The sequence below is a fragment of the Ciconia boyciana genome, chromosome 14, assembly GCF_034638445.1.
Source record: "Ciconia boyciana chromosome 14, ASM3463844v1, whole genome shotgun sequence".
Taxonomy (NCBI): domain Eukaryota; kingdom Metazoa; phylum Chordata; class Aves; order Ciconiiformes; family Ciconiidae; genus Ciconia; species Ciconia boyciana.
Genome location: NC_132947.1, coordinates 9,661,234 through 9,797,591, shown reverse-complemented (window position 1 = coordinate 9,797,591; position 136,358 = coordinate 9,661,234). Strand labels below are relative to the sequence as shown.

Sequence of the window (136,358 nt, the reverse complement as noted above, 5' to 3'; positions counted from 1 at the left end):
CGCTCCAGCTCCATTTAAAGCCAAGACAGCACCGGCTTTGAGCGGGAGCAGGACACAGAGGATGCATGCATAGTAGGAATGTAAATATTTTCTACATGTACACCCACAGACAGAGCGTATGCGATAAATACTCAGCATATCGTTTGCCCATGTGCCAGATCACAGACATAATTATTGATGCAGCAGGTTTTCAGAAAGACACAACAGGGTGTGTACTTAATTTGGCAATAAGAGCACACCTAAGTGGCCCTGCCATTTTCAGCTGGTTGTTAGACCACTGCCACCCACAGGTGCTGCTATTTTATCTCACATCGATGTGTCGGCAGGAACAGAAAGGAAACCAAAGGCAGATATTTGTTTATTAAGATGGAAAAACTCCACCGAACGCTGCAAGGTGCTCCTTGCAAGCACGACTGCTGTAGGCCAGTTCTCAGATTATGCCACCCTCTACACTTTCTAACAAGGCTATCAGGGCTCTGATCTTAATAGCACCTGTACACATGCCTAAGCATAGGGATGGCTCATTCTACCACAGTCAACAGATGTGTCATACCTCCCAAAAGGAGGCAATATTGACAGAAATGATTTTGCAGAGCTCCGTGTTCACTTGGAAGGTGGCTGTCATCAGAAAAATAGGCTAAAATATTAAGCTTGTCACGGCACTTTGCAGAGATTCAATTGATTTTGTTGCCTCTGTTTGCGTCAGCCCACTTCTGAAGGCTGATGATCTGTCCCAGTCAAAGTGGACTTGCGCAAAGACTCATAAAATGCCTTTGAGATCTAAATATTCTGTCAAGGGAATACATCAGGCTGTACTTTCCAAAATTCCCATGGAAGGAAACTTCAGCAGACAAGAGATAAAATTATGGTGTAATTTAGTGTAAGTAATTTACCAGATTGAAAAATATCACTTAACAAAGTCCCTCTCAAAAAGCTATGACAATGGCTGGGCTAAAATACTGCCAAACAGCCCAAACTGTCTGAGAGTCAAAAAATAAACGGGCCATTTTCAGCACACCAGGAGGTCAAGATGGGGATGCGTGGAAATTCTCCATTGGGGCCAGCCTTGTTTCTGGATAGTGTGGAAGAGTGCTGCTCTTCCCTGGTCTGCGAGGGACTGCAAGGACCTCCGGCAAAACCAGATGAAAGGACAGTGCAGGCAGAGGTGAAACCCTGCCTAACTCCTGCCAGGTGACAGGGATGGAAAAGAAACATCTGGACTATTCAGACACACAGCTGGATTTCAGAACTAACAGCAGAGGCAAGAAAGTGGGATGAAATTTTGCTTCTATTAAAGCCACCTGTAAAAAAGACTTCAGGGCTTCACACCATGTAGAAATGTGACTGCCTTCCAGAAATCTGGGGACAAGGACAACCAGGAACAAAAGAACATTTCAGAGGAAATTGCTTTCTATTAACTCATAATTACATAATGCAAAATTAACTCGGAAAGGCCAACAGCCTAATTGGATTCCGAAGTGGGGAAGACAGTTACATGGTGAATAAGAACCTTCCACAGCTACATTAAATATGGTGTTTCAAATACAGAATATAAATTCTTCTGCTGTGCAGCAAAAAATGCCCATTACCTTCAATAGCTACAGCCGAGGGGATTTTAACCATTTGCACTCAATGGCTGACCAGTGCCAAACTACCCAGGTGACCCTATGGAACGGCTCCATTCTGGACACCTCCTGGCCCTTCCAGCCACACAGCTGAATCCTCACTAGTTCTGTGAATATATTTGGATATTTTGCTGGAGTAAAGTATAAAGACTTCCAGCCGTCTTAACCTTCTTCCCAGCTTGGATTTTGATTAACTGGAATAAATATTTAATTAGAAAGGCAAAGAGCTGAACCTCTTGACCACCCAGGCGTTGTCTCTGTAGTCATTGCCCTTTGATGTACAAGGAAAGGGCTTGTAGGACTTTCTGAAAACATATGCAGCCTTTCATTTCTCTTAAAATTGTAGCAAGGCTGGGCTGTATTTTGGGGTTTGCTGCTCAGAAGCAGCATGGTGAACATTGCATAAAGTGATTCCTGCTCATTTTGATCTGATGAGGGGAGGGGAGGCTTGCTTTGTCCTCCACATCCAACAGGAGCTTGGGCATTTGTTTTCCAGGTCCCCATGTCACTCATGTCTCCATAGGGCTGGAAAGCTGGCCCTGCTGTCCCACGCTTGCCTGCATGCTGCCGTGTCCCGCAGCAAACCTTGAGCAGCAACTGCCTGGCGAAATGTTCGCTGTGATGAGCTGTAACGTAGCCGTGGGAAGAGCTCCTGGTCACAGCCACCGCGCAGCTCCGTGGGAGCTGCCAGCTGCAGCATGGTGGGTACCAAGCAGGACCATACTCTGGATGTTTTCCTCCTGTGTAGAGCACTGATGTGGTGCTGACACAAGCCGGGTAACATTGGCACACTGTGTGTCGGGCTGTACGTCGGTGATGGCGCCGGGTGAGAGAGGTGCCCATTTCGGCCGTGCTCCCTTTCCCCTCCCTGTAACCTGTGGTTCAGCAGAGCACTCAATTACCTGCTTAAAAGGCACCGACTTCAGCAGGGCTTAGGCGTGTGCTGAATCTTAGGCTTAGGAAGCAGCTCAGCCCATGAGAGCGATCTGCTAGAACCATCAACGCCGCCCGTTCCCTCTCCTCTAGGCTTAATTACCGCCTGCTTTTGGCACTGGCACCATTTGTGCCGTATGCCTTTATTTTTCCCCGAAGGAGCATTTGCACCTTTACTATATTTATTTTATTCTGAGGAAATCCTAATGATTTCCTTTCATGCTTGATTTTGTTCCCGTTTGCAGCAGGACTCCTGCTGTTGCTCTATAAATATCTGACTCTGAAGTCTTTGCAGGAGCAAGCGTGACTGAGAGCAGAAAAGGTGAAGTCAAGCTAAAGAGACCTTTACCAGCTCTAAAAACAGCTGCTGCTCTTGCTGCTGCAACCGATTTATACCTCATCTGGAGAACAACAGTTCAGAGCCCAGAATTGTTGCCTCCAATGATTTATTTGGCTGTGCTCGAGTTTGGCGACGTGCTGTATAATGTTTTTTGCATGAAAGTGTCACTCTGAGGGAGGTTTAATTGCTTTCAACGTGGTTGGTGATGAGAACGCCTTGGAAAAGCTATTTGCATACATTTTCTCGAACGCCAAATGTGTAACTTCCTCCCCGCTTAGGCAGTCTGAGGCTACTTCTCTACATTACTCAGCTTCGCTGGGTGCCTCTGAAAAATTAACAACCAGAAATTTCCCAGCATGGAGCAGAAAGTGGAACTCAGGGCCAGTTGGTTTGAATGTAGGATTCATTTGTAACAGCTAAAACAGCAGGACTCTGAATATGGGGTTGCAAACTATAAACACAGACTGCCCCAGGCTCCCGGCATTCAGGGCTCTACGGCCGACACCGCTGCAGAAGTCCAGGGTGAAGCAAGGGCAAGGGCACTGCTTGCTCCCAGGGTATTGGCTTGACCTGCTGAGCAAAAGAAAGTAAATGAGCGATTTCAATAGTATCGGGCCGGTGTCACAGAGCTGAGCTGCCACCAAGGGCAGGGCACACACCTGCTTGTCGCAGCACCCGCACCACTGTTCACACACCATCTTCTCAGTACTGATTCTGGAAAACACTGACCAGAGTCATCCCTCTGATGACCTTCACGCAAGGCCAGGAGGTGCCACGCACAAATCCCTTGTCCTTCTTTCTTCACAGAATTCATGGGCAAAGTATCTCTTGAGTGGCCTCAGAGGTTTACACAGCATCAGTCCCGACAATCTGGTCTAAATAGATCTTTACTCCATCGCATATCTCATTACAGGGCAGTTCATTTTTGTAATTACTTAATGCTTTAAAGCATCAGCTGTTAACATAAGCAGGACCTGCCTATAGGAGTGAAATAGGTATTGATTTAATGCCCTCAGTGCAAGGGATCCTAAGGCACCTGGAAGCGTCTTATTTCGGAACTGCAGCCATCCCCCTAGGCAAGCTTGCTGCCTGCCTGCATTTCCCCAGATACATGCTCTTTTTCAGCCTAGATGTTTTACCTGGGGAGAAGAGAAGAGTTATTTACAGCAGTCTGGGATCTGCAGTCTGGTTGGCAGCGCTGTACAGCAGCCCCAGCTGTGCTGCCACAGACAGCAAAAATCAGGAAGAAAAAGTACAGCGTTTTTCTGTCCATCACACAGTGAATGTGCTGCAAGACCAACACCTTCTGGAAACGTCAGATTTGTTGTGGAGGTGCTGGGCAGCTGCGTACGTGTGTGTGATGGATCAGCACCTTTCAAGCGCGATGGATTTGCTGAGCGTGTACAAACCATCTGCCCAGGAAAGCAACAAAGAAAGGCACCAGCCCTGGTCCCCCGCACAGGATGGCAGCGGTCCTGTTCGCCCACAGGGAAAGACAACAGTCGTGTCAGGGTGGACCTTGAAAGAGGCAGAGCATTTCCTGATGGAGACCACATTTCTGGTGCGATGGGGTTGTTTGTGCCAACTTGGATACTGTGACATGGCACTATTTGTGCTGCCAGCCAGATTTAGTTTTGGTTTGGTTTTGCATATGTGGCTGCGTGTGTGCTGTGTACCCATCTGAACAACGGGAACGAGGGCTGCGGTCCACGATCAGGCTGAGCCTCCTCTGCTGTTTCCTCCAGGGAGCTCAAGAGCTCAGCCCAAGCCCACGCAGGGTCTGCAGCTGACAGTGCAGAATGGCCCAGGAACACCGGGCAGGGCAGGAAAGGCAGAGCATCACCAGCGAGTACAGAAACGGTGGAAACTGTAGCAAAGCAGAATACAATCATCTAAACTGGAATTTAATCAAGACACCAGGGCTCATATTTACTTGTTATGAACAACCTGAGTGGCTACATAACATAACTGCAGCCAGAAATATTCCAATTAGAAATCAGGCTGAATTTTGGAAGAGCAGAAGTGGAAATGATAGTTCATTTCTTGATGTCACCCAGTTAAAGTAGCATAATTCTCTGCAATGTATGTGTCAGCCACACATCCTACCTTCCTGAAACACAAGCTATGGGGTTCATTACAGGGTTTTGCAAACGATACTACATGGCCTGTGATACAGAGGTGGCCAGCTGCGATGACCTAATGGGTCTGCTGGCCCTAACTGCTCTATGTCCCCAGTCACCACCTCATGATTCACAGGGAAGAGAGGTACTCCCTGCATTACCAGCGTGACAGCTGGTTTCAGCCAGATTTGCGGAGTTTCTCATCTTATGCAACCTCCATTAGTTATTCACAACAGCTGACTGCGGCTAGCAGGCAAGTTTGCTAAGAACGGTGCCTAGTTACAACAGCAAACCGGGCTTGGCTTTGCCATGGGCATATTTTTCTCAGATAAATCAAGAAAAAAAATTTTGCAGTGTGCCATTCGTTGTACACAACCTGGATTTAAGCTCTTTAGTCTGTAAGGGTACTTTAAACTAAACAAACAGCTTTTTGTTAACATTTTCACTAGCACTGCATATTTCTAGGTTTAGAATAGCACTGATCACTTTCAGCTAGTACCGCTTTGCTGGGACGGAGGGATGGGATGTCGTACATCGCAGTCAAAACCCTGGGACCATGCAACCATTTTTCTGGCAGTGTCCCTGAAATTAATGGGAGTGAGTATCAGCCAAAGGCATGACCCTGGGGCTTTGCCTTGGCTTTCAGAGCAGGGGGGAGCTGCTGGGTTACAGCTTCATCTCGCCCCACAGCCGGGGAGAGACATGGGCAGCAGAACTATGGCAATGCGCAGGGCACCCACTTCAATCCGTGTGCCACGGCTAGATGGACATGACAGAGAGAAGGAGCGGCTGGATCTGTTGGAATAGTCGTTGCAGGGGTGAAAGGAGGCTGCCAGAGCTGATCTCTTCTTGGAAAGAGAGGAGGATCCAAGGAGAACGGCCTTGCCAAGGAAAGGCAACAATTGCCTTGCCCTCGGCTCCTGCTCTTTCTTCACCAGGCTCTCCTCCTCCAGCGCTGCCGGCTGCCGGGCACTCCTCTGCTGGACAGGGTCTGGCTGGGGCGGAGTGGAGCTTCTTCAGAGGCGTGTTTTGGATTTGTGACTAAACCACTGTTGATAACACCCCAGTGTTTTAGCTGCTGCTGAGCAGGGCTGGCACAGCCTCAAGGCCTTTTCTTTTTCCCACTCTGCCCCCGCAGCGAGGAGGCTGGGGCGTGAGAAGCTGGGGGGGGATGCAGCCGGGACAGCTGCCCCAAGTGACCAAAGGGATATTCTGTGCCACAGGACGTCGTGCTCAGCAACAAAAGCTCAGGGACAGGAGAAAGGAGGGATGCTCGTGGTTGTGGTGTCTGTCTTCCCAAGTAACCCCTCTGCGCTTCCCTAAGAACGGCCGAACACCTGCCTGCCTGCTGATGGGAAGTGGTGAATGAATTCCTTATGTTCCTTTGCTTGCTTGTGCAGCTTTGCTTCACTTATTAAACTGTCTTTATCTTGACCCACTAGTTTTTTCTCCCTTTTGCCCTTCTGATGCTCTCCCCCATCCCACTGGAGGGGAGCAAGCAACTCAGTGGGAGCTCACCAGCCCACCACAGCTAGATAGGTTTCCTTCCGTTCATCCTTTCTGTTTCTTTTGTTATATATCCCCTCTGTCCTATGAGATAGTTACCGCTCTTGCCAGCGTTAAATCTTTGTTATTGTTGCTTTTTCACTTTACCTCTGTTAAATCTGTACTTCTCCCCTCATCTCTGCTCCAGGCTGCAGGAGCGATGTTGCTCTATCCAGGGCAAGAAAGGCCATACGGCCATGGGAAGGGATGCCCCTCTCCGATAGGGGCCTTCGTGTTGTGTGTCAGAAGTGGTTTGTGAAGTAGGTGTGAACAGGAGCTGTGTTTTATCAACAAAGCAATTGCTGTCCTGAGGAGGGATTACAGAGATAACAGAAGCAGCAGAACATTCTTCTAGGGAGACACTTCAGAGGAATGCCCATAAAAACCACCACCAGCTGCCTCTGATGGAAAGGAGACATGAGAGCGTGGCCTGCTAGTCAGAGCAGGAGTCAGCACATTCAGATTATTATTTTTCTCTCTGCTATCACTTTGCTGGGTATCTGGACATCTGAACTGGATACCTGCATCATTCCAGCTGTGAAACTTCTCCCTCCCAGCGGAGGCACCATGGGCAGGGTAACGGAGTGTACCTAAGAAATCTTGATCCTACTGCTTGGATTCCCAACAATCTGCTAAACAGCACTGGGCAGAGATCTCCACTTTTCTGGCTGCACCAGGGCTACAGAGCAGAAGCAGGCTGGAGGCTGGGAAGACCCAGCTGGTGGGAAATCTGTGTGCACTGTCATTGAATCACACTTTGGAGTGCCCACCCCAGTGGCTCCCCGTGTCCCAGCTGCCTTTGCCGTGCCATCCCATTACTGGCAGAGGGCAGAGAAGACTGGTATCCTTCTTGGAAGGGCTCTGTATTGCCTCCTGCAAGGGCTGGCAGGTTTCAGAGGCAGCTCGAGAGCAGGCTGCTCATGTGAGCATGAGGTGACAAGTCCTGGGAGTGCCCAGCAGCTCCAGGCTACCGCCGTGAGCGAGAAATGCAGTTGTTTGTACAGTTGTTCTCTTTTCTCATTGCCATTTGTTTGTAGACATGTCACAGCAGATGCTTCTCACCAGTACAACGGATACTTGGACTCATTTGGGGCTGGTACCAGTAACTGTAATCCAGCTAACAAAACACTGTTTATCAGAGTTGTCGCAAAGATTTGTTAATTCCCACTGACAGAAGGGCTTTCAGGATAGTCTGTAATAAGGAAGGAGGAAGAACTTTTAATTTATATGCCAACAAGAATGTAATGCAGAGAATACCTAAACACTGCCCTCAACAAAAAGGTATTCAGCATTAAAAACAACGCCAGGCAGAGGGGCAGGCAGTGAAGGACTGCTGTGGGAGGGAGGAAAGCAGGGGACAGGCAAGGCCAGGCTTCCTCTGGTATTTGGGTTTCACCTCCCGGGTGATGAATGGCTTCTGTCCGGGAAGCAGCTGCCGCCTGAGCACCAAGGGCGAGGGCGGACACAACGCTCACGGTCCCCCCAGCACACGGACCCGCGTCCAGGGAAGCTGGTGCAGCCAGGCCCAGAACAGAAAAGGAGGTGGCTCTGCGCACAGCCCGATGCAGACAGGGGACTGGCTGCCAGAGGAAGCTGTGGCTGCTGTAAGTTTCTGTGATTTCAATACACTGAAGAGTAGCTGGAGGACTGCATCTGCTTGCCCTGCTCTTTGTCTCTCAAGATGTCTGCTTACGGCCTCTGATGGCTTTTTGTAGGGGAAGGGGGGGTGGTGGTGTTGTTTTTTTAAATTACAATTCTGGCCTGTCCATAATTGATTTTTCCATTCTTGGTTATTTTGTTTTCTTAATTTACAAATGATGGTTTCTACTGCTGGCATCTTCTTTCCCTGTCATCTCCTCTACACACACACAGATGCAAAGTGCCATCAAATTCTGGGATGGATACACATACACCAAATATATAGATACACTCCAGAAATCACACCTGTGGCAGGGTGCGGGAGGCTTGAACTTGCAATGCTTGTTTGAAATTAAGCATCGAACAGCCCTTTAAAGAAGAAACTAGACTGACTTGGGGAAGACATTCAGGAAGAAATGGAAAAGGGTGGTACTTTGTCATCACTGCCTTCTCTCACCTCATTTTCTGAGCGTGCAGAAGCATTCGGAGGCCACTGCTGGAAAGAAGACCCAGGGCCTGCAGGACCTGCTAGCCTGACGTAGCGCGGCTGCATCCCTGCGCCTGGCAGAAGACACAACCATGGAGCTGCATCATGCTGGGCTCCAGCTCGTGATGCAGACACCCTATGTGGCTGGTTGCCTGTGGTGGGCAGAAAGGTCAGCTAAGTAAGTGGTGTTAGTGAGAGCTGTTTGTGCCGGTAAACAAGCAGAAACCTTTTTACTGGGAGATTAGGGTGAAAAAGTGGGAGCAGATTTCCCCAGTCTTTGTGGGTCTCAAGACAAAGTGCTGCTCAGAGGGCAGGGGACCCTGTGAGATGTGCTTCCCAGCTCACCCGTTGACTTGCTGTCTGTTTCAGGGCCGTTTCTCCAGCCTCTCTGTGCCTCAGTTTAGGCATTTGTAAAATAGCAACTGCCTCCTGCCGAAGCTTGTCACTAAGCATAACCCATTTACAGTGGGAGAGTCACGTCTTGAGACAGAAGCCCCATCACAGACTGCTGCAAGAGCAGACTCGGATGAGTCACGGCGCACAAGCACACCACCAGCTCTGAAACACATGAAATGCCCGAGTTCTCAGAGCAAAAAAAATCATTGTTTAAAAGCAAAACTGAGAGAGGACAATTCCTCTGTGTCCTGTCTCTGGGGCAGCACCTCCTGTCCCCACTTGGCAGCATTTGAACCATTCACCCAGAAGAGCATGTCTGTTGGGAAGCTGGCAAGCTCGTGGGTTGGGACTGTCCTCTGTGTCTGCCTACCCAGCAGAGCAGTTGTCGGTGTGTGGCAAGGCACAAGCCAGCATGAACAAGCATCTGGTGCCAAAAATGAGGAACTGAGGTTGGGGTCAGGAGGGATGCATTTCCCTGAAGGGCAAACGGGGCTGGAGAAGTCAGCTGTCACTTCTTGACAAGGTACTCCTCACACCGTCCCCACGTCCAAGGCAAGGGAGGAGTTCAGTCTCCTCAGCCCATGTGTTCAGCCACTTGACTAGCAGTGCCAGCAGGTGACATGACAGCGTCCTTGGGAATATTCCCTCCTGCTGCCCTTTGGGTCCCTGTTCCCAAGGGCTCATCCCATTTGTTTGCATTTCAGGTGGATCACAACCTCTGGCAACTGGCTATAGCAGCGCATCTTGGTGGGCCTCAGCCCACCTGACTACAGCCATGCGATGTGCTTCCCTCTGTCACTGCTTCCTCCTGCACAAACTCCAGATTTAGCATGTCAAAAACAGACAAAACATGAAATTAAAAGCAAAGAAACCAAGCATCCAATAGCTTCAAACAACAAATACTAAAGCAACAGGAGAGGCATTATCTGCTGAGAACTCGTGCCTGGAATTTGTCTCTCTTTATATATTTGTTTATATTTATACATATAACTGTGTGTGTATGTATACACACAGGCATATGCCTACTGCATATATCTACAGAACAAGAGAATAAGACACTATATATACTAAGACACATTAAGAAGATATAAAAACAAATCTATATAGTGAAGGGTTTAAAACAATTTTCAGCATTTCATCAGTCAGCCTAAGAGAATCCTTCCCATCTGCCCAAAAGCAATAAAGCAAGCAAATTACACAGTTGACTCTTTCCCTACCTTCTTAGTGGCATGCTTAACTTCACCTGTATAATAAATAAATGTCCTGAGTTTGATAACAAAGATCATTCACCCTTCCTTTTAAAGTACCATCAGTTCTCTCTCAGTCTCATGCTGGAGTGCAGAAAAATCGAGAGAAGGGAGTAGGAGGAGATGATCTTTTTGCACAGAGGTTTTTTTCAGGCCAATGCAGTTCCCCAGCACTCACATCCCAGCCTGCCAACATCTTCAGGAGCTGTGACGGAGCTGATCCTGGGGGATGATGAAGCCCCCAAAAGGCAGGTCTTCTGTAAGCACTAAGTGCCCTGTTGCACTTTGGTGCTGTAGCCATAGGCATTGCCTCACACACAGCCTACAGATACTGACATTTTAGGGCCACTGCTGATTTTGGTATTGTTGATATTGCTGATTTTGCCTGACATCTTTGAAATCCCAGGCTTATCTTGTTGTTTGTCCCATACCATATTCCGTGCCAGAATCAGAATCTGGCTTTAGGTGAGCTTAGAGCTGAATGCCTCTCCACACCCTGGGAAATATTTTATTTTTACTATAAAGCCAAGCTATGAAGGTGACTGGAATATTTAAATACTTGTAGGATAGTTCTACAGTAAATCTAGGTGAAGCACTTCCACCTTCCCTACAACATCTGGCAGCCTCCTCCCACTGTCTAACTAGCCAACGCTGCAGTGCTCTCTATTTCAGGAGAAGGACTTGAATCAAGGGTGACTGTTCAACCCGCCTGAGATCACAGTGTTTACAGATAATCTAAAAAGCTAACCTAGATCCCTCCAAGGCCAAAGACTGCCATAACTGCTAAACCCACTCCCTAGAGTAAATCTGGCATGCCCTTGCTCTTTAGAGCCCACAGCCTCCACTTGTAAGAGAGAACAAAGTCCTGTGCCTGTAAATTAGCACCTTCCCCTACGGTTCCAGCACAAGGCACAGCTGGTCACTTACTCATCTGTGCCTGCCCTCAGTGTTCCACATAGCTATCTATTTAGGCTGCTCTGTATAATTTAAGAATTAAAACTAAACACTATGTTACCTACAGCCACATCATCTTAGATGAGTTTAAACAACTGTGAAATTCCTAGGATGCAGTAAAAGCAACATTCAGTGCACGCATTAATCAACAGATGCTCAGTAGCTGTGCATCAGAAAACCACAAGTGAGAAGCAGGCTGAAAGGCCTTCTACCAAAATGATTACTTTCTGTTACAACCAAGACCTTGAAAAACCACCTGTACAGCGATGCTAGACCAGCGTTTGGGTCAGTAGTTATCTCAGTGGTAGCAGTATCTCAGTATCTCACTGGCTTACTCCTTCTCAGTGGCCACAACAGGTCAAGCAAGCAGTGGCATTTCCTGCTGATGCGTCAGAGATGAGACATGAAAATCACCATCTCTTCATACAGAATGTTTTAGACGTTATAATTTGGTATCACCTGTGGTTACTTTGCCCATAGTGCACTGCTTTGAGGGATGACACTTCATTTCAGTGGAAATGTGACAATTCACAGTAGCTAACCAACTGCTCCTCCTGGTACTTGGGGCTTCCTGTTCTCACAGTCGCTTGACCCAGCAGCCCTTGGTCCCTTCAGGCACTCTGATGCTCCCCCCTCCTACAGGGGTCCCTGGGATCCTTGTCCTCCTACATTTTTCCTTTTTTTTTTTCCCTTCAGATCCTGGCTTCTGTGAGGTTCAGTCCTGGATTTGTGTTTCTCTAGGTTCCCAGGCCTCTACTTTCCTGGCTCAATCCTCCTTCCTTCCACGTCCCTTCCTGAACCCTTCCCATGGCCCCCAACACCCGTCTGTGGTTCCCCTTTGGCCAGGGCCAGCAGGCACAGTGAGGAGAAGGTCAGCTCACATCCTGAAGAGTTACATCTGCAATCATCCCTTTCCTACATCAATCTCTCATGATTAAAAGCACATGACAGCTACAAGGCCGGTTACACAAAACAAGCGTGGAGTTTCCTGATCATGCTAGTTGAAAGATTTAAGGAACAAAAACAACTGAAAAAACAAGGCCAAGGCCAAACCCAAAAACACACAAAACAAAACAAAAGCAAAGAAAAAGCAAAGAGAAAGCAAAACAGCTAAAATTTCTGGCCTTCGTTCTTAGGACAGATGACCTACTCTTCACACCAAGCAAAACTCAAGTGACTAGGAAAGCCAGTTTTACGATTTTCTTTATTCTGCAAACAGCCTGCTACGGAATTGAACATCACTCTGGTGACAACTGCAAGAGCCCATTGAAACAGGTGAAGATTACACGGGACTCTAGCCGTGCCCTTTTCCCTGACCTACACTGCTGCAATGGCTCTACTTCTTCCACCATTTGCTGATTTGCTTTTAAGAAACTTTGCCCTTGCAGACAGATGCAGCTACTCCTTTTAACCCAGAGCAGCATAGGCACAGCTATGAGATATGGAGGAAGGGGGCTACAGGGAGAGGAGCACACTTGTCAGAGCTGCACAACAAAAGAGGCACCAGTTATGAAGTGCAACAAGGGGGCTTCCAGCTGCGCAACAGGGAAAAAGTTCTTCACCCTGAGAATGGTGCGGCACAGGGACAGGTCTCCCAGAGCAGCTGGGCACTCTCCATCCTTAGAGATTTTCAAAATTTATCTGGACAAGGCCCTGAGCAACTTCCTCTAACTTTGAAGTTGGCCCTGCTTTGAGCGGGAGGTTGGACTGGCGCTCTCCAGAGGTGCCTTTCAACGATTTTTTCTCTGATTTCTAGGTGGACAGGGTAAGGACCAGGTGAGGAGGACTGGGCTGCACTGCAGGGGAGCTTCTTCCTGTCGTGTGACCCAAAGCACGAGCCGTACTGCGTGGAAGTGAGATGCATGTGGCCCCACTGTCCTTCTCTGCCACATTCCCACCCGTTCTTCCTCGATCCCTTTCAATTTAACTTCGTGCATTTTCACTGGCTTCCCAGAAAAGCAAAAGAAAAACCCCAGAAGTTATTATGAGCTAAAAGCATGCAAATTTGCAGAAGACCAATTTCTTTTTAGAGATGTTCTCAAGGGAAATAGTGACCAGTTACTTCCAGCCACCTAGAGTGACCTGCACCAGTCTCCGTTCGTACTGAAGCAACCCTCCATACTCCCACCAACCTCCTCTGGTGTTTTGACAAAGCACATTTGGAGCACTTCACAGATACGGAAATCGGCCAAGACTTGGCAAACTCTAAATTTTATTTTTTGCACAAAAAAGGAAGGCAGCATTCACAAGGAAATTTCCTGTGTTTCATCAGCCTAAGTGTAACACATTCTGGATCAAGCTTCATTATTTATGGATGAAGTGTTGTTCATAATCTCCACTCCAGAGCATCGTGAAAACTGAGATCAAGGAGCAGAAGCACCTGAGCTTCTGATGTGTTGGAGGCCCACAGTCCCCCCAGTTTCCAAATGGAGTAAGATGGGCACATCACCTCTGGAAATCAGCTTGCACCACCTCGCAAAGTGCCATCCTCATTTTTCACTGGCACCAGTGAGCTTTAAGTGCACCACATCACATGTGCCTAAGCAAGTCATGCACTCTAAACTGTCCCAGACACTACTGGGATGGAGAGAATGAGTTAAAGCAGGTGGGGATTAGCAAACTGTAGATCATCAGAAATTAGTCAGTGTGGAAAAACAAATTTTGTTGTAAATGTAAAAAGACTATCTAAATAGGTCACCACAAAACCACATCAGAAGATGAGAGCAAAGAAGGAGGTGTGGGTTCAGTCTCGCTACGGGAAACCAGATGTCCTCCAGCTCTGCCCCACCTGCAACAAAAAGAAAAACAGCTGCTGCCCAAATCTCATTTTTTTCGAACTCATGCATGTTCATACCTATTTGAATGGCTTTCGCTTTCATGCAAACAGATCACAGGAGTGTCAGTGTGTCTGTGCCTTGAATCTACAATTTCATTTTAATTAAAATGCACAGCTCGTATTCTAAAGGGCCTTCAAAATGACCTGAGGTGTACAAACCAACATGTCTGTTTGTACAACCCCCTTTTTTTTCCCTGAGGAAGTCAAACCAGAAATGAACAGAAATGCATGTGATGCTGTTATACTCTTTGTTTCCATAGTGCCCGTCATCCCAGCATCTCAGACTTTCACAGACTGGATGTATGTATGCCCATGACTGGCTTTGTAAGCTGGGAGGCTAATTAGCCCCATTTTCCACGTAAGAACTGATGTGCAGGAGAGCTTAGAGACCCAAGTCACAGCAGCAGCCTGTGCCAGAGGAGGGCATTTGAAACTTACACCAGATGAGGCAGACAATGATATTTTAATTCAAGAGCATTTTGACACTGATTTTGAGGCAGCGGCTTTCTGATTCGGCTTGATGGTAACTGGAGAAATGCTAATTTGACACTTTCCTGTTGCTGTAAGGCTAGGTTCTCAGTCTGTGCTTGAGCAGTGAAAGCCGACCATGGATCAGCTGTGCACGTACCCAGGTCTGCTCAGCCAGCGGGAAAGGGTTAGGGGAGCTGCAGGTCGAACATGTCTTATTTAAAAAGTCGGGATCCATTTCCTGCTTTTAGGCACCACAGAGTATTTTGACGTAATGCTTCAGCACACTTTTGCAGGCAATTATACCCAGGTTTCCAGCGCACCCTCTGAAACAATAACCCTGCGCCACCATGACCTCAGTCTCCATTTAAGCATGAGGGGTCACTTAAGAGCTTGGGTGATGGCAGTTGATGGGCAAGGAGCCACCAGGCAATGACAGTTGAGGGACAAGGAGCTGCTGCGTGATGGCAGCTGAGGGGAAAGGAGCCAGGCAATAGCGTCGGGGAACTAGCTGCCAGGTAACAACGACTGAGGGACAAGGAGCTACCGGGTGACTGTGGCTGAGGGACAAGGAGCTGTCAGGCAATGGTGGCTGAAGCAGAAGGAGCCACCAGACAATGGCAACTGCAGGACAAGGTGCAAGGCCGTGACGACTGAGGGACAAGGAGCCGCAGGGCGATGTCGGCTCTGAGGGACATGGCGCCAGACAGCGATGGCTGAGGGACACGGAGCCGCTGGGCGATGGGGGCTGGAGGCCCGTCCCCAGCGCGGGCCGCCGCGAGGGCAGGGCGCAGGGCGGGACCCCGCGGGCAGGCCAGCCCCGCTGGGCAGCGCGGGAGGGTGACATCACTCCACAGCACCAGCGCATGACGACACGGCGTCGCCACGCAACGGCACGACAGCCCGCTGCCCGCCGCGCGCGCCGCCGCCCGCGCTCTCCCGTGACACCCCCGCGATCACGCGCCCGCTTGACGCCGGCGGCAGGCAGCCGCCCTGTACGCATGCGCGCTCTCGCCCCCACGACCCTTCCCGGTCCGATCATAGAGATTGAGGACGCGCTCGCTAGAGTGTCGCCCAGGAGTCCCGGAAGTGGCTGCGTGCGGGGCGGTCCCGCAGCAGCGCGGTGGGAGGTTTAAGCCGGCGGCCGGCAAGATGGCGGAGTGAGTGTGGTTGCGGTCGGGCCGCGGGCGGCGGGAGGGGTCGGCCCGCTCCCCCGGGCCCTGCTGGCGGGAAAGCGTCGCCTCCGGGGCAGGGCCTCGCTGCCGCGTGCCCGACGGGGGTGCCTTTCCCCTCAGCAGGGGCTTGCGGGGCGAGGCGGGCCGTGTCCCCAGCCCCGCGGTGCCGGCCCTTCCGCTCGGCGCGGCGCCTGGGGCTGAGGGCTGCGGGGCGGCCCGCCGTGTAGCGGGGGCAGCCCGAGGGGCTGTGCCTACCCCTGGTTGAGGGCTGCAGCGCGGGCCCCTGCAGGGGGTCCGGGAGCATCCTGCCCACGGGAGGGGGAGGCCGGCTGTGAAGCGGCCCTGCGCGGCAGGCAGGGCTGTAGGAGCTGGCAAGTGCAGTCCCTGCAGGGTTTGTTACACTCGACAAGCTAAGTGGGCGAGTTCGTTCTCGCTGTGTCAGGCTTTCACTTGCATCTCAGGCTGCAGTGCAGAATATTTGGCGTCTGCAGTGCGTGAAGGAACCCAGCAATAATCAGCTCCATGAATCTGAACTTCCAGTATCTGTTTGTGATCAGAGACCACTTCTAAAAAGCAACCTTAACGTGTTGATCGCTAGTACAAATTCAGTATGATCTGATGGTTGTTTCATGTGTGCATGTCTTTAGTAGGCTAAGTCTTGATCATGCTGCTCCCATCCAGTATAATCACCTATTATATTATTCTGACAGGTCTGCAAATGCCACCCATGAAGTCATCAATGTCACCCTCCACACTATGCTGGCTGCTACTACCAAATTGGTGGTACCTACACCTGCTAAACCTATCCTTCCAGTTCAGACTGGAGTCCAAGCACAGCAAGAGGAGCAATCTAGTGGCATGACGATTTTTTTTAGTCTTCTTGTTTTAGGTGAATGATGAACTGAAAGTCTTTTAATCTCTATTAATCATACTCTATCTGAGGACATAGGCCAACTTTAAAAATCATAGCATTTTATTTCTCCTCTGGTTTTCTCTCTGTGAAGTAGAATATTGTACAGGCACAGGGATTTAGAAAGTTGGGTATATAACTGCCTGCACCTCCCAAACCTGGGGAAGGCTGAGGACCATTGCAAACCTTTTCATCGTGGTCTCAAAGTGCAAACAACGTGTTTAATTGTCTTCGCCTTCTTTATCAAGCACATGGCATGTGTTCACGTATGAAAAAAACACTATCAGAATACTCCGTGGTGCTTGCAGCTGTCTTTGAGGACAGTGTACGAGATAGATGTCAATTTAACTACTTCTAGGACTTCTGGATAGCCCTCAGCTATTTTGTTACATAAGCCAATAGAAGGCCGTCAGATTTATGTGCACAAGTACTAAAGCTCAGTATCTGTTTTTCTGGCTCTCCTTACTTTCTTACATTCCTACAAGAGTGCAATAATAACATGCAGATTACCATAATTATATTAACATTGTTGAACATATATAGGCATTTTGAATGGCAGATGCATGCCCAACTTTTCTATGAGTCTGGGCTGTTATCTTTCTTTAATAGAATATAGTTACTTCTCCCCATCTGCTTAGAGCAATGCTGTAGTCAAAACTGTAACAATAACAAAACTTTCATGGAGGGTTAAGGGTTTGTCTGTTTTCCTTTTTGTGCGTGTGTGCTTGGTTCCTCCAAAGCAAGCTACACTGAGAGACTTTTCTGTGACAGGTGGGTCACCTAGTCTTCTAAGTGGTTATTCTTTCCAGTAGCAAATGGAGAAAATAATAGGTGTGGAGTTGACAGCAGTGCAGAAACTTCTGCAAGTAATTTGGGTTTAAAAAAAATAAAATTTTGTCTCCTATAAATAACTATTATTAAGTGCAGCAAAAAGTAGAAGGCTTCTGCTTATTTCTAAAGTATCTATTTGTCTTCAAAGAGGGTTCATGTTTTCTCAGAGGTCAATGGCATATTAGAATTTGAACAGAAACAAAAGAGACCAAAGCAAAATGCAGTAGATCAGAAGACTTCTAAGATTAAAATAAAATTTCTGAATATGTGTGTCTCATGTATTTTAAAAGTGCCATTCATGGTAAAATGGTATTCCTAGGACTTAAGACCAGAGCTATGATTTTTTTGGCTGTGTTCCAGCCTATTTATGCCAGTCTGATAGCCTGATGGATCTTAAAAGCATCACCCTCAGGACAGGGGAGTTCCCTGAACAAAGTAACGCCAGTATAAAAGCTTATTGTTCATGGTTATTCCCATTCATAATCTCTAATTTAAGGGTGTAGGAGGAGTGAAAATGGATATGGCTACGACACTCTTAAATCTGGATGTCATGAGCTGTAAAATGGCCTTTAAAATGTTCTAAACTGGAATAGACCCAGAAGCAGATCCGTTCTGAGCTGTGTTGTGTCAAAGCCAAGCTGTAAGTTTAAAGTGCCTGAAGTAGCATGAGTTAGTCTCTGACCCCAGATTTCTATGGCTTGTTTATCTGTTCAAACACCACTTCACTTTCAAACTTATACCTCTATTCTGCCATGTTCATGTGATCCATGAATTCCCTTCTGTTATGTTATATGCTTTTACTGTGCTCTTTCTTAAGGGGACACTCAAAATGTTCTTTTAGCCTGTCCAGAACACTGCTTTTTCCAGCCTCTTGCCTGATTGTTATACTCCTGATAGGTGCAAGTGCCTGGAGCAGATGATATGCTGCCAGATATAAACTGAGCAGTCTTACACAAGGAATGGCTGACCAACAGCTAAAGAATACACCAGGCTGCCATGATATTTATGGTGGTGGGAGTTACTTCTTAGACTATGGTTGCTTTTTGTTTTATTGCCAAAGCAAAGCAGTCAAAAGCTGGTAGAAAGGAGCTGGTGGTTAGATCTGCTAAATAGAAAGCATGTTTGTGCTTACATTGGAGTTTGCTGGAAATCCGTAATGTCCAGATGCCTTTATGGATCTATCCCAAAGAGCAGTATAGAATGCTTTTAACACAATAATCCTAGATGTCTTTACTGGATGCACATTTTTCATGTTTAACAGGCAGGAAATTGATACGAAACTCAATAATACTGATTGACAGGTGAATAAAAACTTTGCTTGGGATACATGATGAAGCTATTGCTCCCATAATCTGTTTGGCAGTTGGCGGCCAAATGTCTGAGTTGCTTGTTAGTCAGCTTCTGAACTGCTGCAGTTTCTAGTACAGCATTTTAAAGTAAACACCAGTTTGAGTCTGCATTACTGTACTGTAAACTCAGGTGTTTTGAGAACCGATTGATTGATATCATAAAGATTGGTGGAGTGGAAGTGGGGTAAATATGTGGGGAATGGAGCCATCCCTGCTCATCGCTCCAGACCCACAGCTTTGGCCCTGAAAAAATTACATCCCAGTAACTGAGCAAATATTACTGTTTTTCATGAGTCCTGCTCAGTTCGTAAGCCCATCCATCTATTCACGTACACATCAATGAAGTGCTCACCATGTTGTGTATGAACTGGGTGTACGAGATAACAGGTGGGAGAATGCAGGCATCAGTGTGATACCCATTCCTTAGCACCGTATTGGAGAGTAGGATGATGAAAAGCGATATTTGTATTTATGAGGTTTGTACTTCTTTTTTGTGACACTATAGTAAATACAGATCATGTTGTAGACCCCAGTAGTTCACAGGTGGTGTGATCCAGCAAACCATGCCAGTGCTCAGAACTACTTGTGGACCATTTTGCACCTTTTCAGGCTGTAAATTGAAAGCGCTGTTCTTAACCATCTGCGAGTGGCTGTTTGGTTTTTAGTTAACTAGGAGCTGTTAAACCAAATCACTAAGAGCAGTTCTGAGAAGCTAGTTCATTCCCAAGTTCAAAATGTGTGCTGTTGTAGCGTGGCCTGGCACTGTGCTGCCCACACTGAAACAGGGTGAGAGTCGCAGTCCGACAAGGCACAGAGTAAGGAGAATGAAGATTCCCATTGCAGTTAAGACTAGGTTTGCCAAATACATAGTTTAAAACAGTCTCTGCTGCGACTAACAGGCCACAGTTTGATTCCAGTATATAAAATGCTATCGACTTTGCTTGAGCTTCAGTTGCTTTCTGACAAAACACAAGCAGTAATACTGCTTATATCCCAGGCCACTGCAGAAAGATTTGTTAGCAAACAGAGCAAAATACATGTATTACAGACATGCAGGCCAGATGTTGTTTCTTTGTTTGGCCCTTCGTTGAGCTAAATTAAAATGGGAGAAGAATCGTGGTACTTTCAATGCGGGGAATATTCAGATGAAAATTGTTAGGAATTTAATAATCCAGGATTATTTGATTCTTACAGATAAGTTTCCCGTCTGCAGTAGTTCTAAACGAATCAAGTGGTGTCTTCCAACCATATCCACGGATGGTACCCGGATCTGCTACAGATCCTTTGTAATTTGCCTTTACCATTGGCATAGAGGCTGTGATGGGATTTTCATATTACTGTAACCTTCGTTTTTGTTGTGAGACAGACTTTCTCCCTACTGGATGAAATACATTACTACAGTACAAAATTGAAGTTTTAAAAACAATAAGTGAATGTTGCATCAGATTTAAATTCTAATTTTTTTTAACTTCAAGCCAAATCTGTTTTGGTTTTTTTTTCTATGCTGGTCCTTTCCCCTGACTGGTTTAACATCTAGCAATGCTCAGCAGTAAATGTCTCTTGCTGATTTGGATAAGAATTTGGCTGATGCTTGTTATGAGAACCAGGATATTTAAACGGTTACCCATTCTACAACCTCATAGTCCCACTGAATGGGAGTTACAGAGGCTATGGAGCCAGACTCTTCTGAGGTGCACAAAAGAACAAGAAGCACCAGGCACAACTTGTAACAAGGGAAATGTGGATTGGAGAGAAGAAAATTCTTCACCATGAGACTTAAGCACTAGAACTGGGGTTGAGAGAGGTTGTGAATTCTTTATCTTCAGAGATTTTCGAACTTACTGGACAAGATCCTGGGCAACATTCTTTGACTTTTGAAGTTAGCCCTGCTTCCAGCAGGAAGTTGGACTAGATGACCTTGAGAGATCCCTTCCAATGTAATTTTTCCAATTCTGTGATTATCCATTTGGGTAAAGCCCATCTGCACAGAGGGACTCAGATGTCAAAGTGTGTAGCTTTAAAATTTTAATTGAGGCTATGTGTACATGTATGTTTTATTTCAAAAATACAAAATGTTTACCAAAAGCATTATTAAAACAGTGTATTCTGTATAACTGACATTTTTTACAGCTACCACTCAGAGGTTTTCTTGTAAGCTGAATCAGGCTCTAAAAGTAGTAATACTGGTATTTTTAGAAGGTAATTTTAAGTCCTAAAATTTGCCTTAGTTATTTTCTGTCATTTGTAGATCCATTTATGTACTTCAGTGAGAATTAGGTTTGAACTAAAATTTGGTTACTTGCATTAGTGGATTTCTACTAAATCATTAGGAGAAGTTTTGCTGCATGAATTTTAGAAATACTACTTAAAAGTATATTTTATTCTCTTCTAACACTTCTAAATCTACCAATTTTTTTCCTTCACAGCTATCTGCATCATATTGGTGCATTTACTGATAAAATACCGACTTCATTTTTTACCAGAGAGTGTGGCTGTTGTTTCTTTAGGTGAGTAACCATGACATTTTTATATTGAATTTGTGTTAATTCAGGGACTCTCAGTAGTCTGTACTTGAAATAATGCTCTGTTGTGTGTTAACCATCACTAGAAAGATGCAGCAATCTGGGTGCAGTGAAGAAAACAACCAATTCATAGAATTAAATTCATGGAAGAAATCAAGAGATGAGCATATGTGCAGAGACTGGCCCAGTAAAATGACACGTACAGGCACTACAGGGATGTCACTACCTAAGTACCTTGGCAGCTTCCTCTGTTTTTGCATCCACAGTGTAGGACAAGATACTGCAGCACTCCCTGGCAGCGAGCCTCTGGCCTTCCCTTTGAAGTGGTACATGTGTTTGTATTAGTTTCAGTAGAATCATGTCTGTATATGTGATTTTAATCTAGCTGGGGACTGTAATTGTATCCTGAAAACTTCCCTGGACTGCCAGATACTTAACTATCCCTGTAGTACCATGACAAGAGCTCTTCCTATGACTTGATCTATAAGAATGCCACCCTTAATGAAGATCAAGTACTTACTTAATTTGAATTAAATTTGGAGTATTCCTAAGCCTGTAGTTTTATGTTAAGGTAATTTCATTTATTTGTATGCTGTTGCTCCTGATTTATAAATGTGTAAATGAGGAGGAAATCAGGCCAAATAGATTTATTATTTTCTCTACATCCTGTCTAACAGGTTAAAGAACCTGGTCTAACTAATCTCAGCAACAGTTTTTCAGCTGTCTCTGTAACTTGTTGACAAGAATCTGTGGTATTTTTGCTTGCACTACTAGTGACACTTTCACTGACAGCCGTTCTTAAAATACAACAAAAAGAGAAAGAAGCTTAGCTGTAATTCTAACGTAGTGAGGAGGAGTGTAATACTTGTTGAGCAGGTAGATTTTTTTACTTTCTCCTGGGCTTTGCTGGTACCTTCTTCTCTCATATTTCTTAACTGTATTTTCACACAATTTCTCAATGGGAGGAAGTAAGCTTTCTGGTGCTTGTCAGTACCTTATGCTTTCTGGAAAACAGGGATCTTCTTGCATCTTGGGTGCTAGATTGAGCAAATCTTAGAGCTGTTACTTAGCAGAAAGAAAAACATATTTTCCTGCAGGCGTGACTCCCTGAATTTTTAGATAACTCTATTTGATGCAGACCACATCACATTACTAACATAGAAGGTATTGAAGCTTAAATAGTGCATTCACTTGCAAGGCCCTATTTGAGTTTCGATATTTCTGTGCAGGTGAAAAACAAATAGACCTGTAAGAAATCTGTCATAGTGCTGGTATGGATTTCCTGGGTGTTGCACGCACATCTCATCTTTATAGGAGCAGCATCCATCAGACTTTTGTGCATTCACGCTTCTGTCTACCATAGTATGACATAGAAAGATCAGAGCTGCTGCAGATCATCCTGACTTACTTTGGTCATCCCCATGGAAACCATGCAGTGTTTGATTCACAATTGCCACACTTCTCTTTCCTTCCCTTCTTGCATTATTGCCGTGGACAGGTGAGATTTCTTGTGTAGAATGTCTTCCAGTGTCTTGAAAGGTTCCAAAAGGACATTACTGTCCCTTCAGTATCCTTCCTCTTTGTACACAAAAATCCAGGTGAAAGGTGTTAATTTGGCTTCTAATCAGGTTACTTACTATTGTTATTAAATAGTTAATCTAAATTTAAGCATAATCCCCAATTTAAAATGCAGCAGTATATAGATTGCTCTTGCTGGCATAGTTTTGGATTTTCTTTACTATCATTCCTTATATTCTGCCCCAAGCGAACTACTGGGCAGTGCTGAGCTGAGGTGTCAGGCAAGCTTGCTTCACTGCTCCTGCTGAGCTTTGCAGAGAGCAGCAGAGGCACAGACATTCTTCTGTTTCTGTTTTTTGTTCTTGGCATCTCAGCAGCAGGACAAGGATTTTAGCTGTGCTGGTATGTTCTGTGCTCCTGTCAGTCCCAACAAAAGCTTGTTCATGAAACTGGTAAGTTTTCATGCTGGGGCTGTCACTGCCACTCAAGATGGGTAAGAAGGAGCAGCATTGCATCTCTTGTATTTTCACATAGAGGGCATATAGGAAACTTGCACAGTTCAGTTTTCGGTGTGAACCACAGCATAGCTGTAGTCTGCCTCCCAAACCAGGCGAGATGATACTAGCAAACACAATTCCCCTAAGTCAAGAGAGTGTTACACCCAGTAGCAACCCAGCTAACAGATGTCCTGTGTCACTTAAGCCTTATTTATTTAGTTTATTGACTCAGTCATATTTAAACTACTGTCAGCTCTGTTGACAGGACGTGGCATCTGTATAATCATTGGAATTGCCAGCTAATTGCTGGCCAGTGGACCTCTGTTAACTGGTAATGAGCTACACAGCTGCAGGAGCACAGATTGAGTTTCAAGTATCCAGTTTTGCTAGCAGTGCCAGATATGAGGTGTGTCCTATTTTGACTTGTAAATTAAGCAAATGTTCTCAGGCAGTTATTGAAGGCTAATAAAAATGGCAGCAGAGAAGATAAGTATGATTTTCACAACTGTTTTTCCTCTCATTGTCTAAGCTGCTCAGAAGCTTTTGTTTTACAATTCTTAGGGCATGTTACTCTCCTGGTGGACAGGGCGGGAGTGCATTCACTAAGGCTGGATTTTGATCTTCGTCCTTAAAAATTACTGGAATTCTGTTGGTAAAAACAGTTGCCAGAAAAGTTTTTCCTCTTTGATTTGTTACTGAATTTTAACATATTCTCAGGAAAAATAAAGGTTGGTTGCAATAAGAAAATTGCTGTAACATTTTCAAAAGAATGAGGCTTAGATTAACTCTTACAGACTTAGCTTTCCAATTAGCCCCTTGACAAAACTGGTCTACCTGATTTAATAGATGGAACTAGCTGAACAAAAACTGCGTTCATGAATCTAGTAATAAAAGAAGAGTAGCTTGTAAAGATGTGTGGGACATGTTTTGAAAACCAGTGTCAAAGTTTGATTCTGCTGCTTTTAAACCTTCTTGGTGATGCATTATTTTGTGCAGCTTCTTTCATGACTTTGCTTAGCATAATTTTAGTTTAGTAGTACTGTTGTGTGTAATATGCAGCTAGAAGTAACTTATATAAGTGCTATATAAAGATGTAAGCTGTATGATTCAGGCTCATCCTTTTCGCTTAACCTCTGCTGTTGCCTTACATTTAAATTGTTGTTCATTTAACTTTTGATATCATGAAAGGACCTTGTCTGTATGTGACACTGTTGTTAGGGTCAGCTTGTGATTAGCTCTTCCTTTAAAAAAGAGATTGAGACCAGCCTTTTACTTAAGCCTCTTGAGCTCATAGGATGCCCAGCTTGTAGCCCACAGGCTGTGGTTGGCCTACTCACAGGGGTCGAATTTCACAAAGTTGTGCTGCAGCCCTTCCACTTCAGCAGAAGTGAGTTAAGAGATTCTCTCTTCTTTTAAATCCCCTCTAAACTTAGTGTTGTGTGAGGGCTCTCAATACTAATTCACAAGATACTGGAAGTTTGTTCAGGAAGTACACTTCCTGAAGTCTGTGCCTTCAGATGTGTAAGCTCTGGTTGTTGTGGTTTGTTTTTTCCCCACATAAACTTCTTCTTAAGTGATACAAGTACTGCCTGTACCAGTTGAAGACAATGTTGCTGCTCTACAAAAATTAGAAATGTTCTAGTCCTTGGCTTCTGACACAGCTTCCATCCCAGAATGGAAAGCCTGACTGTTAGTACTGAGACCTGTGTCTATATGGCATGTGAGTGGCTGTATCTGCATTCTGTCCTCCTTCAAAGAACAGCAGATCTTTGATGTTCCTTCATTAATGTTTTGCTCTTCCTTTCCATGTAAACTATTTCATGGAACGATTTTTTCTATCCTCTGGGACCAATGCCTTCACATATTTTTGTATGAAAGAAGGCTTAAGCCTCATGGCTTTGTGTGTATTACACATCCATCGGGAATAATCCATGTGATGCTATTTGTAAGACTCTTTTGATAGCTACAGCATGAGAGAATAAAAACACGTGAGTTACAGGAAAGCATAGTTTAAGCTTCTCAGCCACTTTTTACCTTTCATTCAGTGTATTTCACTTCTACATCCCAGTGTTTGACTATGAAGTCTCCATTCTGTAAATAATAAAACACAGCTATGCAGAAACACAGATCTGGAATCTGAGTAAAGACAAATTCCTCATAACTGCTTGAAAGCAATTAGTGACAGTTCATGAATTATCTTCCTGACTTCCAGAAGAAATCTTGTTAGTTTGGGGTTTCTGTCTTATCTGTTTGAAGATGTATAGGAGGAAAGAGCACAATAACTGTTAACCATTGAGTATGCAGCACCCTTGATAAAATTCTTTTATACTCAGATTAGTATTTCTACATGACTTAAAAGATGTGTAATTCATTGGGGAAATAGTTCTGACAGTGTCTCCACCCTGATCAGAATTTGTTGCCTGCTTCATTGCCAGTAAGTGCTATGATTTCACGGAGACAAAATTCACTTCCATGGAGAAGACTGATTTCACTTAAGCTGTGTCAGCACTGCAAATAGCATTGAAGTGACATGAAGGTTTTGTGCTACCACACAGATATCTAACTCATAACTTCCTGATTCTTTAGCAAGAAAGGTGGAATTTTAGTCGAACACAGCTTAGATGAGAAGTGTTTTTGAGTAGTTAAACCTGTTACCTTTATGAACCAATGAACGCAGCGCTCTCAATATGCATGTTCAGTATTTGGATATCCCAAGTGACAATCTTTTGTGTAGGGTAGCTATGCAATTATGTAACATATTGGAAACTGTCATATATTGGACCGAAAACCACTTTGTGTTTTTGTGATTTAGGAATTAAAGACTTGCTGCTTTATATTTTGCCTTGTTTTCACTTTTAAAACTGTTGACTGAGAGTCGATAAACAGTTAATGGAAACAGTGATGTGTTTTGTGAATATTTCAGAATGTTATCTCATTCTCTCCTAGGTATCCTTATGGGAGCTTTTATAAAAATCATAGAGGCTCAAAAGCTGGCCAACTGGAAGGTATATTTGAAGCAATTAATTTTTAATTGTAGAACAATCCTTCAATGTTTAAAGTAAGACTGTTTGTAATATTAGTTTCTTTAGATGTAATTTCCAAAAACATATGTACATTATACTTGATGCCAAAGTTTTGGGTTTTTTAAATAATAATACAGCCATTTGACGTCCTGATCCTGCTGAACATTTTCTACACTATTTTTTTTCCCAGAGTAATCCTTTTTATCATACCAAATCTGTTCCTATTAGATAGATGGTAGAAGAAGGTACTGGGCATCTTTGGGATCAGTTACAGTAAAAAATATAGCAGTTCAGTTATTTGTCTTGTATACTTTTTGACTGTACTTAGTCCTCTTCCTCCTTTTGGAGTTAATTTTGTAGGTGTTTTCATAGAAAAAAGTGTGTTTTGATAGGTTGTAAAGTCACATGTTTTACCTGAAGATGTTAACGTAGATTTCACAGAGGTAAAAAGGAGCACTTCTTCAGAACAGCTGTGCTAAATGTCATGTTATTTACCTATTTTATTTACTTAAAACTGCAACTAATTGTGGTGCTAAGAACAGACAGTTCACAAAGCAATCTATTCAGCATGGCATGTTTCTTGGGTACTCCATTGCTTCTTGTGGAAAGACTACAGAAAACAGTGTGCCTGAAGCAGCAGTATTTTTCATGCTGTCTGAGACAATGGAAACATGATTTGAGCTTTATTTCCAGCAGAAAATACAGGCAAAGCTTCTGTGCAGAAGGTTGTCCTTGTCCTGGTGCTTTACAGACTTAGATATTAGGAAGAAAATGTTAACAGTGCTGGCAACCAAACATAGGAACATGTGGCCAGAGAGATTGTGGGAATCTCCATCCACAAAGATATTCAAAACTTGGCTGGATAAAGCCTTGAGCAGCTGAAGTTGCTCTAAGTTGGCCTTGCTTTAAGAAGAGGCTTGGATCAGATACCTCCAGAGGTCCCCTCCAACCTGAATTAGTGTGTAGTGCTATGAGGTCTTATTTGTGCATGTGTGGAGTTACAGAGGCTTCCCTAGGGAGGGAGAATCCTGGCAGAAGCGTCTCCAAGAGGTAAAGTCTATACTGAAGCAAGGATTTTGCCTCCTACAGTTTATCCACATCATCAAAGCAATGAACTTGTCACTATTCCTGCTTTAATTTCAAATCTTGCAGTATTTAAATTGTGATTTTTGTTTCATAGGATCAGTTTATTAGGATTAGATCAGTCAACCGATTGAAATCACAGTGATTTGAATCGCCAGTTTTAAACAGGACTTGTATTAGCAAGCTGAAAATCTTGGTATGAGTAGTGAATTTTAATCCTAGCTTGCAGCTTAATATTTTTTGGCAGTTATTTCCCTAAAGGAAGATTTTTTTTCTCCTTAGTTGAAATACATTAAAATGCATAGATTTTCAATCAGATGTAGCTTTTTAATTACATATTGTACTTCTTTTTTTGTCAACTAACTACACTAATTCTGTGTACATTTGTTTAAACAATTACGTGGTTCAAGAGTCATGTTGTGATATTTCATTTTTACATATTTACTTATTAGAAACAGTGGGTGGTGCACTAGTTAGTGTTTTTTCATTCCTGATTTGTGTCAACTGGATTTGACTTAAAATTGAAAGTCAGTTAAACAACCACAAAATCAGCATTTTAAAATAGTTTCTTATTGGTGAAATAAAATAATCTGAAGAAGATCACGTATGTGGGAAGAAAAAGGAAAGCTTAAAGTATGCTCTGATTTGAGCACTGATTCTATAAACACAGGAAATATTGATCATAGCTAGTGAATAACGTAGTTTATTTCTGGTAAGCATTGGTCAAATCTTGGGCGGCCCTGGGGATGCTGCATCTGGTTGCTCACGTTATCAGCTAAGGTAAACGGTCACAAATATCACATTATTATTTGTTTATTTAAGTTACTTTCACTGTATTAAAGCTTAGGTTTTAACATAGGCTGTCATAATTTCAAATATGAAATGTTCTAATCGATAATTATGTCCTTTATAAAATGGTCTTAAATGGTTTTAAATTTACTAGAGAATTCTTGTTTTTCTGATACGGAGAAAAAAAAGAATATTTAACTTCAGGCTATACTGTGTACAAAGCAAATCTTGGATCATATCCCTGCCCTAAGAACGTTGTAATGTAATTTCTTGCAATCATGCCTCACTAAGTCTTCAGTGGACCTTGTAGTTGCTGGTGATTATTGGTGGCTAGCATGGCTGATAATTACAGTCCTCATGTTTTACTTTCCTTGTCTCTGCTTCAATGCAGCACAAATGCAGTCCTTCCTTTTCATTATTTCTCACCTCCTTGTCCAGCTCTGCTTTCAGGGGCTTTTAAACAGCCTAATTAATCAGGTATGTGGGGGTTTTGTTCTAGAGCAGTTACTGTGTTGACAGGAACTAGGTAGTTTTAGCCATTGATGCACGGAATTGTGCATGCAGAATAAAGGACTAGAGCGTTTCAGTATAAAGGATGAGTGTTATTTTCTAAGTCCCCCAAATCCTTTAAGATTATTATCGCTGGTACAGACAGGAATGAGACTTTAAAGAGATGAGTACTTCTTTTTTGAAAGCTGGTGTTTTACCAGAACAGTCAATCAGCTGTTTAAGCTGGATTGAAATAAATTAATCGTTGCTTACAAAGGTGACAAGTTCTGCTGTATTCAGAACTGTGGGGACCAGGAGGGAGCCTGGTGGGTAGAGAGAGAGAGGCACATTCAGCCGTGATTTATTTGCCATCTGTGCTTAGTCTGCCAGCAGAAAAAAACAGTGTGCCAGTTTGGGGGTACAGCTCCATAAAGCAGTGTTAGCCAAGTGATGAGATAAGCGACAAAGAGTAAGGTCACCAGAAAATAACATCTTACTTCATGGCAGGTTTCATTTATATCACTCTGATGGTAAAAAGGAACCATCAGAATAGTACCATTAAATTACAGGCATAAATTACATTTGCCAAGAAGAATCAAGCCTCAGACTCTTAACAGTGGTATGTATCTTGAGCCTGTTCACTTGCAAGTGTACTGAGATGATGATCTGATTTCTTATTGTCAGGTGATGAGTTTTCTAGTGAAACTGTACTTGGTCATGGTTAACCTAGATTATATTCAAACCACTGGCCAAGAGGTCACCGTTCCTTAATAGTCCTTACAGATTTTGAGACTGTGAGGTAAAATGGGAATACTTTTTGTGGAAACAGACAGACTTTTCCTTTGCCATAAATAACCTGTTTTCTGTGCAGCTTATTTGGAGACAGTAATTTAAAATAAGTAGTGCCTACATTTCTATCACTGGATTAAAAAAAAAAAACAATAGAAATAGCAGCCCTGGAGTAGCTTACTGTTCTTCAGTCTTTTATTTTATTATAAGAAAGGAGAAAGATTAATGCCATTTTCATTTTCCAACCTTTTTTTTTAGATAATTTCCCTTTTGGAAGATTTGATGTTATTTCAGTAATTATGATATCCTTGAAATTATACTTCATTTTTGTTTTGCAGGAAGAAGAAATGTTTCGTCCAAATATGTTTTTTCTGCTTTTGCTTCCACCTATTATATTTGAATCTGGGTATTCATTGCACAAGGTTAGCCCCTGCCAGACACTCATTTTACATGCTGAGGTTTTGTCTGGAACACATTCTGCTTTTAGTTATCTTCATGAAGTTTGGAATAATTGCATTAAATTCCATCATATTAATCACCAGGGAACTGAGAATGCAAAATTTAAGCCTCTTCAACCCAGAATGCAGGGAATGTAGCTTGATACTGTTAACTGAATGTTGGCAAGGTGTTAGGTACTGCGCAGAGGTTGTTTTCCTTGGTTGGAGAGGTTTCTTAGCTCATCAGAGCTGTACAAGGGCTGATGTGAAGGGGACAAAATGGGAAGGAACAGGATCAGAAGTGGGAAAGGCGGGGTCACTCCATAGCTAAAGAAGAGGAAAACATTTACAAGGGTTTTCACCCTTTGCCTCGGAGCCTGTGTTTCCATGGACATTTCTCACAGTGATAGTCCTGGCTGAAGTGGTTCTGGTCCTCCCTGTGTGCTGCCTTTCTACTTGAGCCATGCTGCAGGAGAGGGAGTAAGCAGTGGGCGATAGTAATATAATGAATTGGTACCAACACTGAGGATTTTTTCATACAAAATCACAACCTTAGAAATGGATTAGCAACTGGGAAGTTTACAAGCCTTTTTCACCTGCCCTGTCTACAATAGATGGATTAATTTATGGTTCTGTCAGGTGGGGAATGTGTCAAAGTGCTGGTGAATGTCCAGCTGTTCGTCTGAGGATTGGTTTGTTGTTAGGGTGCCAGACTGACATCCTGTCCTGGGTATCAGAGGGATTTGCTGTTGTCCTCAAGAGAGGAGGCTGTTTAGGCAGATGATGTAGATATATGTCCTGGGGTACCTGGAACCAAACTAATGAAGCTTTATTATCGGAAACCAGTTGTGAATCAGAATCTAGTTTAGATGCAAACACAAACTTGAGTTTTTCCTCAGATCATTTTCACTGATTTACTTACTTTTTATTGTGTTCCAGGGTAATTTTTTTCAGAACATCGGTTCCATCACTCTGTTTTCTGTATTTGGCACTGCAATATCAGCTTTCATTGTAGGTGGAGGAATTTATTTCCTGGGCCAGGTAAGAATAACTGCTTTGAAGCAGTTAAATTTATCCATCTTGCTCTTTGAAAGTCCATTTTTCAAGAACAGACAAACACAGTGAAAGTGAATTCCTGGGTCACAAAGTCCAGTTCTTTGCTATCACAGAGGCAATGTTATATAACCCCTTCCATAGATATGGCATGCTCCATGTTAAAAGCAATTAAGACTTGAGTTGAGTTTTACTTTTTTTTACTTATTCAGTCTTCCTATCGGAAGGCTGTTCCAAAACCTATATTCTCTAGAGCCATCTTCTAATTTCCAGTATTAAACTTATTTGTTCTTCTGTCAATAATTTTTTTTCGCTTCTCTGCTTTGGTGTTTCCCCATTGATTAGATATAGACATAGATAATTATATTTTCTCTCAGACTTCATTCTGGTAGGCCAAACAATCCATACTTTCCTCTTTGCCTCTCAGATTTCCATTCCTTTGAATGCCTTAGTTACTCTACTCACCTGTATCTGTTCCAGTTTCATCTGGTCTTCTCTGATTTTGGGAAACCAGAATTGTAGCAGTAGATCACTGTCGGAGGGCAGTGTTACACTGGGTAACATCACTACTGTGATTTTTTTCATGATAACAAACTTAGGATTTGATGAATAGTTTCATTTTTAAAAACAGCAGAAAAACACAGTTGATTGTGATTTTTTTTTTTTTTATGTTTTTACCTATTCTTTCAGGCTGATGTAATTTATAAACTCAACATGACAGACAGGTAAGCTCTTGGGGAAATGGTGTAGTATATGAAATGAAGCATTCTTCAAAGTAACTATATATGGGAAATGCACTGTAGTTGTCCAGCTCTTCTGGTTATTGTTTAGATTGGTTAGATTCAACGTGGTGTATGAAACGAATAAATAGATTGAACACTTCTAAACCCTATTTATTACACCCTTATTTCCAAGTAGTATTCTGTGCTCAGTGATTTTTCTAGACAGGAAAGATACTGGTTTTTTTTAACCAACCTTTAAAGTTAAAATATGTAAACTTCCATCAGTTGGTATTATTAATATATATGATAAGGGCATGACTTCCTTGTCAAAATCTTCTCTTAAAAGACAGAATGAGTTTTTCAGTATCAATAATGTAGATTTTTCAAGAACTTGGCAAAGGATCTAATCAGGTTTTTAGGAGTACACCACCCTACCATTGAATAAAATTTATTCCTGATTTATTTGGGATTTTTGCTTTTTTGTTTATTGTGTCGCCAGTACCGCAATTTTCTGTTAAAATCCATAAATAAATTGGGTGGCAAGCAAGAAACATAACGAGTAAAACATGCATGAACAACAAAAATCTTCCTTACTTGGTTGCAGTGTTTACTTTACACAGCTGAGCAGTCCCATTGTGTCTGCATTGTCTATCTTTGGATTCCAAAGTAATGAAATTTTAGCAGTTCCCTTTAAATGTTCCTCTCTAGTACTCCTGAACAGGTAACACTATGCATGTATGATACATGGTTTGGGCTGTGTCTGTAAAGTTGTTTGGTTTCCCATTCCTCTGATTTTTTTCTTATTTAGTTGGAGTAAGACATTGATACTGTTGTTGAGAGCTGGGAGATAGGTATTTCTCTAACATCTCTTCCAGCTGGACAGCAACTTTTCTCTTTGGCATATCAGTAAATGAAAAACAAAAACTTCCCTTTTGTCACTTCAAGTTCTTATGAATGGGAAGAGAGCATAACTTTTCACTGTGTAGAAACTACAACACATAACATCTTTGTTACTAGTTGTTCATATAAGTTTACTAGGTACATATTTTTCTTTCATCTAGTTTTCTTTTTTGTTTTGTGTTCTCCCAGTTTTGCATTCGGCTCTTTAATATCTGCAGTTGACCCTGTGGCTACTATTGCCATTTTCAATGCACTCAATGTGGATCCTGTACTTAACATGTTGGTTTTTGGAGAAAGCATTCTCAATGATGCAGTCTCTATTGTCTTGACCAAGTAAGTGCATTTGAACTACACGTCTTTATGGAAACAGCAACCACATTGTTTTCTGTTAATTAGTTATTCAGATATACAGTAATTCTTCCATCTCCATTTGGAACAAATCATGTATTTCTGGTGTAAAGCTGAGTTTTGTATGATCCTTCTTTGTTAAAAGCAATCCATGACATAAACTGCATAGGCAGAAGACAGTAAGTGGATGTCTTATTACCACTATCTCAGTGCTTCATCTCATTGACCCCAGATAACTGATTGCTTTCTAAGTCTATACGTTTACCAGCTCTCTTTCCATCTGAGGGTCCTGACAGCAGAAAACTAACATGTGTCCTTTCAGGCTTGCACAAAAATATTTACCTTGCCAAATACACAGCTATGTCTCCTGTATCATTGGCTTATACCCAGAGTCACGTTTCAGTTGGAGGGTGGGGGGATACATCAACATCCATGCAATAGTTTTATATTTATGTTGGGGCTATCACAAGGAAGAAGAACATCCAATATCCTAGAATCATAGAATCGTTAAGGTTGGAAAAGACCTCTAGGATCATCTAGTCTGACCAACACCTCCATGCCTACTAAAGGATATCCTTATCCTTTGCCCATGATAATTCTTTGGGGCTGAAAGAGTAAAAAAAATATAGATATATCTTCATGTTATTGCTGAAGTCAATAGATGTAACTATTAATGTATAGAAGGAGTAGATATACTAAGAAGGTAGTGAAGTTAGAGTCATTTTCCAATGAACTAATTGCTTTTAATACAGTCACAGTTCTTTTATGGAAGACCGTGAAGGCTAACAGCAGTCAAAAGGAACACTAGTTAGAATCCATGTCTTCTTTGCATGGAATTCTATGAAATACATTCCTGAAATTTAAAGAGATTTCTTCCCTTTCCTCCTAAGAGCCGCTTTGTTTTTCTTCAGTGACCTTCTTGTCTCTCATCCACACCTAAATATTTGATGAGAGGTCTTCCTGTTTATTTGTTCTTCTCTGACGATCACATGACCCATCTCTTTTCTTTTTCATGCCCTGAGTTTTTACCACTGCAAAATGTGTTTTCTTTTCCTTTTTGAAGTTTGAAAATTGTTTTGTAATACTGGGCATTATCGTAGCCTATTTACGCCATTCTGGGAATTCTTCAGAAGAGCAATGCTGGATTTCCAGATTTTTAGCAGAATTAGTTTTCCCTGTGGGGATTACACTAAGACTTGATTTAACATCTTTTGACATTCCTCTTGTTATATATATCACAGTAAAAGCCTTTTAAGAGGGGTAGCAACAAAGAAATGGAAGTCTCTGTTGTTGTTGTTGTTCTCAAAAGATGTTTGGTATTTTTGGATCCAGGCTTAGAATTTATATCTGTTTCTTTTTATTCATTTTTTTAATTATATCTAGCACAGCAGAAGGTTTGACAAGAGAAAATATGTCAGATGTAAGTGGATGGCAAACCTTTCTACAGGCACTGGGATACTTTCTTAAGATGTTCTTTGGCTCTGCAGCGCTTGGCACACTTACTGGTCTTATTTCTGCATTAATATCCTTTTTTAATTTTGGTGATACACATGTATAAATTGGTGAACTTCAACATTCTAATAGTACTTTTCTTTCCCATCTTCAGTATTTCTTAGGGGATATTTCTTGTTAGACATTATTTTGCTGGCTGAGGATTTTCTCATACTTGTTTTGGTTTTATGTTAGTGTGCATGGGTGTGTATTAAAAAGTTGCATCAAATTTTAATGAACATAATTAAGGTCTGAAATGCTGTATAGTAGCTTACATTACATGCATTGGAGTGTTATAAAATATGGTAATTGTTTTGTATATTCAAAATATATTCATTCCATTTCAATACTGATCCATTTTTACAAGTATATGGCTCCTTTTTTACATACATAAAACAGTTAATTAAAAAGAAAAAAAAAAGACGCTTTTCCTGAGGGCTTTTGAGTCAGACCAGCTCATTTGTCCCTACGTATCATATTCAGGCAGCTGAACACAGATACTGTTCTGTTTGGATTTGTGTTAAGTTATATTTTGCCTCTCCCACTTCCATTAATTGGTTGCTAAACAACCCAGAAGCTTCTCTGCTGAGATAAGGAAGGATGTTTGTTGTAAGTCAGACACCTTTGTTACTTTTCAGAGCTTGTTTAATGTTAACACTGACTTCACTATAGGTAATCTTTTGTGCTAGGCTTGTACAACAGTTATTTATGTTATCTGGGACATACTGTTAAGCACTTTGTTTGTAAATAACAAGATCAGAGTGTTTGATTAAATATAGACGTATTTCCTCTCTTGGTTCATTAGCCTGATTCCATGAACTTTTAAATTATTCCATACATCACAACAAAAGGGGGAGACAGATTTTCAACACTTCTTTCACTGATATGTAAATGATATTAAGACAAAGAGAAAAGCAGCTTATTTGCCCCATTACAGTTATTTGTGCCTTAAAGTATTGGATTTACCCTAAGCATGCAAAATTTCAGTGCAGCAAAGGACATCTCTTGTTAGTTGCCAGCAAATAAATATAGCTGAAGGTTGTTGCTGGTTCATGACCCAGGAGGAATGTGAACTTCCATGTTACAGGCATCTAATTCTCTGAATTTTAACAAAGATGGTAGGTGGGGTATTTTAAGTGTTAAGGCAAGGATGTGATTGAAGGAATATTTCTCAGTGTTAATATTACTGCAAATGTGTCACATCCATTTGAAAGTAACTAGAGGTCCAGTGACTGAACAGAGGAGATTGCTTGCATGCTTAGTGTGGCAAATAATGATGTCTGAGGCAAAATCTACTTCTGCTTGGCAGCTCTGCTGCAGAACTGCATGGGAGGCAAAGCAGAACTTGCAGCCCTTGACAAATGTTCACGTTTATGACTACAAATGTAAAGTAAGTTTTAAATATCTTGAGTATCAAAAGGACATTATTTTTGTTAAAGCATAAATGAGAGATATTTTAATTTGCTGTTTCATAGCTCTCCCCTATTTTTAGAAAAGCCTTTACTATTTAATGATTCTCTGTGGATTTTCTGCAATAGTTTTGGAGCAGAGATTTCAAAGACTGAAATGGCCCTTCTAGATCCAAACAAACAATTTGGCACGTTGTTATCAGCATTGTATAGGTCCATCAGTAGCAGATCTTTTCTGTCTCTAGGTCTGTCCATTCTGATAGACTTCTACCAGCAGTAGCTTCTATAACAAACACTCCTCGTAAGAAATTATTAATCTTTCTATACTTGAGTCAAAGGCCAATGTGTAGACTTTATTAGCTATTTAGTAGATGAGTACATTAAGCATAATCATTGTTTTGTAATGGAATGACACAGATTTAAATTTTTCTTTGAATTTTTTTTTATTTACTTTTTCCATAATGTTTTCATGTGTACGTGCTAAAGCACATTGATTTAAGGAAGACACCCTCCCTAGAGTTCGGGATGATGATTATCTTCGCTTACCTTCCTTACGGACTTGCAGAAGGTATCTCACTCTCAGGTGAGTAGCAAAATGAGTATGTGCAAGTTTCTTTGATAAATTTAGGGAGTAGGTATTATTTGTGTCTAAGAGGGCCCCTGTTTTTTTGTGTTTTCTCATTTAACCTGTGCTCTTACTTTGACTTACTTTAAAGAAACACTTATTCTCTACTTCATGTTAAAAAAGTATAGAAAAGGTAATTGCAGTTTTCCTAAGCATTAGTTAGGCAACGTAAATACTAGTATTCTCCCCAGTTATCTCTGCCTAACACAGAATTAAAATTTCAGCTGCACACTGGAGATCTCAGCCAAGTCAGCTAACTTACATAATGTCCAGCTTACTACCCTGTAGCCATTTTTCTGCCTGTCCTTCAGTGCCATTGGGGAAATCAGCTTAGACCACTGAGTGTTGTATATATCTCTGAATACTTGGTAGAAGTTTTGCTGAAGGCCACCAGAATAGGCTTACACGTGAACTTCTTCCATCATTCTGTAGAATCAAGTGCAAAGACAGGGTCCAGTTCTGCTGGATGCCCAATGTCTCTGACCTTTGCTGCTTTAAGTGGTTTTTTAAGGCAGCAGCTTCCTGTCTCATTTCTCAGAGGAAAGTGGGAAGGGATGCAACAGTTAGTATAATTCAAATAGCTAGGGAATCTGCTTGTTTCTTTTTTTTTTCCTTTTTTTCCTTTTATCCTTTTTTCCTTTTTTCCTTTTTCTTTTTTTCTTGGGTTGTTTTTTTTCTTTTTTAATTTTTAAGTGCATTAAAAGATATATTTGCTCTACAACTTGGACTATATAGGAATGTTACAAGTTTGTAAGGAGTAGTAGCAGGACTAGGTTTCTTGTAAATGAGCTGCAGGTATGAAATCAGACTTTCTGAAAATGTACATGTGAGCTAATGTGAGTATTTTGGAATGGATCTGTAGCAGTGTACATCAGCATACCTTCACTGATGTCAGTGGAGTTGTATTTTTTTATAGGTATGAAGATGTGGCCTGTAATCATGGTAGTTAGTTACACAATCAAGATGTATACTCCTAATGCAAACATTCCATTCTGCCCACTTGCATACAGAACTACTCTATATGTCTGTATAGGCCAACACATATGTAGGGGAATAAAATTATATGAAACCTGAGCAAGGAGTCTGATATGTTAAAATATTTGTATTGCTGTAAAAACAAGTTTTGCTTTGTGAGAAGATTATTCTGGAGGGTCTCAGCATATAGCCTTTTCTATTTCTAATTTATATTGCTTATTAATATAAAATTATAATAAAATACTGCAGAATTACATTGCCATTGCATTATATCACCAACACATCTGTATGTTGGTATACAATGAAAAAGAATTTACAGTAAGATTCCTAGTTAGTTACTCTCAGGATGATAGGGGTTCTTTGTTATTTTATTTGTAAAGACAACCTCTCTAATTTGCTCAAGTGCCTTCAAGAATGACTTCTCAAGACATATAAACTTTGAATGACCTTAGTCAGGTCACCTCTGTGTTTCAAACAAAGGATTCTTTTGGCTGTACCTCAGCTATTCTAATCCTTCCGGTTGTGTTCATCTGGGCCACTCCTGGGCATGTAGCTCCAGCCAAGTACTTCTAGTCTTTTAAAATTCCCTTGTTCTGGGCAACGCAGGCATACTCCCACGTGTCATCCTGTCCTCTCGAGATCTGCATTGCAATTGATTTCTGCTGGCTTATATTGTCAATTTTTGTCAGTTATTTCCTCACAAGGAGGAAATAGGAAAAAGGAAAAACTGTAGTTGTTTTTCAAGCTGACTGCTAAATTTTTGCATAATCCTAACCATCATCTCAAATGGCATCCTTTGCAGGTGTAAGTCTATGCAGCAGGCATGGAAATGCTTAAAACTTCCTTTAAGATACCCAGCTCCCTATGAACAGTGAACAACTGACAGCATCTGTGATATGTCTTGAGCACTTAGCAAAATAGGTTGAAATTCAGATTCTTCCCATAAATAACCAAGAGCTGGGAAGCAAGGTAGATGGAAAAAATCCCTGACACAAATCAACGATGTGTGAAATATAGTGAAATCTGAGGTACCTGTTCTGGCCTGTGATATCCGTTGCTCTACCTCTGTCCAAGCTGTGCATGTCATTAGGGCAACTGAACTCTATAATGGAAAATTTGGTGGCTTTTCCCGTAGTTGATAGCTGAGATTAATCTCTGTAGTAACTTAAAGCAGATGGTTTAGTGACCCTTTCTGCTGGAGGCAAGGGACATTCTGCACAGTAGCATTCCTTGCAGGCCCTACATATCAGGCTGTACCTTCCTTACGGTTGGACTCGATGATCTTAAAGGTCTTTTCCAACCTAAATGATTCTATGATTCCTACAAACGTAATTTTTGCCCTGAATTCTCAAGTCTCAACAGCTTTTCTGATTCTCAGATTGATAGAAAATTGGGGGTACACCTGCGTGTGCTATTCATTCTTAATTTTTTATGGTATTAGATGTGGTGTACCATACTGGAGTGGATTCATACCCATGCCCTGTTGGTCTCATTCTACTTCTGGTGGAGTGATTGGGCCTGGCTGATCAGCAGGTAGGAAAGAATGACACACTTTCTGGGCCGATTGAATCATACAGTTCTCTAGCCCCACTATTCTCAAATTGTTTTTATTCTTCTTTTGATCTCACCTCTCTGTGTTAGGAGAGTGAAAAGCAGGAAAAACACTCAAGAATTGGCTTTTTATTTCCCTAACTTTTATGGGAAAACATGACGTAACAGGGATTTATTCTAGCTTGCAAGTGACCTATACAGGACCTCCTAGTATTTAATATGACCAATGGAATGAGACCAGTATGAATAACAATGGTAATAGAAACCCCACTTATTGCTTCATAAGCTTTGTGTTAGTAAGGGCTATAAACACAAATATTTGCAGAGTGCAAGCTATTCTCTTCTGTTGACTGCCACATTTTTATCTACAGGTATCATGGCAATCCTGTTCTCTGGCATCGTGATGTCTCACTATACACACCACAACTTGTCCCCGGTTACACAGATTTTAATGCAGCAGACACTGAGAACTGTTGCTTTCATGTGTGGTAGGTGCTACCTACTATTAATACCTAATATTAATAGCTTAAAATTTTATTTGCCTGAAACGGTGACTCTGATGGGAGGAGCAGATGTGTGAATTTTCTTCTAGCCATTTGTATGTCAGTGGTACATGTCTTTAAGAGAAGAATTCCTAATAGTGGAGGCTGGAAGGCAGTCAGAAGTCACCTTTCTTGCCATACTGGACAAAACATACAGTAAATCTCTCTCTCCCATCCTGCAGGCTCCTGCTAAGGTTTGCCACAAGACTGATACAGAGATCTCTGACTCCTATATTCTTCCAGTCTATTTTTAGTTTTAGGAGGTGGATTTTTAGCGGTATTTTTAAAAATGGTTTTGCGTATAAAAAGCTACTTGCAAAAACAATAGCTTCACAAACTGAGAAGTTTTTGGAAGTAGTGATACAAGTAGCTCAGAGTCCCATAGCCTTTCCATTTCCTTTTACAAGCCAAACTTTGGAAGAAATGACATGCTTCTGTATTACAAATATATCCCTGGTTTTGAGGGGGTGGCATGAACATGTTCCATATTGTTTGCGGGAAGATGCATTTGGAAGGGAGTCAGGGAGTGGCCTTGCTGCAAACTAAACTTAACCACTCGTTACCTGAGCACCAGGAGCTCATCAGGGTTTGGTCTTAATCTGTTACAAATGCTAAAAAAGCACCTCTTCATTCAAGTCACTGTAAAGGAGTTATTTAAGATACTGTGCAATTTTGTACGTGTTTGCAGCAGGTTTTGAACATGCAAATGTAAGTAGCCAGTACCCAAAGCATGACCAAACAATGTCTTATGCTGCAGTAACTCAGGTACTGCTCTGTCTGTCCAAAACCGTCCTGTTTTTAACTGCCTTTATGATAAGGAACCTACCTTGCTAGGACAGCAGTGAACTGACAAAACATCTTGACTCTGCGATTCTCTGATGGTAATGGGTTGGTGCTGTGGAAATAAAATGTTTGGATTACTGTAGTCATAGTGCAGTGGTGGTACTATTTCAGATTTGCAGACATCACTTCTAGAGGTTATTAGAATATACAAGGATTGTCAGATCATACAGTGCAGTATTTTATTAAAAAGAAAGTCATGAACTGCTGCCATTTATAATAATTTAAGTAATTGAATACTTTATAATAGTGTTCAATTTGCAATATATGAGATTTTGCCTGACATTTCAGTTTTATATAGAATCTGATTCAAAGCTACAGAAGTTGTTAGTCGTCACTCCTGTAGCTTGTGTTCTCCAGCTTGTCCTATATTCCTCAAGTAAAAAATTCCTCAGTCTTTGGAACAAGGTTTTGCTAGCTTTGCTCATACTCATTAGTAATTTACAGCTGAAAAAAGCCTACACACACACACTAAGGTGCTGTCCACTGACAGCAAGAGTGGGAGAATCTAGCTTTTTGCGTAATGGCATTTGTGCCTATTTTGTGCATTCAAAAGTCAGGAAATACTGTTTTATGTACCATATGTAGTAACTTATAATAGGAGTAGAAAAGGTTTTATAGAATTGTTTATTTAAGGTGTGATTTCTCTTTTTCAGAAACTTGTGTTTTTGCATTTCTTGGCCTGTCAATTTTTAGTTTTCCTCACAAGTTTGAAATGTCCTTTGTCATCTGGTGCATAGTAGGTATTTACTTTCTTCCATACCTGTTTAGATGCATTTTTGGTATTGGGGAGGGGGGAAACATGTTACAGTTAAAATATTTTAGAAGAGTTGTTATGTTTTATAGGTTTTTATGAAAATACTTTTTATATATTGCACAAAGTTAACTCGCACTAATAGCATGAAATTCTTCTTGTTCTCAGCACTTTGGTGTACAAATACATCAGTCTTCTTTAAGGAATTCCAGTTTGCTGTTATTTTGAAGGACTTCTGTAAAAGATTATTAAAAACAAGGAAAAGAACCTTGCTTGTTTTGACCCTATTAGATTTATTACAATAAAAGAAATCTCAAAAGATGTTGAGATTATTATACATGCCACTTTATTCCAGAAGATATTTTACCAGAAAACAATCCTGAGTTTTTACGTATCTTTAGCTTCGTATGAACAATTTGTGTCTATGGGCAGTTCGTAGAAACTACAGTGCAAACTAGCATCAAACTCTGCTCCATTTAATCTCTCCAGGACTACAGCTTTTGAGTCTTTCTCTCTCATATTGTTGCAGTTTGTTTACATAAACCAATTTAGTCCCTACATCACTTCTTCTCTCTGAGCTTGTCTTCTTCAGAGGAAATCCTTACTCAAACCTTCTCCAATGTGTATTCGTTCTTTGACTCCATTCTTAATGCTTTTTCTTTCATTCTGTATTTCAGTGTACCTTTATGTAGTGGCACTTTGAATTATGTTTCACATGTGAGTTATCTACATCTGTTGCTATTATAATTGTTTAATATAGACATGAAAAGTATGTTCTCTTTTGCAGAGTCAAAAGAGGGAAATGTGAATCCATTTCCAGTTGCATACAGCAACATATACTAGCCCATTTTAGTCTATGGTTCAAGGGAAGAATTGTTATCTACAATTTACAGATAATGATATCAGCATGGGGAACTGCTTTCACTGCATTACACCCAAGTTCCTTATCTAAGGTTTGACACTTCCTTCTACGTAGCATTGCCCTCACAGGCATAATGCAAATTGCATAATTTGGGGTGATTCATAAAGGAAAACAGCAAAGCCCTTCAAGGATCCTGCTGACTAATTCTAGGATATTTACCTTATCACGGTCTGTTTGTGGTGGAGCTTAAAAGCAATGCCATTGTGAAAACCTTTGCTTTTCTGCATTAAGTTTTCACTGTATTTGTTAATTGTCTGTCATTAAATCAATAGTACTTTTTTTTTTTCTCTCCCTCTCAAAATGTTGCTTCAGTGTGTGGTATATTTTATGACCATACCCAGGGAAGTGTTGAGGAACCGGATTACACGCTATTTGTTTGGCTTCTGGCCTTTTTCTCTGAGGAACTGGTCCATGGGGAGACAATAGAAATATCTTACTGCCTCTTAGCTGCTGTGCCAAGGGAATGATTAAAGGAGCTGAACTGACTGAACTGAGGAGAACTTTTACACAAAGTAATTCTTGGTCTCCCTGGAATGCCTCTTGGGTTTCATTTATTTATTATAAGTAAAGTAGTGCCTGGTCTTTGTCAGTGACAAGTCTGGTTTAGTTTCAGTTAAACAGACAAAATGTTTAAAAAGTTAAATTCCACATTGACCTATGCTGAGAGATTTCTTTATGTTAGTTTAGCACACACCTACTTGCGAGATTTGTGAGTGAGAAGAGCGTATTCACCTTACCCTGTACAAACCAGATTCAACTGGGGCCTGCGTGAATGTAACACATGAAATGGTCTTTTGCTTTTATTTCTGTTTTTCAGGTACTTGTTCTGTTTGGTAGAGCAGTGAATATTTTCCCACTTTCCTACCTACTCAACTTTTTCCGTGATCATAAAATCACCCCCAAAATGATGTTTATCATGTGGTTTAGTGGTAAGTTAAAGCTCAAAGTATGGAGAGCTGGAAAAAATGTTTTATCTTTTTCATTGTGTGGGTCACTGGGAAGAACTGGTTTTCCATCTGTGGAGCAAAACTCAACATTTGCACTGTTTTCAAACCCAGGTGCAATAGATATGTTCTCTTTCCCCTTTGTGCTAGAGGACTATGCAGTGGTGATCCCCACTAAAGCTTTTCTGCAAAGAGTCTGCTTTTCTTTCTAGGTCTTAGCAACTTCGCAGTTTGAACAACAGTATCTGAAGAGCTCAGATTCATTTTAGGGTGGTAACCAAATGATAGATAAATGGACATGGTATAGGATTGTAAAAGTCTTTTAAAGATGGAAAATTCCTATTGAGTTATCAGGGTGCTGAGGACCAATGTAGCTGTTGATTCACTCTTCATTGATTTACTGTTCTCTCTGATAAGGTTTACGTGGTGCAATTCCTTATGCCCTCAGCCTCCATTTGGGCTTGGAACCAATAGAGAAGCGGCAGCTCATTGGGACAACAACAATCATCATAGTACTGTTCACGATTTTGCTTCTGGGAGGAGGAACCATGCCCCTCATCAGACTGATTGACATTGAGGACTCCAAAGCACGCAAGAGGAACAAGAAGGACATTAATCTTAGCAAGACAGAGAAGATGGTTTGTTTGGGTTTTTTATTCAGAGGATCCCTGATTATTTTTTTATTTTTATTTTTACATTTTCCAAGACTAGTACATTATTTTTTACTAAAAAGTAAAATGAAAGCAATGGAAAAAGCCAAGCAATATAATTTCAAAATATCCCAAAGACAGAGTTTGGTTAGTGTTTACACAAAAGAACTGTTTGGACAAAGGGAGGAGAAATAGTCTCTTAACTCAATCTAATTATAAATTGATCCATACAAATTAAAGTAACCCCTGCAGAAGCATAAAGCAGATGATACAGGATTGAGTCATATACAGAGGGAAAGTAGCTAGTACAGTGTGAGTCATGAATTAATCATAAAAGGCAGATGGGAATTATTTTGAAAAAGTCAAAGCAAAGGCCATGAGAAGGTGGTAACAGCAGCACCCCTCTGACTGGGTTTTATTTTAAAGCAATTTCTGGCTAAGCAAGAGTACTGAACAAAACTAACAGCCAGTCTGAAACCTCATGTGCAAAAGGCTGGAGTACGTAAAGTATCCCAGAGCATTTGCCTGTTTTTCCCCAAACCATCCAACAATACATGCAGGGTATTGTTCTGTAGGATCTGAAGAACAGCTCTTGGCATGAGGTTTCAAAAAGCTTGCAGTCTTCAGAATTATCTGACTCTGTCCACACAGGGAGGTGTGTATAGGAAAGCACAGGGATAGGGTGTGTTCTGATAGAGGGCTTGTTTTCAGTGAGACAACAACATTAGCGTTGCTTGCTGGATAAAATAATTGTCCAGTTCACGAGAGAAAACCTGCATGGTAGAAATCTGTTCTCAGCAGTAGTAACAATACAGAACATGGAACATTTGAGGTCTTTTACCCTTCAGCCTGAAAAGGGAGGCTAAGTGGCTCTGGGAATCAACAGCTGGACAGATTCATACAGCCATAAGCTCTGGTAGGCTGGGGTGATAATTTCCATGTTCCAGCATGGGAATTGATTGTGAGAAGGGAGAGCACAGAGCAGGGGGCTGAAGCAAGCTGGAGGGATGGCTGCCACACTTCGCAGGCTATTCCAGTATTTGTGATCTTTCTAGGGAAATACTATCGAATCTGAACATTTATCAGAGCTCACAGAGGAGGAATATGAAGCCCAGTACATAAAACACCAGGATCTCAAAGGGTTCATGTGGTTTGATGCAAAGTATTTGAATCCTTTCTTCACCAGAAGACTCACACAAGAAGTAAGTCTTTCTTGTTTTCTTGAAGAAAAGAAACTGTGGTAGAGTTGGTTGTAATTTCACTCTGTACCATTCAAGGCTCATAGCGTAGCCGTGCAACTTCCACATTAGGAACAGTGAGCCATCTAATATATTACTTGTGCATATGTAGAGCAGCTGTAATGAAAAGCTGCACTGTAAAATTGCAGGTTGGATTAGATGAGCATCTCTCAGGGCTACCACAATTAAACTTTAAAAGGTGTATGGATTTATTGAACTCGCCTTTAATTTTGCAGAGTACCATGAAGAGTAGCAGGAGTTACTAGTTACTACTGTTGCTAGACAAAGCTGCTGCCACTCATGCAGAGTTTTTAAAGTGCTATTACACAAAGTTGCTGCCTTTTACTGTACATGGTCCTGTGAATTCTGGAGTTGTGATTTTTCTGCAGAGTGCAGTTTTTATCTTGGAAATAGCCACCAGAATTGCAGCCTTCACTTTTAAGACTTCTTCACTGTAAGACCAAGACTTTGAAGCTGTAAATGCAAAATGACACCTGACTGAACCTGTAACTTAACACTGGGTGGCTCCGAGGAGTGTAAATACTATGCCATTTTCACTCCATGCCTCAGAAACCTGAGACTCCTTGGCTGTATAATTCACTGTTTTTCCAATTTGCCATAGAATTAAGCATTTTTGCTGTGGAGTTGATAATTTTGTGTAAAGTATGCACATTCCATCTTCCTAGCCTGCACAAACATACTATTTTTCCTCTTGTTTTGTACCTTTCTCTTCGAAAGAATGCTTTCAGCACTTTCCCACAAAAGCTAAAGGCATTTTTTGCAAAACCAAAAAGGAATCAAGAAACCAGAGTAAGCGACTGATTCGTAGTTGGTAGCCAAAAGCACAGGCTGCCATCCAGATTGCAACCAAAGGCTAGAAAAATAAGTATGTGAATCACCAAAGCAGGCCACAAGCTTCCCGCTGTCCCTGGGAACACATAGAGAGGAGTGAGATTCAAAGCCAGGCCATCCAGACAGCATTAGGATTGTTGAAACCCACAGAGCAGGACTTTCTGGAAAACACAGGTAAAAATGCCTGTCATCAAAAATATAATCCGTGGAAGTAATTACTGATTGAACATGTGATAAATATTTTCTTGTAGGAAACAGAATTGCTTTGCATGCTTAGAGACCAGGAGTGGATTATTTCCTCAGGAATATGTTAAACTAGTCTTTCTCTTTTGCTCTTTAATACACAAGTAGTGTTGTAGCTAAGAAACTGTTCTGGTTTGCTTTTGCCTTAGGACTTGCATCACGGGCGCATACAGATGAAAACCCTCACAAACAAATGGTATGAAGAGGTACGACAAGGACCTTCAGGATCTGAAGATGATGAGCAAGAGCTGCTATAGCAGACCCAGGCAGGAGTGCAATGAGTTTATCATTAGAGCATTAGAAAGAGGATTTAAGTATCGAGAGTCTGACTGCACAAAAGCTGGAAGGCTAAGAATGAACTTTCTGATTTCAGGCATGTCTTGTGCTACATGTTTAGGTATAAAACCGCAGATCTACTGTGCTTGCTATTACTAGTCAGTGATGAAAACCCGTAAGTGTCAGACACTGGACTGAAGAACCTTTTGTTCAGATTTTACAGCATAGCAAATTTCATGCAGCCTATTGAAAAGCAGAAACATCTGCCATGAAATGATGACATTGTTTAATAGGGGGGTCTTCTTCCTGTTACAAAATCTGCTGTAAGCATATGCTGAAGTACAGAGCCATTGTATGACTCCGCAAAACAGAATGAATTGCACTTTACCTTTTTTTTTATATACATATATTCATTCACAGCATGGAGAGTCTTGACAGTTTATACTGTGACTTTGTTTCAACACTAGTAAGGGAATCTGACTGGAATAAATCTATAATTTACGGTATTTGCACATTATGAATCCAGAGAAGATGTATACCTTGACAAAAAGCAGATGTTGCACATACAAGGAAGCACCTCTGAAAACTGGTGGTCTTGTCATTTAAGAAGTTATTGATTTCTATTTTATGGGATTATTTTTTTTTATACTGAGGTATCTAATCTACAGTACCGATTATAGCATGGTTTGGGGGAGTGGGGGATTGAATGACACAGTACAGAACTGCATTTGAAATTCTATTTTTAATGTGTTTTTTTTCTTTGGCTAAAGCCAGTTGGGTTTCTGTAATTGGCAGTTGCTCCTTGCTGGCACTTTGGCTTCAAATCTTAGAAAACAGCAGCTTTTGTTTTGCCTAATTCATGAAGTGTCCCTAACACTCCAGAATTCACTAGTGGAATTTTTAAGTTCTAGTGGAAGCAAAAGCAGCATTTTCCATATCATTCACTTGCTGAACTAAATGTGTACATGAGGAAGAAGATTCTGCAAAATCTAACCCAGGTACAGAAAGGTTAATATTGCACATTGCTGAAGCAGCCTTAGCTGGGAAGTGCCAAACAGCTTTCACTAAGCTGTCCTGTTTGTTAATATGATTTTTCTCTTCTACTTACGCTGTTTCAAAATCAGCAGTATCATTTCACTTTTTCTACACGGCCTGGTCTGTTTGCTCAGAATTGCACTCACCTGAACAGACACGCAGTGTTTGTTGCACATTTGCCGTGGTTATACATGCAGCAGTTTGCTCTCGCTGCCAACCCAAATTCCTTATTAGTCCTTTGCATATTCACTGTTGAAATGTGGATTGTAGTTCTGCACATAACTCTGACATGCAAGTGCACGTGTTTGTTTCTGAAAGTGAGAGACTTCTATTTTTGGTCTGGTTTTGCTACTAAGGTTTTTAATCAACTGCTTACCTGCTGGGAGGAATAAAAGTTCAAGAATGTATTTAGAATCCTAAACCTGTGTTGTCTGAGCAGTTCTTCCAAAATAACACATCTTGATACAGAACTCCCTTGTCCCCTTTTTCCCCTCCGTTAGTTCAAAGAGCTTCTCTCTGCTACTCCCAGAGCTGAAGCACACACTGGTGGGAGCCTGAATGGGGCATGAGCTCAGCTTCTGCTGTGGACCAGAAAGCAATCGGTGCTTGCTTTATCCTTAGGAGAGGATCCGTGTAAAAATCAGACTCTTCCTTCACCCTTCTAGGCAACAGTAGACTTAATTACATTTTAGTTACCCATCTGTCTTACTCTGTTTCTCAACTTGAACATTTTAAGCCCAGCAGCTGGCTGGAAGGTCTCTGGGAGCTTCTCTTGTCACTGGGAGGTGTACATTGATCTAGATCCAATTACACTGGGCTTAGTGTTATGTCCTAGTCATGCTGAAATATAAAATAGCCTCTAATTTGTATTGTTATTCCGGTGAAATAGGTCACCTGAGAAATAAATAGCGGTCTGTACCAATAGATCAGCCCTTCGGTAACGTCCATCAAGGTAAATTGATCGTTTCCTGCCCTCTGCTGGCAATTAGTGATGGCGCTCTGACATCTAATGAGAGCCATTTGCTGGGAATAATTTCATACATTAAATTGAAGCAATTAACTGATATAGCTAGATCTAATGAAATCACTTCGAAGCAATTAAATGGAAGAAAATTTGAATGGTTTAATTTAAAAGCAACCATTCTAAAACTTAAGAAAATATTAACTTTGTCACAACTTGGAATTAAGACAGCTTTGTTCTCTCTCAAAATATGCACTAACTTCCTTATTTTGGAACCAGTAGAAGTTTTTACCAGTATTTCAGTGACCAATTTTCATATTCATTTATCAATACATTGACTTTTCTGTGACAGCCATTTCACAGTTTTGATTTCTTCACTTGAAGTAATATGCTTAGAAAAGAAAAATTAGCTGTCTCCTTATTGATGTGCCTTGCAGTTACTTTAGATCATTCCCTATTTTATCAGGCCAATATTAAACTCTAATCCTCTTTCCTAGCAGCCCCATCCTAACTGGTGTCATCTGCAAACTTGTGCAAGTGTAACCTTGATTTTTTTCTGCTCTCTTAAATATGGAACCACCAGGAAGCACAATGCAGATGTTACTAATTACAGAGGCCCTGAAGTTCTGCCAGGCTGCAAACCCAGTTGCTGTTTCTCTTGACAGCTAAGGAGCCACACAAAGGAGAGGCAGGGGGAACCCAGAGCACAGCTTTTGGCAGCTCAGGGCCTCCCAGAAGTTATTTTGCCCTCTTCCAGCCCGTCCCGCAGCCCTGCGTTAGCCTGCAACAAGGTGCCTTGGCTGCTGATGGCAAAACTCATCATCCACCGTGGGGAACAGCAACAGCACCCAGAAGCTCCCACTGCCAGGCAGGGCTGAGCCCAGCCCCGGTTCCCCATTTCTGTGCTGGTGATGTGGCCACGGGCATGGTGTTGGCCCCGGGGCAAGGGGAGTCACCGAAACTCCCCAGCCACCCCTGGGGCGCTGGCACAGAGCTGGCATTTCCCCAAGCTCAGCAGCCCTGCCTGATTAAGATGCAACAGCGCTGCTCACAGAAAACAGAAAAAGGTTTTTTTCAGCAGTGGCTCTCCTCCCATCAGTTAGCGCAGGGCCGGGCAAGGCCCCCAAGGAATGGCTGTGCCAGGGCCAGTCCACAGCAGGGGCCGCAGGGAGCGGACCCCCCCTCCCTCCCGCAGGCTGGGCCAGGAGGAGTCGATCCCCGCACCAGGAGGTGACCCGGCCGGCCACCTCGCTCAGCAGATGCCTGCTGGCACCGCCCGGCATGGGAGAGGAGTCGGGACTCCCTGCAGAGCCCCTTCCCCAGGACTGCAGGGGCTTTTACCAGGTTTCACTCCACTGCTCAAGAGCACAGCAAACCTGTTCTGCCTTGTCACCACTGCCAGCTCACATGCCTGCTCTGTGCCTCGGTTTCCCCACTAGTCAAAATCCCCCTTGCAAAGCCCCCTCTGAGCTGCTTGATTCTTAGGGCTACTAAAACTGCAGTCACAGACTGGCCACCCTGACAGCAACCCCTGTGCCAGGCAGGGAGGGGATGCCCATGGCTGCCCTGCTCCCTCGCCTCCCCATCGGGACAGCTGCACTGGATACAGTCGTGCCACCGGGCTTGGGACAGCACTCAACCACCCCATCCCGGGGCAGGGCTGCCACACGCGACCGGCTGATGCTCAGCCAGGGAGAGCTCCCAGGTCTCACCCGTAAGACAGGATGGAGCGTGTGACGGGGCTGCAGCACGTCCTTCCTGCAGACACGCCATCACCACCCCGTCCCCCCCAGAGTGACCTGTGAGCACCGGGACAGCTGCGTGGCAGTCACTGATAAGCGACCACCACCGCAGAGTCTGGTTTACGCACAACCCGCACGACCTTTGAGGCCCATCGTCGCACTGGGTGCCTGGGAGCCAGACTCCAGCCTGCTCATGAGTCACCAGCCGAATGCGAGCAAACACCTCCAGCTTTCCCTGCCTTGGTTTCATCATGGTGAAGATGTTATTTTTAACTCAACCACACCAAGAGACACTCATTTATTTTAAACATTAAAGCACCTACGGGCTGTTTCTACAGCCTAATCTAAAAGCTGCCATAAAAGGACCGAAAGCAATAATAATTATCTGCCATTCAGGAGCTTAACCTTTGGAAAGAAAGACCAGGGCTCTGAGCTTTGCTTGTTAAACAGCCTGTAGGTGAGGTCACCCACCCCAGAGAGGAGATTTCCACCTGTGGGGCTGCATTTAAAGGTCAGTGGCACAGTCTGTGGCTGCGGGCTGCCCAAATTTTGAGAAGAACAGGGCCACAGGAGATGACACAGCCAGAGCACAGACACCAGAGGGGAACGTGCACGGCTTTGTGCAACCACTGATTTTGGAGGTACCAAGGGTCTGGATGCGAGGGGTTGCTGGCCATTACTTGGAATAGTGGTGCGGGCTGAGGGCAGCTCTGATTTGAGCTGATGGGATCTTCATCAGGGATTCCCACTTTAAATTTAAACGGGAGCTGGATGAGCTTGTGTGGGACCTGCCAGAGCATGGAGCTGCTGGGGAGGCTGGTCCTGCCTCCCAGTCCTGCTGGTGGGGAGGCCAACAGCAGCACAACAGCCAAGAGCCACTGGCTGGGAGGGTTTTATACATTCAATTAACCACCACAGCCAGAAGTAATGAAATCCCTCTGAAGCAATTAAGCTGGAGGAATGTTTGGGGGGCAGGGGGGGTGTATTTAAAAAGCAACTGCACTAAAACTTCAGAAGGATCCAATACACTTGCCACAACTTGGAGTTAAGACTTCGTTTTCCCCTCAGACTACACGTTAACCTCCATAGTTTTGAACCACTGGAAGAAATTTCTACTGTTATGTTCATGATTGATTTTCACATTCATTTATAATTTTGCTGACTTTCCTTGACAGTCACCTTACTCCCATTTTTCCTTTCCTAGGACACATGGCTTCCCTGCCACCTTGGAGTGTGCTCTTGTGCCCTCAGAGCCCGCACAATCCCCTGTTTTGGTGGAACACAGCTCACGGTGGGCCTTGGGGACTTTTGGGTTGGTGGCTCCCGGGCACCTCCAGTTGTTCTGAGTTTTTCTGTCCATGGCAAACTGGAAACCAAGCAGAATGGTAGAGCATGTCCCTGCGGTCTCAGAGCAACTCTGAGGGGAGCACAGCAGACACCACCGGTCACCTCATTTGAGGTGAAGCTGTCCTTGCAGAGCCAGTTCACAGAACTAGTGTTAATAGAAATTAAATTCAAAGGGCAGATTTTTTCCAAAGGTTCATATTTGTACACAATCCAACCGCTGCTACCCTTAGCCAAGCCTGCTGTCCAGACAGGAGCAGAGAGGGAAGTGGCAGAAGAATGGCATTTGCTCTCCGCTTTGTTTATGTAAAAATCACATTTTACTGGCCATGACCGCTGTGAAACATGGCCCTAGAGACTGCATCTGGGGTCTGGAGGACGCAGCGCTGCCAGGGCCTGGAATACAGAGGAAGGGACAGCCTTTGGGTGAAGCCATTTGATAAATTAAGACAGAGGCTCAAATCACACACCACCCGTTTTGCTGGTGCTATCACCCAGCCAGCTGCATGATGCTGCATTGCTCCAGGGCCTGGCCCCGTGCACAGCCGAGGTCGGCGGGACATGACACTGGTTTGATGAGTGTGCCCGTGTCCCCAGGACGAGTGGGAAGGCTGTGTGGACACGCACCGGCTGCTTTAGTGCACCCTTAAATTCTCTTTCAAACCTAAACCCCTGCCAGGCTGGGGCTCTCCTGAGAGGGGCAGGAGGGCATCGCTCGCCTGCTTACCTTTCAAGGCAAGGCAGCAAAGAAGAAGGTGTCCTGGAAGTGCTGCGGCTTTGCAGGTCATTAATGGAGTCACAGTGAGCAAACCGCATACCCCAGAGCCCTACCGTGCTGTCGGTGGGGGAACACAGAAATCCATGGGGTTATTGCCCTGTACAATCAGGTTAGTACCGAAGTGAATTTATGGCACTGATGGATGTGAAATCATGGGAGATTTGGGCAGAAAATAATCCCAGAATGGGCCAAATACCTTTTGGAACTGCCTTATGGTTGTAACTGGCCTCTGCCAGCCTCCCTTTGGGAAGGAACCTCTCTCCTTGAGAAAGATTTCTTGCTGCAGGTTTTCTACCTCACACTGGGCTTTTGGTAACTATATATTGCTTATGTATAGATCAATGGAGCATACATGTCTGCACTTGCCTCAGCATTTTCAGCCTCAAGAGGCTGATTAAACCTGGAATATGATGGCTATTTGAAAATAAAGCCCTCACTGGGAAAAGGCACAAGTGCTCTCACTCGGCTGGCACTGGGTGGGAAACGCAGCAGCCGTAGCACGCCTGCCCAGGCACCAAACCCAAACCAAGGCAGCCCTGGCTTGTTCCCTGCACCAGGACCAGGCTCCCACCGAGCAGCAACACAGCACTGCAGCCCCCAAACCCCCTTCCCACCTGGCTCAGAGCCAGGGACCAGGCTGCAGCAGCACCAAGAGCTAAAGAAATAAGTTCTCACAACCAGCAACCACCTCCCAAACCCTGCCCGACCGCAGCAGCCAGCACAGACCCCCACCTTGGCCCCAAGGGCAAAGCCACCATCCTCCTCGCAGCCCCAGGCTCACCCCACCAGCAGCCACTGCAGGAGCTACCCTTGCAGGGAGAGGAGGCTCTTGTCCTCAGGGAATTGGTGGCAGCTGATGGCACCGTTTCCAGCTGGGGACACTGATTAACTCAGCACCAGCTATGCCCTGCCCCAGTGCACGGGTCCAGCCCGGCAGGTAGGGGTACCTGGGTTATGGCAGCACCGGGTCGTGCTGGGGAGGGACCCTGGGCCTGCTGATGGCCTGGCCACAGTGCATGGAGTTAATTAAACTGATTGGGATTTTGCTAGAGTCCAGGCTGCCTGGGCTCCCCAGCAGCAGGAGTGTCTCTATGAACATAGATTAAAGCAGACGCAGTGTTAGGTGCTCTCAATGTTACGCATTCTCACGCCAAACTAAAGATGAAGATGCTGATCTGGGGTTTTCCTGGAGTAATAAAGGACCTAGGGGATTTGCAGAAATTTTTTTTCCTATCTCCTTTAGGTGATTTCTGTACCACGGTATTTTTCAGCTAGCAGGGGACAAAGCGGCAGGCCGGGGAGCTGGTAAGCAAAGCAGGGACCCGATGCTGCACCCGTGGCTGGACCACGCCGTGTCCCCGAGCCCATCACAGCCCGAAGCAGCCGGGGTCACGTCCTCGGCCCCCCGCCCTGTCCCAGGGTGGCCATGCCCCGAGGGCCCCCAGGAGATGGCAGCAGCCCTTCGTGTTCGCGTCCTCTGGTGGGAAGGCTGCCCTCGGCCACCTCCCTGGAGGCCCCTCTCCTCCCAGGGCAGCGACGGGCAGCAGGTACAGCCGGGCCTTGGCCGAGGTGGGAGCTCCAGGGTAGAGCCCGGCCGCCCCAGCGCGGGTGCTGCAGCGGGGCCCATGGCTGCCGGCTGCACCCTCGCTGCTTCGCCCCGGCAGGAGCGCGGCTCGGCTGCTGAGGAGGGAGAGCTTTGCTTGCCCCACGTCACCGTGCCCCGGCCGGCGGGCCGTGCCCTGTCTCTGCAGTCGCTCACCCACAGGACCAAAACCTGCCCATGCTCTCCTGCCCCGGCCAGGCACAGCGGCGGGCACAGCAGCGATACTTCCATTTATCTTAAATGGAAATGATGATGATCTTAAAGGTCTTTTCCAACCTATACGATTCTGTGATTTATCCCGGAGCGCGGCCACTAGCACATAACTGAACCAAGTCGAACGCCAGTTTTGCATGAATGAATTTACTTTAAAAATGTACAATTTCTGGAACACGATGACTAGTCAGCGGAGACACCGCGTGCTTGTGATTCCCTCGTGTGCTGGGGTACCTGGGATGGGGCACGGGGAGTGGCACCCCGAGCTGCGGGGTGGGAAGGGGACGAGCAGCCATGCCCCGGGCTGGGCGGTGACTGGCCCTCCTCGAAACCTGCACCCACGTTGGAAACTTTGTCCTCTCTCGTCACTGGCCGCCCTGATTTTTCTTTGTTTGTTTGCAGCGTTTTGCAAATATTGCACTTTTTTGGGTTGGGTGGGGGTTTTTGCATAGCAGGAGTAGGAAGCGAAGGCAGGAGTGTCGCTCCCCACGTGGCTTTCCAGTTATTACTTGACTCTTATGCATAAGCCCTGCCCTGCCCCAACCTTCCGCACTGCAGGTATCACATGTGGGCAAAACCATCCCAGGAGGATGCAAGTGCACCCCAGAGGTATCGGTGACCCTCTCCTGTCATGGGGAAACTGCTAATTAAGGTGGCTAAGTGAAAATGACCAAGGGACAAAAGCAAGTGCTACGACTGCCATGCTGTCGTGCGCTAATCAGAGCTGTGCAGCAGCAGCCGGCAATGACGGCACACACAGAAAGCAGGGGCAAGACCACCCGCGCCCCAGCACCCCTCGCTGCTTTGCTGGGTGCCTCTGCACGCATGCGGCAACCGCCTTCCCCACCGCAGAGCTTGCACTGGCCCCGGTGCCACCTACGCTGGAATTGGGCCATAACATTGAGGCCAAAAAGCCCAGCTCCTGTTTTTAATGCCTGGGTTGCTTCAATGACCGGTGGTGGGCATCTGCCGCCTGCTCCCGCAGGGAGCACACCCGCCCCCAGTATTTCTGCACGCCCCTGCAGCCAGCGGGTCTTTTGTGAAGTGCTCTGCGTCCTCGGAAGAGAGGAGGCTGCTGTAGCTGTGCTAAGAAAAGGCAGTGATACATCCCGGTTCTGGGAGCGACTGCTAAAAATAGCAATATCTGTATCTGGAGAGCAGAGGGAGGAGGCAGAGCTCGGCTTACAGGCAGGGCGTCGAGGTCGGCTTACAGGCAGGGCGGCTGGCAGGCAGAGCTGGCAGGCAGAGCGCAGCCGGCAACAGCATCGGGGGCAGCGGCTTTTTCCCAGCACTCAGTGCAGAAAATGGTTTACTATTCCCATTTAGCACGTCCATGATTTAATGCTGGCGATGGGTTGTGGTGTGGTTTTGTTCATTAACCAGGGGCAACGTAAAGCACTCCCACGAGTGACTGGCCAGCTGGGTGCCGGAGGGCAGCGCGCTTCCCACCTCTGCTACTGACTCTTCTCATCACCTCGGATGCATCTTTTAATTTTTTGGGGCATAACCAACCTCTCTCAGCATCCTGGCCGTGTTACTCACCTCCTGCAGAGAAAAACCAGCTCCCTCCACGGCCAAGGCTGGGCACACGAGCGGCTCGGTGCTGGAGGTGGGATGGGGAGCCCCCAAACTCAGACCCAGGCGAGCTTCACCGCAGGGCTGCCAGCACGCTACTGGAGAGAGACGTCTGCAAGCCTGCCCCGCGCCTGCCACAGCGGATAACGCGGGGACTTTTCTGTTGATGGCTTTGCATCAGGCCCTTGCACGGCTTCTTGGGCCCTTTCATCCCAGACTCTTCCCGTGGGTGGACTGACCACGCTAATCGCTAAATGCTGACTATAAGCCCGCAGGATGCTGTTGCCCAGGCAGCCGCTCCCCTGCACAGCAGTGCAGGCAGCATGAGCTGTCCTGTCGTCCCCGCCGCCGGGAGACACCCTATGGCCACAGCCCTGTCTCCAGGACGGTGCTCAGCCGCAGATTCGCCATTCCCTGCCTGGAGAGCACGACCTGGGACTGCTATTACTCTCACTGGGATTATTTTAACCCCAAATCCTTACTCTAAAGACAAGCTCCCATTTCGATCTATAGGACGGTGGTGGTTTGCGTTCAGATCGGGGGAGTGGGGCAACCCAACCTGCACAGAGAGTAGTCTCTTGAGAGGTATATAAAGATGCTTCATAATCCCAAGTGAGGTAGCTGAGCGGCGTGGTCCCGCTCCCTGACGGGAAAGGACATGGTCAGCGGGGGCTGTGGGAGGTGGGGCTGGAGCCGGGACACCTCTGGGGCCTCCTGGCCCCCAGCCCTCCTGCCAGGCACAGTGTATTAAGACAACCAAGTTCCTACTTTGTTATCAGAGCACCAGGATGGAGAAACAAAGGCCAAGGGCCCAGAGAGCAAGCTGCGGGAGAAACTGCACCCTGCTCTTGCACCCTGGGCAGATTTCAGGCACTGGGGTCTATTTTTTTTTTTTTTTTTCAAGTGCAAAGACTAGGCTCAGAGTTGCAGGAGCCAAACCAGAGGAGGGGGCAAGGTTGGCCTTAAATTTTCATGTCACTTCATCTGCAGAACATGCCGGGGACCTATCAGATACACAGGTGAGAGAAATGCTGCGTTCGGGTTTGTCTTCCAGTGCACTGGTAGGACACAGCCGGGCTCGGCTGGGCTCAGAGAAGGTCTTTCATGATATCCGATGGCAGGGCTTCCCCCGCCACATTCGCAACGCCCAGGCCCGACCTTTTCCGTGTGACCAGCACCATCACCTGCACCGTCCTCTTCAGCCCCGGCTGGCAAGCGGCTCCATCGCCCAGGATGGCCAGGGCAGCGCGCCGGGGTGAGCTGCCGGGCGCCGGAGGGAGTTTGTAGCACTTGGGGTAGTTACTGAAACACTCAAAAGTGTCGTTGCAGTTTCTGCAAGCCCCAGGGTGGTCACCGAATCCCGGGGACGGGAAGGGCTGGAGCGCAGCGCTCGGGCAGCCGCAGCAGAGGAGGGTGCGGATGGCCTGGAGGAGCACCATGTCCTTGGAGAGGAACTTCTGGAAGTTGGGCTTGAAGAGCAGGTACACCAGGGGGTTGTAGAGCGTCGAGGACTTGGCAAAGATGGCCGACAGCACGAAGGCCAGCGCTGGCACCTGGCTGGCATCGCCGAAGACAGCCCACAGGGCAACAATGGCATAAGGGGTCCAGGCAGCCAGAAACCCCAGGCACACAGCAATGCTCAGCTGGAAAAGACGGAGATGGAGACGGTGCCGTGAGCCTCCTGCGGCACACGCGGGATGCTGACCTGCCCCCCCCAAAACTCAGCCATGTGCACTGGCACCCCGGCCAGTCGGTCACATCCCCAGGGAAAGTGCTCGGCCTTCTGGCCCCGTCACACTGGAGCGTCGGGGTGTCAGGCATCAGGGCAGCGACTCAGCACGTCCCAGTGTGGGCGCATCAACCTGCACTCGCTTCGGGCGACTCACACCCGTCCCGTGTGGGAAACTCGGGCACTGCCTCAGCCCGCCACGGCAGACGGGTACGAAGCACCCAATGACCCAGCTGGGACCAGGCCAGCGTCGGAATCCAGCAGCCTTTTGGCAGCGCTCAAAACCCCTCCGGCAATCTGCGTGCCGGGGTGCAGACTGACCGAGAGGCTCTGGAAACAGGCCACGCTCAGACCCCCCTCCTCTAAGCAGACACGAACGCTTCCTTTGAGGCCACGCTTGCAAGCTGTTTTCTTTTGTGGTTTGTTTTTTTTTTTAAAGGGTATCCACTTTTTTTTTTTTACATATCCCTGGTAAATTATAGTATTAGCTTGTAGTCTGGGGAACAATGACTCATGCAAGCTCCTTTTATGATCTTTTCCAATGTAATTTAAAATGAAAACTCCTCCACCTGATGGCTTTAAACAAGGAGAAATGTGTTATTACCCCCACTGATACAAACACCTGGAGAATTCATCGGGAGCACAGACACCGCTGGCTGGCAGAAGGGGTCCTGCTGCGGTTGCCTGCCCATGGGGCAGTGGGCTGGGGCAGAGGGCACCCCGAGACCCCGCACCACCCCGAGCCCTCCCCTACCTTCACGACCAGGCTGTGCACACTGCGGGCTCTGCGCTGGGGGGACGTGTGCTGCCTGACGGCTCTCCGGGACACCCGCACCGTCCAGAGGATCAGCGAGTAGGAGACGAGGATGAGGAGGCAGGGGAGAAGGTAGCAGAAGATGAAGAGGGCAAGGATGTAGAGTGTGGCCTCCCTGCTCGAGGCCTTCCACGTGATGCAGCAGGCTGTCCCATAGGGCTCGGGGCCATAGCTGCCCCACTCGGCCAAGGGGGCCGTGGCAAACATCAGGGCGTACGCCCAGACGCACAGCAGCAGCACTCCGGCATGGCAGGGCGAGAACTTGTTGCCTGCGGCAGAGAGATCGGTGTGAAGATGGTTTCCCGTGGGCGAGGGGGAGCAGAGAGAGGGGCTGTGACCCCGAGCTGCCCGCACCCCCAGCGCTGGGGATGAGGCCAGCCACCCTGGGACATGGCCGGGGCCACCCGGGCAGGGCTGGAGCTGCTGTGCACAGCATGGCAGCGCTGCAGCCATGGAGCGGGCAGAGCCGCACCAGCGCTCAGCCCCGGGCCCTGGGACACACGGGCATCCTCCTGTCCCCTTGGGCAGGCGGCCAGAGCAAGGAGCCAAGAGAAACGTAAGGGTTTGCCCCAAACTGGGCAGCAAGTGGCAGGATCAGCGGTGCCACTCGGCTTTGGGAGGAACTGCTGGGAGGTCGCGTGGCTGCTGGTGGCACGGGGGGACGCTGCACCCACGGCCCCACGGGCAGCCGGGAGGGAGGGAAGGCGGCAGGCTGCCTGGCTGCAGCAGCCTGAGCACAGGGCAGGGAGATCTGGCTCCAGGACTGCTCAAAGCCATCCCAGACACTGGCACTCGAAGGACCTTTTCCTCTCTGGCCGACTGAAGCACTGGGGAAGGTGGTTTTTTTCCTTTTTGTCCCATCCCCATCAAATCTAAAACTCCCTGATCTTCTAAGAGCTCAGTATAAAGTACTAAATCTTCAGTCATACATGGGAGTAACATTTTTCTTTGAAACTAAGCAATTAAAAGCACGTTGAGATTAGCCATTTCCTCACAGAAAATGGGCCGGGGCATCATGAGGAGATAAGCTCCACGTGCCAGGCTGCCAAGCACTGGCTCATCTAGAGAGCAGAACCTGCGCAGGGAAAAGCCACTGGTACCTGGGCTGCCTTTTAACAGCCAACTTTTATCTTTATTTTTCCTTCCACCTTTTTAGTGATCTCCTGAGCTGTTGTGCTGGCACATAACCAAGGTGACTCTGCTCCAGCGTCGTCCTTGAGGCACTGTCAGCTGCTGGGGACAAAGCACGCTGGTGGTTGGCAGTGGCCGCAGGCTCGGGGCAGACAGGCAGCGAGTCACGGGAGAGGGGGTAAGGATGCACCCTGGGGTGCTGGTCTGTGAATCAAATAGTATCTTTGATTTCCCATTTTATTTCTATTTTTGGTCTTTAATGCAAAGTCTATTCTGAAGATACATGCTAGATGGCGGATTAGCAGCTGAGCTGAGGAAATTAAGAAGCAACTCCAAATAGAAGCAGCTGTAAATGTGTAGGGGACATCCCTGGGTCCCCTCGCTTCCTCAGGTGCTCTCTGCAGTGCATGCCCTCCACAAAGAGCCGGTGCCCAAGCTTAGAGCTGCAAACATTCACGTTAGCTCTGCGGAGGAAGTCCAGGTGAAAACAGGGCTGCAGAAGCGAGCTACAAGGCTGCAAACCCAGCCCTCCTGTATTAATTATTTCAGTGAATTAAACACATTTGGCCTACGGCTCTCCCACCAGGGACAAGGGAAAGCGGCTCTTCCCTGCACTGCCAGAGCCTGTGGCTTCCCAGATGCAGAGTCTGCTCTGGCCTAAGCTCAAGTCTCTGTATGTATGTTCAAAACCCTGTGGCCTGCTGTGACACAGCAGCTGGGACTTTCTACAGAGGGAGGACAACCCCCTTGATACTTTTGTGGATGATGCTCCTGAGCCCTAGAGTGAAGCAGGCTCTGGAGGCAGGGACGGCTGAGATGCATGCACAGGTCAAGGGCACAGGGTGCTGGGGCTCCATAGTCACAGGCAGGTGGGGGGGAGAATACACAAGTGATAAAAGCCTTCAGAGTCTGCTGCACCGGTGTTTTGGCTGGGAATAGGTTGCCCTGGGGCAAAGCTTTCTCAGGAGAGGTGGATCTCGCCCATAAGAGAAGGAAGAAAAAAGGTTATGTTAACAGAGAAGGGTTTATGTATAAATCAGATAACGCATCCCAGCACCTACCATATGCTGGGTAACAGACCTTCAGGCAGCAAACCGTGCTGAGCACCGTCAGGCTGGTGAGGCTGCACAGCCCAAACAAGACCCCGCAGAAGGCGTAGAGGGTGCACACCGCCTGGCTGAACAGCCACCTGCAAGAGAAAGCCTGCGGGTAAATGCAGCCCTTCCCCTCTGCCCAGGGCAGCTGGCTGACAGCCCCTGCCACACGGCTGGATGGGAATTTTCTGTGCGGTCCCTCCTCCGGAGGAAGGCTGGGTGCTTCCCAGCCCGCTCTCCTGGCAGCGGTGGGTGGTGGGGCATCAGCCACTTGTCCCACACCAAAAGCAAAGCCGACTGTGCGTGGGGCGGCTGCAAAGGGCTGCACGGATATCAGCGCCTGATTGCCCAAGAAAGCATGGGCATGATCTTGTCCCTAATTTGTTCCCTAAGCGTCGCAGTGACAGGCAGAGATGGAGCCATGGGTGCGGGAGCTGCCCTGGTCCATGCTGGCACGCACCACTGCAGTGCCCATGCCATGTGGGTTCCAGCTCAGAAACCCACCACCAAACCGCTTGTACAGCAAGTCTGTGTGGTAAGGTGGAGGGGAGCAGGAAGCCACCCTGCTGTGGGATGGATGTCTGTGAGGTTACACAGTGCCCCAGTGCCACCAGCCTGACTCCTTGGGTCCCTCCGAACCCCTGTCAGGCATCTCCCCGTTTCAAGATAAGGTTTGCAAACTGCACCCAGGGCCATTGGGCAGTGCAGAGCCACTTCCACAAGGTACCTGTGTGCAAAGAAGGAGGAGGTGGCCAAGGGGAAGAGTGTCACTGTCATGCTCAGGTCACTGATGGCCAGGTTGACGATGAAGAACTCGGCAGGCTTCAGCATGGACCTCTTCTGATAGGCCACCAGCAGGAGCAGCGAGTTCCCAGAGAGGGACATGATGCCTGTGGAGAAGGCAGAGGAACAGTGCTGTATGTAACAGAGCTGGGAAAGGAGCCAGGATCACCTTGAGATGTTTGGAAGCAAACAGCGGAGATGTCTACAGAGGGTGGAAAGGGCTCCAGGCTTCCCTCTCCAGAGCGGGCTGAGCAGGGGAGCCCACGGGACCCGCAGAGCTCTGTGAGCACATCTGGAGCTGCTTTACATTGAATATGATCCCTTCCCTTTCCTGAGATCCTACAGAGGTGTTTGGTAGGAGGGCAGTGATGGGATGAGACTGCAATGGGCTCCGGGTGCAGGATCTGGCCTGAGAAGAGTCACTTCTTCCAGCTGGAAGGAGCAAGGGGGGCACTTCCTTCCAGCTAGATAAATAACGGGAGCTTTGTGTGACTGCTCTTCTGATGTGAGGCCAAGGAGCTGGGCCCCTTCGCCTTTTTAATTTCTTCCTGGCAATGTCACTCCTGTGAGTCTGTGTTGTCCAATATCATGGTAACAAAATAAACAAGAAGAAAGGCATTATGGAGATCAAGGAAAATCCAGACTAAACAAAAGAAGGCTCTTTGTTTGCTATTAGTGTATTTAAAACAACAGTGGTGATTAAAATTTTATAACAAGGGCTTTCTCTCTTTTTTTAATTACGTAATTGTGCTTTCATTGAAAAGAGGTTTCAGTGTCCTCAGAAGGGGAATCTTTGCTGCTCTTGGGGCAGGTTGAGTAGGACAAGAGTTTCTCCCTAATGGATTAGGCTGTAAATTAAATATCATGTTAAGAACCAGCTTCCAAAGCTGCTGAATGGCCAGCACTGAAGTTCCTCTCATGAACAGGATTCTCATGCAAGACCTGGCCAAATCCAGGGCTTTGGAGGCTTTAGAGTCACTGGAGGGTAGAGTACTGAGATGTTTGTCCTTGCTCCCAGCCTCACGAGGCGTTTTTCCCACAGAGCTAGTCTCACATCTGCCCTAAGTACATTTGATTAGCTTTACTAACTCCTAGGAGCTGTAGGTGCCTATACGACTGCTGGCAGTCCCAGTGGCATGAGCACCCCTTGGGCTCCCCATGCTTGCAGGCACGAAAAACTTCTAGCATTTGGGAGATAACATGCTCAGGGCTCAGAAAATTGGACAGCTTTTCTTTGCCCATCATTCACTTCTGGCCCACACCAACCAGGTCTAGGCCACCTCAGAGCACGTCCCAGCCCCTCAGTTTTGCCCGCTGGCTTTTCAGTGCCACTAACTCCAAACCACAGGACATTCACCAGCATCTTCTGCGGAAAGCAAGGGCCAGCTGGAGGTCCAAATCACCTTCAGTAGTCATGAAGCTGGCAACGCTAACAGAGTCCCTATCCGTCTCACATCGGGTGGCTGCAGTAGGAGTTACAGCATGTTCCTCAAAGGGTGTTCTTTAACTTTCCAAATATTTAAAAACATAACTGGTACTTGCAGTTCCCCTGAGAGGGGAATGCAGTCACCAAGCTTTGGCCAGATCATCCTTTTGAGTAAGGTGGGGAGGGCTAACGTGGGAAGGGGCAGTTTGATTATTCTGCTAATGGCTGAACACTTCTGGAAGCATCAGTGACTGCAAAAGGCCTGAATGTCTCTGGCAGGCAGGCAGGCACCTGGACTGCCCGCAGCAGGGACACAGGTATCGCAGCCTGTCTTTCCTTACCAAAGACTAAATAGAGCGTGCCAAAAATCAGGTCTTCTCTCTCCGATAAGGTGGAGATGAACAACGAGGCATTGGATGTATTTCCCATCTGCAAAGCAAGATACAAATACAAGTGAGAGTCAATTTTGGCTAATGAAGGAGTGCTCGGCTTCCTCTGTTCCCAGGGAGGACAGCTCTGCGACACGCTCCTGGCACGGTGCTACAACCAAGCCAGCAGCGTGCAACCCTCCGGCCCCACCACTGCGGGAGGTGGCTTTGTTAGCGCTGCGTGCAGCACTGACCTAACCGGCTGGGCAGGGGGCCGATAATAGGATCAGGCTGGTAATCTCACTTGATTACCATTTCTTCAATTACAGATTTTTACTGATTAGCATTAGCCTTTGGATCTAAATTTTCTTTGCAATTCTCGGCCATGTGCTGACTGCAGCAGGCACTGCGTGTTTGGACATGGGGACGGGCTGCTCAGAGCTGGAGGCTTCGTGTTCTCCGAAGTCCCCCACCTCCTCCAGGCTTGCCCCGTCCTTCACGTGCCTCTGCCTGTCCCTGTGCCCACATCAGCAGAGAGACTTGGCCCAAACTGCCCTTGCGATGCAGCCAAGACCTGTTCATGTGCCATCCCGGCAGCATATTAATTGCCTCTACTGTGAGACACGTGCTGTGTGTGCCAAGAAGGGCCTATGCAGACAAGGGGACTTGTTACAATCTGTTCGTCAAACCCCAGCCCAGGAGACCCCACAGCTGGGGACAGAAAGGAATTGTCACCCCAATCATCACTGCACCTGTCTGGGACCTTCCTTCTTCAGCTGTAACTAAACCTGATCTGTGCTGCCAGCGGTGCAGGCGGTGAAGAACTTGAGGGTGAATACATGCATTAACAAAAAAAAAATAGTAGTAAAAAGTCATTCCCTTTCTTGGGGTGCCTGACTCAATCATTGAGTTTTATTGGCCTAATTAGTTTCCCTGTTATTTCGTGCAGCTGAGCCAAAGGTTCCCAAGTGCTTAGGAAGTTAATAGGGGGTAGTAGAGCAGAACAGCAGACATGTTTCAGTATATTCACTCCCTTCACTGATAACAAATAAATGGAAAAATATTTTGTTCAGGTGAAGAAAAAAAAAAGAGAGGGGGTGAGAGAAAATAATAGTTTAATTATATGTTTCGATAGCTGTTAGCTTGCTTGCTGGGATGTTTAATGCATGCAGTATTCCTGCCTGCTTCCCCAAGGTGCAACCTGCACGCTGTGGGAGAACTGAACACAGTGCCCTGCCAGGGGCAGGGGCTGGGGAGGGGAAGGCAGCTGGGGCCAGCCTGGGCACGGTTTAACCCTCACAAGTGGCAACGGGCTGCTTATTCCTGCCCCGTAGCCTAGTCTTCATAGGGCCGTGCTGTGAGCTGGAACAGGGAACAGATTTGGCCTTATGGGGAGAAGGAGAATAAAAATACTGTCCCAGCACAGATCCCTACCTGACCTCTAACTGCCATGAGGTGGCTTGGGACTATCAAGTGGGCCAAGAGCCGTGGGAGACGGAGCCTTTCTTTCCATGAGTTGCTGACATGGACTTCACAAACAGAGCAACTGCCCGTGTTATCTGTACCCAGTTGAAAATGCCCGCCTCACATCCAAGGCTGCATTCAGACAGATGGAGCTAATTACTTGAAGTAATGAGTAAATTAGCTTTGAGTGTAAATTTATTTTAAAACACTAATTGGTGTTAAACTGCCAAGAGATCCTGCCAATAGTTCTTCATTTTCTGTGTTACTGGCCCATACAGTCAAATATCGATGGACCACGGTTCCCCTGGCCTACTTCATGGCTTTCTTGGGTTAGGTGGGCACACAACCTGTGGGATGTTTACAGCTCACATAGTCCCACTCGCTACTTTTCAGTGAGCCTATCTCAAGCATCTGATGTTAAGCAATCAAATATTTTTGTGGTCGGTGCCTACATACCATGAGTATGATGGAGTTGCCTCTGCAGGCCAGGCAGGATGCTGGTTAATTTAGTCAATGGGAGCTGCAATGGTCATCCGTGGTTCTCAGTTCACTCTGTTGAACTTCTGGCCCCTCTGGACGGTTCCTGCTCCCCTTATGAACAGAGCTGGTGGAAAGCAAGAGAACTGGTCTGTGCAAAACAGTCCTGGCAAGTATGTGTACTACGCAGAAAGAGGTGTCATGCACTGAAGAGAGAAGGAGCAACAGCAAGCCAGGTTTTGGCTTGGTCACTCTAGTAGACATGGCCAAAGCCCTTGCGCTGCTGGCGGACTCCCACATCCTTGAGACATGTTTTGCCCAGGTTACTGGTTTGACAGCTTGATGCAAATGTGATTTTAAATTAAGGTCCATTTACATCATCCTGCTAAACTGACAAGGCTCTCAGGAAGTTGTGCGGCACACTTGCCTCCTTTCCCAACTCATTTATTGGCTTTTGGCGATGAGAAAGAGATACTGGACTGGTTTGAAATGCCCCATCGTCCTGCCTGGGTCTGGAGAGACTGGTCTGTGGCACTGTATGGACATCATGAAGGCAAACACACACAGACAGGAGGTCTAACCACTTCTGTTTGGGTTTCCTAGTACAAAAGAGCTTCCTGCCACCATCTTTCACTTTGGAGAAATGACCACCACACCTGGGATTTTTCCAATCTTTTGTTGTGCAAAACAAAGCATTCATTTAACAACAGCGTGTGCTTTACCAAGAAACTAAACTCCAGCTGTTATCTGCCGGCTTGGAAGAGGCTGCTAGCCTCTTCCAAGGTTTGATATGCCTCTTCCTAGGTTTGATATGCAAGCACCTATGGGAAAAAGCACCAAGCAGTGTGATTGCCCAAGCAGGCTGACAGCCACAGAGCTAGCTTGCTACTTGAACATATCAAATGTCCCCTGTCTTGTTACCAGTACATACAAATACCGGACAGCAACTTCTCATATGCCATTACTTGTATTTATGTACATGCACTTGTGATGTTCACCCTTAAAAATTCATTACTGTTTAATAATTGCCTGATAAAATATGTAAGGAAAATATTAACATTTGCATCTTAGAGGCTTCCTACTTTAAATAATATAGTGTTGGTGTCAGAGCAGCAAGTTGAGTTGGAGGACTTCTCCTTGCCAGCCCAGCACACACTTTGCAGGTGCACACTCCCCCGATCTGCTTTTCCTTATGCTTTCCTGGCTGGTGGACATTGCTCTCTCAGTTCTGCTTTGGCACTGGGGTAGCCTTGGACCACTCTAACACATTTGAATGTTCTCATTTGCATGATATAGTTCAGCTGCATCAATTTGCTTTTCTTAGCAAACATAATTCACAAGGTGCTTGCTTTACACCCCTCCTACCTCTCCCTATTCATCTTGGCTGGTCACAGTGCAGAGCACCAAGCCCTGTCAGCGTGGTCCCACAGCAGCAGATGCTGCTCATGAGAAGGTTATGAGAAGTCACTGTAACCTCCATCCGCTCACCTGGGCTTTCTAGCTGCTCTGGGCAGAGTGCAAACTCCCTGGCCAGCCCTGTAAATGTCTACGCAACATAATTACCAGGGCACGCAAGGTTGGAGTCTGAGCAGCAATGGGCCAAGATCCACCCTGAGCTCTGCTTAGAGAGAAAAGGGTTCAGGCAGGAAATTATCCCAGCTAATATTAACTTGGGAAGCTGTGTGCCATTCCTCAGCCTGCGCTGGATACCTAGGGAAGCAATTCACTGCCTGATCTTTCTGCACTTGCACCACACTAAAAGCGTCCCAGAGTAACTCAGTTTGCTCAGCTCGTCACCTGCTCGCAGGCTTTCACTTAGAGGTTTATGTTGAAGGTGACTGTCCCCTCTCTGCGTCCTCAGCATGACTGATGGCACCTGCAGCTCCGGGAAGCTCCTCCCTGCCTGCCCGGCCGAAGCAGCGGGACGTGCCGGTGTCCAGCCAGGGTTGCCTTTCCCGTTTGCTCCCCAGGAGCTTGGGGAATCGAATTGACAGGAATCCTGAGCGAAGCCCCTGAATCCCAGACAGAGGCACCAGCACAGAGGTGACGACAGGCAGCTTTAAGCTGTCCTTCCTCGCCCCAGTCTGTGCTGGGCCCATCTTTCAGCAGATATTAAAGAAATAGCAAAACTGTTGTTACCTTTTCTGGGAGCTGGGTAGCCTCAGGCACTGTGACTTTGGTGTGCTCCCTCTGCAAGGGCAACCTGCAGAAACCAGCTCAACTGCTGCTCTCCCGCGAGGTTACACCTCAGTGCAAGCCAGGCTCTGGGCATCGAGTACACACTGCTTAATTGCAGAGAGACTACAAAATCATTTAGGAGGTGAGCACAGCGGCTCTGGGGGTGGGAGATGATTGTTTTCTCCCTTTACAAGATCAATCATTTCAGTAAAGGATGTTCCTGGATACCTGGTACCGACCCTGCGATGTGAGCCCCTTGCAAGCACTCCAAGTGCTTTCGCACCCAGGATTCAAGCCGAATCTCTCCCTTTATTGACTGTCCAGTGGAGACTTAGGTTATCCCTTGCGATTTTCACTGACAATCCGACTTGTTGAACACAAGTGCTGGAGATCCCTAGCAGGAAAAAGGGAAACATTTCCCAACCTTTCTTCACCTGCTCTGTGCAAATCTTGTCCCTAGCCTCAAATCCTCGCCATACTACGCACTGACTCATAAAGAATAGCAAAATAAATGGGGCTTGTGTTCAGGTTTTGTTTAAAACCTTGTGAGTCATTTTATCTTAAGAAAAAGCAGCAATCGCAAATCTAGGCTTTAGTGGAAGACTAAAGTTTGCTGGCTGCAAGACAGACAACTAGGAGATCTAAGGCTTTAACTGAAGAGAGCAGGCAGTACTGACAGGATGCTGCGGAAAAGCTATCGGATGAGATTTCTCCATCACAAGGAAGCAGAAAAGGTTGGAGCCCAACTTCTCCCTTTTTCAGGCCACCCTCTAAAAGGTTTGTGAGGAAAGGGGCTTTCCTCCTCACCAGCACATGCAGGAACAGACAGGCCAAGGTGAGAACATCACTCCGATGCATATTCATAATTGTCAGGGTGAAAAAGCTGCTTCAGAGTATTTAATTTCACAGCTAATGAAAATCCAATCTCAATGTGTTTTCTATGATGAATGTCCTTAGAAGCCCACCTCTCCCTTCCTTGTGTGCCAAAGCATTTTAATTGATGCTAAGGTTAAATTTATTAGAAAACCACCAAGTTATTAGACCCACAGTATGACACTGTGGATGTGGAAAGGGAAGGAGGGAGGAGGTTTTGATACATATTAATCAGCTGCTAAGTTTCTCTTCAGAATTTCTTGAGACTCTTTCTTTCCCCTTAACCACAAGCAGATAAAAAATGGACAGAGCTCCCAGAGGCAAGCTCCCATGCTCCCATCCACATTGTGGATGCACGCACTAAGATACGAGCCTATGCCTTTGGGATAAATGCACACACCATCAGGCTAGCTCTGTCTGGGGCACTGAGTTACACCACTTGTCCATACAAGTACCTTCAGCGTTGCTTGTTGCTCTGACCATCCCTACACACATCAGGCTGCAAGGAAGGGAGCTGCAGTTTCTGGTGATGAGAGCCCTGCAACGGTGCAAGGTGGGCAAGACCCAGCCCAGGGATCAGAGTGCTGGAGTGATGTCCCAGGCTGCAGAGTGGCACCCAGGAATGGGACTGGGAGTCACTCACCCTGGGAGCAAAGTTGGTGCAGAGGAGAGTGAATCCAGCAGGAGAGGAGCATGTCGAGGTGCTGGACACTGGCAGCTCCCCTTGTACTATGGGTGGGCAGGAGGACATAGCGCTGATAGTGAAAGGGGGCTGCAGGGTTCATCTCCTCCACAGAGCACCTTGGATGCTAAATGCTTCACAGCACAGTGAAAACAATCTTCCTCACTCTCCTGTGCTCTTTGGAGGGTAAAGAGTGTCCGTGGTACAGGGACAGGTGATTTATACCTCCCTGTACCAGACCAAGTGACTCTGGCCATGAGAATGATGTCTTTCATTAACCTAATTGGAAACAACCTTTATTTAGGGCTGAGCAAATCATTCCTGAAATTCTCATAATGCATAGTTCTCCCCTAGGCCATATTTCATTCTTCCTCAAGAGCCCTGGGAAGCAGACGTGCTGAACACGGCACACACACACCAGCTCTCTGAGATGCTTCAGCAAAGCATACGTGTATTAAGAACATGGAGCCTGGGAAAAAGGAGGGACTGTGGTCACACAGCTGCACTGGTGACAAGCCAGGGCAAGGCCCAGCATAAACCATCTGGAAGGAATTGTTCCTGCTCCTCAGCGTGCATGCACATACGCAGCAAAGGAAGGCGAGAACTGGCAAAGCTTGCAGGACTTCATCTCCTTCAGAACTCTGGCAGGTCTCCATCCTGCAATACATCCCGGGAGCTACAGGTGTCCTGTGAGATCAAGCTGGCAAAAAGTAACCATCATCCAGGGGAGAGGAACTTCTGTTTCTGATATATTACTTGGGATAGGCCTTATTTTTATGGGTGTGCTTGAGCTATTTGTAAAGCACACATCTCTCAGTGTAATACAGAGAACGATAAAAATGCATCTCTTGCACTGATAGATATGCTGATGTCATTGACATATGGACAATAAATATGGAGAGCTATCATTTTTCTGTCTGAAAGTAAATAATAAACTAGGATCAGTACAAAAACTATTGCAAAAATCTCAGACTTTCCCCTGCTGCTTTCACTGGTGGTGCACTTATTTGAGCTCCTCTGTGAGGGGGATGCTGCGACCTCTTCATACTTGGCCCCAGGAGGTGCTTTACCCTTCAACAAGGTCTTTACCCTTGTTGAAACAAGACGGTGTGTAACCTGCTTCCCTGCCAATTCACAAACCTGTTGTGGTTCTGCTTGCCTGCTGGAAACCTGCCCAAAGGCCTCCCACTCTCTAAGATGCTCCCTCAGGTGAACGTGTGAAGGAGGGGGAAGCTTGCACAAGCCTTTCCCTGTGCTGTCGTATTTAGTGGAGAATCATGAGCTGCAGAAGCATGAGTGCAGGTACTAAACACATTCACACTAATTTCTGACAGAAACAGCTGCTGGAGTTTTCTTCCAACTCAAAAACATTTCAAAAACGTGACTATGCTCAATCAAGACTAAATCTGTAACTCCTCTGGGAGGGACTTCAGACGAGAATGTCTCATTGGGGGCTACCCAGCCGGCACAACACAGCCCTTTAAAATCAAACTGCTTGGCCACGTAGTCTTTGGGCATACAAAGCTGCTGTCGAATTTGATTTAAGCTCCATTGCTCAGACTCTGTTCTGAGAAGAGACAGACTGTGAAAGCTCCTTTCCCCTCAATTTAATCAGACTTCAAAATGAGATGAAGTTTTCCAAGCAGCTGCTGCCACAGGTACATTACCAGGAAACCCTCATATTTTGCATCCCAACCCTATTCTTGTGTTCACAGGAAGAATCAAACCTAAACCTACATCCCATGTTCATACCTGGCACCTGGGAGGACACTGGCATGGTGGGACTGGCCTGATCACACACACTCTGGCTGACTACCTGAAAAACCATACACTTTATTTTGTGTGATGGTTGGTTTTGCCCCCTCCAGACTTGGACAGTTGCTCTTCTTCAGCCAACGTGACATAAAGCCAGAGCCCTTCTTGGAGAGGAGGAGGAAACCTGATGAGCCTGGAAACTCAGCTGACATCCCGTCTCTTTCAATAGTAAATAGCAGAATCGATTTCTGCAATTCCTAGCACAGGAGAAGCTTAGACACTGCTGCCTGCCTAGCAAATAAAGCAAGCCTTAAAAAGTCATAGAAGAGCAAAAGAGCGTAGCACAGTGATTGCTCAGCATCTGAAGGACAGATTGCAGTGTGAGAAAAGGCAGCCCTCAGTCCCCTACCTGAAATCACTTTGTAGATTACAGAGTTTTCCTGTGCCAGGGCTGCCCACCCCCATCGGTTACAGACAAAACAAGTCTGCTTTCCACCCTGCTGTTAGCCACCCAGGACTCTTGCAAGCCCCTTTGAGAGGGGGTGCAACCCATGCACACGTGCACCCTAAAGCTCTCAGTGCGATGCGTCACTCACACAGATGCACCAGTGCCCAAGGCTGCCCGGGCGGGGGAGCAGAGGTGGCACCCAGGGCTGGCACTGCCGGTCCCCCATGCCCACCCCGGGACACGCATGCCCCGCTGCCGTGCTCCAACACCCCCCCGGGGGAACGTGTGTCTCTCAGCCCCGGGCACGCAGCTAGCGGGGCTGGGCTCCCTGCCCTCCTGCACCTGGGGACGCCCACGGGGACCGCGTCCTCCCCACACCCAGGGCCGGGGATGCTCGGGGGCACCGCGTCCCTCCCGGGGGTGCTCGGGGCAGCGCCTCCCCCGCGGCCGGGCCCCCCTTACCTTTCCCGGAGGAGTCCCCCGGCGCAGCCCGCTCCGCTCTCCGCCGCCAGAAACTTGCCGGGGCTCCCGCGGCAGCTCCGCGGGGCGGGGCGCAGGGTCCGCGCCCGCGGGAGCGCGGCGGCTGCCACCGCGGCTCAGCACCGGCGGCCACGGACAGCTCCGCTCCGCCGCGCCCTGCCCGGGCTCTGCCCGCACCAGGCTCTGCCCTGCCCTGCCCGGGCTCTGCCCTGCCCTGCCCTGCCCGCACCAGGCTCTGCCCTGCCCGCACCGGGCTCTGCCCTGCCCTGCCCTGCCCGCACCAGGCTCTGCCCTGCCCGCACCGGGCTCTGCCCTGCCCTGCCCTGCCCGCGGCGATGGGCACGGCCCCCGGACCGGGGAGGCTGAGGGACGCCGTCCCTACAGCCGGGGCAGCTCTTGTGCTGCAGGGCTGGCACGGCCAGCTCGGCCCAGGCACCCTCCTTCCTCTGCACCCTGCTCCCCACCAGGCACTCAGCCCAGGCACCCTCCGCCCCAGCTGCACATCCCCACTGCCTGGCGTCAGAGCCGCTATTTTCATAGCACGGGAAACTGAGGCACGGGGAGTGTAGTTTAAAGCAGCACCCCGTGGCCTCAGCATCCCCGGGCGCTCTCTTCCCTCCCCTCGGCCACCATTCCACCCCCCAGGGGAGGCAGGCTGGGAACTCACTCACCTCTCCCTGAAGATCTGGCTGGCCACCCGGCACGACCCCATGCTGTGCTGTGAGGTGCTCCAAGGACATGCTCGGAGTGACAGAGGAGACGAGGAGGTGGGGATCGCTGTGCTGAGCCTGTTGCCAATCGAAGCTGGGTTTTGTTTTCCCCAAAATCTTTTGACCTGTCTCTGCTTGGCAAAACACGAGTCACGACCATCACTTAACCATGCGCTTTGTTAATTCTCTCCACAAAAAAAGCGTTCCCTTGGCTGCCAGATAGAAATGGGAACAATATAAAAAATCCTCGTGCTCATTTTTAGAGCTCCAAATTTTGTCAAGACTGCTGATCAGCTTGGATTTGGGTGCTTAAATTTGCTTCAGAAAGGAACCCCGAAGCTCAAGAAATGGACAGCAATGGCACAGCAATAGCCTTATGAACTCTATGTGCTCTGGAAAGAGCCTTCATGAGAAACATTTATGGACTAAACAGCTATGTAAATAGATACATACTGAGATTATTATAAACTGAAAGTTAGTTGGTGTTTGTGTTCCAGAAAGACAAAGGCCTCAGCCAAGTTTGAGGCCCCGTTGTGCAGTCCCCTGCACACAGCCAGAGTTAACCCGAAGAGCCCAACATCCATCAGGGAACGTGCCCCATTTTCTCCCTTTCACCTGGGATGGACCTGAGGCACGACGTTCAGTGACACGCCAAGGGACACAGAGTCTTCGGCAGAGTCACAATCTCCAATACGAGCAGCAGCACTTTCCACTCCACACTGTGCTGTACACAGGGACTGCAAATAGTTACTAAACTTTGTGGGTATGTTTGCACAATTGCATTATTTTTGTAGCATAGTTTCCTTGGGAAACAGACCTCCAGCTCAGTCTGTCTTTCCTCAGCAACACCCCTCCTCCCCAATAACATTTCATTCCACCAGCCATTCTCACCCAGATTTGGAAGAGGCATTGAAGTCTTTGAGATAATTTAGTTCCCGACTGGTTTGTGCAGTGGGGAAAGACCCAAAAGAGCTGGCTCCAAAGGAAGGTGAGACAGCTCAGCAGAGATGCCATGGACAGGCAGCTGATCGAGCAGTGCCCACAGACCCCTGCTTGCTACCTCCCTTCTTGTCTGCGAGAGATTTCTCGAGAGAGATGGAGGAGCCGTGGCTTATGGAGGTCGTGGGACAGAAAACCAAACCTGCAGGAAACGAGACTTCATAAGGTTGGCTGTTCATGGAACAGCTTTTTTCTTAAAGCCTAAGGACGTGGGGAGCCGTGCTTAAACCCAGACCTACCACACTCTTTCAACATTACTTTTTTATGGCAACAGCCAAGGTACAGAGCGAGTCTTTAAAGGAGTACTTTTGAACTGGGATTTAACCAACAGGTTGATTTCTAGAAATCAAAATTGACCTGAAGCATAATTCTTTGCTGTGAATCCTAGAGATTTCAGTATAGCCAGTGTTATCTCAACCATCTAATTTTGTTTTTTAAGCTCTCCCTTCTTCTTCCTCCCTCTCCCCCCAAAAAAACAACCAGAAAGAAAGAATGAATATTCAAGCTATCAGTTCCCCAAAGGAACAAGAGCCCCATCAACAGAAAATGACCACGGGATGCTGGCAGCATTACAAAGACAACAGAAGAGGTATGTCAAACCTACACAATGTCACCTGTCCCAGACTTAATATTTCTGGCTGCCAGCCAGGAGAGTCTAAAGTGGAGAAGACTTGCCAAGCAGGTTACAGCCTGTGATTAGGCAGGCAACTCAGAGAGTCCTGTTCCCCTTTCAACACCAACATTAATCATAGCATTGGGACTGTAACCCTGTTTCATTTTTCTCTGTCTCTCCCTCTCTGCCCCGTGGGCCACAGGTGAAGGCTAACCAGACATTTTTGATTCCTCTTTGGTCACATCCTGAAGACATCTGCGCTGTCTCTGTTAAATCTCAAGACTAAAAGTACTTGGTTTTGCTCCTAATCCACTGGAGCCCATTTGCACCAGCTGAGGTGGCTTTGTACATCAGATCCTGTTGGTCTAAGGTCTCAGTTTCCAGCTACACCTCAAAAAGGGACCAGGGTTTAACTCTCTAAATGCCTGTTTAAGCCTGTTCTCCTGTCAAGGACACCTCCCCTGTTGGAAGATACTTTCTCTAGATGCTTTTGTAAGTCTGTGCTAATCAAATCAAACAAGCCTTTTCATGTAATTAAACATTTAGGTTTTTAAGCATATGACCACAGAATTTGCAGCATAATTGCAGAAAACTGAGGGGAATGGCAGTGAGCACAGGGACAGGGGAACTCCCCTGCTCACGGGTGAGCCAGAAGGACATTGCAGCAGCTGGTAGGACCTCCCCTTTAAAAACGCCAGCCTCCGGACCTAGGAGCAAGAGTTTCAGCTTTCACCTTTGAAATAAAGCTTATGGGCTGTTTTTCTTGCAAAGAACTTGAAAATGGAAAAAAACAAATGATATCAAATTATTATGGCTCTTCAAAATGGGTATCTGGGCTCTTCTTCAGCCAAGGGAAGCTGGTAGGGGAAGAAAATGCACAGGCACATGCACACACCTGTGCGCACATGCTACATCTGCCTGTCCAGAGGAACCCAATAAGTCATGTTATAGACAAAGAACGACATGACTCACCTCCTAAAGCTTTCAGCCAGCTCTACGCGCAGTGACAAAATCTACGAAAGTTGCCTTGTTTTGCAGCTGCATCAATGAAACGTTATATTCACAGCTGCTTGCTCAGGTTTTCAGCCTTCAGGGCAGGTCTCTGCTTCCTCAGCATGCTGCTCTCCCGCCGTGGGGCTGGCTCTCCTGCTCCCCAGCTGGCCCGGCAAGGATGCGGGTATCGCTTTTGTACCAGGTGAAGAAGGGACAGTGCAGCCCAGCTGCTACCCATCGGAGGTGCTTTGCAGCGCTGTGTCCTTGCTCAGCCTCAGCTTCGCATTTCTGCAGTCCAGATGGTGGGAAGTAACCTGAAACTCATATTCCTCTGCCTTTTAGAAACTACCAGCTCGCCACCAGATACAGGACCCTTTCCTGGGAGCACCCCATTAAAATGCTGGCAGCACAACTCTGATAGTGTTGGCGATAAGGAGGAGATGAGACTTTGAGAACCGCTAGTCTGGCTGCATTTGGACTTCCTTCCCTATGGTTCTGCCCCTGTGCTGGAAGACACTGACTGCAAGAATTTGTAAGCATACCAGTGCGTTCAGTCATTTAAACTACAGAATTGTGCACCTAATTTGTACGTGCAAATACTGCAAACTTTTCCATGCAAATGGCATTTTGACACACAAGTATTCATTATGGAGATGTGTGTTTACAGGTAATTTACTTGTGTAATAACTGTACATGGAAAGTAGACAGGCAGCCATGCCTCTCTTCTGCATATCAATCCTGACGCTGAATACTACCCCAGCGGCAATCTCTGGCTGGGAACTCTCATCCTTACTGCAGTATGTGCTTTGCGATAGCGAGCAGGGAAAGCTGTTTTTAAGAGGCCAAGGACAAGAGGATACACGGCCGTGGGCAGTGCTGCCAATGTTTCCAGGTGCTCAGTTCTCTGTATGTTTCTTCCATCTCTGGCCATTTTTTTGCATTGATGGTGAAATGAAAAAGCATTCCTTGGGGTACCAAAGGAACATGGCAGAGCATCTGTTTTCTGAGACAAAGGAGGAGGGATGCTGCTGCCCAGCAAAAGATAGCAAGTCAGCTGATCAGATCTGTAAGGAAGTAACTTAGGTAAAGATAAGAGAAACAAACATCATCGGGGGATAGGGAATATCCTGGGAAAACAGTGGAAGTTCCCCAATACCAGGAGACTAGAATGATTCAAAGGGGGGAAAAAAGGAAGAAAGAAACAGATTGGTGTGGTGGAGAGTTAATTCCCATGCTCACTCTGCTGTGGAACAGGTGTCTGAGAGACCATCCAGCTACAGCATCATTAGAAGAAAATTCCAGCATAATATATAAGATATTCTAATTGCTACATCTAATTATGAGGAAGAGTAAATCACCATGAAAAAATTACCTGTCAAACAGAATATAAACACGTAATTGACAATCAAACTGAGAGCTGTCATCCATCTTCAGAGGCTGCTGCTGTGTATAAAAAGACATTACTTGTATTCATGAAGTAGAAGAGTGCTTCTGGAGTTATTGTAAAGTCCTATTAATCCAGTAAATCTTTAAATATTTACATAAATTTGATCCAAAAATGAAAACTTTGTCAAGTATATTTTCTCAAACTGAAGACCAGTAGGACTCTGCATTATCAAACTGGATTTTGCTAAGGCAGCTGGACAGATGTTTATAACAGTGCTTTGTGAAACATCTGGTACTAATCTAACTAAAGAATTTTTAATTAGCCATTAATTTCCTCAATAACACATAAGTCTAGACCACCTGCCATGACCACAGACAGGTCTAACTAAACCAGGGTCCCTAAGAAGGCAGCATGAACTGTGCACCTTGCCCCTAAAGCTCAAATTTTTATACCCTTATTCATATCTTGCTCTTCCTCCATCAAAGGCCATGTAAACAAAGTAAAATGGAGTCACTGTCACACAGGGATGATGCCTTCAACTGGACCTGAGTTACATCCCCACCAAGCACCCCTAGGGCCTCACCCTAACCATTTTTAGTGAGCAACTCATAGCAATTCTCCAGCCTCAGCCTAGAATTCAGCCCAGGAGGCCCCAGCTGGCTCCTTGGGTCGATGCTGCTGGTGAGCATGAACATCTGCCATTCAGCGGCCAAACCAGCCTGTCTCCCATGGCAAGATGGTTGTGTTGGCACCGGTGACAGGTTTGAGAGTGAGCTGTAGCCAGACAGGCTCCTTTATGGGCTGTGCTGCTTGGAGAGTGAATCAAGCAGCCCTTCCAGTCTGTGATGGTTGCTTTAATGACCAAGGCTGAGATTTTGGCTTCTGCCTTTTGAACAGAAAGCTCTGTGGATGTGCTACATGCCTCCACAAGCTGCTTCAGCTATATAAAAATGCTATTAGGCTTTTCCTTGTTACTGATCCATCGCCGAGGCAGCAAGTGCCAGTTTTATCACACAGACCTCCTATGTTCCCAAACTGTTATTAGTCCTTTCAATGTATTTATCTATTTTGCTTTTAAGAAGTAAAGGGCTGATGGAGTTCAGATTTCCATTTAGGATTTTTAAAGCATTACAGCTGGGAGGTCATTTGTGAATTTACTGGATTTTAGTGCTTTGGTGGTACAAATGTTTTATTTTAAAATTAGATGAGGTTATCCAGTATCCCCTGTGAGCACTTCCATCATTGATAAAAGCACTGATGGACTAAGAGGCAGGACAGACTCCACATCGCTGCAGTCAATCATGAGACTGAAACTATCCTGAAATCCATGGACTTCCAGGGTCTGAGGAATTTTGTAAGTGGCCTGTTCCTGATTAGTAATGGCATTTACTTAATCCCTAAAGATCTCCTTGGCTCAAGTTGAGTCTTGAATCACAATTTTCCACCCTCAGTCTTAAGCTGTGGTGTTTCTCTTCCTTCTAATGAAAGCACAGTTACACCCATTTTAAAGGTCTCTGGCAATGGCAGTATGTCCTGGTTTCAGCTGAGATAGAGTTAATTTTCTTTATAGTGGCTGGTGGGGGGCTGTGTTTTGGATTTGTGCTGAAAACAGTGTTGATAATACAGAGATGTTTTAGGTGTTGCTGCACTGGTCAAGGACTTTTCAGCTTCCCATGCTCTGCCAGGTGCAGAAGCAGCTGGGAGGGGACACAGCCAGGACAGTTGATCCAAACTGACCAAAGGGCTATTCCATACCATATGGTGTCATGCTCAGTATATAAAGCTGGGGAAGAAGAAGGAAGCGGGGACATTTGGAGTGATGACGTTTGTCTTCCCAAGTAACCGTTACACGTGATGGAGCCCTGCTTTCCTGGAGATGGCTGAACACCTGCCTGCCCATGGGAAGGAGTGAAGGAATTCCTTGCTTTGCTTGCGTGCGCGGCTTTTGCTTTACCTATTAAACTGTCTTTATCTCAACCCTCGAGTTTTCTTACTTTTGCTCTTCCGATTCTCTCCCCTATCCCACCAGGGGGGAGTGAGCGAGCGGCTGCGTGGTGCTTAGTTGCCAGCTGGGGCTAAACCACGACACAGTACTGAATACAGTATCAACACAGGTAATTACTGAGGCAAAATGTCCATGCAACCTGTATTGTTGGCAGATAATGTTGCTTACAAATAGCTATTCCTACTTACATGAGTGACCTTTACAGGCAATGAAAGGTGCAGCCTACACTTTGAACTTAAACCCATACAACTCTTCTAATCACACATTTCAGTTTTAAAAAGGGACAGGCATTTCTATTTAGAAAACTGTAAGGAGACAACACTTATTTAAATATAACACTTACTAACATCCAGGAATATTAGAAATGCAGGTATTGAGCAGCACATGAAAATACCATTCCCCTTCAGCATAAAATTCTTGAGTTTGAATATTAACATCGTTTTAACACACTGAACATTGATGTCAGGAGTAGACAACCATGCATATGCATCACTTGCACATACCACGGCAGCAGTGGCACATGTAAACGTCCAGTGAAACATTTCATTTCCATTCCAATGACTTCTAGGAACAAAGTCTGACAGAAACCTCTCAAATGAGAAGACCCTCAGTGCAAAGCCAAGAAAGAAGAAATTCTACCACACTTGAACCATTTCTTTGCGAAGTCAGGTGTTTCAGCTAAAAGAAGGCTTATAATGAAACACGAGGCTTGGACTGGAGGGGCTGACGTACAGGAGCATGCTGCTTCCTGCAGTCTCTGCTGCAGTGACGTGTTTGTCTGGCAGAGGAACGGAGCAGACAGTCATGGATGGAATTGCCTTAAATCACTAGAACTAGATTTTCCAGAGCTTTCATTTGATGCCCTTGCTAACTCAGACCAGCCCCTGGCTGGCACACAGAGATGTTAACTGGACCATGCCCAGTGACGCTGTGCTGGCAGCAATAGATTTGCTTCCAGCATTAGGACTCTCAGTTTCCTTGGTCACCTCTGGTTGCCTCAGTTTCCCTCTCAGAAGAAAGCAGATTGCAGGGATGTTGCGAGGCATAATTTAAATTTGCAAAATGTGTTGACATCACTAGCTAGAGATCTGTTCTGAATGTTTAATTTTTATTTATCATAGCCTAAACAGAAAATCAGTCAGCAACACACAAATTAAAATTGAACCGTTAGAGGAGCCTGCAAGAGAAGTGATGTTCAGCTTTTTCATTAAGTAGCAGTGACAGATACAGATTGGGAACATGTTCCATAACATGAACATGAAGCCCAGCTGCAGCCTGAGGCATAGCAAAGCCTGGAAGAACCACAGTCGTTTGTATGCAAATGACAGAGTTGTCCGCAGAAACATGAATCAAGGACAGTACACATGTGCAGAGATTTGGAAGCACATTGCTCAATCTCCTACAAAGAGGATGGGAATACTTTTCTCTCTTGTACACCTAGTTTGTTCCTGCCGAATAAAGCGGCACATACTGCAAATTGCTCTCATCAATAATCAAGCTGGGAGAGGCAAAAATAAAGTGACAGGGAGCAGGGATCCAGGGCTCAAGTGGCAAAACAGCTCTGGGGATATTGTGCTCAAATGATGATATCAAAACTATTCATGAAAGAGAGAGGCTTGAATAATCACTTTGTGTTGGTCAGGTAAGACAGACACTCTGGGGGTGGCCTTGCCCTTCATGGTGTTTCAGACACGAGTCCTTTCCATCACCTCCCAAGCAGGCGAGCAGCAGTGTAATGGGATGGAGAGGAGGAATTAGAGCTATTGTGCCCCACAGTCACTCACCTGCGAAGCGGGAGGCTCAGGGAGACAGCACGAGGCGGCAGAGCGAACATGTGCAGCAGCCAGCAGCCCAGGCAGGCCACTGCAGCACGTCAGCAGCAGATGGAAATTCAAACTCCTGTGTGAAAGGGGACAGACACAAATCTGAGAGCGACTAGAAAAAGCACAGCCCCGTGAAAGGGTCTCACCGCCAGGACAGGGGCGGTCACGAGGAATACGAGTCAGCCAGCTGCACTGCGCTGCCCAAGCCAAATGCTGCTGCGTCCTGCATTGTCAGGGAGCTGAAAGGAGCCTCGTCCTTCAGTTGGATGAAAGATTAGTCTGTGGACATATTCATGGGACAAGGGAGTGCAGAGACAATTGGGAGGAAACTATCTCAATACTCGCCTGGATTAATGACTCCGAGAACTGTCCAAACAGCTGTGTCCGATACTGAGGATATCTGCAGGCAGCAGAAGGCTCAGTACCAGATGCAAACACTATCTCCACTGTGCAGGCCGGCACTAGCAGCTGGAAGAAGGGGAGGTCCCTAAGAGATAGCTCTGTTTTGAGCATGAGGGGCAGCAACCAAATGGCCACAGGTGGGGTAGAAAGGTCTTGATGTGCAGATGGGCACGCTTACCCGCTTTGTCAGTCATGTATAGAGCATAATGCTGCACAGCATCAGAACCAAAGGGTGAATCTTGCACAACATCCTTGCTAGGGATTCACTTCTGCCCTTGTTTGATGTTCTCCGAACATGGCCATCAGCACAACTGCAGCCCAAATCTGTTTGAGCTAATGGAGAAGCTTCAGGTGGGAGCTGAAGGAAACAGAAACCCTTAGGAGGACTTGCTCCTTTGTTGGCACTTTGTATGAGAAAAAAAGGCCACATGAGACTAAACAAGCCTTTCTAAACAATTATTTGCCTACTCACATACTGTTCCTGTGGTGCAACTGAAGTAAATGCCTGTACTAATCAAACACAAAGAAAACGTGGCTGGCAGTGGGCTAGTGACCAACCCACTGCGAGACATCCAGCTTAGACCTCTGAAAGTCCCTGCTCCTAGATGCCTTTTCCAGCCTCTAGACAAATTGCATCCTTAAAACACCCTGTCTCAAAGGACAGTAAAAAGTTGTTTATTTTTCAAGGCACAGAAGTCCACAAAGTGGGCAACACTGCCCACCAGCCAAAGCCAAGGTGGAGCCTTCATTTCTGAAGCTATACAAGCACAGAAAACATTGTCTTGATACATAATTTCCCCCATAAATACTATGATTTCCCTCATAATTCTCAGAGTTAGAGGCTGCACTCCCATCAGGTTCCCGCTAACATTTATCACCTCCACAGAACTATTGGATAAACCCTTTTTCCAGCATTCCTCAGCCTGTGTTGGGAACTCATTTTCCCGAACAAAGACATTTCTCCCAGCTGCTTTCTTCCAGCCTTTGTATTGTCCTGCCCATTGCACAGCAAGCTACAGACCTCGCTACGCACATCTGCAGGAACAGCTCCAAGCTCTGCTACTGAACTCTGCTTCTGTAACATCAGGCAAGAGACTGAAACTCTGCCTTGTTACCTCCATCGTGCAACACTGACAATGCACCTTTTCCTGCTCTTGGGGTGATACGAAGCTTTGGTGGCCATAACTGAGATGAAGATTTAGGTCAGTGCAAATCCTCCCTCGTGCTTCTTTACATTAGAGATAAAACCTTTCACTGACAGAGGTGGTATTTAACCCCTTATGAAAATCCTACTATTAAACGCATTTACTGGAAAGCACTCAGCAGGTGGGTAACAGTGACATGACTTGCCTGCAGTCCGTAACTGGCCCAGGAAGACAAAACCCCAAAGCTATTGGCACAGTGATGTTTTAGTCAGGTCTGCCATGGGAAATCTTAAAGGAATATTGGCAGCTGCCAGGCAAAATTCATTCAGGACAATCAACAAAAAGATTCTGAAAGAAATTTATAGTCTTACTTTATAGTAAGTGATAGACCAATATCTCACAGAATTATCAAGCATATTATAAGGAAAGGTCTACAAAAATAAGCAGTGATGAGTTAAGAGGATCATTTGTGAAGGAATAGAGCCCATGAAGGACAACTTGGGCATTATTTCAGCTAAAAACAGGGATCTACAAGTAGGTTAATTTTAAATAAAATGGAAAACACAGAACTGATCCACTAAATAAAAAGTGTGGAACTCAGGAGAGGGCTTTGGATTCTGCTCAAGTGGCTGTTTTATGTACCTTACAGAGAGGCTCAAAGGGACTAAACACAGCAGATGCTTTGTAAGTCACTTCCCAGCTCCACTGCCATGCATGAGCAGGGCGCCTTAGTGAAGCATGATTGTCCCCAGTTGGCAGAAAATTTGTGAAGACCAGTTGAGAGGTCTCCAAGCCAGCCAGCTGCAGCTAAAGTGTTGCATGCTACCACTCTTGGCTTCCACTCAGACCACAAGAACATTTGATTTGAGAGAGCAAACAGCAGAGAATAAAAGCACTGATTTCGATTGCGTTCATAAAGCAGACACTGTCCTAAGCTTTAGAAAAGACAGAGCTACAACATAATCAATGAGGTCAAAGATATTTCCCTAAAAGCATGCTCCTAACATTTGACCTCAATAACAGCAGATTGAAAGATAAGTTCCCTTTCAAGATAGGCTTGGTCAGATTCATAAAGACGAAGAAAATCACCATAAATAGGAACAGAAGAAAATTCTGAAGCAAAATTGCCTGAACATAGAGTGAGGTTCTCTGTAAAGCCTCATCCCCTCTCTCAATACCCCACAGTTATTTGGCTAGAGCAGGGATGTACCAAAACAGCCACAGTAGATCATACTAATGAAATTAATCTGGAAGGCATTACTTCCAGTTCCATTGCTTTCCCTTTTGGTGAATCATGTCATCTCACTGGGCCTCTTGTTCCCCCACCTGCAAAGAGCATTAATAGTATGTATTTCACACACAGTGTGGTATGAGATTCTGCTTATTACCTGTCTGTGCATGGCTCTGAAATCTGCATGCAATGAGTTTTTCAGCATGCCAATCACATTTTCTCCTTTGGTATCTCCCAGGCATATTTTGTACCTACTAATCCTACCCACCAGTCTGTTATGCCTCGCTGTGTCAAGTGTCTTACAGATGTCTGTGTCCATCGCTTCCTGTGTGCAACTCTGCTCACTGCATCATCACCTTAAAAGGGGGGAGAGAAACCCCACTACATTTGTTTGACAAGATTTAGCCACACTGGCTGATTTTTATCAGCTCATATTTCTCCTGCTGCTTTGTGTTCTCATCTCATTTTATCGTCACTAGATTCTTACCTAGCCTGACTGAGGTCAAACTCACTGGCCTATAATTTCCTGAGTACGCCTGTGCTGAAGAGGCAGCTCAGCATCTTTGCAAGTGGGTTAGGGACGGATTTGAAGGGTAACATTTTGTGAGAAACAACACTAGGTGATGGCATTCATTTAAGACAGATCTATGCTACAAGCTACACATGCTGTTGCCCAACTTCCTACCATCTGTACACCAAACTTTCAGCTTTATGTTAAATAGACATTAATCCTATGCTTGTATACTTAGATGGAGGCATGAGATAACACATATGTTGCTCTTGAGATGCACTTCCCCCCTCACAATTTGTGCTTGTGACTGTAATGAAAATATGTATTAAAATACATGTTTCTGTTCTTGTATTTGGCTTTTCAGTGCCACCCACAATTCCCAGTGCCTGCATATTCTGGCTTCTCACATCCCACTTGTCCAATGTGCTTTGAATGCTGCCTGCTACTTGAAGTCCAGCTGGCCAGAGTTTAACCCTTAACTTTCAAGATCCTCTCGCAGGCTCTCTCTAAATCAGCCCTGTTCAGCTCCACAGCCCCAGACAGGATACTGCAAAGCATCCCCGGGAGCACTCTGGGGGCTGGATCCCACCCAACGTCAGCATCACCAGGAGGAAACAGCCAGCACAGTAACCAGGGTGCTCCCTCTCCACCTTCCCCTGCCAAGAAGAGCTCATCTCACCCCTTGCCATAGTTTCTCAGCAGTCAAACTAGTGAAGAGACTGAAGCAGAGGGGAGTGGGGCAAATATCTGTGGAGCAACAAGCTGAAGGTCCTGGAACAGGCTCTGATGCTGGGAGTGAAGGGTTGGCACATGCCTTGAGGTTACTTTCCTAGGATCAGACAAAAGCCTGGAAAGCAAAGGGCATAAAACCCAAATATAAGTAGGTAGCGCTCAGATCAGCCAAAACCATCCTCAGAGACTGTAGTTATCCCAGTCACAATGGGGGATACCTGACAGTCACCTTTAAACATCAGTAGAGAGAAAATGCTTCCAGCTCATGGCTATTTCATAGCAATAAGGGCTGAGCTGTGGGGATGGTGCAAAGGTTGTATGTGTTTCATGAAGTTATCTCAAAGGGAACAGGTGTGCTGAGATCAAAGAGCACTTACTAGCTCAGCCATTCCTTCTGTCCTTCAACTCTGGTGTCTTCTTTATGCCACATACCTGCCTGCTTTTCCCAACAAAACTGAAAAGACTGGCATGCTTTTAGGCTCCTATGATACATTGAATGCATTAGGCCTGTAAGTCTCATTTTCTGCAAAAATCTCTGCAAGCGTGCAGACAGATCCATTAACATTCACCATGTCTCACATTTGCATTGCAAAGTGGAACTGGTGCACCCAGCACTGGCAGACCAGTGCATGCCTCATGGCCTTCAACACTCACACATACACACACAGGAGCAGAATCCTACTGGCGCTAAGGTGCATTGGTACCAAGAATTTGGGTTTGGTCCAGGAAAGGAAAAATTTAGTATTTTAAAATCCTCTTAGGTCTGTCACTTCACGAAAATATTCTGCAAGGCTCTCTATTTCATTAACAACTCCAAAGGCTGATTTTCTCAATACTTTTAGCTCTTCCAGAGGTCACCAAGGGAGCGTGGGTCTCAGCTGCACAAGGATGCTGTACATCGTGCTTCAGTTTGCAAATGCTGCATGGCCATATGACAAATCAAGCACGTTCCAACATATGTAAATGGAAGCGCATGGAGATCTGTGTGCTGTGGTTTTCTAAAAGGCTCCACACGTGTGAAATGACCTGACAAGAAATATAACCTCTGTAGTGGTGAATAAGGCTTCACCCTCAGGAATTATGGACTAGATTCTCAACTGGCATAAACCAAACACAGCTCTAAGCGACACCAAAGGAACAATATATAGTGGCTGACAGAGGGTTGTAACATGAAATCAAAGAAAGAGGCAAATCTGTAACCAGAAAACTGGTTATTGTTCCATCTCCTTCCTTCCCAGCCCCGTATCACACACAGATGCCCCAAATATCATCTCCTCTCTTCTCCGAAAGCCACATACTTGTGCTCTTCCCAGCCCTACCTGCTCCTCCCACAAGGACTGAAAGTTAGCTACCAGTTTGACAAAAACACTGCAAGGTACTATTCTCATTAGCATACAGCTTGTGCTAACTCGTATCTTACCAAGCTACAAAAGAATCAGTATCTTGTTGCTCAAAACATTGTGGAAAGACATGAGAACTTGCATCAACCCCTCCTGTGTGTTTCCTAGCTCTGTGTGTTTCTTAGCCCCGAGAGCAGCACTGCTGGAAAGGGCTGCATGCCGAGCTATCTGGCACAGGCGAAGCCACCCAGCCCCACACCAGGCAGCAGCGCAGACTGGCCATTTCACACTCTGGAGTGAATTCCTTTAATTTTTGTTTTATTCTTTTCTAATGTTCGAAGTCTACTTTGAACACATGCAGACTTAGTATCTTATGAAGTTATTTTATTTTAGGAAATCACATGGCAGATTAATTTCCATTAGAAATGCTCCAATTTAAACAGATCTTTGGCTGGACTTTCAAATTGTTCCTAATTAATATTCCCTTTGAAATCTATCAACTTCCTTTGCTACTACCTAGCTTTTCTGCATTAGAATATAAAACTAGTATTTCAAGGAAAAGTCACTTTTGCATGTAGAGTCATTAGATACCACTTTGTTATCGGGCTCAATTTCTAAGCCAATTTTTTCTCCTCCTCTCTGAAGGACTGTCGGGCCAATAACTTTCTCGCCTTATCTTCCTACTCATACTGCTGTTTGGCACTGGTGTTATTTCTTTCCCACATTTCTTTACTCCATGACTTGATAGTTTTTAATGAGCCTTTCACACCTGTGGTTTTATCTAGTATTAATTCTGTACCCTGAGTTCCTCTCCCTGTTGTACAGATCGGGTTTAACCACATTGTAATCAGTGGTCCTCCACTAGCATAAAACCAGCACAAAGATTATGGTGGCAGGCTTTGTTTTCAATATAAAACTGTGTCAGTCATGATTAGAAGACCGTGCCTTGGTGACTGGTGCATAAGCTAGTTTGGTGTCTCAATCAGCTTTCCAGCAGACAATTTTCCCTAATCACAAACCCACTTGTTTGCTGGCGATGGGAGAGCTGTTGACTGAACAGAACTGGAAATCGGGCTCCCCTTCACAAAGTTGCTTCTGGGGCAAAGCTGCCAGGTGTCATGTTAGTGCATCAGGGAAAAATCTTTTCAGCTACAGCCCATCGAGGAGGTGGGTGAAATCTGGACATCCCAGCAGCTGAGCTGGTGCTTTTCACAAGTACCATGTTCCAGGGAGTACAAATGGAGAAACTGGGACATGACTTTCAGTTTGACAGGGAAGGTGTCTGCTGACAATGAATGAACCTCCCTGTGACTTCAAGCTTTGTTGGGAAAAAAAGGACAAATTTTAAGTGCCATGGAAATAAAAATACCCCATCACTTCATTTTATCCTGTCACTCTGAACAAATGCAGTGCTTGTTTTTATGACTACTTTTCAGATGGCCATGTGATTTCTGAACAGAAAATCCACAGTGCTGAGCACTGACAGAAAAATCACTGCCTCTAGCTATTATCTAGTCATATGGAAAATATTTGACTGAGGAAATAAAGTCCTTCATTGGAGAGCTTGAGTGATAAGCTGCAGGCAGAAAAAGCAGAATCAAATCAGTGTCAAACCTACATTCACTCCCAAGACATGTGAGCATCCTACTTGAGCTCAGTAAAAGTCATTTTGCCAACAGGCTTTGAGCCTGTTGAAAAGAAGTAGGAAGTACAATGAAAGGAAAAAGAGGATTTTTTTAAATCAAGCACTGAAAAGTACCAAAAGATGCTGACAAGCTGCCCTGACACTACAAACTCAGGAACAGCCAAGAAGCAAAATACAGTGATTATACCCTAGGCTTGTACTACAACAAGGAATATTTGCTTTTGATAATTCCTAGCAGGTAGAGTTCTTGGTGGCAAAGTCCTGTAGGTTTTGCACTTCTGCAGCTATATGTTGCTTCCTAGAATCTCTCATCTTTCTTTCCCCCAGATCATGTCTATAGACCTCACAGTGTTTCTACATATCTCAAAAATGACTTTACAGAAAACAGGTTTTCTTCCTCAGCTTTCCATTGTATTGGAGCTAAACCCAAGTAGAACGATGACTACACACCACATCTTTGTGTCTCAACCCCACTTCTGCTTACCAAATTCCCTGCAGAGCAAGACCAGACAGGCACTAGGTTCCAAAGGTATCTAGACCATTGCAACATTTAACAGGCTGTATTTTAAGCAGTGAGCACTGAACCAGGAAGAAAGAATTTAACTCCAGCTGCAGGCAGTAGAACTAAACTAAAGACAAATTTGTGCCAAAAGTTTTAGGTATGAGTTACTAGTATCTGAATACTGCACCTTCCCTCTTTCATTATGAAAGGAAGTTCTTGGACAGGAGCATCATTTTATTAAGCAGCACATAATGCTCACTCTAGTATATACAGCAGCACAGTTATCATGCTCTATTTCACAGCATTAAAATGAACTATTCTCCAAGCAGGAGAAATCTTCCTACCAAAGATTCAAACACCACAGGCTTTGATGCTGCCCGAAGAGATTCTTTTAATTTTTGATATGCCTCTAAATAGTCCAAGACTTTACAAGTCACAATGGAAAGCGAATTAGACTTTGATTCCTGAAACAGGCAGAAGTCACTAAAAGAGTCCAAGCAAACAGCAGTTTTGAAAACCTAGACATGGCAGACTTTTCACAGAGCCTGGCAATGATCTATGGAGCAGAGAATGCATTTCAAATGAATCAGTGCTTCTCTGCCTGAATATTGAAATGCAGGAGTAAGAAAGGGAAAGAAAGGGATCCCTGACTGTGCACGTAAAGCACCTTTCCAGTTTGAAAAACCTCCGAAGATGTAAGACCCTCCCTGGCAGCACAAGGGCCATGCACAGAGCAAACACCCCCTTCTACCCTCAAGTACTCACCCATTCTAAATCTTATTTCTATTACTGATTTACAGGAAGAGGTTTTGTGCTCTCAGGCGAAAATTCTCCACTGGAGACCTAGGAGTGGGAGACAGAGCCTAACAGCATCCTTTGCTCAGCTAACACCTCCGCAGTTCTGTCCTGGAGCCAAACCCCTGAGCAGCCAGCGCAGGCACTGCAGCCCGTCCCTTTGGTACTGTAGGGCACCACGGCCTCCAGCACCAGTCCTTAGGGCATGGAAAGCCTGGGCAGACACCGAATAGAACATCCCCTTAAATGAGGTACGAAGTTTCCTTAAATCCTTACCAACACAAGACCCAAAATGCCAGATCATCTACATGGAAGCACTGTCTATAAAAATCTGTATAGCAGGAAACAGTATTCCTATAATACGATGCTGTTCTGCCACTAGGCTTCATCTTATTCCTTAATTTCTACCCTTCCTACCCTTAACTATAGTCTTGCTCACACCATGTGTTTGCTGCAGAAGCTATACATAAATCTTCTCTCAGAAGCTGGCCAAACTGATCTTAGTCTCTCAAGACAGAGTACCACTGTGCTCTGTCCTCTCAGCACGAAAACGGCTAGGCACAAGCAGTAACCAATACCAGAGTGCCATCTATAGCTATTTCACATGACTTCGCAGCAAAGCAGAGTAGAAAATGCACACGCATGCTCGTTTCCCTTCCTGGCATTAGGAATACCTCTCAGAGAAACTTCTGTCATTAATGTCTGGAGAACAAGAGAATTTAATCGCAGCAAAAGATGTAGCTGCCCTAAGAGGGGCTTTACTTCTCCCGGAGTGAGAGGGGGAGTGTGGGTAATAAAGCCCCTCTCCCCACTCTCCCCTACAAAGGAGAGGCAGAGCATATGCATACAGCCCACTGATTTCTGCTGAGGTGGCCCAAAGCCAGCTTATAAAACAGGCCTGTTACAGCTATAAGAATACGTCTTCTCATTTAATACGGTGTGAAAAGATGCTAGAACAGGTTTGCATTTTTAGGGCCAGGATCCAAGTGTAAAGCAAAAAGAGATGGAAATGGCATTCTCCCCTCAGTGCACATCGCAGGACTGATAAATGAGCCACCTCCACCAGCTCTTTCCAAGGGAAACTGAGTTCCTGAGGAGGTGTTTCACAGCAGTGCTGAGCTGACCTCTCCGGACAGAAAGGCTTGTGGCTAACCCCAGTGGCTAATGCAGCCTGAGGAAACAGATTTTGAACAGGTGATGTGGCAGATGGCATTCTTGTCCCCTTCTGCTTCTGCCGCTGAGACAACCTGTGCTAGCTGTGGCCACTAAATCCGTACAGCCACTCTCCTCCTTGGGCACACCCAAGCACTGGTGTTGCCAGGCACGGAGAGAGCCATCAGTGGCACTCTGCCGATTCCCTCCACCACCCCTTTGGGGTCACAACACAACCCTCTCCATGTGAGTAACTACAGGCTCCACTGCATGCTTGGCTGTAATGGAGAATACATCCAAAACACCTAGCCAAACAAAAACCCCATCACTTCACAGACAACCCCGCCTACATGTCCCGACCAAGCTGGCAAAGTGCTGTCAGGTGTCTGCTGGCTTCTCGTGTCAGGAACTGACAAGGAACAGTTACGCAGCTCTTCCCAGGGGTTGCGTTCAGCATTCCCACCCAGCCATGCTCCACCTAGGAACACAGAGGGAATCTTCGTGCCAGGACTCAGCTCTTCAGAAGATCCTCCGACCCTGTGCCAATGTGGGTGTCTAACAGGGTTCCTCTGTACCCTTTAAGGGACCACACAGATTCTTGTTATTAGTCAGTGAGCTTCTAACAGCTTCTGTGGCCCCACTGTGGGACCACACACACACCCACCACTCCTGGTGGTGCAAGGGACACACAGCAGACCACACAGGAGAGGAAGAGGCCTCTCCTCTCCATCACAGAGCTGCCTTGTGGGAAGGTTCACCATGAATATACTAGTTAGCATAAGTACACTAAGACATGTAAACAGGCTGTTCCTTTTTAGACTTGCTGGTTGGTAGCATCTATTTTGATTAACAGTTCATTTATTAGGGTTTGGGGTTTACACATGCCACTGGCAAGGATCCACAACCGGGTCACTACAGAAGCTCAGTCTTGCCTAACTGGAAGGTAAAGTGCAGAGCAGAGTTTACACATGTGCAGTGATCGAGAGACATGCAGAGATTGCTGCTTAGGTGAAGACAGTTCACCAGTACTGGCCATGCTTTAGAAAGCTGGTCTGTGAAAAATTCAGGTAAGGCAGTTAAATTAGAGCATGCTGCACACAAAGCTACCACACAGATTTTACTTACTCTCGGGGAAAGCAACATTTTTCACTAAGCAGTTGATGAGCAGTTGTGGGTTGATTTTTCTTTTTCTTTTTTTAAAGTAGGTTGATGATGAAAAATCTCAGAACAGTATGACTATCATGAGAATGATTTCTAAAGCAGGAAGCATGACAGCCCCACACCCACAAGAGCAGAAGCAGCTGCCACATGCAAGTTGTCAGCCACACACTGCAGTGTCTGATGCTGCATTACTTAAAGCTACTTGGAGCTTTGACATTGTCTTCAATGCAGTGAACTGCACAATGCAGAATTAACTAAAAGCCCAGTATAAGAGAGGAAAAACCAATGGATGGTATTACCCAAGTCAGAAGGTATTTCACATCCTCATCTCAAAGCAGGAACTGCTATGATAGAGCCCAGCCTGAAAAGAAGTACCAGGACTACCACCACTTATACTCATGATGTGCAGCACTAAGAAAGGATCCCACCAATAAGAAATAACAGTAATTAAAACAATCTCTAACCTCATCTGAAGTTCCCTGCAACATGACTTCAATGCCTCCCAGATTCTGAATGCTGAAAGAGAAATTTCTTCTTGATGCTAAGGAAAAAAAAAAATCAGAGCAGGTTGTTTCAATTTTATCTGGAACATTTCCACCTGCCCACCTCTTTTCTGCACAAAGCCTTTCCAAGTTCAGTGAAAGTCCATGCCTGGCTCTAAGCACAGGCAACATAGAAAGCTGCTGGGTGTCAGGAAGATTTTCATAGCCCCTTTGCCTCTGTGGAAAGCCAGACCTGCTGCTGTTAGCTGAGAGAGGATTGGGAATACAGGCAGCTGACTAGTGGTGGACCAGCAGTAATCATAGCCTCTGACCCTGCTGTTCCTCAGGGTAAGGAAACAGCAAACCCAGCTCTGCGGGAAGGCATCTGTGGAAGCATGGCCCAGCTGGGGGAAAGCATTTTGCCCGCACTTGAAAAAGCTTTGAGCAACTCTGCCTTACAAAATGGCAGAAACCAACTGGCAGCACCCCACTGTCCCTGAGCAAGGCAGTGTCTCCCCTGCTTGCAGGGACTCCTAAGGAGATGAGATCCTTTCTTTTGCAGAGGTCAGGGCAGCAAAGCAGCTGTTCCCAAAAAAGCAACAACTCATAGCAATGCCAGAGCCTCCGTAACCTGTTTCACACTGTGAAAGCAGCAAAAGCAACGCAGGAGGGGAAAAACAAGGAATTATAAGGATTGCTCCACTTTGGGCACTGCTATGTGCCATAAATTCCTGGTTACAGGTCAATTATCCCCACAGCTCTGCATGGACAGCCTGGTATTACAACCGCCTTTCCTGACTTTGGCACAGAGCCTGGCTGCAGACAGCTGCCCATCAGCACACCATCTACCTCTAGTGCCACATGGGTTACCTTGTCGCAGGGCTCTAGATTCGGGTCTGAACCAAGGACCCATTACACAGTATAAAATATACTAAGATATTTTCAATGCAGAGAGCTTTCAATGCTGTAAGGAACAGCCCTGCTTTCCACACATTAGCACATTGAAATCTGTACAGCAAGCCTGTCAAACAAAGCAGCTGCTCTCTGCCTCTCCTACACCTCTCCTCAGATGGAAGAGCTTCAATTATGTGGCATGCCTGCAGGATTTTAGAGTTAAAAGAGCTGCTGCCATATCACATACTTTAACCTTTTGCCTTCCTCTAGGCACTGCATAAGATCTGATGTACTAGTCTGTTCATTTTCATATGGTGGCTCAATGCAAAAGGTTGCCCTCGAAGTTCATTTTTCACAGCAGGGATGTAGGAGTACAAAACCAGAAAGCTACTTAATTACTTATTCCCTGTCCCTACATTTTCAGACTGGCAAGAAAAGTTATAGAAAATATTTTCTAGAGGAATATGATCAACTGTAGAAAAAAAAAGTAATTAAAAGTAACTGCAATGTCCAATTTTACTTAATTTTATACAAGAGCTCCAAGACACTTACATACTTAGAATCTTTAGACAAACATGACCACATCCCATGATTTTCAGAAGGAAGCATGGAACATCCTTCACAAATAACAGTCAGGAACATTTGTAGCCCAACTCAGTTGCTGCTTAGATACCACAATAATGGCTACACTAAAGGCCTAATTAACTCCCACTGATTTCAGAGAAGTAACTAAATTAGAGCCAAAACAGGTACATCAACATGTTACCTTAACTTGCAGTCACCTCCTGCTTTTCTCTCAGTCACTCTGGCAACATATCGATTATCACAATACTCACATTAGCTCCTGTTTCTAAACAAATACTGGAAAGGTGAATCTTTTCCCCTAAAAAGATTCTGCAGCATAATTAGCAACATGTACTAAATGCTTGTAATCCTCAGTCATCTTCCAGAAAAAATAAATTTAAGGAGCTGTCGGTTCAAATTGTCAAATCTAAACTACTTGACAGTGTATTGAACCTTTGAACTTCTGTTGAGAGCAAGAGACACATCAGACACACCAGACACACATATAGGTCTGTAATCAGAAATGTCAGACAGTAAGACAGCATAAAGTCTTGTTTTATATGCACCAGAAATACATCAGCACAGGAAGCATAGCAGTGCAAGATAAGATTTTCTGCAATAATATTTTAGCTACCTTGAGCCTGATTTTTATAATCATCCCTAATACTTCCAGTAACCTCAACAGATTGTAAGATTAGAGGACCTGTAGAAATGGCACTTCAGGCATTTAAGCATTCACCTGACATGCTTTAACACAAAGAACAAACAAAATAAATAATCTAGTTTGGAACTTGAGAAATTATCCTGCTCCAGAGCTAGCAGGATGAAAAAGGAGCCAGAAGGCCTAACTCAAGTGCCAAAAAGTACATCAGTAGTATCACACATCTTCTGCGAGATGCAGCTTACATCAGGAAGCTAGTTAGAAAAAGTGCATATGACATCAAAAGTCAAGGCTGGAAGTCAATGTAGGTTAGCTTCACATTGCTCATGAAACCTGCTCGCTACCCTGTGTTAGTCTGTCTGCTGCAGACTGCTGACATATTGGCTTACATGCTCTTATGGAACAAACTGAGTCATGCTGCTAAGACTTGAAAATAAACGTTTTTTAAAAAGCTCTGCATTCTGCAGGCAGTACATCCAATTTCACAAAGCTGAGGCTCATGATACATACACACTTGCCCATTTTGCCCCCAAGATTACCTTTGTGCACCAAGTCATTTCTGCATGCAAAACGCAGTTGTGAAACAGACAGCTACATGCACTCAGCCTTAAGAAAAGTTAAGCCTTTTCTTAAAGGCCTCTTTATTTTTAAATTCCTTCAAAACATAAATTAAACAAATCAGATGCAAAACACCTGCATTTTAAATTAGCATATATTTTACTGTATCAATCACAGCAACCTCATACAGTAAGATACACAAAAATAGAGCATGGTATCACTTCAATTCAACACAGTTTTGTACTACAGTATTCCATGACATATATACACAGGACTTTTTTTCAAAGCAAGTATAGTCCCTGCTATGTTCACCGTAAAAATTACGTGGCATCACAGTTTTAGTTATTCACTGTAGTGTGAGTAGCCATATGGAAATTGAACTAGTGAACTAGAAGATACACTGTATAGCAGCCAAACAGGCATGACACTTCAGAAAATGAACAAAAACAAAATAACCACTGAAATGAAAACCACCCTTAGACTGTATTTTAATAGTAAAATTGTTTTTAAATTCTTCGCTATATACATAATGTATCTACATTTGTGTCATATTTATATATATATATATTTATAAAAAACCATACAAGATTTTGAAAACCTTAAAATCATTCACCTAAACAATATTCACCCCAACCTTCAGGGTCAGCAAGGCAATACTTGCCTATAACATTATGTTCAGTTGCAGTCGCTTGATTCAGAAGTGTCCCTGATTGCTAAACACAGGCCATTCACTTTGTTTCTTAGTGCAAACTGTACAGTAACTTATTGTTCTCAGCCCTCTGTAAGACTCTGGTTTCATCCTATTTCCATAATACTTCTGACACCCATTTATGGCTAAAATTATTTTAGCTATTTTACAACATTAGCCTATATAGTTTCCCCCTCTACCTACCTCAAGCCCTCCCCCCACCCAAAAAATGTAAGACAAACGATCATTCATGCATGTTTCTGTCACACAGGGATCAATGGACATTTAAGTTTAGAAGCCTAGACTCTAACAGTGTTTAAAAAACCCCTAAGTGAATAATTTTAGTGCAAAGTGGACTACATAGTTTACATCTCAGCTAGAGTTCTTTACAGATATTTTAAACACATTTAATTCTGCACATCAGATTAGGTTGCCTGATACTTTGTTCTAACTAGCTAGTTGGAATAAGGAAGTTAGAAGGATTCTTGTGGGTTTCCTTTTAATAAAAAACTAAAGCCTATTCATATTCAGGTGTTGTTTGGGGGTCAAACTGTACAGAGCCTAGCACAACAGAGTCCTGGTTCTCGGCTAGGATTCCTATGTGCTACAGTAATACAGATAAATATTATTATCTGATTCACATCCATAACTGATGGGTTTACTTTAACAGGAGTCACAAATGAGCTCTGATTTTTAACCAGGCCAGTGCTTTACTTGCTGGACTACACTACAGACTTCGCAGTGAATTTGGAAGCAAGCATAACATTTATACTTACAATTTCCATAACCACAAAGGAAAAGCGTGCACTGAGAACCAAAATCCTGCAGTTCTTAGACAAGACTCCACTTAGGCTAGTGGTAGCCTTATCAGAGGGAAAAAAATGTCAGATTAAAAAACAAAAGTTAATCAGAGCCAAGAACATCAGTCTGCCACAGTGACTATAATAAGCTATGAAATACAGTACAAGGAAAACAAAAAGTCACCTGAACAAATAACCCAGAGAGACTTCATAGTTATAATGATTTTACCACTTTTAAGAACTCAACATATTAAATATTTATTAAAAATAAACTGTTTCCAAATTACCTATTTACAGTACAAAGAACAGTACTTAACACATGTGCAACAGAAAGTAAAGAAAATTAGTACTCATCTGGAAGGACAACACTCTAGGCGTAATTTAGGTGACATGAATACAGGTTCACCTTTTTAAAATACCATACAGTAAAAACCAGTAGGATGATATAGGCAACACCAGAAAATAAAGCACGTATTGTCCAGATTCAGATTATATAAGCTTGAGATAAACAACCAGGAGATAAGGGGAGAAGGAAGAAAAATAAAGACGAAAGGAAGAGATGCCGTGGTGTTTGCATTTAGGAGATCAAGAAATGCAGACACGCTTCAAAAAATAGTCCTTGTTGGCAAAACAAGCCATTCACATATTTCTTGCACATTTTAAAGTCATACTTTATCAAAAACCGGCAGTAGCTTCATCACTCAGAAAATGAGAATCTTAATTTTTAGATTTTATTTTCAAGCCTTGCATGGTTTTATTTGGGCAGAAAGATGACTGCAATGTAATAGAAAGGTGCAATGTCACTTTTCTAAAATGCAACAGCTGCCAAGTTTTAAAGAAAAATGTGTTCTTCTCCCCATTTAAACTGAAAAGTAATGATCATTTAGGAGTTACCTAAATCATAGCAGCATGAAATCTAACGTGTCTGCAGCATCTGTGAAGCCACAAAAATCAAGAACTGGCACCTAATCACTGAACCATGGTTCCAAATATTTGGACATGTCATTTTTGTAAGAGGTCAGTGTATTTTCTTATCAGTGGAGTCAGTACATTAGTTAGGATAGCCCTTTCCCCTCCCCCTTTCCTTCCCCTCCAAAACAGACTAATCAAGTCTATCTATAAACTACATGGGACAGCTGGGACGATTTATAGTTTAACTGATTGTTGGGCATGAATCTGTGAAGCTCACTTTTTCTACAGCAGGGATCATAATAGTAAGCATTGAGGCAAGTGTCACATGAGACTTTTGAGCAAAACGTGCAAGTGTTTGCAGCTCCAGATCGGTTACAAAAGCCGCAGCGCGAGGTGCCTGAAGGTTTGGATTTTGAACTGAATTGAGCAGCTCTCTCTTGACTCTGAGTCTGTGATGTGTACTGAGATTTCTCCCTTAAAGCAGACGCAGGAGACAAGCCATCATTTGGAAGTGGTTTGATTGAATAGGTGCTCTGTTTCACTGCTGGATACTCCTGCCTAGAGTTGAACAGATTGTCACACTTTTGGCAAACAGAAGTGCCACAAGGTACACCACAGTTTTGGCACTTGAGGGAAGCTGTCTCTTTGGCTAGGTGGGTACGTTTGTGGTAAACAGGATTGGCATCATTTCTTAACAGCCATACATCAGGCTTAATAGCTTCTTGTCTTTTAAAATTTAACATACTTCTAGAATCAGGATCAGTATATAAATCTAAGTCCTCTTGAGCAGAAAAGTAGGAGCTGTAAGGGACATTTGTTCTTAGCATGCCATTGTGATGAGATGAAGTTGGCAAGAATTCATCTGAACACCCATGTGGGGAGCTTGATGTTGTCAGAAGAGAGGGTGACGGACGGATAATTTCATCTTTAATGTCATCTTCTGCATCAACTAAAACTGGTTCTTTCCTGAGACTCAGTGAGCTCATCAAAGGTGGTTTCTTACTTTCCCAATAATTATCGTATGTGTCCACAGATTTAGAAGGCTTGCTTACCTTTGGCTTGAAATAATCTTTAGAGGCCCGTTCACTCGCTGATTTCTGGAGTACCATTCGTGCCATGGAAGTGTTTAAGTTTTCTTTGCACTCTGCACGCCGTTTCATGGCTTCTGAGCAGCCTCTAACATCTTCACTGCTATTTTTTCGTTCATTTATGACATCAATCTCTGAATAACCTTTATCCTTCACTTGCAAGTGAATTTCAAGAAGCTGCTCACATTCCACTTTGGCCAAAAAGAGTTCAAATGAAACCATTTTCACTTGAATGGCATCAACCTGCTCTTTGAGCTTATACATTGTTCCCAGTTCTTGGACATAGCCCATGTAGTTCAAAATCTGCCTTACATCATCTTCAGTTAGAGCAGACTTTACATAATAAACAAAGGGTCCAGTGTAGGTCTAAGGGGGGTGGGGGGGGAAATAAAAGGAAAACTAGGTTACAAATTCAGTGGTGGACTAGATGTTCAGATAATTCAGTGACAGATACTACGTAACTAAATAGAATAATAACGACAGTGAACACATGCAACTCCCATGGCAAGATGAACTCCATTTCTGCATCCCTCCTGTTCAGCAGATGGAAATTCCACGAGGCAAATTCAAAGTAGGAGAGTTTTCATTCAAATTGAAATCCTGATTAGCATAATGTCCTCCCTGTTGATTTAAATCACTATGCTATACACTGACATTAACTTTTATGTGTACCAGACATGTTCACATTTACAAGGAAGTCTACCACGAAAGGTAAAAAGGCAGAGATTTCATGTATTGCCCCTGGACAGGGGCTAGCTAGAGACAACAGGAACTCAGAATTACTGTGGGAGCACCACAGTCCTCTTCAATTCAGCTTTAAATATACTTGAGGTGCACACTTTTTTGTGTACTATTACTGCACAATTTCAAACGCCTGTTTTATTTAATTTTATATTAGGTCAAGAACTTCCACTAAAAAAGCCCCAAAAACAAAGACATGAGTTTGTGCGAGTTGAAATATCCTTAGTGTCTGGCATACCTGAGGTATTTCCTCAACCCAGTTCAAACTGTTTTGGATTGCAGGCAAGAGGAGCCTGCCCATCACATCTTTGTATAGAACAGGTACTGGATCCACAGCACACAACCAAAGTCAATATCGGCAGTGCATCAAGAGATATCCTCAATGGATCAGCCAACATTTCAAAGGCCAGAACTTAAGCGTGATGATGAAGAAAATCTATGGAGAGATCTTGAAGAAAGGTAGTTTCCCCTTGGGGAAACAGAGAACTCTCCAATGGTCTAATAATGTTCAAATTCTCTGCTAAATAGTGAAATGGTGTCTTTTTAAGAAAAACAAACAAAAATACCCATCACTAGTGCACACAACCTGCAAATGACTTTAGACACATATACCAGTAGAGGTTTTATCCAGCTTTCAAGTCTCAAAACTGTTCTTGTAAGTCACCTTCAGCATTCATCACTGAAATGCTGCAGCAGTTTTGAATAAGCATATAAGAACAGGTAAAAGATAAAAGAGAAACATCAACAGCAGAGGACTCACTATCTGACTTCCAGCACCCAAGCCAAGCAATATACAAGTTACTACTTTTCCCTCTGAGATCCTGGCATAGGTAAATAATTTGGAAGTACATTAAAATCAAAACTTCATGAATTGAGAACTGATGAGCAGATAAAAGATACTCTGGAAACAATTCTTTCAGAGAAGTTCCTTTACCATTATCATGTAACTTGTGGGAACCTCAGCAAAGCATCCACTTGAAAGCCTGCATTGGCTGTTAGTACTTGTGCTCCATTAATAGCTGTTGCAAGACAAAAATCAAACTTTGAGTGAGCTTAAACACAACTTGACTGCTCACCCTAGTGAAAGCATCTCCAAGTAGAAATTAAGACACTGTAGCAGGGTAGGCTGAACAAAAACCTTTAATAAGCTCTTCCTCTATTTTATGGTTACATTATAAATGCAGATAGTACTTGTACTTCTGTTCTCGGGATACTCTCACCAGCACAAACTTCACTTATTCTACATAGAAACTTTCCTATGGCTTCTGTTTACCGACTATATATAGACAAATACATATATCATGCTAATAGGTGGAAAAAAATAAGTCGTTAAAGGAAATGCATTAAACGTGTTAAACGAAAGAAAAACAAATCATGTTCTCACTATGGCAACACATAAAATGTCTTACCTTAATATTTCTGAACTCCTTTTTCCAGGGGTAAAGAAAGAGATTAATTCCAACTGTCTCGAGCATGCTGAATGCATTATGGAGAGAATGTAAACTTGAGGATTTCACAGATCTCAGTGAGTTTTCGGCCATCTCGTAAAATTTTATCAACCGGAATCTATAAAAGGGATCAATTTTGGGAAGGCAAAGTAAGGCTGCCGCTGCCACTCGCAAATACTCATCATTAATAGGACGCTGCTTGTTGTCAGAGGCATTCAGTTTGCATTCATGGAACTGTACATACTTCCTAAATAAATCGTCTTTATATTTTGTATCCATTGAAATCAGTTTTTATCTCACACTTGGGCAGCTACCTTGACTCTTTCATGATTATTCGGCAGTAGGTTGATTATCTGGTATTAAGAATCTTCAGTAATGGCAACTCTTCTGGAATAAAAATTGAAAACAAAGACAAGTCATCACAGTTGCATAAATCCCAGATGTCCACAGCATCTAACTGCTTCACAGGAGTCTATAAAATGGTTCACAGAGCAGCAGCTCCCAGAACAGCCTCTTTAGGTTTCTGAAAAAGCACAAGAGTCTACAGAAATTCTGTTGTCCTGCTTTTCACTGTCATTCTCTACTCCTCTTCCAGTAATCTGCCTAAAACAGCACAACAAACCTACATCGAGCAAGGCACTGAGAGTTTGATACAATAAAGCTGGTGTAGGCTCAAGCCCAGACTCAAAGTTCCTTGGCTTAGGGAACCAAGGCAAAAGTAACTTACAGCAAAAAGCTGAAAGGAGAAGCATGCGTTTTTATGGTCTCTTCTCTGCATTTTATTTTGCCCTTTCAGTTCAAACAACTTACACAAACATTATTTTAATCAGTTGCTGTTTGGGGGTTTTTTTTGCCCTGCATAGTGATACAAAGATTAAAAATATCCCACAAAGAAGTTTCATTTTGCTCAACTTGGGAAAGCATCTACTTTTTTTTTTCTCTAGTGGCACAGGACTGCCGATAGACTGAGCAGATTAATTAACTTTGCCTTTCTATTTCTAACATTTTCTAGGCTTTTGACTGCCACTCGCATTCCACCTGATGGCACACCCAGGCCATCACTGTGCTGGGAGAGCTCTGCAGCCATCCTACAGCGAACAGACTCCCCTGAATGCTGCAAAGTACAGACAAAGTTTCAGCTGAATGCTGGCAGCTGCAAAAAAGATTGTAATCTTTTCAGCAGAAAGCTACACCTGCCATTTTTAGCTGCTTTATTAGATCAGAGCAAAATCATTCTGTTTTTACGTCATGTACATTTTTGTTTGCAGGGATAGTTGTTTTTACGTATATACCTATCTACATTTTCACCTCACTGAGGTAATATACTACACAGAAAAAGCTGGTGACAAAAGAAGCTTCCTAATGCTACTTTACCAAAACCAAGGTAATTAACAGGCCAATGGACTCCATCTCGACTGCCTGAGGAACTCATGATCAAAAACCAGATCACAGGCTTTGTTTTTTAAATGAAAATGCAATCTAGCCCTTACGGACTTCCCAACTGTAAACCAAAGGGAGGGGAGGCGGGGGAAATCAATGCACTGTTTCGGTTATAGTCAGTCCGAAACAGCACTTTAGAAAAGACTTTCCACCCAATATTAATTGCAGCTGCTAGAATACAATGCCCCCACAGACTCCTGTTAAAATGAAAATCACTGTTAAGAGCAAAATTAACTGAATGAAAGGAGCTGTAACACAAAATACTTGGGGGGGAACCACAAACCAACAACCAAGAGGCCAGGAAAACAAACAAACAAAAAATCAACAGCCTAGCAGTTAATGTTACTTGATGAAAGGCTGCACTTAATGACAACACCATGTGGGAAAAGTTAACTAGCAGTTCAATTTCTGCTCAAAGGCACACTGCTCTTGGTCTTTCCACAATCAGAAATTGCACTGATGTCAAGAGACAAGCTGTGAACCACAGGAAATGTGGAGTTCTAAATTAACATCTGAGCATAAGGGACCCGAGTAAACCCTTCTCTCTCCCCAGATCTTTCCTCCTTAAGTTGTGCAAGATGAAGTCTGTGGACAAAGACAATAGCATGTCTGTTCCTCAGCAAGAAGAGCTCCATGAGAGAATTTCAGGGAAAGGCTTTTGGCTGGCACATCAGTAATACACCCCCAGGACAAGGAATGATCCTATGCTGACAAGAAGCTGGATTAAGTACTACAGTTCTTCCACCTCCACTGTTAATAACTACTGAACAAAAGCGCTTGGTTACAGGTACAAGACGTCAGGATTAGGAAAGTCCCCAAATGAAAGTCCTTCACCAAGGCGCTACGGACTGTGGCACTCAAAGCCACTGCCAGTTCTGATTTTGAATTATGGTTTGTACAGAAGCCAGAGTTCACACAGCTGAAAGGCAAAACACGACAAACCAAACATGCCAGCAGAGCTGCTCCTCCACATGCAGAGCTTCCAGAAGCAAAACATCCCCGTCCCAGGCAGCCCACCCAGCGCCAGGCAGGCTCCGAACAGCTAACAACCATGGTTACAAGGCTCCCTAAAAACCTCAATATATGAGCAGGCACAGATAAATATAGTTTTAAGAAACACACTGGCTGACAGAACAGATAAGGCCATTTTGCTGCAAATTATTGACTGAAAACATCAAGATTTCATGGAGATGCATGAATAGTAAGTTCTGATTGGGGTCTAGCTTCTGCTGGTGAGACAAGCAAACGCTTCTATCCATCTCCCGGGTCAAAACCTCAGCTGAGAGAACCAACCACTCTGCCTACCCTGACTGCTTGGCAGGGCACAGTCCCGCAAAAACCTTTACAGCAACAGGGGAGAAACACAGGACAGGTACAGCCTTCTCCTAACCCACGCTGAGGAGACCAGAAATGCCAGGCTTTCACCAAACACTCGAAAAGAAAATTAACCCGAATACAAAGGCTATTTAACAGCACAGGAGCACACGGCATCGCTGAGGAATTTCAGACCGCAAAACACGGGAGAAGGAGGGAACAACCCACAAATTAACACCCGCTCGAAGCCGCTTCTCTCCTCGGTTCTCATGGAGACACTTGTTGCAGAGACGCCCAGCCCGGCCGGGAGAGCGGGACGGGGCCGGCCGGTGCGAGGAGCCGCGGACACAGCCCCGAGACACCGCCCTCACCTCCCCGCCGTGAGCGGCACTCGCTGACCGCCGAGCCCCGGGCCAGCCCCACAGGGGCTTCCTCCCGCCTCTCGCGGGTAACGGGGCGCAGCGCCCGCCGCCCCGCCGCAGCCCGCCCCGCCGCCACCCCCTCCCCTCGGCAGCCAGCGCCGCGCCGAGGGCCCGCTGCCCGGCGGGCAGAGCCCCCTCACCCCACCCCGCGGGCCGGGCCCGTCCCTCACCGCTCCGCGCCTGCCGCCCGGGACCCGCCGCCGCTCAGCCGGAAGCGCCCGGTGACCCGGATGCGGACTGCGGACCCCTCGGCCCCTCACGCGCTCCCGCGGCGTCCCAGTAGAGGCCACCCCCCGGGAGGGCTGCCGGCTAGGCCAGCGGCGGGGCACGCCCGCCCTCACGGCTCGGCCTCCCGGCACCGGCCCGGGGGCTGCCGGCGGCCAGCGGGAGGGGGCGGCTGACAGCGGCGCCCCGGACGTGGATGGCGCGGGGCGGGGCACCGCCTCCTGCCGTTGGGAGCACTTCCGCCGCGTGACGTCAGCGGGGCGGGGCGCTAGGGGGCGGGGCGACCGGCTCAGGGCCCGCCCGGGCGAGGGGGGCCGCTCCGGGCTGGGCATCGCCGGGGCTGCCGGGGGACGCGGGGCTGAGGGCGAGGCGGCGGCCGATCGGGCCGGCGGGGCGGAGACGCAGGCCGCGACCGCCAGGGTCGGCGCGGAGCGAGGGCAGCCAGGGCGGGCAGCGCCCGGGGTCCCTCTCGCCCCTCGTCCCTGCGGCTGGGCTGCCGGGCTGCCGGGCGGCCCGTCCGTAACGCGCGGGGCCTCGGCGGTTCTGCTGGGGAGCGCGGAGGAGCTGCGGGCGCGGGGGTGAACCGGCTGGGATGGAACGGGGACGGCTCCGGCGCCATGCGGGTCTCGGCCCCAGGGCCGGGAAGGCGCCGCTGTCTGCCGAAGTCTGGGAGCAGAACGCTGGAGCAGCCTCCCCCCCCGGCCCCCGGGGCTTTCCCCAGGCCGGGACGGCAGAGAGCAGGAACGCCAGCAGGAAACGAAGCGGCCGCTTAATTTCTGTGGGATGCGTTTATGCCCTGACCGTAACAAAGATCGGTTGTTACATCATCGCTCTTTTATAAATAGCTTTTGTACTGCCTTGGTTTGGGGAGCGCAGAGCAGAGCTGCGCTGCCCTTCCCCGGAGCGGTCAGTGGTTACTCCAGAGCCAGAACGGCCGTAACGGCCAAGCAGGGAGGCCGCGGCATCGCACCCGTGCGCAGCCAACACGTAACGGGCAGGCGCGGACCGGGCTCAGCGGTGAGCCCGCGCTGAGACACCCGGGCTTCTCCGCCGCGGGGCTGGGCTGCTGGTGAAGTCGCTCGTTGCCCAGGCGCGGTGCAGGAGCGCTGCCCCTCTCCCCGCCGAGGGCAGCCGCTCCCGCCGGCCCCGGGCGGGGTCCCCGCGGCCCCCACACGCTGAGGCGCCGGAACGGCGCCCCGGGGGCGGGGCGGCTTCGGGACACGCCCCCATACAGCGCCACGCCCGTCCGCGTGACCACGCCCCTGGATGGGCTGCGTCTCGGCTACAGGGGCGGTGCTGCGCCTGCGCACGGGCCGCCCCCCGTTGGGTGCCGGGGCGGGGCGCGGCGGCGGGAAGATGGCGGTGGCCGGCGGCGGTGGCTCCTCCCGCTCCCCGGAGCGGCGGCCCGATCCGCTGTCGCGCTTCACCTGCCCCGTGTGCCTGGAGGTGTACGAGAGCCCGGTGCGCGTGCCCTGCGGACACGTGTGAGCGGCTGCCGGCGGTGCGGCGCGGTGTGGGGGCCGGCGGCGGCGGTTTGGGGCCCTCTCAGCCCTCGGCGGGAGGGGAGCTGGAGCTGGGCCCGCAGGCGCCTTCCTCGGCTGGGGGCTGTGAGGCCTTGGGAGGGAGCCGCGGCTCGGTTGCCCCCAGCCCTCCCCTTTCGCTCCATCGGGAGCGGGGCGGCCCCGGGCGGGCCGGGATGGGCAAGGCCGTTGCCTGCGCGGCGGGGGCTGGATCCCGTGGCGGGGTGATGGGGTCGGGCAGCGCTGCCGGTGGGCAAGGGGCCTCCGCAGGCAGCTCCGCTCTTCAGTAGTGTCTTACGGGTGGCCTGGAGCTTCCATGAAAGGAAAAAAAAAAAAACAGTAGGGAAAAAAGCTAATATTCTTTCATTTTCGATTACTTTGCCTCCTGGAAGATATGGAAACGGAGAGAGCAGAGCACTGTCTAAAAGCTAATAACACTGACCATAACAAACTAGAATCTTGCTCCTCCCTTCATGCACAAGTGTCAACAGGCTGCTGTTTTATTATATATCATTTCTTGAGACTGTGTTATCACTTAGGGCAGAAGATATGGAAGGGCTCTGGATATTTATGTAGCTTGTCCAGGAGGGCTGTTCTCACCACCCACTGTTTCTCTCCCACCCTAGCTTTTGCACTCCATGCCTGCAGGAATGTCTTAAGCCGAAAAAGCCAGTTTGTGGTGTCTGCCGCAGTACCCTGTCACCTGGTAGCAGAGCTCTGGACTTGGAAAAGCAAATTGAAATGACAGAAACCACTTGCAATGGCTGCAATAAAAAAGTATGAAAGTATTTGGACGTTAAGTGCATGAGGTGTGCCTGCTTGGCTGTACTGCTTAGAGGGAAATAAAGTGCTTGCTCTTCAGCTTTCTGAAGAACCAGGTTAAAATATTTGTTCTGATAAGTGCTAAAGGTACTTTATATAGGCAGCACCCAAATGTTGATATTCTTTCCACAGTTTTTTATTGTTACCTCTTCAGGAAGTGAAGTTCAAATGAAAGATACTGATTTTAAAATTATGGGAAAGTACTGCTTCTGAAGTTGCTTCTGTGAGCATGTCTCTGTGGGAGGAATGTTGTAATGAAACAGTGGATGTGGGTTTTAGATAGTGATCTCTTTGGCTCTTAAACAGAAATTTATTTGCTTCATTTGAAATAGTTATGAGTCAAAGTTGTCTTATATGGGTGGTGTATTCCATAGACTTATTGTTTGTTAGTGTCCTGCATGTTGAATACCTGTATGGCATCCTTCCTGTCATTTCCTTTCTCTTTGTAAAGTTGAGCTTCTTAGCATTAATTGAATGTATAAGAAAATATCTTGGCAGATGGCAAAACAACAAGAAAAGGATAGACACACTTAGGTGAGGGTAACAGTCAGTTAATTTCACTTTTTATTTCTGGGTAGTGACTTCATTCTGTCTTCATTCCAGCTGACAGAAAACATTAGTGCCTTGAATTACAGATTTCCTTATTGTAAATTTGAATTTTCATTAATGGGACTGAACAATTAGCAATCAGTCTATACCAAGACCTGTACTAAAAGCCAAATTATTCTCCATATGCTGTCCCTTCTCTTCAGTGACCAGGTAAACTGGCTTTATAGGAAGCATTCTTTTTATACTAGAGTACAGGTTAAGAAAAGTGAGCTGTCCTGAACAGTGTTGTATCTGTAAAATATTACAGGCAGTAAAGTTACAGGTTAACTAATCTATAATCTCAAAGCTTTCCGCCTCGCCAGCTGAGGATTGTGTGGATCCAGTGTTTGGATTTTCCTGCTTTAACACTGTCTGCAGAAAGCTGGTTTGTTTTACATGTTTACTACTTCTGCTTAAAAGTGTGGAAGTAACTGCAAATAGTTTAAACTAACCTTGCTATGCAATTGTTGCCTGCACAGATGTATCTCTCAAAGATGCGTAGCCATGCAGCTTCTTGTTCAAAGTACCAGAATTATATAATGGAAGGTGTGAAAGCTGTAACTAAAGAACCACTTCACAACACCAGGTAACTAGCTCTTCTCTGGAAATACTTGTCTTTTTGGGTCACAAGAACGGGGCTGTTACTGATTAATCATTATAAAATCTCAATTTTGATTCTTCTGAGAAGAGTCCTTTTATCATTAAAAAATCTAACCGCGTTATGGGGTTTCATGCAAACTGTAGAATTTTAGAGTAAAAGCAGACTTTACCTCTTTGCTCAGTTTGGGTGTTAATTGTTTTAATCCTTTCACATTGTTAAAAACTAAGCCTTAATCCTGCATCTGACTGTGCACAGGCAAACTGTTCTGCTTTCTATGTAGTCCATGCACTAGACATCTTAAAGATCAGAGTACTCAGTAAAAGTAGCTATTTTTAAAATAAAATTATCTTTCTGTCTCTTGGTTTTAGTAACTTATAACAAAGGGAAGTCGGAATTAATTGCAGTGCACTCACCTGCATTGTAGCATACTGGGTGGTACCCTGTGCATTAAAAAAAAACCCAAACAAACAAAAAAACCCAAACCAAATAAGATGGCAAATGGCATTTATAACATTTGTAGAAGAGCTCTCATTCTTGTAAATATGGATGATATTAAGAGTTTCTTAAGCTATTGTTCAGAATTAAAAAGCTGATTCTTAAAATTAGCTTGTCTTAATTGCATAGAATAAGACTATTGCTTTAAATTATCTGTATTCTTAAGAGCTGGTAAGACAACTTTTGAGTATTGAATCCTAAAGCTTTTACTTTTAACTTTCTCACAGTGATAAATAATCTCTTTTTCTACCCCAACCAGGAACTTCCCAAATCGCTTTACCTTTCCTTGTCCATATTGCAGCGAGAAAAACTTTGATCAAGAAGGACTAGTTGAACACTGCAAAACATTGCACAGCATGGATGCAAAACAAGTGGTAATAAAAAGTCTTGGTGCAAGAATTGCAATGAAGTCTAGTCTTAAATCCCTTTGAAACAATGAATTAGAGACTTACTCTTGAAGTTAAGTACATATTTATAATTACTCCTGTTAAAGTCAAATGTGGATATGCTGTTCACGCATTTAACTTACATAATTTTGATGTTGGTATTTGATACATTTTCTGGAGGTGACTAGTCTCTATTCCTGTTGCAGCTAGGTCACATCCTCCTTTCATATTTGAAAAATAGTAGACATTCAAAGTTATGCACAGTAACAAACATAAAATTAATAAGATAATTTCAAAAAAATGTCAGGCATTTAATTGTCCCCTCTGCTGTTTTCAGCAGGAAGATATTATAAACCACTGGGGGAAAATGCTTGCAAAAAATAGTGTATCATTCCAGTAATCTTTATCTGCTGATACTCCCTCTCATATAAAAGGAACTGCAAAAAATGGAACTGAATGTGAAACTTTCATTTTTCTGGAAAGTTTTTTGGAATTCCAAATTATTTAGAAGAAAAGTTCCTCTTTTCCCTTGGAGAGAAGTGATCTTTGCAAAGGAGATCAAGGAAACTTTTATGTTACTGAGAAATAAAGTCTGAAATCTTCTAAAGCAAACAGCTGTAGTCAATTCTGATTTTCAGAATGCAGAGAGAAGAGTAAGCTATTCCAGTTCAGAGGTCTAAGACTTGAATTAAAATTATTGGGGGTTATCTGAGGCTTTTGTATTAAATGTCCTAGCAAACTAATTGACATCACTTTGCATATAGAATAGTGATTGTCACAAACCTCAAACTTCAATCTTCCATGTTGTCTGTGTCCTGCCCTTCCTCCTATAAATGTTAAAGCATTTAACCATTGGGGCTTAATTGGCTTTTTTGGGTTTTTCTTGAAGGTTTGCCCAATTTGTGCCTCAATGCCATGGGGAGATCCAAATTACAGGAGTGCTAACTTCATGGAGCACCTTCAAAGACGACATCGCTTTTCGTATGATACTTTTGTGGTATGTGTTTCCTCACCCTTGGAATACAGCCTGATGACTCTTAAAACCCAGCTTTTTTACGTAGCCGCTACTGTGAAATCTCATCCGTGCAGATGGTATCGTGAGAGAAATTGGATTATTGGCAAGTCAAAGGAAGAGACAGCTTTTTTTCTGTTCTTATTTGGTGTTGTGTTAACCAGCATGGCTGTTGCAGTAAAAGAATTTCTGTACCTTTTGTTCATAGGATTATGATGCTGATGAAGATGATATGATGGCACAGGTTTTGATGCGTTCTTTGCGGGATAAATGAACCAACTAGAAGATTACTGTAAAACCAAGCTTCCACAAGGGGGAAATGCCCAGCGTCCTCACACTTCTCCCTGTACATCCCAAGATGAACTCAGGCATCCAGAAATACGGAAGACTTTTTAATCCCTCTCTCAGTTTCAAATCCTGGTTTGATATTTCTGTAACACTCAATCTTTTGTTAACATGGTCTGTTCAGCCCTGTCAGCCTCATTTTCTTACTTGCTTCACACAAAGCTTAATTGTAGATCAACATGGAGGAGACAAATCTGTTTTCCTGTGCCTATTTCTTGGTTTCTTTTGCAGTTGTGTTCATTTGACTGCCTAAAAACAAAAACATTCCAAATGGAATGGCATGAACTAGTTAATAAATATCTCTTCCCAGTCTCATTTACATATCTTAAATAATAGTATGAGAGGTGTATTTGTAGCTCTGTTTTCCTTTAGTGAGACCTCTAGGTGCTAACTGTAATTGTCAGACCGGCTCTCATTTAAAGTGACCTATGATGCCTGTGATTTCATAATCTTTCCCAGTGTTTAAATTCTTATACGCAGCCTCTCAACTATATGGAAAACATGTCTTCAGTATGAGTCTTCAAACTACAAACTTTCTTAGCAAACCTTTGCACGTTTGTAAGCAACTAATTCAAAATATTTTAGTTCTGTGCATGATTATTACTTTTGTCCATACTTTGACCATAATTTCTAGACTGGAAGATAAACTTTAATGTTGGTCTTAGTTAAAATGCATCCTTTTTTTAACCATCTTAGCAAATATTAATCATATTTGCTGGCTTTATGATTAAATTGGTGTTTTTGAAACTGGTTTTCTAGTGATTTTAAGCCTTATGCTGATAGGGGAATTCAGAAGGTTTTTTTCAATACTTCTGCTTTCTATTTAAACTAAAACTTTCATATATATTCCTAGTTTTTCCATCTCTCAAGGCAAGCTGGTAGCAAAACTTACGAATAATTCATAGCACTTGCATACCTTTCTGCATTACAGATTTTAACTGGTGTTTTGAATTCCTGTTCTTCATTTAAATGTTGCTAAAGTAGCTGAAGCTGTACTTAGATTGTTTTCCATATAATGTTATATGTATAGTATGCAGGTATAGCTTTCAAGGGAAAAGTAAAATACAAGCCAGAAAGCAGGATGACAATTCCAGTACATGGTAAATGGATACTCTGTATTCAAGTCTACACTTTTACTATAGAGATTCCTCTTTAGTTTAACATTTTCATTAACTGCACATTCAAGATGCTGAGACCTTAATGATCTAAGACACCTGACCAGAACTTGTAAATCACAGTAGTGTTGAGATGTCTAGTCTAATTTAAGCGTGTTTAATTGGAGCAGTGGACTTGCACCACCACAGAATTGAGTACTAATTAATTTATTTGACCAGTAAACTTAATATCATTGCACTCTGCAGACTGCAGCATAGCCTTACCCTTAAAACAATGAAATGCACCCCAGCTAAAACCTCTTGATTAAACTTTGTGTCCAGCCAGACCTCTAACATATTTAAGTTGAACTTGGTTTTAGTATGTTTTCCCCAACTTGGTATGGGCTATTATAGACTGATCCTTAGGTATCTACTTGGTGACTGGAAGCTTAGTCTTGGGGGGTGGGGTGGAAAATCTCATGGTACTGTGGAAAAAGTACTGTGTTTGGGGTTGGTTATTTTAATGCTTGATCTGCAAAGAGATGACAATGTATTAGTGGTTGGATGGGGATTTCTGGGTTCTGGCTAGAACGCAGTTTGGTGATACCCATTGACCGGAATCTAGACTTCTGCTACTATTCTAAGTGCACTTCCATGTGATTCTGATAAAATGTTTAAGGAGCAGTTGGAAGCTTCCGAGCAATTACTTCGTCATGTTTTTGACTTTTGAAGACAAGTTACAAATAAAGGTCATTTAATTTATAAAATCCTATGTTCGTGTCAACTCCCGTCATTTCTTCCTCGTGGTCCATACATTTCATTTCATCACCTCCCTAAAAACACTTTCCAGCTGTGTAATGGTGCAGGGAGCACAACAGACATTGAGAAATGCAGAGACTTCAACTTTTGGCTTCCATTAAATATTTTGTACCGATTAGTTGCAACTTCATTTATAATCTTTCAAGCAGTGGACCACGCAGGTTATGAAAAATAGTCCAGATCAAGTTCAGAGCAAGTTCTGCTAGAGCTGGGCAGAATGCTGTAGGTGCAGTCTTGTTTGTGTCTGAATACTCCTTATAAGCCATAGAAACAAACTTCCCTAGAGCTTCTTGTCACATCGGGGAAGTGTGACTGTCCAGCAGGGCTTTTCTGCTGAAATCTTTACAGTTCCCATAGCTTTAACTCCTCTGGCTGTCAGGTTTGTGATGTTTACATCCTTGTGTTGTCCTCAGTTTAGGTAGCTCCAAACGAGGAGGTGAAGGCTGGCTTGCAGCCATGACCGGTCAGAAATTGCTCATGCTGAGTGGTTGTACCCTGTCTGTGCAGACTCGTTCCTTGACTATACAACTTGGGTTTGATTCGCATCAATTTATTACTTGGGAATTATTTCACAGAAGGTACAGACCAAAAATATTGACTGGAAAACGCTAGTCCTACTTTAACTTCGATTACATTCATGTATGAGTAAGAAGCAATGTCCTGGCACCTGCTAGCTTGATAACAGCAGAATTCACAGCACTGCTTTCCATGCTGTGATGAGTATCCATAGAACTGCTCAGAGATAAACCTAGCCATAGAGTTCCACGTACTCCAGCTGCTGAAGAGCTTTGTGTATCTATGCTGCTGACTTCAGCTTAACAAATAGGTGTTTATGCATGCTGTGGTATGTCTTACTGATACTTGCTTGTTGATTTAAAAAGACATTCTGTTGAGAGGTGCATGTGTTCTGTGCATAGCCTTGATTCATCTCATTTGTGTGCAGAAACTCGTGATGAAAAAAAACCTTATTATAGAACAAGCTAGTCTGGGCTTCTAAATCCAGTGAAGTGTTACTGCAGAAGAGTGAAGTACTCTGCCAGAGCTGCTCTCACCTCGTCAGCAGCTGATCTTGTAGCTGAAGCAAATCCGAAGTGCCCATTGTTGGTGATAATGCAATCGGGCCACCTGGACCTGTGAAATTCCCCGTGTCTGGCACAGGGAGCCAGCCTTAGGAGGACGATTAGCACAGAGGGAGAGGGACAGAATGGGAGGAGACAAGCTTGCAGTTGAGCTATTTTTTTAAATCAATCTGTCTCTGGTCAAAGGCTGGCCTTAATAGGTCTGATAAATTGTTGTCAGCATTAATTGCCTAACACAAAGGCATTGCTTCATCTGGCATTTCAGCAATAAATCCCCCTGGTCTCCTTACACGGGGCGGGGGGGGGGGGGAATTAGATGTTGTAAGGGATCCCATCTATAATAAAGCATTAATGGTATATTCTGGGTCCTCATGCCACCTGATCGACAAAGGCACAGCAAATTTGCTTTGAGGCCTTTGGCCAGCTATACTGGATGGTCACTGGTAAGACCAGCGTAAGCAGGATTAACCTCTCACGCAATACCAAGGCTATGCTGAGATACAGAAAAGCAACTGAGGGATGTGCTCACAGTCCTAAAGCTTTTCTTTGGTTTAAATATACTAAAAATGACAACGGGGCATTTGCCTGTTCTGGGGGTGGGTTTTTGTTTGTTTTTCTAGTGCAGAGCTTCATGTCACAGTTGCATTGGTCTGTGCTTCATTCTTCAAAAGCAGCTCATTTTTTATGAATAATCTACATTATTCTCCAGGTGATACAAACGAGGACTGTTCAAACCACTGTGAAAAATTCCTTTTCCTTCCTCCCTCCTTCCCCAAAACTCCAGAAAATACTCAGCGCTTAGTGAAAATAAGCGTTGTCGCTACAGGTTTGGGTCTCCCTTCCAGTTCTTCTCACATTTGTTTTTACCTACTACTTACCTAGTACCTTTACAATTTGTCTTTACCTAGTACTCAGACACAGGGCTTTAAAAAAATAATACAGTGGAGCTTCTGGGAGCTGTTTTAGTACCCCCATGCAGTGAGGTTCCCTTCCGCTACCTGGGCGTAGGGGGGATAAGCCCGCCCTGGTCGCTGCGGCAGCCGGAGCGGTGGCCGGCACGGCCTGCGCCGACAGCAGAGGGAGGTCTTGCATTTTGGAGAGAACGGGGCTCGCACCTCCCGGCCCTGTCCTCGTCCCCGTCCTCCTCCGCCGGGCTCAGGGGCCTGCGGTGGGTTTCACGGAGCTTCTCCGGTCTTGCAGTGAAGGTGCACACCTCATCCCCACACCTCATGGTCAGAACTTCTCTTCGCCCCATCGCAGCCTCCTTTGGCGGCAGGAGCTTTGCTCTGCCGCAGGATATTTGAGATGCTTCATGAGCCATGGGGCCAAAGAAGGTAAAAAGAAGAATTTGCAGCAGCCTTGCCACTCTGGAGGTGATTAGCGTGTGCCTGTGAGCTCCTTGGGCCAGTCCATGTGGGTCTGGGGCTGGAGCTGTGCCACAGGCTGGTGGCAGGGCTGCTCTGGCCACCCTGGGGCTCAGCAGCTGCCAGAGCCCGGTGCTCTGGTGCAGGGTGGGCCGGCTGAGAAACCACTGCAATTTCCAGTCCATGAATCATTGCAGAGCTTCCCCTCCCCTCTGGTCTCCTGCTCTCTGTCCTGTAGCTTGCTGGCTCACGGGCACAGGCAGGTCAGGTCACTCTCTCCCTTGATCTCGATTTTTCCTCTAGCACATGCAAGTTTTTTCCACGCGCAGTGGTTGGAACAGATCTGATTATCAACATTTCAGAAAGAACAGAGGAGCAGCTTTGCTTCTTGAAAGAAAACCACCTAGTTGGGTTCCTCATACAAGTGTCCCCAGCGCAACCACATCCACGTCAGGTGGAGGAGTGTGGGGGGGCACCAGTGAGGCGCCGGGGGAGGCACCTGCAGCAGCACCCGGGCTGCTTCCCCCTGCACTGCGGGGTGCTGCACCTCTGGACCCCCGCGAGAAATGGGGTGGACCCGGCCTCTGTGATTTACATCCCCCAAGGCCTTCGGGGGCACATTTTCCCCTGAACTTCAGGCTGATCCAGGGATGACTTGTGCAAACACCTGCTGAAAGCCACAGGTAATTCTGCAGCAAAGGACGGACGGATCCAGCTCCAGAGCACATAGCTGCAGGGGAAGAGTTTGCAAACGCGTCTCGTCTCCACAGGACTGAGTGTGGCTGGCAGGACAAGCTTTCCAAGCTGTTCCTGCCCTGAGGAAAGACTGACAGTGAGCTCAGCTCCCTGCACTGCAGCAGTGCCAGTGGAAAGCTTTGCTCCCCACTTCTGCATTTCATGCTGGTTGTGGCTAAACAGTAACCTGTGGTCAGTGGGGGCTGGCGGAGCAGTGTGTGATGGCTGAGTCACGAGTGGCCCGGCTCCACTGGCCCTTTTTCGAGTGGCAGGGCCTGGCGCTGGCTGGGAGCGAGGAAGCATTCCCAGCAGGTCCCGTTCCCCCTCCTCCTGCAGCCACCGGCCGCCGGCAGCTGTCTTGGCCCAGAGCTGAGCGTGGCTCCTGCAGCAGGTGGCTGGACCCATGCCTTGAGCCCTTCCAGCGGGGAAACCCCCACATGAGCCAGAGGGACGGGGCGAGCTGGAAACACGGGCTGGGCTTTTTAACTGCCAGGCTGGGGGGACCGCTCCGGCCCTGCTCACCACTCCCCCAGCACCCGCTAGCAAGGCCTGGGCACCTTCCCATAGACTCGTGTCCCGTGGGGAGCAGAAAGCCAAAGGGAGCTTGTGCCTCACTGGGGCTATTTGACCCACACTGCCATGCCCGTGGGGAAGGAGTCAGGGGAAGACAGGAGGGAAGAAAACCAGAGGGCAGCTTGTGAGGGGAGGCTGCGCTGCCTGAAACCTGCCCAGCAGAAAGGAGAAGCATGTCCGGGCAGGTGCTCCTGACCCCTGCCTGGGGGAGGGAGGCAGCAAGGGCTGTGCTGGATGCATCCTGCTCCTCCGCAAGTCATTGCCTCTTCCCAGAGGATTAATAACCTGCGGCGAAGCGTGCTCTCCCACCGGGCTGTGTCCCAGCAGTGCTTCGGAGCAGCGGGGCACAGCGGAGGCTTGTCCTAATCCACACCGCAGTCCCCAGCAGTGGGGCAGAGGCGAGGACAGCCACGCGTGGGGGGCCCGGGCATCATGCTCTCGGCACAGCGCCTTCTTCCAGGCCCGCTGCTGCAGGTCTCCCCGGCTCGGGCACACAGGCCGTGGGGCTGGGGCACGGCTCCTTGCCCTGCTTCCCTCCGGAGCACCGGCTGGTGCCCGCAGGGAGCGCGGCACAGGGAAACACTCCGGAGAGAAGCCAGAAATGGCATCATCATCATCATCATCATCAGCAGCAGCAGCAGCAGCACTAGCAGCAGCAGCAGCAGCAGCAGCAGCAGCGGCGGCGGCGGCGGCAGAGGTTTCTACGCCGGCACCCGGGCGGTCAGCGCGGCCGGCCCGCGGGAGCGGAGGCCCGTGGGCGATCCCCGCGGCTCGGCTCGGTCCCCGGCGGCCCCGGGGCCGACACCTGCCGGGCGCCCGCCCCGCCCGGCCCATTGGCTCCGGGCCCCGGGGGCGGCCCCGCGCCGCCCTCCCCGCCCCCGCGCCGCCCCCCCGGCCCCGGGCCCATATTAGCGGGCGCGGCGGCGCGGCGGCAGTGGGTTGCAAGATGCCGCGCTCCTTCCTGGTGAAGAAGCACTTCTCGGCCAGCAAGAAGCCCAACTACAGCGAGCTGGAGAGCCAGGCCGGTGCGTGGACGGGGCGCGGCGGGACGGGCCACGCACGTGGGGCGCTCCGCGGGGTGGTGCGGGGGCTCGGGTACGGGTGCGGGATCTCCTTGTGTCTCCGCACGGAAGCGGGTGGGTGACTGACTTTTTGCAGGGGTGCGGGGGTGGTTTTGTTCAATTTCGTGCATCTCGGGTGGGATGGGGCGCGGGATCCCCCGTGTCCCGGGATGTGGAGCCGCCCCGTGGTGTCCCGGCGTGGGCGGAGGCGCCGGGGGCTCCCCCACGGGGTGGGCACGGGTGCGTGGGGAGCTCCCCGTGATGGGTCCCCTTCGTCGCTTCCCTCGCAGCAGGGCGGGCAGGGGCGCCGAGCCCCCCCTGGGGTGGGGTCTCCTTTGCCCCGGGGTGGGCTGGGGCTCTGGGCCCCCGTGGGGTGGGCTGGGGTCCCGTTGCCCCTCCGGCTCTGGGGTGGGGTGCGGGGCTCCCACGGGAAGGCCTGGGGTCGGGTCCCGTTGCCCCGGGGGTGGTGCGGAGCCCGCCGGGGGTGGGCTGGGCATCCCGCTCCCCTGGGTGCAGAGCCCCGCGGGGGTGGGTCGGGGCCCCCTCGCCCCCGTTCCCACGGGGAGCACCGGGCCCCCGCTGAGCGCTGCCGCCTCCCGCAGTGCTGGCCGCCCCGCTGCTGTACGAGACGTGTCCGCTGCCCGTCATCCCCCCGCCCGAGGTGCTCGGCCCCGGCGCCTACTACCCGCCGCTGGTGTGGGACGCGGGGCTGCTCTCCAGCCTCTTCCCGGGCGGCCCGGGCAGCGAGGCGGCGGGCGGTGCGGCCCCCGCCCTGGACCTGACCGCGCTCTCCAGCGAGGAGGACGAAGGCAAGAGCTCGGGGCCCCCCAGCCCAGCCTCGGCCCCCGCCGCCGCCGAGCGCTTCCGCTGCGCCCAGTGTGCCAAGGCTTACTCCACCTTCGCCGGGCTCTCCAAGCACAAGCAATTGCACTGTGATGCCCAGGCCAGGAAATCCTTCAGCTGCAAGTACTGCGAGAAGGAGTACGTGAGCCTGGGGGCTCTCAAGATGCACATCCGGAGCCACACGCTGCCCTGCGTCTGCAAGATGTGCGGCAAGGCCTTCTCCCGGCCCTGGCTGCTGCAGGGCCACATCCGGACGCACACCGGTAACGCTGGCTCTCGCCCCTCTCCCTCCCTCCCTTATCGCCTCCCGCTTCCCAGCTCCGCGGCCCCCAGCGAATCGCCGGGCCGGGTGTTATCTGGGAAGATAAGGGCTTCCCAAACCCCCTTGGCACATCTCTAAAATGTCCTTTAAATATCCTCTCGGCTGGAACCTAGCAGAGGGTCAAGGCTCGGCTCGTTTAAAAAAAAAAAAAATCTGTGCCGCTGCTGTTAGTGCCGTGCCTGCCCACGGGCCAGCCCATGGGCCACGGTGTGACGGCGCACGCTTCAGCTCGATTTCATAAACTGGGGCTACGAGACTGCTGGAGCACTCCCTCCCGCTGCACCGCCGTGCCCGAAGCATCCCTCCCTGCCCGCGCCCGGGCCTCCCAGCCAGGGCAGCATCCCGGACCCGGCTGCCCACCACCGCGGCCTCCGGCCCGCCGCCCTGCTCGGCAGCGCTGAGCTCGGCTCAAAGCCCGCCCGCTGCCGAGACGCAGGGCAGCCAGGCTCGGCTCGGCCTCGGGCAGGTGCTGGGGCGCAGGGCCGGCCACCCCCCGCACCTGTTGGTGCGGGTCCGGGTGCCGCAGCTGCAGCCCGCCCCGGCCGCCCCTACAATGCATCTCCCGAGCATCCTTTGTGGGGCTGCGGGGATAGTGTAATTGTTACTTGGCACTGATTTCACACCCTCTTAACGTACGAAGCCGGGAAGACTTAATTGTGCTTTCCAAATTGAGCATACGCATTTGTTTCCTCCAAAAGAGTCTTTCTGGGAGGAATTCGCCCTGGCCAGGCTTTTCAATGCGAGCTGGGCGGGAGAAGGGGGAGCGCGGGGTTCGGCGGAGGAAATAGCTATACTCACCCTGGCGCTGGCGCCTTTCAGCCGCTGCCTGCTATGATATAATTAACACATAGTGCTTGGCTTTCCTGCCTCCCTGCAAACCGTTTGCTTGGCTCCAGGCAGGAGACGAATGTCGCGTCTTCGTTTGTACGTGCAACTGCCTTGCCGCTTGCAGATGTTTCCAGCGTTAGTTTTCCATGGTTCGTAGGAGAGGTTTTTCTGGGAGTAGGAAACTCCCAAGTCCGCGGCTTTCCCCGAAGTGAATGCTGTACATACCTCGCCCGGCTTTCCCTCCAAACAATAACAGCCAGCACTTCTTTTCACTGTGCTCTTCACAAACTTTGGCTAATGAATGGCTCCTTCTTTGATATTCCCCATGTGTTGATGCACTGGTTAATTGGGAGCGTTTCTCTTTGTCCCATAGGTGAAAAGCCCTTTTCCTGTACACACTGCAACCGGGCCTTTGCTGACCGCTCTAATCTCCGAGCCCACCTGCAGACCCATTCAGATGTAAAGAAGTACCAGTGCAAAACCTGCTCCCGGACTTTCTCCCGTATGTCGCTGCTCCACAAGCACGAGGAGACGGGCTGCTCCGGCTCTCGCTGAGGACTCTGCTCCCCCGGGCCTCTCACCACGCCAATACCTGTATTATAACTAGTTTCTGTAGGAGTTAGTTTCCGCCGTCGCCATCGCAGTGTGCACCGGGCCGGACGCGGCTACTCCGGCCCTCGAGACCCTCACACTCCTCGCTCGGTGCCTCCTGTGCAATGCGAAGGCCTGATCCTTCTCCCATCCCGGCGTCTGAGGGTGCAGAGCTGGACTCCGGTGCCAAGCGTGGGTGGCAAAGCAAGTGGGTGAAACTCGGGGGGCGCAGCCCTGAGCCCCACCCGCTGCTGCCGCAGCCCCTCAGCAGGTGCTCCCGCTTGCCAGAGGCACTCGGCACCTTGCAGGGTCGGACCTGCACCCTGGCCCCACCGCCGGTATCAAACATTGCGACCATGTAGCTTGGGGGGGTTGGGGTTTTTTGTGTTTTTTTTTTTAAATTTTTTTTACCGTAACCACTTGGTAACTTTTAAGAACCAATATTTTTTTAATGAAGGACAAAGTGTTAACCCCCCCACCCTGAGTGTATATACGCCGCCTGTAGAAGGTGTAACTATGCAATAATACAGTATCCCAGTAGTTGTGAAGCAGCTGCTTCTCCCCAGCACAATGACAATTCGCAATGCCTGCGAGATTAACAGTGTCCATAAAAGGCATGGGTAGCCATTTCAAACACCAACCCTGTTTACAGAGCAGCTATGCACTCAAGCACCTGTTAATATGACTCTTAACAACTGCTTTTCAAGAGAACTGTGACTAATAGCAGGCACTTGTCAGCCGATACAATGGTGGCCTGTCCCAAGGCTGCCCATCGACAGGTGTGTGCCAAAAGCCCTATTTATGGGTATTGACAGGTGCCTCCTGAATGCATCTTTCTTTGGACATTGTTTTCATGGAATCATTACAAAGAGGATGTTTACATTTCAAAGGTACACTGGTATTTATATTTTTGTGCCACAATTTTGTACTGATGAAACTTTTTATATAATTATATACAGTTTATTGATATTCAATAAAATGGTTAATTTATAATAGGGTTTTGTGGGTGCTTAGGGGGAATATGCAGCAGTGAGTGTGGGTGGGGAGTGCTGCGGGGACCGGGGGGGGCTGCGTGGGGGTGCTGGATCCAGCTCTCCTGCTCCCACCCTGCCGTCCTGGCCTCTGGCTGCAGGTGAACGGCAAGTGGCATTCATAGGAGGGGGTCTGCAGAGCAGTTGCCTCTCCGGGGAGGAAAAGGCAGCCTGAGTCAGTTCCTGCCAAAGGGCTGGGGCTGGGGAAGGGGAAGCTGTGCGGTGATGCAGGCTGGGGAGGGGATCAGGCTGCTGGGGGTGCAGCGGATCTCCCTGGCTCCGTGTGGGAAAGTGCAAGGGCCCCTGTCCCTCCCAGCCTGTCTGGGTGGCTGCTGGCTTCTCCACGGGGCTACTGGAGCACCCATAGCCTGGCCGTGTCCCTCAGCACTGCCTGGGGAGCTGGTCTGTGCTGCAGCACGAGGGACTGCCCCACTGGGGCTGCCTCCGGCTCTTGGCAGGCTCCTGAGCCTCCCCGGGGATGGCTAAAGCACCAGGCACCTCAGTGAGCTGAGCCTCTGGGTGGGTGACCCCATGTGGGTGGTGTGGCAGCACCGGTGACGCATCCTGTTATCACCGCAGGGCCCTTCAGCAAGCACAGGTGGGGCTGTCCCTGCGTGCCCACAGCCAGGAGGGGACCGAGGGGCAGGTGCTCCGGGACACCCCAGGTACCTGCCTCTAGGATTTCCATAATGAAACTGTCCCAATGCCCCAAACTGCCTGCCTTGCACCTTCCCAGCCACCTCTGAATCCGGGGTGGTTCAGGGACAGTGCAGCAGGTCTTGCTGCCTGCCTCCCCCAGGGGCTGGGGTTTTGTCCTTCTCGCCCTGCATTTCCTCGGTGCCATCTCCAGGACATTGCTTTTAACCAGGGAATAAAAGCGTGTGCCCCCCAGCACTCATCCCCCCTCCAGCTCGCTGGCGTCCGGCTCCCTGCGCCTCTTCCAGGGGCTGTTACGGAGCAGGAAGATGTGTGTGGCTGTAAAACTGAGCAGAGCTGCTGCTCGGCCCTTCTTTAATTAAGAGCTCGCCCAGTATAAACTGACTTTCCCAGCCGAGTTGGACTCATTACTTGATTATTAAGCAGGGCAGGAAGTTTTGGGTTTGCTCTTGTGTGTGCTTTTTTCTTCCTTTTCCCAACAGGAAGCGGGGGAGGGGCACTAATTACTTTCAGCTTTCCATCCATAAAATCCTGGAGCCGCAGAAGCAGCTAAATAGTTAAAAAAAGACCAATTTTGAGAACAGACCACCTGCAGGAGCTGGAAAGGATGGTCGAGGAGTGGGTAAGCAAGGAGCAGAAGCCCACCGAGCCCTGCTTGCCAGGGAGGCGGCGCAGGCTGTCCCACCAGCCTGGGTCAGCATTGGCTTTGCGGCTCTGACATGCAAAAGCCCTCGGTTACCGCTTAGTGTTAGGGCCCTGCAGCGTGCATCCAACCGCACTGCATGGGCTGCGCCTTACCCCCATCCATGTGTGTCACGGCTGTCACCAATTCGGACGAGAACCCTTTCCCCGCGTCATTTAGGCCGTTGCTTCGTCCCTGCACTGGCACCCACAAGGGAACCCTGCCAGCTCCCTCTCAATGGGCTTCGACGAATATTGGTTAGGCAGACGATGAGAGTTGTGAGAAACCTCCTCCTTAGCAATCCTTCCTGCTCTCAGTTGTGTTCCTGGCTTTGTCCAGAGCCTGGCTGGGACGCAAGGCTTTTAGAGAGAAGGTATAAAACGGGTGGAGGACAGCCTAGGCTCTGACTGACAAATCCCACTGGCATTCAAACACAAATGCAGCCTTAAAACACTGGAAAAAAGAAATGCTGCCTGTTCTGAATCACAAAAGCGCAGCCCACTTGGGCTGCTGCTGCATCTGCTCCCTTCCCTGCCCTGCCCAAGCACCCTGCACCCCGGGGACCCGTGGCTGCTCAGATGGGAGCACCCCGCGCCCCGGGGACCCACGGCCGCTCAGATACTGTCCCGCAGCTTGGGGCAGTGCCTCTGACCTCCCCAAGTAATGCCCAGGTCTGGACCAGCTGCTGCCCTGTCGCAGGGTGATGGACGTGGCCCAGATTCCTCCTCTTCTGACTGGCTGCTCATTTTCCTACTGCAAAAATATTTATTTCTACACTGAGGGCTGTTGGGGGAGCAGAGGCCTGGGGCCCACGACAAGGACACCCTTGCGTCCAGCTCAAACCTGCTGCATAGGTGGGCAATCCCCTCTGTCCTTTCTCTGCCCCCATACACCTTGGGGCTCTGCGATGGAGAATTGCACCCAGGAGCTGGGCCCGAGGATGAGTTGCAATTGCTTTTTCATTTCATTTTCAGAAGGAAACCCCTCAGAGCAGCATCCCTGGCAGCAAGGGCATCTGGCAGTAGTGCCGTGGTCCCCTGCCCTTGGTCCCCTGCGTTTGCCCGAGCAGCGAGTACTGCACGGCAAAGCCAGAGGGTTCACGGCAAAACCTCAGCAATTTTTTTTCCGTGTTTTTCCCCCCCCCTCTCTATTTTAATGCCACAGGAACTAAACACACTGTAAAGCCGCTGCCTGCAGCCCGGCTGTTTCATCCAGGTAGCGCAGGCTGCAGTTTTGGTGGTGGGGGTGGCGGGGAGGGGGCAGCCGGCGATTAACAGGAGGAACCATTTGGTGACCACCTTGTGTGACCATCTGTAACAGATTACGGTGTCAGCGCTCGTAAAAGCCAGGATTCAATCAAGCGCCTGGCAGGTAGCGGGGGGCCCCGCTGGCAGGGGCCATGGTGCCGGGGTGCAGGCTGTGCCGGCTCCGGGCTGCCGCGCTCCCCGGGCGGCAGCACGGCCACGGCGTCGAGCGTTTGAACTCTGCCATTTAATTTCCACGGACCTCCACAGGACCTTTAAACAAGCACGTACGTCCCCTCGGCTCCTGGAGCCCTTTCAAAGACTCCGGGGAAACCACAGAGTGCCTTTTCTTCCCAGAGAGGACTAGTTTTCCCCCCCTTCCCTGACCCGGTGTAGAATTAAGGGTGTTTGGAAACCCACCCTGCCGTGGGACCCTCCCAGGACAGAGAGATGGGGCAGACCTACGCAGAGATACTGGGTTAAGAAGGGCTTTAAGGCTTCCACGCTGCTGTTTGAAATCATCCTGTCTCTGCGGGCATCCGGAGCGTGCCAGAGGGGATGAGAAGGGAAGTGGGTGGATTACAGCCACCTTTGCAAAGGCTAAGCTTCATCTGCTTGGTGATTGAGGGGCTGCAGTTCCCGAAACTGCCTTTTTCACCCCTTTCTTTCCCCATCTCTCTCGGGGTTGGGCACAAGGCACGCCAGGCCCTGGTGCAGTGAGGGCAAAGGGCAGCTCCGGGGCCACTCTGCACCCAAAGTCCTTGGCAAACCCCCATGGGGCATCCTGGCATTGGGAAGAGGAAAGAGGGAAAAAGAAGGGCTGGAAGGTGTTTAAACACGAGGAAAACACTGAGCCCATCTCATGCTCAGCTGAGCTGGGGGCTCCCTGCAGAGCTCACCTCGAGGTGGGGAGCTGGCAGCGGGTGGGGGACAGCTCTCCCGCTGGCTCCCAAAATGCCTCCCCCCATCTCCAGGGCAGTAGGAAGGAAAAAATTTTACACTTTCTTCTCCTGTTGCTGCAAAACTGTCTGATAGAAATGTTCTCTTCGTGATCTCCCGGATCCCCCACAGCCTCCAGAGGAGAGTTTCCAGCATCTGAGCGTGCAGCCCCGGGAGAAGGCAAGCCAAAGCTCAGCCCCTACAAAGCGTAGCAGCCTAATTCTTCTTTTGGCTCTTACCTTACCTAGAAAAAGCTGAATAAACAAACAGAAACCAGGCAGGATCCAGGGAAAGGCCCATTATTAAAGTCAATCACTGGACGGCTGTTTCTGATTTGGGGAAGTGAATGACCAGACCCTCACAGCAGAAGCCGGGACGGCTCATGGGGCGATCAGCAGAGACAACACGGGTTTCCCACTCCAGATACCTGAAACTGTGGGAGGCCTTGGAAGATGTGTGCATTTATCCTCGGCTGGGCAAGAAGGGCAGCAGGTGCCGGTGCAGGCTCAGCGAGCCCCTGTCAACAGGCAGTCCTGGTGAAAGCCTCTGTCCATTAACAGTTCACCATAAGGAGGGGGGTTCACAAACAAGCTGCAGGTGTAGCTATTGTTTTTGTGGCTCTGGGCTATTGACACAAGCAATAATCTCAAATTAATCTTTAATCGGATGATGAACTGATATCGTGGGGCTGGGGAGGTGCGAGTCTTCCCATGGAGACAAAGAGCATGAAAAATGTGGAGAGAGGGAGGCAGGGAGACCTGCGGAAGGGGAGTGAGGCCGAAGGATTAAAATAAAGATCATTTCTCCCTGCAGATGCAGGCGGTCTGGACTGCAGCATCACCGTGGTCTTGCTGCTGGCTGCGCTCGCCTTTGCGACGGCATCGCCTCTCCCCGGCCACGCTGCCTGCGAGTCCCTCCCTGCGAGTCCCTCCCTGCCCGTCCCCGCGCCGGCGGGGCGAGGGGCGATGCCCGCCCCAGGGCTGCACCGTGCTCCGGCAAAGCATCAGCCACCTGCCAAAACAGCGCGAGCGCGCGCCTCGCTGGCTCACAAATCAGACTGTGAATCCTCTCGGCAGAGGCCGGCTTTCTGCTGGGCAAAGTGAGCACAAACTCCTCGCCCCAAGCGCGCTGGGCATCTCCGCTCACCCTGCGGGGTTGAGAAACACTGTCCCAGGGCTGTCTCACCTTCCAACTATTTATGTCCCCTGCGCAAATGTCGTGGCAGCGGTCACGGCCGGCGGGAGGACAGGCAGCGCCCGGCTGCGCTTGCAGGGGTTTGGGAGACCATGGAGGGACGGACAAGCCCAATACTGTTGTGGGTTAAACGGTTGTTTCTCCTCTTTCGTTCTCAGCCGGTCCCGGCGATGGGGAAAGCTTTGGGGACTGCTGGCACTGCCCCCCCAGTGGGCACGAGTTCGTGTGGGGTGGGAGCGGGTCTCTGTCCCCAGGCGGGTGATGGGTAGGGCTGAGCAAACAGCCAGGAGCGGCCACGGATCCCTCTGCAGAGACACCCTCGCCAGACCCCCAAGCACTTCACAACCCACTCCATTAACGGCAGTGGGTTAAAAATGAAAGCCATAAAGCCGTTATATTTAATTTCTTCACCTGAGGATGAACAGTTTAGCACAAGGGACACAAGCGCACACACAACAGCGACCCGTGTCCTCCCCACAATGAGAAGTGCAAGAGTTACCAGCCTGCGCCGACAGCTTTACAATAGCAATGCTGTGCTGTAACTTATTGGAGATCTGCCTAGAAAATCATCAGAAAGTATTTTAAATCCAGCATAACATACATATTTATGGATCACCTTCTGTTTTACTGGGCTCCCTGAAAGCAATGCGAGGCCTGTTTTACTTTTCTCAATAAAAAGGCTCACATTTCACATACGAGGAGATTGGCGTCTCCCTAGCTAATTAATCCGGGTTCCCCTCCACCTCTGCATTTTCCACGCAGGGTTATGCTGGCGACACTTTGTCTGTGGCCGCTCCGGGGAGGACGGTGCTGCACATTAAGCCTCCTTTGCCGGCGATGCGCTGGAGGCAGAGCGGGGCAAGGCGAGGAAGTGGCGGCGTGTTGTGGCACAGAGTCATGGCCCGTTATAAAGAGCTTCAAGGGCCTGCATTATGTCATTACTCAATTAGCCTGTTGGTAATAGCACTTCATTAGAGAGACAGTTCCTATTCACTGGCCCTAATCCACTTTCTAAAGACAGGGCTGGAGCCATTGATCGCTTTTCCCGCTTTCCCGAAGAGGCAGAAAGCGGGTTTGGAGAGTGGCCCCGCGGCGGGCAGGGGAGAGCGATCCCACTGCTGCGGCCAGGGCAGCCCCCCGCCACCCTAAAACCGAGCTGGGGGCAGCCCTGGCAGCTCGGGGATGTGTGGGGGTGCAGAGCACCTGCTGTTCTCACCAACCTCAGAAATCAGGCTGTTAACCAGGGAACGAAAGAGTTTTGGTGTCAAACCACCATAGGCAACCACAGCTGGGGACATGACCCCTCCTAGCCTGGCCGGACGGGTTGGTGAGCCGGTGCCAGGGATGCTCTCGGGGGGCCGGCTGCAGGGATGGGCACTGCCTGCCCAGCCTGCACCTCGCTTCTGTCCACAGTGGGGGCAGAAGGAAAAGCCTCTCTTTTTCTTTTTTTTCCTTTCCTTTTTTTTCTTTTTTTCTTTTTTTTCAGTCCCGTCCCCCCGCCCCCCCCTCTGTGACATGCAATGCTCGGTGGAAACTGAAGTGGGGTAGGAAGTGGAGCGAGAGCCGCGTGCAGGAAACTGATGTGTGTCAGGAAAGGATGTCAGCACCGACGGTGGGACCGAGAGGCCAACAGCTGGCACGGGAGCTGCCCCCGCCCCGCCGGCGACTTGCTGATGAGAGGGACAGGAAGCGAAACAGAGCCCTTCCTCTATAAATGGAGGTATCTGCTTCCATTCGAGGTGGTGATAGAGCAAACCCGGAGGTGCAGGGAGCTCCCAGCCCGCGCAGAGGTGCCCAGATGGGGCAGCACCACAGGGCTGGGAAGCGTTCCCCATGTCCTGCCCACCCTGTTGGCTTCAAAGCCATTGGGCTCCTGCACCCCACAGGGACCTGGTCCCCCAGATCGCCCCACCACGACGGCCAGAGCACCCTCAGCTACGGCCCCGTGCGAGGCTGCCGCACGGCTGGTGCTTGGGCCCTCATCCTGCCGCAGCCCCCAGCGGGACACCAGCCCGCAGGCACCTCGCCCACCCCACGTCCTCCTTCCCCGGGGCGTCCGTCAGCCAGGTGCCCCCTTCATGCTGTGCTGCCATGGGAGGAGCCGGGCTTGGGGTTTTTCCCTCCCCCATAAGAAATAACCATTGCTCAGACTTCAGAAAGATGCAGCCTAAGCACAGAAGTTATTTTAGGTCAAAAGATGTACTGGGGTAGGAAAGTTTACTGCCCTTGTTATGGCAGCTGCTGTCTGTGATCAATATAATGCAATTTTTCCCCCCCAAAACCTCACTTTACAGCAATAGCCTTCCATCGTCACTTCCACTGGGCTGGAGGGCACCAACGTGGAGCCTCCATTTGCTGGAAAAATTAACAGTTATTAGTACTTGTGACTCAGGTGAGGACCTGAAGGCCAGTTTTTAAATGCAGATACTGTGGCAGATGGCAACTGGTTTCCCTCAGACGGTCTTCAGAGCATGCCAGGAGCCAAAAGAATGGCTGGCACGTGCCTGAGGGACAGGGACTGTGGTCCTTTACGACTGCAGGGGAGGAAGGGAAGGCTGGGGGGTCACACATCATCACCCATCAGAAAGTCCAAATCTTCCACGATTTAAGCAAACACCTTGTTTTCATTCAAACCCTTTTGCCATTTCATAATACTGGCTACTTCTCTCTGAAAGGAAATAGCTGTCCCATAAATAAAGGAAGGTGGGAGGGAGTGTGGGGGAGGCTGCAAGCGCAGGCGAGGGAGATGCAGAAAGCTTTTCCCGGCATGCTCCAGCTCATGGCCGGAGGATAACATCAATAAGCGGAAGAACAGAGAGGGTCCGTGGGGCACACGCGTGGCAAGGAGCCACTCACACATGGCCACGCCTGCGGCACCCCCAGCCGCCCCCTTGTCACCCTCCGAGCATCCTCCCTGTGAGCATCCTCCCAGCCGGCCGGCCCAGCGTGGCGGGGGCGTGCTGAGACCGGTCCCCGTGGTGAGCCCCACACACCGAGCCCCGAGCCTGGGCTCCTGGGCACCCGGAGCTGTTTCCCCACTGCAGCAGGAGCCTCGGATGGGGGCGACCTGCAAAACTACCTTGTGGCACCAAGCAAGTGCAGGTCAGCAGCACAGGGGACAGCCGGGCAGGTGCAGGTATCGCATCCCGGCTCCGACACCAACTCTGCATCCTCAGTCATGACACATCACCTCCACATGCACTCTTTTCCATTCACAGTGGGGAATATCATACTGCAGCTGAAGGAGCTCTCTGAGCCTGGCGGCAGGGAGCAGGCACGCCCAGCAGACAAGCCAAGACATGAGAAGGGGCACCAGGACCAGCACCCTCCCGGGGAACCCTCACTGGCAGCCCTGTGGGGAGGCCCAGGACCCGCTGGCCCCACATACCTGCGGGTCAGGGCTCAGCTGGCTGCAGGTTTCTCTCTGCTGGCCTGGCCTCAGCGCTGAGCCATTAATAACCAGCTCTAGTTGTGTCTCTCCAGCCCGCAGCCCTTATTTTCTTTCAAAACCAAGCTGTGATGGGAATGAATTATCTCTCTTCATTTTCATTTTCCCTCTGTCTCTGCTGCTGGCAAATTAACAGCTCCCCTTGATGCCAAACAGTCTGCAGTTTATCTCCTGAAGCACAAGTTTCACTCCCAATCTGCACTGGGGAAACTTAAAGTAATTGCAGAAAACTATTCTGAAAGGAATCCAGCAGCAAAGAAGTCAAATAAATAGGGACCATATGCACCACGCCAGTCAGAGGCACCGCACAGAGATGCTCTCATTTGCAGTGCTCAGTCCCACCCCAAGCCGGCGGCGTGGCCCGCCTGCCCCACACACAGGGCTCTGCTCTGGTACAAAAACTTTCTCCAGGGATGGTTTGCAGTGCCTGAAGCTGACTGGGTTTGCAGACTGAGTTTTGCACACACACCTGCTGGGTATGTTTTCACCCAGGGTTTAGCTGGCTCTTAGTGGAGGACAGAGAAGAGAGCTGGTTGCTAACCCGGGGAACTGCCGCCGGTGGGTATTTCAACTGGCTTCTGGGTGCAATGCTGGGGGAGGATTTCCAGTGCACCATGAAGGACTCTTTGCAAGGGCCCCATTTGCTGTTGGGCTGCGTGGGGTCTTGCCAACATGGTCTCATTCTAGCTAAGGCAGGGACTCGAGCTTTCTCAGCTGCGCCAGGCTTGGCTGCTTTGCTTCCTGTGACCCATTTTCACGCATTAAATGGGGTGCAGACACTGCAAGGTCTGTCAGCCTGCTGCCAGGCTCCCAGTGCCGGGCCTGGGGTGCGCTGCCAAGCAGGGTCCAGCCCCAGCCCGGCACCATGAAGGTCTGCCATGGCCCTCAGTGGCTCTGCGAGGGAGGGCAGAGGCAGATGCGAAGCGTCCCCTAAAGCAGACAACATGGGGACCTTTGATTCCTGTGCAGCCCAGCCCTGCCCAGTCATGCACACGCATTTCGGGTCCCCATTGGCGAGGGCAGTGCTGCCTCGCTGCTCGGTGCCGCTGCGGCAGCCAGCCCCGTTCCTCCTCAGCCGGGAGAGGCGGCAGCCAAAGGGCTCATCCCGCAGCTGCCTTCACCCAGTCCCTGCTTTACATCAAGGAGCCCCAGCACAGATCAAAGCGGTTTCCCTTGAGGGTTTCAACCTTCCCTTGAGGTTTCCCTTGTGCAGCTCGAAGTGCTCTCAGAGGGCGACGTGCTGCTGTCCGCAGCCCCTGGCCACAGGGACGGCCACCCCATCACAGCCACCTCCTTCTCGCCACTCCTCCTGCGGGCAGGCGGGCAGGCGCTTGGCCGGGTCTGCAGACCCTCAGCATCGCTCGGCACCGAGCTCGCGCACCAGCTGCCCCGCTGCCTGGGTTTGCAGTGGTCCCCTGCCCCTTGCTAAGGTGCTGCCAGGTCTCCTCTTGCTCGGCATCGCCTGTGCTTGCCCGTGGACGGAGGGCGATGGCAGCGCTTGGCACAGTAGCGGTGCCCAGCACAGTGTGGGAGCTGGGGAGGGTGACAGTGCCCGGCCCTTCCTGGGGGGCATGGAGCGCTTGGACGCCTGTTATCACCAAGTGTTGGGGAAAATGCTGTGATTAGACAGAAAGGAGGAAAATAATAATGGCTAAGGCTTCCAAAAGCAATTTGGGGACCCTCAATTTAGAAAGCCAAAACTGAGCTCCCTTGAAGAGGCTGTTTTCCAGAGGCTTCTCCAAAATGTCTGGAGGAGTTATCCGTCATTTGGCACCAGCAGCATTTGCCATTTCTATGAGTTGTGGCCGGGAACCGCTAGTTAAGATGCCTGCTTGCCCAGCACTGGGGCTGCCCATCACTGAGCAGCGAGGAGTCATCTTGCAAAACCCTCCGGCTTTTGGATGGGTCAGCCTGTGCCAGCAATACCGGGCTAGCATTACCCCGGGCTTGGGGTGCTACCATGAGCAAGGTTTCTTAAAATAGTCCCTGGCACTCCTCCACACTGCCAGGCTGGGGCAAGCGTCTCTGAGACTTGCTTCCAGCTTCCCCATAGCCCCAGTGGGAAGAGGAGACTCTCCCTCTCTGCACTGCCTTGGCCCCCCCTCCACCCTGCTCCCCCTGCCCAGGGCAGAGCCCTCCGTCCCCCCGTGCTGACTCCCAAGCCCCTCAGCTATCCTGACGGCCACGCTGAAGGCAGCCTGCGTATATAAAATTAGCACCCTCGCAGGAGGCTGAGAGGGGAAACCTGCCCTGGGCGGCCGCAATGGGAAGCAGATGCTCTGTGATTAAGCCCACATGCGCAGGGCAGTGCCGTCCTCCGAGCAGGGCTGTGGTGCCCAGGCCGGGGGACGGAGGGCACGCGCCGGAGCAAAGGCTGCTCTGGGCAGGGCTGGCTTGGGCTGGGAGCCGGCGGAGGGGCTGGATGCAGCCCAGCTCCTGGCAGCCTGGGCTGGGGAGGGCTGGCAGGATGGAGCCAGGGGAGCTGCGTCTGTGTCCCCCACGAGTGATGCTTAGGGTGGAAATGGTCTTATATACAAGTGCAGCTTCCCTGATGGCTCCCACCCTGCACTTGTGGGAGCCCAGCTGAACCGAGAGGTCCATCAGGCCGAGAGGACTGTGTGAGACGAGGGCTGGGGAGCTGCATCCTGACGGCTTGCGCTGCCGGGGACGAAGCCCTGGAGGCCAGGAGAGTGAGGAGAGCCATCCTCGGCGCAGCTCCACTGCAGCATCCCCAGCACTAATGCCATTTGCATCCTGCTTGGAGGAACAAGCATCCGGCTCCAGCCAGCAGCTCGACTCCCCAAACCTTCCCCCTCCGCACAGCCCCGGGTCACCGAAACGCCGTATCTCTTCCCTGCAGAAAGGGATGCAGCGAAGTTTCGAAGTCCACAGGCTGGTGACCCTGGCCGGGCCTCTCCTGCACAGCCGTGTTGGGAGGTGAAGAGGGAAGACACGGGTTTGCCGTCTGCAGTCACTGTGCGGGGAGTTAAAAGCCCAGCACCGAACACGCTGTGTAACCTGAGAGTGATTTTCTAGATAAGATCTAGGCAAGGGGGGGAGTTTGCAAGGCCAGGTCACGGGGGGGGGCTCGCTGACCCCTCCGAACACCAGCCTGGGACCCCAGCACCAGCAGGCGAGGGAGGATGGGAGGATGCTCATTGGCGTTGCTGGCTTCGTTCGTTTCTTCTCATTTTTTTCCCTTTCATGGTTTCGTCTCTGAAGGGGGGAAGTCCCCACTTATCTCCTGCCCTCTCCAGTCTCCCCAGTGCGGTTTCTCCAGCCTTGCAATAAGGCATGGCCATTTCTGTTTCTTCTCAAGGCATTTTTCCACCCACCCTCTCTGGCCCTGGTGGGAATTGTCAGCTTCGAGATAACAAGAAGGATGAATTGTTCGTACAGGATGTTGCATGAAGCCCAAGTGCTATTTGCAGGCAATTTTAATAAGTAATAATAAGGAGAGAGAACTCCAAAGGAAGTAACCTGGTATAGCAGACAAGGCAGATTTATCAAGGCAGGGAGGAAATACTCCCCAGAAATGAATCTGGCATGAGTTCCTGCACACCAGTCCCATGATCCTGTCTGCCACCACAGGCAATTCTTATCTGAAACAGCCCAGTGTTTAAAATAGACTGGAAAATAAATAGTCTTCCAGCGCGACTGATCCTCCAGAGCCTGCAGTTCATCCCAGCAGCATTTACAGTTTTCTCTGGAGTGTTTCCGACATGTACTTCAAGGCCTTCCAACTCTTTTCTCCTCCCCTGCTTGTGACATTAATAAACCTTAAGGGATTCTTAAAGCGCGTTTTATGTGGATGTATTTTAAGCAGGAGAAGGAGAGAGCGGTTCCCAGCCCTCCGTGCCGGGGGTGGATGGAGAGTCACTTTGCGAGGCGCACTCCAAACAGGAATCCATCAAACGCCAGGGCTAAGTGTCGCTGCGGCAGCCCCGCTAGCCGTGAAGTTGTTTAATGTTCATTGTTCACAGCTGTGTCACCCTAATAGAGTATTTTATTGTTTTTCCAGTTGTACTTAAAACCATCATTCATTATCCTGCCCAGCCAGCGAGTTGGCTGCCCACCTTTAATTGATGACACGGGACGAAACGCCTGGTCAAAGTTTCCAGTGTCTTCACCACAAGTGGGACTGGCTCCCTGCCACCCCAGACCCTGCCGGCACTGTTCAGCCCCAGCGGGTGACCTGGCGGATGAGGGGGACGCGGCCACCGGCAGCTCCGGTCCCCCGCGTGCGGCTCCCAGGGGAGCAGGGGCTGCCGCAGCAGACCCTGCACGGGGCAGTGGTGGTACCAGGGCTGGGGCACCAGCTCAGTGCAGGAACCCTGGGGAGAGAGCGGGCACCCCAAGGTGCCGGGGATGCTGCAAGCCACCCTCCAGGCTGCGACGAGGACAAACCTGGGCGGCAGCAAAGCCCGCGGGGCCGTCCCTGCCCGCCTGGAGAGCAGGGCGTCCGCAGCCATCGCCTTGCCCCCGTTGAATCAGCCCTGACCGGGGCCTCTTATCGCCCGTGGGGGCAGGCGGAGGCAGGGGCGAGGTCCAAACAGCCCCGGTGCTGCGCATCCTGCTGCGCCCAGCTCTGGCATCAGTGTCACCTCCCGCGGCTACACCTTGCTGGGTCTAACAGCCCCCAAAAAGCACCATTTTGGCCAGTGGAGCCATCTCCCTGCGTTGCCCATCCATGCCAAGCTGGCCCGTCCCCTGTCCTGCCCCGAGCCACCCTGACACCCACCTGCCCGCAGGCCGGTATGTGATGTTCACCTATGACAACTAATTGCAGTGACTAACTTTTTTGTTGGAAAACAGCCCTTTTCACAGGCGGGGAAGTCTCTCTGCTCTGTGTAAGTCCTGACAGACTCTCTACAGTAGTTAAAAGGGACGGCATTAAAGAAAAAGAACAACCCCAAAGTGAAGGGCCTGTAATTTATTTACTCCCCCCAATGAATGCTGGTTGCAAATCACTCTGTATAAAAATAACTCCTTTCTCCAACTTTTGATCTCTGATATTCCTGGATTTCCCTGGGGAAAATGTAAATCTATGAACTTATTACTAATGTTTCCTGTCCCTGACAGTGGAGCCAGTTGATATTTTACTTGAGAAGCTGAAGAGAAAAAAAAGCGCAGCATAAACTTAATGACTGCGGACTGTTTTCAATCTTAGTTTCACTTTTCAGATGGAGAGTTTCCATCTTACAACAGGGAGAGGGAGATTTTTAAATAAAACATGATTTAACTTTAGCCAAACTTCCTCCTAGTGTTTATGCTTTTGGCTTGGGGCTTGATCCATTTAAAGCTGGTTCCTTTTGAAGCAGCCCTGGCTCATCACCGCGCACCGACACGACAGCTTGGAAATTGTCTGTTCCACTTCTAAATCCGAAGTCCCCGGCCTCTGCCTGCCTCGTTGCCCTCCTGCCTTGCCCTGCCTCGGGGAACAGCTCCTGGCTCCTGCTCACCTATGCGGGCAGCGGGCAGCGGTGGGTGACGCTGGGGTGGTGGCACCTTGCGCTCGCTGGGCATCCCCTCAGCACTGCCGCGGGCACGCGGCTTGGCCATATAAAGCGTGGCTGTATAAAGCAGCTCCATGTCACCGCTGTCCCTGGCCACAGTCATTTTGTAGCCCCAAAGCCACGTCCAGGAGTGGCTGGTGGGGAGGCATGGGACAGGAGCTCAGGGGTCCAAGAGTGTTTGGAAAGTTTCCGAATTGTCTCATTTTGGTGTGTTCCCCCCCAAAGTAAACAAATTTCTAGTTCACAACAGGCTTTGCTTGGAAAGGTAAGGTCTTTAGTTAAGAGGCTCTGCTCAGCCTGCTGTGCTTCTGCCCAGGTACAGCGCAATCTCTGTGAGATTTTTCAGGTTTTTTCCTATTTTGGGATAGAAAAAAAAAATCCCCCAGAAGATCTCAGAGCACAGGCAGATCCTTTCCTGGCAGTGCCGGTGTGGGGGAGACGGCTGCACGCAGGCAGCCCGAGCCTGGCTCCTTGGAAAATGGCCTCTTCGGCTTCTCCCTCCCAGCTCGAGCTCTTTTCCCCATCCCGCAGAGCCCTGCCAGAGCCGGGAGCCCTCCAAGTCCCAGCTCGTGTCAAAGACGAACATCAGCTCCTCTCCTGCGTGCTCTGCCTGCACCTGCGGTTCCCTGCCCTTTGGGGCTGCCCATCCCTGCCCCACTCAGCACCCGCTGTGCTTGCTCGGGGCTGGGTGCTGGGGGGACCTGGGGGTTCAGGGGAGATGGACAAAGCAGAGGCAGCCTGGCCCCACGGCTGCTGGCCGGAACGAGCAGCAGACCTGACGCCAGGCGTGGAAGCTGGCTCCCACAGGAGCAATTCAGGCGCTGTTTTAACGTCAGCCAAAACACAGGGAATAAAAGGAACTTTAATGGGGTCTAAGTTGAGCTGTGCACCCTGGAGGATTCCTGGCTGCCTCTGTTCGTGTCAGATAAATAGCCCTGTGACTGCAGTAATGTTTAACATCCCCTCTCATTATCTCGCTGGCATCCCCGGGCTCCTGCAGGGATTGCAGCCAGGCCCCGGCCACATCTTCCCCCCAGTCCTCGTCCCGCTAGCCAGGCTGCAACAGCACTTAAGAGCATTTTTGAAATGCAGCCTGATCCAGGGCTTAGGAGAAGAGGCTACAAGCTGAGCTCAGCACTGGTCCCACAGTGGGGCGAGAGCCCCGGGGCTTCTCCTGCCGCCGGGAGAGCCCCTGTGCCCTGTCCCTGCAGGCCAGCCCCCTCCCGCTGCTGCTGGCTGGTCAGGCAGATGCGGTGCTGGCCTCAGTCCCCTCCTTGCCTCAGTTTCCCCATCTGTAGTACAGCCTTAGTGAACCTGACTATTTTTTTCTAAACAGCTTTGAAGTTTAAGGGTGAAAAAAAAAAAGCATCTTATACATAGGTGGTCAAAGTAGTATAGTTATTAATAATTAATACTTATTAACCCTAATAAGCATCATCAGCCATTCCGACACCCCAAAGGGTCTGTTGGAAGGAAGGATCCTTGTGTCCCGTGTCCCATGTCCCACGCCCCGTGTCCCTGCCCCAGCGGGTGCTGTCAGCCGTCCCCTCTTGCAAGCTTCTGCCCAGCGTCTCCCTTTCTGCCAGGAAGGGTTTGATTTTTCTAAGAGGGAGGGCTGGAGAGAAATACCACCTTTGGAAACAACCCCGGGTCTGGCGCGGGCGCCTGCCACCCCGCTCTGCCGGTGGGGTCAGAACAAGGGAGGATTGAGCCGTGCAACCTGCCGGCCCTTAAAGGGCTGCTTGTGCTGGGGACCACCGGCACCGCCGCGCTGGGGGGGGACCGTCCCCCCTGCTGCCACCGCAGTGGAGGAGCCGTCTCCAGCTAACCGCACATTCCTCGCCCTCCCGGCCGACCCGCACGGCCCTCGCCTCCCCTCAGCCAGCTGATCCCCACTGCCGCTCCCCAGGGATGCTGGGCATCGCCCTCTGCAAGAGGGACCTGGGGAAAGGACGCATATAGCTCCTGGGGGTGTGTGGGGGTGTCTTTCCCCCACAGCTGATGATGCAAATGCACAAATGCTTTCTCCGGGTGCCATCTCGCTCACCCCCAGCTCAATGGGGGACCCAGCGGTACAGAAGCAGGTGAAAACGTTGCTGAACTGGCCCCACTGCCTGGATTGTCCCCATGGGGTTTGGATAAGCTGTGACATGCCCCTTCCGGGCAGGGCGACCCTCGCACAGCCCCTGATACCCCCGGGATGAGGGTGGAAGAGCCCTGCCAAGCTCATCCTGCGGTGGCAGGCTGGGGGATCTGGGGTTTGGGGCTGGGGTCTGCAGGAGGGATCTGCATGGCTTGGTGTGAGCAAGTGGAAATCCCCAAACCGAAGCCACTGTGCCTGACGCTGTGCCCGTGTTCTGGCACGGCTGTGCACCCCGCTGCCCTCAGGCGCTGCGGGAACTGGGGATGCTGGCTGGGAGGGTGTTCAGCACTGGTGACCTGGGCAAATTTTGTCCAGAGAGTTGTGTGAGAGCTGATTCTTGCACCACGGTGGTGTGCACACGGGCTCTGCCTCAGAAATGCCCTGCCTTCTCCTGGCCTTTTAATTCCCCAGATGGTTCCCTCAGTACCACCGGACTCCCAGAGACCATCAGGAGAAACAGCACATGCTCTTCTCCATCCCAATGGCTTTTCCATCCAGGTTGTTGTCTGATGCACAGGGCTCCCTGGACCTTTCAAAGCCACTACAAAACTGCTTCCCACCGCTATCCAGCTACAAAAGGCACTTTATTAACATGCATCTTGCACAAGAGATGTGTCTACTGGCAATCAGACACTCCTGAATAAGTGGCAAACTTATTCACACTGGCAGCTTGTCTTCAACATCTGTCCCACTTTCTGATAAAGTATGGCTCAGACCAGCAACCCCCACTTTGCTGACCAGAGCAGAGCATCCCAGCTCGAATGCTGATGATCACCCTTTTTCTCAGGGGTAAAAGCCCCAGAGTATCTGTGGCATGCTGCACCAGTTCTTTGCACGGATGAGCACATTGCCTGGGTAATGTGGTGGCAGAGAAACACATCCCTCGCACTGCAGCTGGCTGGGAAGCCTCCCACTTGCAAAGGCCAGTGTCCCCCGCACCCCAAAATGTGCCAGTCAGCCTGGGGAAGAGGGATGGCTCTGGGTTATGTGACTGCCCGTGCTCTGGGGTCTCTCCATGAACTCTTCAAGCTGATTTTTGGCACTGTGGGCTCCTCATGTTGCACCGACCACTAACGTGAAGCTGTACAGGTCTGGGGCCCCTAACAAGCAGGGCATTTTCCACTGTCTCCCCTTGTCTCCGAGCTCTCCTAATGCCTTCCTCCCAATAACGCTCCATTTTCCTGCTGTTTCCACTCCTCTCCCTCTCCAGGCTGGGCTTGCGGAGCAGGACAGGCTCTGTAGGCATGCTGACGTAGACAGCCATCCCACCACATTTTCGGGCACGTTGGTTGGAAATACCATGCTTTTATTTTCATTTCCCTTTCTCATAACTACAGCGTGGCATGAACCCACTTCCCAGCTGTGAAGCCTCCCCACATGGGCAGCACTGCAGTGAGGGTCTGGCAGCACCCACAGCCACCCCTCGCTGGCTGCCATCGCCCTGTCCGAGTTATCTCCCGGTGGCAGCAGAAACCCAGCACTTCACCCACCTCTCAAGCATGAACAGCCAAGTGTGTCTCAGAACAGCCCTACAGCTCCAGGGGCTGCTTTTAAGACAAATATTTCACTGTGGAGATCCACAGCAAATGAGCAATTAGGCTGCCAGTGCAAAGTTTCCGGGATCCCACCATCCATGTGCTGATCCATCGTGCCCACAGCTGTAACATCTGCCCTCTAACGCCTGGCAGTGGGGTGGGAGCGCGTGGGGCAGCACAGGGCTCCCACTCGCGGTCCCACCCTTCTGGGAGAGGCCC

The 136,358-nt window shown here is 47.6% G+C and overlaps 5 protein-coding genes across 17 annotated transcripts; 3 read left to right on the top strand and 2 right to left on the bottom strand.

The window, feature by feature from the left end:
- The first annotated feature begins 15,539 nt into the window (after positions 1-15,539).
- SLC9A8 (solute carrier family 9 member A8) lies at positions 15,540-47,778 on the top strand. Of its 5 annotated transcripts, none has more exons than XM_072879172.1 (16): positions 15,541-15,749; positions 16,475-16,653; positions 21,281-21,361; positions 26,338-26,396; positions 29,903-29,986; positions 30,941-31,042; positions 31,745-31,779; positions 32,866-33,009; positions 34,408-34,546; positions 36,396-36,507; positions 39,447-39,563; positions 41,114-41,196; positions 42,951-43,062; positions 43,495-43,715; positions 44,783-44,929; positions 46,210-47,778. In XM_072879172.1, exons 1-16 carry the CDS (start codon positions 15,742-15,744, stop codon positions 46,315-46,317), a joined length of 1,731 nt encoding a protein of 576 aa, XP_072735273.1. In that variant the 5' UTR covers positions 15,541-15,741; the 3' UTR covers positions 46,318-47,778. The 5 variants fall into 5 exon arrangements, with proteins under 5 accessions (XP_072735275.1, XP_072735273.1, XP_072735276.1 ...); XM_072879175.1 differs by having other exon boundaries at positions 15,542-15,749; positions 34,408-34,444; positions 36,411-36,507; XM_072879173.1 differs by having other exon boundaries at positions 15,544-15,749; positions 36,402-36,507.
- A 6,376-nt stretch (positions 47,779-54,154) lies between these two features.
- LOC140659674 (opsin-5-like) lies at positions 54,155-99,302 on the bottom strand. Of its 8 annotated transcripts, none has more exons than XM_072879555.1 (11): positions 99,233-99,302; positions 74,584-79,895; positions 71,961-72,130; positions 67,291-67,445; positions 67,013-67,174; positions 64,853-66,846; positions 62,906-62,993; positions 61,083-61,245; positions 60,323-60,450; positions 58,071-58,399; positions 54,155-57,230 (listed from the first exon to the last, which is right to left on the bottom strand). In XM_072879555.1, exons 6-11 carry the CDS (start codon positions 64,853-64,855, stop codon positions 56,676-56,678), a joined length of 1,266 nt encoding a protein of 421 aa, XP_072735656.1. In that variant the 5' UTR covers positions 64,856-66,846; positions 67,013-67,174; positions 67,291-67,445; positions 71,961-72,130; positions 74,584-79,895; positions 99,233-99,302; the 3' UTR covers positions 54,155-56,675. The 8 variants fall into 8 exon arrangements, with proteins under 8 accessions (XP_072735656.1, XP_072735658.1, XP_072735657.1 ...); XM_072879557.1 differs by having other exon boundaries at positions 67,013-67,445; positions 74,584-74,918; positions 75,977-79,895; XM_072879556.1 differs by having other exon boundaries at positions 67,013-67,445; positions 74,584-76,047; positions 78,340-79,895.
- SPATA2 (spermatogenesis associated 2) lies at positions 95,894-99,592 on the bottom strand. The gene is made up of 2 exons (XM_072879551.1): positions 99,233-99,592; positions 95,894-97,448 (listed from the first exon to the last, which is right to left on the bottom strand). The coding sequence occupies exons 1-2, from the start codon at positions 99,548-99,550 to the stop codon at positions 96,195-96,197; spliced, it is 1,572 nt and encodes a 523-aa protein (XP_072735652.1). The 5' UTR covers positions 99,551-99,592; the 3' UTR covers positions 95,894-96,194.
- A 4,429-nt stretch (positions 99,593-104,021) lies between these two features.
- Positions 104,022-110,307, top strand: RNF114 (ring finger protein 114). Of its 2 annotated transcripts, XM_072879561.1 has the most exons (6): positions 104,022-104,156; positions 104,819-104,969; positions 106,082-106,188; positions 106,958-107,072; positions 107,974-108,081; positions 108,305-110,307. In XM_072879561.1, the coding sequence occupies exons 1-6, from the start codon at positions 104,029-104,031 to the stop codon at positions 108,368-108,370; spliced, it is 675 nt and encodes a 224-aa protein (XP_072735662.1). In that variant the 5' UTR covers positions 104,022-104,028; the 3' UTR covers positions 108,371-110,307. The 2 variants fall into 2 exon arrangements, with proteins under 2 accessions (XP_072735662.1, XP_072735663.1); XM_072879562.1 differs by lacking the exon at positions 108,305-110,307 and having other exon boundaries at positions 106,958-107,158; positions 107,974-108,051.
- A 4,686-nt stretch (positions 110,308-114,993) lies between these two features.
- SNAI1 (snail family transcriptional repressor 1) lies at positions 114,994-118,712 on the top strand. The gene is made up of 3 exons (XM_072879349.1): positions 114,994-115,130; positions 115,769-116,272; positions 117,533-118,712. Exons 1-3 carry the CDS (start codon positions 115,052-115,054, stop codon positions 117,712-117,714), a joined length of 765 nt encoding a protein of 254 aa, XP_072735450.1. The 5' UTR covers positions 114,994-115,051; the 3' UTR covers positions 117,715-118,712.
- Positions 118,713-136,358: the final 17,646 nt, after the last annotated feature.

Excerpts from the sequence above, each read along its gene's own strand:
- SLC9A8 (XM_072879172.1), top strand. Across the intron at positions 29,987-30,940 it reads CTGGGTATTCATTGCACAAG|GGTAATTTTTTTCAGAACAT; the intron begins GTTAGCCCCTGC and ends ATTGTGTTCCAG. Across the intron at positions 34,547-36,395 it reads CTGGTCTTATTTCTGCATTA|GTGTACGTGCTAAAGCACAT; the intron begins ATATCCTTTTTT and ends TAATGTTTTCAT.
- LOC140659674 (XM_072879552.1), bottom strand. Across the intron at positions 61,246-62,905 it reads CACGCTCTATTTAGTCTTTG|GCATCATGTCCCTCTCTGGG; the intron begins GTAAGGAAAGAC and ends CCTTCTCCACAG. Across the intron at positions 60,451-61,082 it reads TCCTCCTTCTTTGCACACAG|GTGGCTGTTCAGCCAGGCGG; the intron begins GTACCTTGTGGA and ends TTTCTCTTGCAG.
- SPATA2 (XM_072879551.1), bottom strand. The coding sequence starts at position 99,550 with ATGGATACAAAATATAAAGACGATTTATTTAGGAAGTATGTACAGTTC. Across the intron at positions 97,449-99,232 it reads AGGAGTTCAGAAATATTAAG|ACCTACACTGGACCCTTTGT; the intron begins GTAAGACATTTT and ends CACCCCCCTTAG.
- RNF114 (XM_072879561.1), top strand. The coding sequence starts at position 104,029 with ATGGCGGTGGCCGGCGGCGGTGGCTCCTCCCGCTCCCCGGAGCGGCGG. Across the intron at positions 104,970-106,081 it reads GCAATGGCTGCAATAAAAAA|ATGTATCTCTCAAAGATGCG; the intron begins GTATGAAAGTAT and ends TTGCCTGCACAG. Across the intron at positions 108,082-108,304 it reads TTTCGTATGATACTTTTGTG|GATTATGATGCTGATGAAGA; the intron begins GTATGTGTTTCC and ends TTTTGTTCATAG.
- SNAI1 (XM_072879349.1), top strand. The coding sequence starts at position 115,052 with ATGCCGCGCTCCTTCCTGGTGAAGAAGCACTTCTCGGCCAGCAAGAAG. Across the intron at positions 115,131-115,768 it reads CGAGCTGGAGAGCCAGGCCG|TGCTGGCCGCCCCGCTGCTG; the intron begins GTGCGTGGACGG and ends CGCCTCCCGCAG. Across the intron at positions 116,273-117,532 it reads CCACATCCGGACGCACACCG|GTGAAAAGCCCTTTTCCTGT; the intron begins GTAACGCTGGCT and ends TTTGTCCCATAG.